The 140,281-nt window shown below is 54.1% G+C and overlaps 3 protein-coding genes across 3 annotated transcripts in view; 2 read left to right on the forward strand and 1 right to left on the reverse strand.

Moving 5' to 3' along the window:
* Positions 1-8,082: 8,082 nt before the first annotated feature.
* Positions 8,083-110,548, forward strand: LOC129644120 (ankyrin-1). Its single transcript, XM_055569529.1, has 44 exons — positions 8,083-10,334; positions 32,379-32,477; positions 37,342-37,440; positions 38,223-38,321; positions 39,298-39,483; positions 40,499-40,597; positions 40,993-41,091; positions 41,355-41,453; positions 42,271-42,468; positions 45,044-45,142; positions 45,558-45,656; positions 46,114-46,212; positions 48,416-48,613; positions 49,047-49,145; positions 50,269-50,367; positions 53,659-53,856; positions 56,574-56,672; positions 58,932-59,030; positions 59,755-59,853; positions 60,921-61,013; positions 61,496-61,568; positions 63,728-63,821; positions 65,231-65,309; positions 67,348-67,445; positions 67,531-67,755; positions 68,909-69,063; positions 69,351-69,562; positions 70,061-70,265; positions 70,553-70,649; positions 70,919-71,147; positions 72,532-72,657; positions 72,980-73,099; positions 74,340-74,418; positions 74,658-74,732; positions 76,613-76,744; positions 78,462-78,608; positions 93,095-93,653; positions 96,676-96,988; positions 98,994-99,036; positions 100,741-101,021; positions 102,004-102,087; positions 103,002-103,142; positions 103,385-103,518; positions 110,117-110,548. The coding sequence occupies exons 1-43, from the start codon at positions 10,116-10,118 to the stop codon at positions 103,481-103,483; spliced, it is 6,144 nt and encodes a 2,047-aa protein (XP_055425504.1). The 5' UTR covers positions 8,083-10,115; the 3' UTR covers positions 103,484-103,518; positions 110,117-110,548.
* Positions 110,549-115,429: 4,881 nt separating this feature from the next.
* Positions 115,430-119,968, forward strand: NKX6-3 (NK6 homeobox 3). Its single transcript, XM_055570150.1, has 3 exons — positions 115,430-115,816; positions 117,956-118,125; positions 119,729-119,968. The coding sequence occupies exons 1-3, from the start codon at positions 115,435-115,437 to the stop codon at positions 119,966-119,968; spliced, it is 792 nt and encodes a 263-aa protein (XP_055426125.1). The 5' UTR covers positions 115,430-115,434.
* Positions 119,969-137,075: 17,107 nt separating this feature from the next.
* GPAT4 (glycerol-3-phosphate acyltransferase 4) overlaps positions 137,076-140,281 on the reverse strand; it is a 16,797-nt gene continuing 13,591 nt past the window's right edge. The window contains exons 10-12 of the mRNA XM_055567014.1: positions 138,073-138,201; positions 137,910-137,989; positions 137,076-137,730 (exon numbers count right to left, since the gene is read on the reverse strand). Coding sequence (XP_055422989.1) covers positions 137,622-137,730; positions 137,910-137,989; positions 138,073-138,201 — 318 coding nt within the window. The 3' untranslated portion in view covers positions 137,076-137,621. The remainder of the gene's footprint in view (positions 137,731-137,909; positions 137,990-138,072; positions 138,202-140,281) is intronic.

Genomic DNA, 140,281 nt, shown 5'->3' on the forward strand with positions numbered 1-140,281 from the left:
GGAAATGCAAATTAAAACCACAGTGAAATACTACTACACATCTATTAGAATGTCTAAATTGGGACTGACCATGCCAAGTTGGGGCTTTCATGTCCTAACTAACGTAAATAGTGCTGCAATCAACATCAGGGTGGGCTTCCCTGGTGGCTCAGATGGTAAAGAATCCACCTGCCCATGCAGGAGACTTGGGTTTGATACCTGGGTTGGGAAAATCCCCTGGAGAAGGGAATGGCAACCCACTTCAGTATTCTTGCTTGGGAAAATCCCATGGACAGAGGCGCCTGGCGGGCTACAGTCCATGGGGTCACATATCGGACATTACCGAGCGACTAACTAATACCAAGTATTAGCAAGGATATGGACCAATGGGAGGGGCTACAAACAGGCAGGAGGAAACTGTTGATTTTGGAGGTTCCTTGTCTTGACTGTAGTGATGGTTTTATAAGGTTATGTATCTATAAAAACTTACCAAGTACATGTAAAATATGTAGTTTATAATGTGTCAATTATACTTCAGTACAGCTGTTCAAAATGGTCTGTTTTTCAGTTCATTGTGTGAGTCAATTGTATTCGTGTTTTTGAAACGATTATAAGTACTGTTCTTCTTCCATTTGAGTAGGGCATTTCTCTCTCTCTAAATATTAATGTTGGAACAGTGCTTTGGAATCCCTTGAGATATTGCGCTGGGCTATGATCGGGGCTGTTCCAGTAACCATCATTTATTAATTGAAGCTCTCTGTGTAGAGGCTTTTAGCAAATCTGGGAGGCAGTTTTAAGGGGCACCAGAGCAAAAGACCTGTAAGAGAACGCTTGTTTTTAAAATGTGTGCATTTTTGTGCCTGAAGGAGGGCCTGTGGTGAATCCCCCTCACCCAGGCACCTGTCTTTGGTACAGGGATGTGGTGTTTTCCACCTCTCAGAGGTTGCCTGTCCTCTGATGGTGATGAGTGTCTTGGGCCTGGAGAATTCTGATGCCCTGTCTTCAAATACCATTGTGGTCACAGGAGTTCATTGCATTATACATGGCAAGTCACTCTTTTCTGGGATCTTCCTGTCCCTCTCTCTTGATCCTTATTTATCCCTTTTATTGGCGACCTTCCCCTGATGTTGAATAGCTTTGAAGAGGACCTTACTTGTTTTTTTTTTTAATTGAAATATAGTTGATTTCCAATATTAGTGTTCAGTTTCAAGTGTACAACATAGTGATTCAGAATGTTTACAGATTGTACTCCATTTAAAGTTATTATAAAATATTGGCTACAGTCCCTGTACTGTACATGACACCCTTATATCTTATTTATATAACACCCAGTGGATTCTATCTCTTAATTTTCTCTCCTATCCCCTATCTTCCCCCTCACCGACCTCTCTCCCCACTAGTTTTCTGTATCTGTGAAGCTATTTCTCTTTTTTTATATTCATTTGTTTGTTTTATTATTTAGATTCCACATATAAGTGAAAATGCATGGTTATTTGTCTTTCTCTGTCTGACTTCATTTCACTAAGTGTGACTCCTTCCAGGTCCATCCATGCTGTTGCCAGTAGCAAACGTTCATTCTTTTAATGGCTGAGCAATATTCCGTTCCGAGCTTCCCTAGTTGCTCAGTCATAAAGCATCCACTTGCCAGTGCAGGAGATGCAGGTTCAATCCCTGGACTGGGAAGATCCCCAGGAGAGGGAAATGACAACCCATTCCAGTATTCGTGGGAAATCCCATAGACAGAAGAGCCTGCCAGGCTACAGTCCATGGGGTCATAATAAGTCAGACATGACTTAGTGAGCACATAACCACAACTACACTATTCCATTGTATATACCACGTCTTCTTTATCCATTTGTCTGTTGATGGACACATAGATTGCTTCCATGTCTTAAAAGAAAGTGAAGTCACTCAGTCGTGTCCGACTCTTTGTGACTGTATGGACCGTAGCCCGTCAGGCTCCTCCATCCTTGGGATTTTCCAGGCAAGAACACTGGAGTGGGTTGGCTGTCTTGGCTGTTGTAAACAGTGCCACTATGAATGCATTTTTTCAAATTAGCAGTTCTATTTTCTTGGGCTAACTACCCAGGAGTGGGATTGCTGGATCATATGGTAGTTCTATTTTTAGTTTTTTGAGGAACCTCCAGACCGTTTTCCACAGTGGCTGCACCAATTTGCAAGAGCACCTTACCTTGGAAAACAGTCAGTTTTTCTAACCTCAGAGCATCTCGCGTGGTGTCCCTTTCTGGCACTGTGCCTACTTGGATTGGGGATCTTGCCAGTGCTGCTAACAGAAGGGCTTTGGGTCGGCTGGACCCTCTGTTTCCTAGTAGTAACCTCGGACCTGACCTTAACCCCTCTGGGCGCAGCTTGTCCACCCATACAACTCCAATAGCATCTTCTGGCTTAAGAGGTGGCTGCGAGGGTTAAATGAGGTAATGGCAAAATGCGCTTCACCTCACAGTTACTTACGGGGGGCCTGATGCCTCCCAGATACATGGCCCTCCCTCCTGTGCCCCTGCTTCCGGGCGGGAGGGGTGGGGAAAGAGCCTGTGCTATCTGGACTGCTCTTTGCAGAGAGCATGAAGCTGGACTCACGTTACAAAACACGCATGTTGGAGCAAGTGGTGTCGCCAGCGGCCGTGACAGCTCCCGGGGTGCTTCTGCGGGCGGGCATCGCTCAGCGTAATCCCTGGTGTCAGCCCCACCTCCCCGACATGCCTTTGACATCGCCCCCCACCTCCCTCGCCCCGGAATGACCTCGGGAGAAGGGGAGGATGGTCCGGGAGCAGAATCTGGGCGCTTCCTCCGGCCCTGGGTGACAATGCCCTAAACCCCGCGTCAGCCTGGAAGGATGAAGGAAGACGTAGTAACAGAGTCTGGCCTCGCGGCTTCCCTCCGCCGCTGCGCGCTCTCGGCAGGAGCTGGAATGTCAGGACACACGCGGGACGAGAGCTGGAAACGCGCAAGGCGGCTATGGGCATAAATAGACTCTGCTGAGCTCACCCTGGCCGGCCCAGCCGGCCCCGCGGCCCATTCACCCGGACGGCCGGGGAGGAAGGAGGCAGGGCGGCAACGCCATGCAGCTGGGAGCGCCTCACCTCCATTGGACGTGGGTGCCGCCCCCCCAGCAGCCGCAGGACTCTACCCCCCGCCGGCCGCCCGCCCCGGCCGCTCGGCCAGCGCGCCCGCCGCAGCCTCCCCGCGCCCGCGCCGCGGGGCTCGGCCGCAGGTGCCTCATCTCCGGAGCCCGCTTCGCGTGAACTTGACCAGCAGACGCGAGGATGGGGGACACAGTGAAGAGACCCCTCTAGGGGCTGGAGGGCGGGCCGGGGCCGGGGGCCCGGGGGCCGGAGCCCCGCCGGGCCCCGCCGAGCGGCCGGCGCCGGTATTTTTAGCCCGATGCCGGGGAACTTGCTGGCGCTCCGCGCGCCGCCGAGCAGATAACGGGGGAGGGGAGCCGCGCGCGGGCTCGGGTTTCCGCGCGGGCGCCGGACGATGGCAGCGCGACAGGGCAGGTCGGGTCCGGACGCCGCGGTGAGTGCCTGGCCGCCGCGCCCGCGCGGGGTCCCCGCCGCCGCCGCCGCCGCCGCCGCGCCCCCAGCCGCGGGCTCGCCGGGCGCCAACTTTCGGGGCGCGGGAGCGGGCGCGGGCGGGGCCGCGCGCCGGCCGCCCTTCTGCTGCCTCACGCCCGCGGGCGCCGAGGCTTCCAGCCGGAGCTGAGGAAAATTCCTCTGACCTGGAGGCCGCCGCCGCGGAGGGGCTGGTGCTGGACGCGTGCCCGGAGGGCAGGCGGGAGGGCAAAGCGGGGCGCACGGGCTGGCGCGCGGAGGTGCCCGGAGGAGAATCCCGCCGGGCCGGCTCTGCGGTTGGGCGAGGGGCTCGGTGGGGGGCACCCGGCCACCCCTTGCGGGAACCCCCTCGGACCCGCCGGGATGCCCCGGGCTTGGCCTTGGCTGGAGAAGGGCCGCCTCTCGAGCCTGCGGCGCGCCTGACCCTTAGACCTCAGGAACGCGAGCACCCGGACGTCCAGAAGCAGCGGGAAATGAATGGGGGGAGAGGGAGCCGGGCCGCCTGTCCTTTGTCATTCTCATCCTCCGCCCCCCGGAAAGCTGTCCCCATTTTAGCAGTGGGAACGTTGAGGTTGGGAACTTGTCCGAGGCACAGCATCAAGTGGCAGAGCGGGACTCCCCGCCAGCGCTGCCCACCGTCAGGGTCCGCGAGTGGCTCTTCTCCCGTCCGGCATCGCCCAGCCTCCGAGCCCGCTGCCGGAGGAGCGCAGGAAGGGGATGGCTGGTTTCCCCCAGGCCTCGCACTGGGGTGGATAGCTTCGAAAAGGACCCTGGGGTCTCCGGCTTGCGCGCCTCGTTTCGTCAGTGACACCTTTAACAGTCCAACTTTCCAGAGAGAAAAAGGAAAGGGACCCAGTGAAAATGCACCCTGGGGCCGCAGGGGTTCACGGCTGCTTCTCTGCAGTCGGTGGGCTTGAGGCAGCACCAGGCAGGTGTGCGCCCGCGGGCGCTGCCCCTTCCTTTGGAGGCCCACCTGGACCGCCAGGAGCGCTGAGTCCGAAGGGCGCTCAGAACTGGAGGGCTAGCCCCACGCGCAGGCCCTGCTCTACGTGGTCTCCTGGTAGAGCTACAGCCCCCTAGGGTAGGGTCCAGAGCCTGGACCGGGAGATCCGACCCTGACTCTGGCCAAGAGACTGCCTTTTGCCCAGCCAGGACCCTTTGGGAAGGAGATCCCATCTTACCGCTGTTTACAGAAACTGATAAGAGCTCAGTTTCCAGTCATCGTTTTAGATGAGAATTTTGCACTGAAAGACCTTGAAAAAGTCATGATTCGTCCTAGGAACACTCAGGTCCTCTCAAGCTCCAGAAAAGGCCTGCGGAGACCATGGGTTCTCCCTGCCACCTGGTCTAAACCTCATGCTTTGCTCTGGTGTTGGGCTTTGGTCTTGGGGAGCCTCCCCCACCCCCAGATGCAATCTCCCCCCCCAACTCCCCCCACCCCCACCCCCGGACACCAGGCTTGCTGGCATTTGGCAGCTGGCTTCTGGCTCTCCCTCCTGGAGACACTGGAGCCCCCTGGGCTACTATCTATTGCTATATTCGTATGGCCCCACTCAGGAAGTGCAAGTTTAATAATAGTCTGGGTGTCTCAGGTAACCAAGGGCTTACCTCCCTTTTCCGAAGAGCAGTCCTGATGGGAACTTGACTCCTAGGAGGAATCCTGGTCCCTTTCTTCCCTTCTACTTCCTTCCTCCAGAGGGGAGGGCTGAAGTGGGCACAGTCTCTGAACGCCGGCAGAAGGCTCCCCCCTATCCAGCCAGAGCTGAGCTGGAGAGGAATCTCTGGGCAGTGAGGAAGCACTCCTAAGATTCACATCCTGACCTGGCCAGGATTCACTCTGTGACCTTGGACAAAGTGCTTAACCTCTCTGTGCCTCGTTTAGCTCCTCAGTGAGGAGGAAACAAGGAAAAGTATCTGCGTCCAGAAATTATTGGGGGGAGCCAATGAATCTGTTGATGGAGAGGGCTTAACAAAGAGGAAGGGCTGAATTCATGAAGGTAACTCCTGTTGTGATGGAAGGAAGTTCAGGGACATCACATGAGTCGACCTGTAGGGATGGGGGCTGAGGACACCGTGAGATGTGTGTGTCCCTTCCTGCCCTCAGTGCTGGCGGTTTTCTCATAGGAAAAATTGGATTTCAATAAGGCTCAAGGTGAGGACGGAGCAGAGGTGCGTGCAGGCAGCCTTGGTCGGGTGAACAGAGGGGTGACAGCTCTTGGGGGTGATGCAGAGGTTAGGGGCATCGTGGATCGACTTTTCTAGATGCAGGGAACAACCTTCTTTAGCCCCTCTGGTCTCTCCGCTCAGAGGCTGCCCTGCAGGGACGAGCACTCAGGAAGGGCCAGGGACTCTGCTCCAGTCTGTCCGACCACTGAGACAGTCTGGTTCATATTTGTCACTTGTTTTTCTGGTTGGTGGTTACTCATGTGAACAATCTAAAATGGAGCCTATTGGATTCTTTTGACTTTCCACCCTATTGGATTATAGACTGTTCCTAGATGCACCAGGAAGTGGCTCCCAGGACAGGTCATTGAGTTGGAGGTAATTGAATTAGCAGCTCGGCAGAATGAGCTGGCAAGAGGTGGTCTCATACTCCAAAGTGGGTTATTTGCTCTGCAACGGAGATAGTCCCTGGCATCCAGGAGGTGCCCACTGCGTGCTTGTTGAATGGGTCACTTCCTAACTCTGTCACGTTAAAATCTTGGCACTTCAAATCTTGAGGGCAGGGACCTACATGGAGAATTTCTACTCTCTCCGTCTTTGCCCTAGCAGGATCCTGGACTTGCAGCAGGACCTTGGGAAATAACTCATAGGATTAACCGAGGGGGTACCCAGTGAATGACACCATTATTACCTGCAATCGACCTGTAAGATGCCCCAGGATCCTGCTTGGGTCCTGACTACCCTGTGCCCAGAGAAGACCAGAGAGGAAACGAAAAAGCCTTAGCAATTGAACCTCACCTCTAATTATCTAGGTGACCTTAGCCAGTCACTTCCTTTTTGCCATCAGTTTTATCATCAGAGACGGGAAGGAGTGGGACTAGATGATTCCTTTCTAGAGGCCTGTCTTGGCCTCAATGCAGTGGCCAGGGTCAGAGCAGAGACCTACTGGGTTCCTTTCTCTGCTGTGGGTTCACTGCTTAATTGGAAAAGGCATGGGCCCCTCCTAGCTCCTACATCTGTCAGGGCTTTCTGGTCACCTTCAGGTTTGAAATTGCAGAGAATGCACCTCGGGATCAAAGGCAGTAGGAAGGTGCCGGCTTGGTTCAGGGAGTCGTGGCCTGAATCCCCAAGTATTAACTAGTGCAGAACCTGGGCAAACTGTTCACCTCCCCCAACCTCTAAAATGCACACCATCATTACACCCACCTCAACAATCCAGTTTGTGATCAGGATTAAAAGATAGAATGTTGGTAATATATTGAATGGACCCAAATGTTCATTCGGATTTTTCCTTAACAGCTTGCAGAAAAACTAAAACTTTTGGGCCAGCCCAATACTTGCCCAGTGATTGGTATAAGTATTATAATTTCACAGTTCAATTATATACCCAGCAGAAAGTATTCAGCCTTCCTCAGCCTAGTGTAAGTCGGGCTTTCCCTGCCCTCTATTTATCTGCTTGTCTGTCTGTTATAAATATTCTCCTTTGCTGCCTAGATTCATTGTTTTGAATAGTGACAGAGTCATTAGCCGATGTCGCATCTGTTTCTATCCACCATGCTTAGTTTTCATCCCTAATGCTCTGGTTATGCTGCAGAAGATAGTTTGGGCAGGTGGGAGATGTGTTTCTAATACTCTCATTTTGGGGGAGTTGTATACTGTATTTTTCTGAACAGCTGAGTCCGCACAGGCCTTCTGAACCAGCAGGCACAGACATTTTTGGAGGGACTAACCCTTGAGCCTGATTTCTCTGGGAATCCAGCTCATAGGGAACCCACGGATTGTTCCTCATTTCTGAATTGCGTCCTCCTTTACAGATGCCTTGCCAAGAAGCCCGGGGACACTAGGTGCCCTGTGTTTTAGGTCAAGGGAAGTCTTGGCCTAGCAGACGATTCATGCTTTGAGGGATTCAAAAGAGATAGAAGATTTCATCTCTGACCCAAGAAGCAAATAATTTGCCCATGGGAAACAAGACTTGCATAAAAGAGGAAAGTGTATTGAAAATGCATTTTAAGAAATCAAGCTCTTGTTCCTAGATTTAAAGATGGTAAAGATTGAGTATCCAAGGTTAGCATCACAGAGGACACAGGGCCTGAGTGGACCGTGAAGAAAGGCAAGACTGGGTTTAACAAACAAGAGCACGTCAGAGCGTGGGCCTGTCAGGAGACAGAGGATGGGAATGCTGGGGCGGGGGTGGGGGAGGATGGGGGAGGAACCCGCCATCCTCGTGTGCTGGGGGTGTGAGATGCACCAGTGTCATGAACCAGCAGACTCAGGGCTTGGCTTTGAGCTAATGTACCGGGACCCTCGCGGGCCTGGAGTCGGGGAGGACTGGCAGGACATCAGGATTTTAGGAAGAGCAGGGCGGTCGAGTGGAGAAGTATCAGCCAGGAGTCTTGGAGCAGGGCTGGAGGGCTGGGATGGCTGGGGGCAGCCCTCGGGTGTGAAGGTTTGTAAGGCTGGAGACTCTATTTTTGACTTGGATTAGCTGTTTTATTGGCAAAGGCGTGCAGCCCCGCTCTGGTTTAAATGCAGGACGTTGCAGTCGTTGGCCCTAGATTTTGAATCTTCCGTGGTTAGGGGCCATCATCTGCTCTAACAAACTGTTGCGAACTTGGTGGCTTAAAACAGGAGTAGCTTCTCTCACAGTCTGGAGGCCAGAGGTCTGAACTCAAGGTGTGGGCAGGGCTGAGTTCCCTCTGGAGGTGCCAGCGGAGATTCTGTGCTTCTAGCTCCTGCTGGTTGCCAGCGTCCTTGGCTTGTGGCCGCATCACTCCTGTCTCTGCCTACATCTCACGTGTGTGTGTGTGCGCGCATGTGCGTACATGTTCGTTTGTCTTTTATAAGGACACTTATCATTGGATTTTGGGCTGGCTTCCTAGGTGGCGCTGGTGGTAAAGAACTTGCTTGCCAATGCAGGAGACCCAAGAAATGTAAGTTCAATCCTTGGGTCAGGAAGATCCCCTGGAGGAGGAAATGGTAACCCACTCCAGTATTCTTGCCTGGGGAATCCCAAGGACAGAGAAGCCTGCAAAGAGAAGGACTAGAGGTGGCAGAGTAGGACACGAATGAAGTGACTTAGCACAAAAGCTCACAGGGTATTGAGGGCACTCATCTCAAGACCCATAACATCATTACATCCACAAAGACACTTTCCAAAGAGGACACATGCTGGGGTTCCAGGGGGTGGGATACAGGCATATCTTGGGCACCACCCTTCAGCCCACGACAGCATGTTCTCAGATGAGGGGAGCATGAAACAGGGAGACCGAGCACCCCAGGATGGATCTCCTGGAGGAATGGCATAACCACCCAAACCTAGACACTCCCCTTCACTCGTGGCCTGTCATATGACGGCCCTCACCTGTTAAACTCACCCTGAGTGCCCACCACGTGCAAGCCCTGTGCTCAGCACTCGCGCTGATGTAATCATTATAATCACATATAATCTGTAATATTTCCATTCAGTTTCACAGCCAGGGTATGGGACAAGCCTTGCCCTCCTCTTACAGATAAGAACACAGGCGTGGAGGTACCTGCAGACCGTCGGACCCCTCTAGACGCAAGGGAGCTACTCGGAGCCCCCTGCACTTGTCTGCCATGCTAGACCTTATGTCTAGCACCTCCTTTCCCGCTCTCTCACCCCCTCTCCCTTTCTGGCTGTCATTCATCCCTAACACAAGCCGGCGTCCTGGGCAGGGCCTGCTTGTGTCTGTAGGGGGCTAAGCCTCAGCCTACGGACCCTAAGGGCTTTACTCTCGTTCTGGAGGACTGGCGAGGGGCACCTGCCAAGTCAAGGGGCAGGGCCAGGCTGTCGCTGCACCTCTTCCCCACTCTGTGACCCTGCACAAGTCACTTGGGCTCTCTGGGCCTCAGTTCCCGCATCTGTGAAATGGGGATGGCAGGAGTACTTACCTCCTGGGGATGTCTTTAATGGCTAAATGCATCTCTCTCCCCCACACCGCCCCGCCACCACCCCGTGTAAATGGATATTATAGCCAAGTGCCGATAATGCTTTTCGGCATGTAGTAAGTGCTGTGTGCTGTTTACGTGAAAACAAACCCCGCAAAACAGCACCAAAGTGCTTGTGTTTGGTTCCCGTGGCGCCTCTGCTTCATCTCAATGGGTGGGGCCGGGTGGTGGGGGCCGGGCTCCTGAGTGGGAAGGTGGAGTCCGCGGAGGCCTCAAGGCAGGGAGATGCTAGGCCTGCTGAGACGTCTCCTGGGTGGAACGGAACCCTCTAGAAGGAGGCCCCTCCTGGGTCCCAGCCGAGATCACTTGCTTATAAATACTCCAGAAGGAAGACAGGCCGTGCTCTGAAGGCCTCCCCACCCTCAAGCCAAGAGCCGTCTGTCCTGGGGGGCTCCGGACCCATGCACGCCTAGGGACCATGGTGGGCACTTAATGGGATGGGGTAGTGGCTGCCGCTGGGACCTTGGTTCTGTTCGCAGCCCTGGGCTCGAGCGGCCCGTGAACCCCTCAGCACGCAGACCCACTCACAGCTGTTCTCTGTCCTCACAGGCCGATGCTGCTACCAGCTTTCTGAGGGCAGCCAGATCAGGTAACTTGGACAAAGCTTTGGATCACCTGCGGAATGGGGTAGACATTAACACCTGCAACCAGGTAAGTGAGAGGCAGGCGGGTGTGTGGTCTCTGAAGAGTGGCTCTTGCCTGGAGCCGTTTCCTGAAGGCTCTGCCTCTATTAACCTTTTTCCCCCATGGCCTCAAACACCCCCCGGGGCTTCCACCCACTGAAGGCCCTGCCCCGGACGTGTGCCAGCCCCGCGGTGGCCCAGTGCCCCACGGGGAAGGGCCGGTGCCCCAACAGCATGGGCTGCGCCCCATCCACCCCCCACAGTCTCTCCCCTCAGAAGTGCCCGCTGGTGCCCGCTGCGGTCTTGGACTTTGTGGCCTTTGAAGTGGGGGGGTGGGTGGAAAGACTTTGAAGGATGCTGTGTCGGTGGCGGCATTCATCCCCTTTGTCTGCGGCGGCCTTTGTGGGTTTGCCGCTGAGAAGGAGGTAGGGCTGGGGATTCCCCGTAGGGTGTTGCCAGAGGCTGAGAAGCAGGGCGGCTGAAAGGGTTCTCTGGATGTTTCTGGTGCTGAGTGACGGGGCTCTGTGTGGGGAGGAAGCTGAAGGTGCGTGGGACGCAGTGGCAGGTGTGGGGCCCGAGGCTGGAGGCACTGCCTGAACCAAGAGGAGTGCACTCCCTGGGGAAGAGAGGACGGGGTGTGGCCAGGGCTGTGGATCCGATGCCTTTGGTTTCGTTTGTCTGTTTTTGCCAGTCAGTTGAGTTGTTCGGCTACATGGCCAATACCGTTTCTAACTGAGAAGAAATTTACCCATTCCAGCTTCATAAAAAGCCATCCTAACCGTTAAAAAAACTATTTTTGATTGTGGTGAGACGCACCTCACATAGAATTGACCGTGTCAAGCATTTGTAAGTATACAGTTCAGGGGCCTGAGTTACATCCATGCCCATCACCACTATCCATCCCCAGTTCATTTTTCATCTCGCGAAACTGAACCTCAGCACCCAGCAAACTAAGTGCCCTGCCCCTCACGACCAGCACCCTCCTGTCTGTCTCTGGGAATCGCATGGCAGTAACTCATGCGGTTTGGCTTCGCGGACCAGCTTATTTCCGCGAGCATGGGCTCCTGGCAGTGACTCACGTGGTTTGGCTTTGTGGACCAGCTTATTTCCGCGAGCATGGGCCGCCCCGGGTCTGTCCATGTGGTGCTGGACTGGGTGACTTTCACAAACCAGCAGGAGAAACACCCAGGACGCAGCTTAAGTTTTCCATTGGCGGCCTGGGCCCCTCAGCCTGGCCTCCCTGCCCCCTACTCCACTTATAGTGCACGGGACCACGTGCCGAGATTCCTTTTGGATCCAGCTGGGCTTCTGTGGTCTAAATCCACACGTGGAAGCGCAGAGAGGATGGGGCGGGGAGTGTGGGATAGGAAACACGGGTAGGAGCGTGAGACGGAGCAGTGGCCATGGCAGTGGACTCCAGAGGGGAGACAAGCATGTGGATGGACTTGGGGTGCAGACTGGATGGGGAGAAGAAAGCCCCGCTTCTGTCATCCCTCCCCCCCAACATCCCAGACCTGAGGCATTCTGGGTGGTTCCAGACAGCGTATTAAAAAGCAGAGACATTACTTTACCAACAAAGGTCCATCTAGTCAAAGCTATGGTTTTTCCAGTAGTCATGTACAGATATACTTGGACCATAAAGAAGACTGAGCATCAAAGAGTTGATGCTTTCAAATTGTGGTGTTGGAGAAGACTCTTGAGAGTCCCTTGGACTGCAAGGAGATCCAACCAGTCAATCCTAAAGGAAATCAGTCCTAAATATTCATTGGAAGGACTGGTGCTGAAGCTGAAGCTCCAATACTTTGGCAACCTGATGTGAAGAACTGAATCACTGGAAAAACCCTCTTGCTGGGAAATATTGAAGGCGGGAGAAGGGGATGACAGAGGACGAGATGGTTGGTTGGCGTCACAATCTCAATGGACATGAGTTTGAGTAAGCTCCAGGAGTTGGTGATGGACAGGGAAGCCTGCAGTCCATGGGGTTGCAAAAAGTTGGACACGACTGAAAGACTGAACTGAGTTGATAGGTTCAGCCAAAAGGTTGCCTTTGGGGAAATGGACACTCTGGCCCCATTTCTTTCATGGAAAGGGACAGAGGAGCAAAGTCTGGGGGCCACGAGAGGGTGCTGGAGGGCTCAGGAGAGGGGCTGTGTGAGCCGTCATGGTGTCCCCGCCCCCTCCAGGTGGGGGCACCTGCAGACGCACTCCTGGGGGGCCAGGAGGCAAGCTCCTTGCTTCCTTCGTTCAGGCCCAGAAACGCAGATGAGCGTCCCTCTGTAGGGAAGCTGCCGGTGAGAAGCACCAGTCTCCCCAGAGGCCCTTCGAGGGTTAAGACACCCACTCTCCAAGGAGCTGCTTAGCAGGATTGGGGGCAACTGCATGGTCCTGAGCCCTGAGCCACGGGCAGGTTCTGAGCACACGGGCAGGACTCTCTCCTGACGGGGCTGCTGCCAGTGAGGCCCCGCGAGCCCGGCCTGTCCCTGGGCTGCCGTTCCACAAGGCCCCTCCTCAGTCCATCGCGGGCTCAGCCAGCACTCAGGCCACATTTGCAGATTATGGGCGCTATCTCTGATAGGCTTAGTGCCGGAGGAGACTGCTAACTGCTGCCGGTGAGGAAAGAGGGGGGATGATGGTTAAAGGAAGGGCTCCCCAGTGCGCAAAGCCCCTCCTGTTGGTTTAGTCCTGCGGCTCCTTCACCCCTCCACCCCCCCAGATCTGGGCTCCGCTGGTCCTCGTCTTTCGCTCTGTGTCTGCTGCAGAGCCGCCCCAGGACTGCCAGTGTTGCCGGAGCCTCCTTCCCGTGTTACAGGGCAATCGGGCTTTTGCTCCGAGTGGAGATACAGGTGGAGACGATGACCGGGCACCGGGGGCCGGGGCGAGGTGGGTCAGGACCTAAAGCTCAGCTCACCTTGGTGCACCCCTGGGACAGCACCCCGACTCTGTGACGTGCACAGACCCATCCCCCTTAGGGGATGAGAGCGTCTTCTCTTCAGAGCACACGCTCACGGTTCTGAGATTAAAACACAGGCTCTTGTCCTGGGGTCACCGCTCGAGAATTTGCTTCCATTGGATCCTTTTGAACCGATGGACTGCAATCGCAGTGACGGGGCAAACGCCGATCCTTATATAAGTAACACACTTTCAGAGGATGTTTCGTGGAAAGAACGAGAGTCGTTTGCCATAATCGGAAATAATTACTCTAAGTAGTGTGGAAAGAGGCTTATATAAGAGACATCTGAATATTCAGGGCAGCTTCCTTGGTGCACAGATTTTTGTCTACTGATTTTTATCACCATGATTACGGTTGTAGAAAAGAACAAATCCACACACAAGGACACACACAGCTACATGTGCCCATGCCAGTATCTCTACGTAAGCACTCCTTTCATTTATCCAAGCGTTTTTCAAGCTTCAAACCCACGTCGTCCATGTCTTCCCAGATACCTCCTCAAGTGTAGAGCTGGGCTTTAGGGATTTAATAGTTAAGAAACAAAAGCCATCCTCCTCAACCACTCTGACCCATAGTCTACTGACTGTGAGAGCTGTTAATCAAGTAATCACGCAAACGGATCTGCAGACAAGCTATGCTAGGAGCCCAGGAGGAAAGTCACAGGGAGTTAGGAGAGTCTGTAAGAGAGACTCGGGGTAGGGCAGGAGGTCAGAGAAGGCTCCTGGAGGAAGAGCTGTTGAGTTAAGGGGTGAGTCAGGGTTAATGAGGGCAGGGAGGGAAGAACATTCCAGAAGCAGAGAAGAGCCCCGAGAGTGTAGAGGGGACGGTGGCAGGGCGGCTGCAGGCAGGAGGGAGAGACCAGGAACCAGATGAGGCAGGAGAGGTGACCTCGGGGCTGGACGCGAGAGGCAGGGGTGACGGTCACAGCGGCCACGACCTGGGTCAGGTGCCCCGGGGCCCGAGCCACGCGTGTGTGTCATGCGTGTGGGCACGTGTGCGCCCGCGTGTTTCCTGCTCCACCGCACATGAACCCTCTGCTTGCAGAGTGAGGCGGGGGGTCTGGGGCGGGGCCAGAGCAGCCAGAGCGGCAGGGGTGGGGGACGGACCGAGAGGGATGGAGGCATTTCAGCCTTTGACCTCCTACACCACCGCATGCACGTGTCCTGGTAGAGCGTCCACCGGGCTTGTAGACCCGCTGAGGGGCGCCGATCTTTACCCTGAGAGCCGAAGGGAGCAACCACAGATTCAAGCGCAGGAGTGGGGGCGGCAGGTAGCAGGGCCCACGGGCAGATACAGGAGAGCCGGTTTTCAGATGATGGCGGTGGTCTGGGAGGGACGTGTCAGTGGCCCAGGTAAGGGTCGTGGCCATGGGGATGGATGCGTTGGACAGATGTGGGGGAAGGGGGAGGAGACTTCAAAAGGGACCCTCAGATGTCTGGCTTGTGCTGGAGGGTGGGTGGGAGCGACCTCCGCTCACTGACCCAAGAACTAGAAGCCGGTGTGTGGAATCGGGGTGAAGAGATGAGAACGGAGTGGGGATCCTCTTACAGAGACTTTGAGGAATCTGGATATTTGAGCCTGGAACCCAGATAAGAGGTCCAACCCAAAGATAGATATTTGGAAACCATTCAGCACTCGAGGAAGCAAAGTTCTGGCCGTTGGCTGATGAGAACAAGATGGAGAGGTGTGTCAAATCCAACCCCTCAGCGTCAATCCGCACGTGTGGTGGTCAATGCACCCGTGCTTATTAAACACCTTCTTTGTGCCAAGTATTGGGCGCTGAGCAAGATAGTCAAAAGGGACAACATCTGTGATGTTTACAGCTGGTGAAGAAGACGGGCAATAAGAGAGCGGGCATCTACCGTCAGCTAGTGAGACAGCCCGTGGAGGAGAGGGGGTGAGGGGTCTCATCTCGAGGATGGTTAAGGCAGGCCTCTCTCAGGGGGGGATTTGAAAAGAAGTAAGGGAGAATCATGTGGTTTCCGGAGGCGAGCAGTCTTGGACAACAGGGATGTGCAAAGGCCCTGGGGCAGCATGGGGTTGGTTGGTTTGGGGAAGAGCAGGAACAGGGTGCCTGCAGTGGAGAGACGGAAGGGAGGCATGGGGCGGGGGGAGGTGGGGACATCGCTGGGGCTGAACCTTGAAGGGCTTTCGGGTCACGGCGAGGACCTGGACTTCGCTCCAAGGGTGACGGGAAGTCTTTGGAAGGTGCTCCGTCTGACTTAATATTTAAGAGGTCACCCCGGCTGCTATGTGGAGGATCGTCTCAGGACACAGAAATGGAAGCAGGGAGATGGTGGGGTGTGAGGGAGGGGCCAGGAAGAACCCTGAGGGGGCTTTGAATAAGGGAGAGACAGCGCAGAGGGTAAAGCCTAGCAACTTGCCTCCCCAGGGTCACAGGGTCATCGCCTTGGCTAGGGCACATGGGATGTGGGGCCTGGGGACCCTCACTCAGCCCAGGACTGTGTCATTCTCATCACTGGGGCTACCACATGGCAATGGACTGGTTGGGCTGTGTCTCAACTCAAAGGCCATCGTGAAGACCCCGTGGTTCCCAGGGCCTGAAGCTATGTCCCCTGCAGTCACTCTGTATCTCTCACAGCTCTGCGTGTCCAGCCACCCAGAGTGTCCGTGTCTTATCTATCCCAGTAGACGCTAGGTGTCTGGGGGCGAAGTCCATGGCTGCCTCTACCCACAGCACGTGGCACACGACGTGTTATGTGATCAATACTGAGCTGAATAAATGGCTGCATGATTAGGCACATCCTAACATCAGCTTCCCACATCCAGTTTCCAGAATGGGTGCTAGATTGCAGTATCAAATTAAAATATTTTATTATGGAGGCCATAGCAAGGTAAAATAGTACTTTTTTGGGATGAACTGATGGGCCATATGCACTTAGCCATCAGCCCAATGAAAAGAGAACAAGAGGAGACCAAGTCAAAAGTCCTCTGTTCTCTCGGGAGAACAGAGAACAATTCCTAGAATTGCCAGGTCTACACAAGGCTCTGGCCAGGAACAGCTTGCTCTAACTCTAGGGACAAAAACCCTCACTGTTTTAGGTTTCGTCTCTGTCCTTCTGACGCTGACCAAGCCTGGCCTTCCTGATAGGAATAGAGTTCCTTGAGACCCTTGGAGGAAGTTGCACGTCTGCAGTGCTGGCCCTGGGTAGAGAGTTAGGAGGGCGTCCCCTGGAGCATCCCAGTTACCTCCACCGCCTAGCCTGTCATCCTTCTCCGTGGTCCTTACTGCTGCCTGACCCACTGCTACGTGTCTCTGTAGCTTGTCATCACTCTCTGTCTTCCCCGCTGTGGTGGAGGCACCCCGACGGGCAAGGGCTTTGTTCTGTTCAGTGCTCCTTGTCAGGGATTCTGCCTGGCTCATGGAAGGTGCTCATAATTTCAGTCCCCAGCTGTATAGTCTGCTGGCACCACGAAAGCTGAACGCTTATGTATTTGGTGCCCAGCCCATGAAGGAGCTGCACCTATGTACTGCCACTATTTTTTGTCTTAAAAATTTATTTATGTGTACATTTTTATTGAAATGTAGTTACAATGCTATGCTAGTTTCAGGGAATCAGCAAAGTGGTTCAGATACATATATATATATATATATATATATATATATATAATTCTTTTCTTTGTTTCCATTATAGGCTGTTACAAGGTATTGACTATAGCTCCCTGTGCTATACAGTAGGTCCTTGGTGGTTATCTCTTTTGTATATAGTAGTGTGCTTGCGTGCTCAATCACTCAGTCGTGTCCGACTCTTTGTGACCCCATGGGCTAGCTCGCCAGGCTCCTCCGTCCATGGGATTCTCCAGACAAGAACACAGGAGTGGGTTGCCATTTCCTACTCCAGGGGGTCTTCCCAGCCCAGGGATTGAACCCATGTCCCTTGCGTCTCCTTGCATCGGCAGGCGGATCCTTTCCCCCTAAGCCACTCGGGAAGCCCCTGTGTACGATAATGTGTGTATTTTAATCTATCCCTCCTTCCCTTCTCATTTGGTAACCAGGAGTTTGTTTTCTATGTCTGTGAATCTATTTCTGTTTTGTGAGTTCACTCGTAGTCTTTTTTTTTTTTTTTTGATTCCACATATAAGTGATATCATATGGTGTTTGTCTTTCTCTGTCTGGCTTGCTTCCTCCAGTGTGATCATCTCTAGGTCCATCCACGTCGTTGCAAATGTAAGCACTGCCACTTTTAAGAGCATAATGAAATAGTTGCTTTCAGGATAATGACTCTTTTTCAGGATGGCGGTTTTGGCACCAGCCACATGCATCAAATATGTGGCAATATTTGCTGCCGAAGCCAGAAGCTCGACCATCTGAGCAATCACAAAAACATAAACAATTTCCAGTACAGCCCACGAGAGCGTGTAAAACCGTCCGAGTTCCATCGATGTTCCCTAAATTTCCACGTGTGTCTTCCACACACAGCCCACCACTGCTGGGTACTCGTTTATCTTGAAGGTGAAGGGTTTTCAGCATTTCAGATACATGGAGCACCTGAACAAGAGCCACGGAATAATCTTTTCTGCAGCAGCCAAATGCCAAGTCTTCCGATCAGGATTCACTGGGCTCTGGTGATTGTGATAATTGCTACCTTTCCAAATTACAGTCTTGGAGCTTAGAGGAGAGCGGGGCATTCAACTCGCACTTTTGTAGCTCGGAAAGCTGAGGTTCAGAGGTTACTTCTGAATGTCTTCTGAGCTTTATGACTTTGGATTTGGAGAGGTGGGTTGGCAAAGACCACCTGAAGTTTCTCTGCTCATTCATTTATTCCAAAAATTTTAGACATATTTAAAATTTTTTTCTATTGGTTTTTTCCTTTTTAAGAATTTATTTTATTGAAGTGTAGTTGATTTACAATGCTGTGTTCATTTCTGCCATACAGCAAAGTGACTTGGTTATGCACATAAATTCTTTTTCACATGCTTTTGCATTATGGTTCACCACAGAATATTGAATAGTTCCCTGTGCCACACAGTAGGACCTTGCTCTTTACCCACTCTACATACACTAGTTCCACAAACATAAACCGAGCACTTACAATGCCCCCAGCACGTTGGTAGACCCTTAATTCATCCATGCCCTGCTCTCAGAGAACTCAAAGGCTAGTAAAGAAGCCCAGCTTGGAAATAGAAGCTTACACGTCTAGTACCATCCAGGAGGAGCACACAGGCTGTTTTCATTCATTCACTCCACACACTTCTTGAGCTGCTCTACTAAGCCACGTGCTGGCCACTAAGAGGGAGTCCCGGCGTCAACTCCCCCGTCGCTCCCAGTCTGGGGGTGGTGGCTGGGATGCCAGTGAGTCAGAGAAAGCCTCGGAAGAAAGAGTGGGAGTCTGCCAGGGAGACTGGGCACGGGGAATTGTAGCGAGAAGGAGCGGTCACTGCAGAGGCTGGGAGCGTGGGGAGTAGGCAGGGAATGAGGTTGGAGGAGATGAAACGTAAGAGGGCAGGATGGGGGCAGTCAGGCTAGGAGGGTACGTCTGGATCAAGGTCGATACGCAGCCTGTTACTCTTCTCTGGATTCATCTTTTTTGCTGCAACGCGTGGCATGCAAGATCTTAGTTCACCGACCAGGAATTGAACCCACACCCCCTGCAGTGGACGTGAAGAGTCTTAACCTCTGGACCCCCAGGGAATTCCCCTCTGGCATCATCTTTTGCTTAGGAACTGCTGATTGGCATAGAGATTGTGTTCATCTACATCCTCCCCTAATTCTACCTGTACCCCCCACAAACTCACGCAGAAAGCCTCTCCATGTAATGACAGGGTAACACATTAAGCCTTCTGGTGGGCTTCCCAGGTGACTCATGGGTAAAGAATCCACTTGTAATGCAGGAGACCTGGGTCCGATCCCTGGGTCAGGAAGATCCCCTGGAGGAGGGCATGGCAACCCACTCCAGTATTCTTGCCTGGAGAATCCCGTAGACAAGAGGAGCCTGGTGGGCTACAGTCCATGGCGTTGCAAAGTTGGACAACCTGAAGCGACTGAGCGCACACACACAAGGCTTCTGGAAGTGTGCAGCTCTGGATGAGCGATGAGGAGAAGGGAAGGATGTGTAGTTGCAGCCCCCACGTGGGAGAGAGGTGGTCCTGGGGAGGAGGGGAATGCAGGTGAATGAGGGGAGTGCCAGATACCCCAGCGTCCAGTTCCAGAGACTCTCCTGGAACTCCAGTTTCCACCAGAAAAAGATGTTTGTGAAAAAGAACCTGAAAACCTCCTTCCCCTGAATTATTTTAAATAGGTAAATTACTTCTGCATTGCAGCAGAAATGAGCTATTTGATGTTCATCTTGCTAATTACAGTGACTAATTTATCATTTGAAAGGAAGTTGATTGCTTGACTGGAGTCAGAGTGACCTGTGGTGTTTAAGAATCACAGGTTTCAGTTCTTGGGTATCTCTGCTTTCTCAAGCCCCTCCAGGCACGTCCACTTTGAAGGCCCGCATCCCCCTTGTGGGGTGGATGATAGAGCAGGTGCTTGATTAGTAAGGTTGGCAGAGAGGTCTTCCTGGGCTGGAGCCAGGGTCTCCCGACACCGAACTCCGAGGACGGGCTGACTGTGCAGCGGGCCCCCCTTATCTGGACAGCCTTCCTTGTGCTGGTTTTATCTTCATTTTCCTTCCCTCCTGGTGAAGGCAGAGTCAACAGACCCACTTCGGGCAAATAAAGATGCCCACTTGTAGCAACAATGGGGACATCTCTGGGATCCTAGGGACTAGAAAGGTTGACAGAATCATCAGGAATGGCCTGGCATGCATCGAAAAGAAAGCACACCTTCCAAAGTCTACTCAGTGGTTTGACTGCTCCGAGTTTATAATGTGAAGACCAGATGTGCAATCTTCGTTTCGAGAGACTGAAAAGAAATATAGCTGTGTGCTTTTCAGGTGGCATGCGTGTGAGGTCAATTCCGCCAATGCCTGGGGAAAACTCAGTGAGTGCCCAGGCCCCAGGCTGGGACCAGAGGTACAGGGAGAAGCGGGACTCTGCAGACAGTCCTACTTGGGGACAGAGACACGAGAGCTGGTAGACTCAGTGATAAGGTAGAGTCATCAAGCGCCCTGGGGATATGGTGGGGAGAGCAACTAACTTTGGGAGCTGGGAATACAGTGTAGGGGGGGGATGAGAGAGGGACAAGGGAAGTTACAGAGGAAAATGACATGGGATCTGGGCCTTGGAAGAAGATTCACCTCCCTGGCTAACAGAGGAAATGTAAACATGGTTCGCTTTCTTTCCTAGTAGAATAGACCAGGCGTGTGAATTTGTCCTGGCATCGTTGACACTCGACTATGAATTCTCTAATAGGCACATTTTTGGCATTTGTGAGAACCATCTTCCTAGGTTTCATTGTTTCGTGATTTTTAATTTAACAGCAGGTGAATACAGGGTGGTTGCTGAAAAAGTCACCCTTTATATAAATACAGAAATTCGGGCTTCTGTAAGTCTCCCCTTCTGCCCCCACTTCCCCCAAATCACTGTGAGAAGTTTGGCATCAGTCTTATATCTTTCTCTGCATCTCTGCAAGAGAAACATATCTGTTGATTGTCTCTTGAGAGTGCATACAACTGTTTGATTCTGGAATTGCGGAATTAAGAGGAAACAGGCTGGGACTTCCCTGGTGGTCTGGTGGCTGAGACTCCTCGCTCCCAATGCAGGGGGCCCGGGTTCAATCCCTGGTCAGGGATCCCGCATACCACAACTAAGACCTGTTGTAGCCAAATAAATAAATATTTAAAAATACAAAATAAGAGGAGGCAGGCCTGCCATTTTGAAGACTCACAGATGGAGACCCCGGAGGTGAAGTGACATGTCTAGACATTAGGAGGACAGCTGAGAGGCCTTTGTTTGGTATCTGATGTCTTCCCCTAAACCCCGCTGCTCTGCTTCTGAGGGGCTGGCTCTTTTTATCCTTTTAAAGGAAGGCCAAGGTCTCGGACGTGGATACTCTTTCCAGTCCATAGGAGGTATTCTTAGTGGCAGACCTGCATGTCAGAGTTCCATTGTCTTATTGCCCTGAGCTCACCCTTTTCTGCATGTCCCTAGGGGCCTCCAGCCCCTGCAGCTGCCAGGCAGCTGAGCTGGGAGGCTGCCCAGGTGTGTCCAGCGAGGAGCGGACAAGGGACCAGGTTGAAGCATCTCCTCCAAGAGCTCCCAAAGACATGTGGGTTTCTTTTTTTTTTTTCTTCTTAAGATAATGGAAAGTGTTCAGGCATTTCCCTCCTTGTGAATATCAAGTAAACCCCAAATCATAAACAGTACCTGGGTCAGGAGATAAATTCCGGTTGTGATAGAGCAGAGGAGGGGCATGCTCAGAGCTGGCCCTGAGCGTTCGTCTCGGACCCCGCACCTTCCTCCCGGTTTCTGAGCTTCTCTTCCCTTCCCTGGTCCTGGACCAGAGACAGGCTGGCAAGGGAGACGAAGGGTGATTTCCCACCAGGGTGACAGCCATCACCTCGGCTCTTTCTGGCTTCCAATGCATTAGATCCAGGATCATATATTTTTAGCAGACCTTTCCCACCAAGCAGTCACGCGATATCTGGGTCAGGAGGAGGCTGCAGGTGAGGGGCCTGCCCTCCCGTCAGCTGGTTCCCACGCAGGGCTTAGGCTGCTCTCTGGGGTCTCCAGCCTAGAACGGGCTCTCGACTCTGGTAAAGGTGGCACCTCTTGGGCCTGTGGAACTCAGGGATGTGTGTGCTCAGCCTCCCACACAGTCTCTGGTCCTAGATGTGCAGGAACCCCAGTGGGCCGCCCATCCTCTCCCACCATAGCCAGCGCCCAGGGCCGCCCCCAGCTCTGCCTCGGCTTCTCTGACAGCCTCTTCTACCCTTACCCCGTGGCTCCCTCCTACCCAGCCCCTGGCTTTGTTTTTTAAAATTTTAAACTTTCGCAACTATAGAAAAGTTCCATGAACAGTACAAAGAATCCTCCGTCACCCAGATCCTCTGACCTTTCCTGTCTGTCGATGTGTAACATATACAGAGATGGTGTCATTCCCCGTCACTGCTAAACATCTGGTGGGTACCATATGGAAGTCAGGACACTTTCCCGCATGATACAGGATCTCTCCAGGAGTACACTTTGGGCTCACTTGTCATGTCTTGTTGGTCTCCTTCGATCTGGAATGCTTCCTCAGTCTTGGCCCGTCTCACCTTCTTGCCCGTCTTCCATTCTGTACTTCGAACCCCAGCTGTGTCTGCAGACGTTTGCTGGTGACCAGGCTGAGGCCATGCATTCTTGGCAGGGTCCTGTAGAAATCAAGCTCTCTTTCCATATCTGAGGACGTTAACCTTGATATTGGTGTCTGCCAAGTTTTTCTGCTGTAAAATCATTGATTTTTCCCTTTGTGGTTGCTCAGTATTTTCTCGGGGAGGAATACTCCCATGTATTGCCAACACAAGTCTGTTTCCCATCAGACTTCCAGCCACCATTCTTGGCAAAGACGGCTAGTTTCCGCCTGCATTGGTTACCACTGTGATGGTTCCAAGGAATGCTTCTCCGTCTTCGTCATTCCTTCTACATTTATTAGCTGATATTCCACTGAAGGATAAGCTTTCCCTTCTTTCTTACTGATTCGTTTTTTCATTATTTATTTATACCTCTTCAGACTCATGGGTTCATTTGATGGGTTGTAGTCTGATACTCGCGGATGTTCAAATCTGAATCAGGCCACTAGCAGGCTTTCCAGCAAGCTGGCTTCTGTGTTCTCTGACATGTCTGCATCAGTCTTTGATTTTTTTACTTTATGGTGCAAGTTATCCCAGGGTCATTTTGTACTGTCCCTACCCCGGTCCTGAATCAGTCACTTTTCCAAGGCCTCTGTTTCCTTTGAGTGGAGCCTGGTTTGTAGACACCAAAATCCGGTCACTCAGGGTGCCCATTGCTACTGCTTTCACATGTGTACACGCATCTATAACGACTTCTACATCTGTGTGTGTGTGTTTTTAAAAATCCCTGAGATCAGGCCAATGCTTCTGATCTTAATCCAAGACCTCAGGACTCTTCCTAGTCTTTCCTCTTTCCAGGGTTTGAATTTCTTCAGACAGTGAGAAGCCTGACTCCACTGATTTGCACCACCTTCAAAGCGCTTGTTTATTTGCTCTAAGTACCCACCTCCCAAGCACTCCAGAGCAGCCCCCGCCTCCCTCTCAGATGCCTCTGCAGGGCACCCCTCTGGTTCACCGTCCTGCATGCTCAGATGCCAGCATCTTCCGACTGGGGGGTGAGGGAAGGGAAGAGGAAGAAAAGGGAAGATGGGAACATCTCCGTTCCCTTTCGATTTTGTTTCTGTTTGGACTGAAAACTTAATGCAGGCAATTTGAGGACAGGCCCCAAGATTTACACTGTTGTAGTCATTTCTTTGTCAGAAGCTTAGTTCAAGCCCTTATCTCGTGAGCCCAGGATAATAGTTGCCTCGTCTCATCGTCTCCTTGGCCTTTGGTTTCCGTGGTCTCTGCCTCTCCTTCTTACCTGACCCTTTCTCTATTTCCCATCAATTTCAGGATTCAGAGGAGGGATGGCCACCATTTCGACCTTTTTGTTTCTCTCCAGCGCCCCGTTCAGATTCTTATTTCCTGCTCTGTTTCAGGGCCGCACACCTGCAAGTATATAACGTTGGTGATCTTGCTCCACAAATAAGAACCAATAATAGAGCAAAGCCAGAGGTCACAGATGCATCAGCAGGTTGTCATTCAGGAAATTAAGCTTCTGTAACATAGAGTAGAATACTTACCTTCTCTGGACGGATATAACAAGCTAACAGAGGATCCAGAGTGAACGGGAAAGTAGGTATAACGTATAAGAACTAGGTGTGTGATGCTCTGTGTGCACGTCCTTATCCGTTATGGGAGAGGCTCTCACTGTTTGCCGACCACCTCAAGGCAAGTTACCTAGAAGCCCCTCCCTGGCTTCTTCTTGTTCCCCTCTGGGGTCCTTGGCTTCTTGGCTTTCTCTGCCACTACTCTGGCTTGTTCTTCCAGGACTCCACTCCTTTCCTTCCCCATCAAAGCTTCCCCTGCCCAGGGCTCCATTGCCTCTGGCGGTAGCACAGCCAATTAATTAACCTGATAAGCCCAATCAATAGTAAGGTAGTAGGTGTTTATGAATAAAAAGGCCATGCTTCCCAGTCGCTACAGGAGCAGACATTGCTTAGCTCAGAGAAAGGGGGTAGGGGCTAGAATCATGAGTTTTGGGGGCAGTGTGGTGGGAAGGGCAGGTGGGCATGAGGTCCTTAGGACACAACCAGAAACTGTACCCATGCGGGCAGGACCGGCTGTGTGTGCAGGTGAAAGAATCACCAAGTGTGAGAAAAGGCGTGGAACACAGCATGTCCACACCAGCATGCCAGTGTCAGCCTTGGAGGCGTTCTGGAGTTTCCAAAGAGGCCAAGGGTGTCCGGACACCGTGGCCTCTCCATCTGGAACAGTCCTCTACTCTGGACAGGACGAGAGTTTGAATTTCCTGTGACACGTCTCCTGTATTTGTACGTTGAGAAATCAATTAGCGTAATTGGGGCAATCAGAGACATGAAACAGAGGGATCATTTACTGAGAACAAATGTCTAGAATTGTCTGTTTTGCCAGTGGAATTTTTCACAGTTGGTACAAGAAAATACTGCAAATTAAATCATTCAGGCTGAGTGATTTTTTTCCCTTTCTCCTTAAAAATGTTAAAAGAAACACAGCCTGGCTGAGATCTCCTCTCCCTCCCATCAGACAGATTGCTGCTCAGAAGAACCCACTAAATTGACATTTTACCTGAAAAAAAAAAAAAAAAGAGCAAAGGCAGATGAACAACCCCAGGTGTGAATGCTTGGCATGAATCTTTTTGCCAGAAAGATCCTAAAATGGTTGTCTGCCGTATTAAGACCACGTGGAACAAGATCATATGGCGGCCAGGTGGCCTCGGAGACTCAGGATAGAGTTTCTAGGATGTGAAAAGCTTTGAAGAACACTGCTCCCACCCTAACAGCAAAAAAAAAAAAATGCCTGGATACTCTGCAGAATTACAGTTTCCCCTAAGCCCATCAGAAAGCTGACATCTCAAGGCAGCAAGGTTGGCCGAATTCTCAAAAGAGACAAGCCCTCCTAGGAGAGGCCACCATTTCAGTTTTGGTAGATCCAGGAGAGAAAAGCAGTTGCCATAAAGCTGACATCTTAACAGATTCTCGGCTAACAGGCCAGCGTGGCTGCAGTGTGTCTGGAAGCTCAGGCCTCTACAAGGTGCTCCTGAGAAATACTGAAGTAAATCAGATCAGAGCGCATCCCTGGGGAGCAGAGAGCTCACCACAGGAGAGCGGGCGTTGCCTGCGACTGTGGGATCGGGGTGGAGGGGACCACAGACAAAGCCTTGCCTGCGTTCCAGACTCTTCATTTAAGTGAAGCAAAAATAGAGCCTCTCCCCTTCGGACCCCAGGCAGAAATCCCGTGTCTAGGGGAGAAGTAGTCACACTGCCTCTGCTTTTGGTGAGAGTGGGAGAGCTTCCAGCCCAGGACACAGCCAGAGATCCCTGCAGGAAAGGTGGGGCACAACCTCTGTACCCCTAGGGAGGGCAGGAAACTGGGGCCAGTAACTGTTTTGTACCAAGGAAAAAAAAGCAGAGGTCTGCTTCTTCTAGGGGAGGAAGAGCAAGGAACTGTCACTCAACACCAAGTATAGAGACAAGGCATGTTTTGCTGCTATGGAGAAGAGGGGAAGAAATGATGAAAAAAAAAAAAAAACAACCTTCCACCTTTGAGGTCCAAGAGCAAAGCCTGCCTAAGACTGAAGCTGGACCAGGACAGAAGAGAAGCTCTCTGCTCCAACCTTGTAACAAGGAAGAATGTAGGACTGCAGGGAGGGGGCAAGAGTGCAGAGAAAGACCCCAGTGGAGGCACAAGCATGCCAGGATGGGCTGGAAGCTGAGGGGAGATCGGGAACACAGAACAGGCCTCTGGCATCCCAGCTCCGGCTCTGGACTCAAGGTGACAGCAGCCTGCCAAAGGCTGTGTGCGCCAGGAGTCACCAAACACCCAGGCGCAGGCCAACTCCCGCGTGCATTGACCCAGCTCCCCCACCTCCACTCCTGTGCTAACAGCTTCTCAGAAGAAGCATGCCCATTTCCAGACACAAATTACTTCAGTCTCTACTGTTCTTCTGTGTATAATGTCTGGCACTCAATTAAAAATTACTATACACACACACACTCAAAGTAAGAGAAAACAAAGCATTTTCAATAGACAAAGCCATCAACAGAACCAGACTCAGAGATGACGACCTGATGTTGGAACTATCAGATGGACTTTAACTGTGCTTAATATGGATCCAGTAGGGAAAATGGACACTATTCACGAACAGAGGAAGTTTTAGCAGAGGGGTGAAAAGTGTAGAAAGGTCTTAGTCGCTCAGCTCTGTCCCAGTTTTTGTGACCCCATGGACTGTAGCCTGCCATGCTCCTCTGTCCATGGAATTTTTCAGGCAAGAATACTGGAGTGGGTTGCTGTTTCCTTCTCCAGGGGATCTTCCCAACCCAGGGTTTGAACCCACATCTCCTGTATTACAAGCAGATTCTTTATCATCTGAGCCACCAGGGAAGCCCCAACTGTAAGAAAGAGCCCAGTAAGAAATGGGCTAGATTGTAAAAAATGCTAGAAATTAAAAAAAAAAAAAAACTTTCTTGGCAATGAGAAATTTCTTCAACAGGCCCAAGAGTAGACTGGACACAGCTGAGAAAAGAATCAAGAACTTGATGATAAGTCTATAGAAATGATCGAAACTGGAGAAAAAAAGGAAAAGAGTAATGAAAGAGAAACAGAACCGAGCAGGCAAGGGCTGTGGGACAAAATCAGTTGGTTTAACCTGTACGTAGGTGGAGACCCAGAAGCAGGCGTCTTTAAGACGAGGAATTGGCGAGCTGGCATTTTCCTGAGAAAGGCACGTGTTAGAAAACGGCCACAAGTAGCTGCTGCTTTGCTCCCCAGTTTCTAATTTAGTTGAACCTTTTCCTCTAATATCCCTCCATCTTCTTCTTGTTTATCTTCTACACCCAGTTATTTGAGCGAAGGAACAGGTGATTTCTGCCCACAGTCCCCTCAGTAGCCTGTCTGCCGTTCGGCATGGAGTAGAGTCATTGTCAGGTTAGCTGGACCAGCTGAAAAGGTTCGAGGAAGATTCAGCAGCCTTTTACTTGTAGCCAACGTCTTGGCAAATAGATGGGGAAACAATGGAAAGGGTGAGAGACTTTATTTTGGGGAAGGGGGGCTCCAAAATCACTGCAGATGGTGACTATAGTCATGAATTAAAAGACGCTTGCTCCCTGGAAGAAAAGCTATGACCAACCTAGACAGCATATTAAAAAGCAGAGACATTACTTTGTTAACAATGATCCGTCTAGTCAAAGCTATGGTTTTCCCAATAGTCATGTATGGATGTTGAGAGTTGGACTATAAAGAAAGCTGACCACTGAAGAATTGATGCTTTTGAACTCTGGTGTTGGAGAAAACTCTTGAGAGTCCCTTGGACTGCAAGGAGATCCAACCAGTCAATCCTTAAAGAAATCAGTCCTGAATATTTATTGGAAGGACTGATGATGAAGCTGAAACTCCAGTAATTTGGCCACCTTATGTGAATAACTGACTCATTAGAAAAGACCCTGATGCTGGGAAAGATTGAAGGTGGGAGGAGAAGGGGACGACAGAGGATGAGATGGTTGGATGGCATCACTGACTCGATGGAAATGAGTTTGAGCAAGCTCCAGGAGTTGGTGATGGACAGGGAGGCCTGGCGTGCTGCAGTCCATGGAGTTGCAAAGAGTCGGACACAACTGAACGACTGAACTGAACTGAACGACTTGAACCTTGATTTAACTCCAATACAGCACACGGATCCTGATTTTAAAGGGGTGGTAGATTACAGTCCACCTCTGTCCATAGTTACAGCTAAGAACAAGAAGCTCCCAGAATTTGCACCCCTCCCCTCTTTGTATTTGAGCAATAACAAATCTGCTAAAATAAAAAGGTAGTATGAAATGAGGTGTTTATTCATCAAACACTCTTGAAATACTGAAAGTAGTCTCCTATACAGACTAGCTGTGCCTCTAATAAGTCAGTTGTACAAGTTTCTTCGTGTACATGTGCAGTAAAGTCACTTTCAGGCTTTCAGTGACTTCAGCTGCTGGAGGTGAGCAGTCATCCACCCGCTGAGGCCACCTACTGGAGAAGACTTGCTGCAGTGGGTCTAGGGGTTTGTGCATCCCTTGTATTCAGCTGCTTCACAGAAGAAAGAGGAGGGCGCTTGATGAGAATGGCTGGGGACATGGTTTCTAGAATTTGAGCTCATGGGTTTGGAATTCAAACTCGTGTTGCCATTGTCAATGGACTTGCACCCATGGCTGTGTGCAGGCTGCCCTGAAAAGACCTCCGTGAAGCTTTCTGACCCCTTTAACCAAGCAACTCCTTTCTCGTCTGTGCTACATGGTCCTATATCTGCACTGGGGGCATTTCCCACATGATTTCGCATTTGTCTATGCATCTCTTTTCTCTACAAAACTGAGTCCTTCGAGACTCAGGGTTTGTGTTTCAGGCCTCCCTAACACCTAGCACGGTGCCACGTACGGAACAGGTCCTCAGTAAATGTCTGCTGAAGCAGATTAAGTGTGTGCTCGGCCTGAAGCGACCATCGCTGGGACAGGAATTTGTCACAGCCGTGACCTGTGTGGTTTTACTCTGCACAAACCTCTGGAGCCTTTTGCACACTTGTCATAGCTGTGCCACGTGGGGCTTACCCTGGAGTCCTAGTGAGGGTGCTGGATTCAGATCATCCCAGAAATGGACTTGAAAGTACCTTAGGGTGACTGGGTTACAAAGTGAGAAAAATGAGCCAACAAGAAGACATCTTTGAACCAGGAGCTGAGGTGGAAGCTGAGTAGAGTATTGGAGACGCTGATCTATTTAGACCATCCTTGTCTTCTGCCAGAGTGCAGCTTCGGGAGGGGCATGTGACTTAAGGAGGGAAGCAGAGGGGCTTCCTCGGGACCAGGGTAGCGAACGAGTAAAATCCTGAGGACCATCTACAGGGCTCGTGGCCAGCCCCACGGGGACGCTTACGGTGACTGGGAAGTCCCTCTAGGCTGCCTGGTAATCACAAAGGGCAACTGTGCTTTCATCATCTATGAAAAGAGACATAGTAGTCCCTCCGGTTGAAAAGAAACAAAAACGCAAACCCTTTCTTCTGGGGAATCTGGGTTAGCTCTGTCTGTGGCGGTGCCCTAGAAAGGCTGTGTGACCTGAGACAGGCATTTGACTGTTCCAGGCCTCCGTTTCCTCAGAATCCAGGGATTTCCAGCATCCTGCTGGACACTAGCCTTCTCCAGGCAGATAGTACACTGACCCTGAGGTTCCAAAGAGCAGGGACAGTCACCCTGGGGCTTTAGCAGCAAACATGAGTGTTTTCTTTCTAGACTTGCCACTTGCCCAGCTTTGAGGCATATTCAGGGCCAGTAACTGCCCCCGGAAGGTGACTGCAACCCACAGCACCACTGAAACCCTAGCAGTCAACACACACACACACACACACACGCACACACACCCACCATGCACATGCACAGCCACAGCCGAGACCCCTGAGGTGAGCAGTCTGCGATTCCCATGACCACACACACCATCCTGAGTACCCACGTAACCACGCTCAGCGTGCCTGCGCTCAGCACCCCGAACCTTCCAGACTAGGCAGCTGTTGGGTGTGTAGACGGGATTGCAGATCACAGTGCTGGTGAGGGAGAGGGTCTTCTGCCGTGAAGACCCACCCCGGTACTGAGTCAGGATGCAAAGCTGGAGAGTGGCTCCTGGGGCCACTAGCAGGTCACCTGACAAATTGCTTTTCTGCAAGTTTGTGTTTCCCAAAATGATTTGAGGGGGGCTGGTATACTTCAACCCCGAGCTGCCCTCAAGCCTACTCTTGGCTGTCTTCTGACACCCAAGGCACCTGTTGTATTTGCCGCATCCAAGACCCGACGTAAAGACGGTCTCATACACGTCCTTACTCTCCGGTCCCCTCTCCCGTCATGAGGCACCTGTGTTGCGTGCCTGCAGCGATCGCTCAGCACTCTCCTCTGTGGTTTTAGCAAAGCAACAGGACCCATCTGTTCATGGGTGGGAACACTACCACTCCCAGGCAGGATATGTGTGCTTTAACTGGAACCTTCTGAAAATGGTGCCCGGATGCAAAGTGAGAGTGGGTGTTTCGGGACCCCGAGGTGGAGCTGCAGAGGTGTTTGAAGATGGGTGAGCCAGAGACCCCTCCGCTCACATCAGCAGGAACCAAGTCCCTCCATCCTGGTGGAGAGGGTCTTTCTTATTGACCAGAGCCCGAGGTGGCCCCAGGGCACCCCCTGAAAGGGGATGTGTGAGCACAGGGTTGAGCAGCAGAGGAGACAGGAAGGGGAAAGTGGGAAGAAGGGAGAATTGCTGGTGGGGAAGGAGGTGGCTGGAGATCACTGACTGATGAAAACCATTCTCTATGTGGAACCGAGATCTCCTTCTCCATTGGAACTGACAGCCATCACGTAGTCACTTATCTGTGCTCTGAGTAACTCTTTTTGAATTCAGCTTTTGCCAGGAAGTTTTGAGATATCTGAGTGCAAGGGCAGAAGAATCAGAGGCAGAGGGGGACCACTGGGGCTGCGCTGGCTCCTGACTCTAGGGCCTGGAGGAACTCCACCGGGGCAGCTGCAGCTTCAACTGCTGACTGAGGGAGTTCTGCTTTTGTGGACTGATGGTTGGGCCTGAAAAATGTTTGCTTGGTTTTTTTTTCCCCCTAAAATTTAACTGTCAGACAAGTTTTGGTCCTATTTGAAATGCCAAGGTGGCCAAGGGGCTATTCTATTTCACTGAAGTATAGTTGATTTACAATATTGTGTTAGCTTCGGGTATATACCAAAGTGATTCAGTTATACATGAGTGTGTGCTAAGTCGCTTCGGTCATGTCTGACTCTTTGTGACCCCATGGACTGTAGCCCGCCAGGCTCCTCTGTCCCTGGGATTCTCCAGGCGAGAATACTGGAGTGGGTTGCCATGCCCTCCTTCAGCGGATCTTCCCGACCCAGGGATGGAACCTGCATCTCTTACATCTCCTGCTTTGGCTTGCAGGTTCTTTACCACTTATTTACATATATTTTCAGATTCTTTTCCATTATAGGTTATTACAAGATGTTGAATACAGCCCCTGTGCTGTATAGTAAATCCTAGCTGTTTATCTGTTTTATGTATAGTCATTTGTATCTGTTAATCCCACACTCCCAGTTTATCCCTCCCCAACTTCCTCTTTGGTTAACCATACATTTATTCTGTGTCCGTGAGCCTATTTGTTTTGGAAAGAGATTCATTTGTATTATTTTTTAGATTTCACATATAAATGATATCATATACTTTTTCTCTCAGACTTATGATATACCCTAGAACTATTTTTTAGATAAATTATTGGCTTTATCTTACTATTATTATTATTTCACCACACTGCAAGGGTTGTGTGATTTTAGTTCTCTGACCAGGGATTGAACCCCCACCCTCGGCAATGAAATCAAGGAGGCCCAATAGCTGGACTGCCAGGGAATTCCCCCAAGGGGCTATTTTAATACGGACTCTTCTGTAGAGGAAATCTTACAGCCAGATGATTGATGGTATTTAGTTTTCAGATGACCTTCTTTCAAAATGCATTATTTTACTAAACATACATCTAGCTCTACAAATGCTTAGGAGACCTGGGTGTTGCTGCTTTGCCATTTCCGGTTGCTGCTGTGAAAATTAACCAGGAGGTTAAAGCTAGACCATCCCAGTTAAGTGGTGACTGTACCCGGCTAAGGTGTGAATTTCAAGGTCGCTGCTGGTTTTCTGAGAGCTTCCACACTTCATTCACACCCGGGAGTGGGGGGCTTGTTACCACCCTCTTTCTTTCCATCTGACTCACTACAGAAACCCTGCTCTGGAGCCAGACTGGCTCAGTCCTGAGCCTGTGTAGACACCCCTCTGGGGTCCCTCGGGTCTCCCCTTCCAGCCCTTTCACTTCCCCTCAGGGGCAGGGGCCTCAGGACACACGGACCCTCTAACCCCACCCTCCCTGCCTCTCTGCTCTCCACAGAATGGGTTGAACGGCTTACATCTGGCCTCTAAAGAAGGCCACGTGAAGATGGTGGTTGAACTTCTGCACAAAGAGATCATCCTGGAAACCACAACCAAGGTACGTCTCTTGGGGAGCCAGAGCTTTCCCCTGAAATTCACACATTGCCTCAAACCCTCAAGCCGTAGAAACCGGTCTTTCATGACAGAAACCCAGTCTTGCTTCTGAATGTCTCTCCTTCTTTCAGTTGCTTCTTAGGTCTATGAGCCCCTGAAGTCACTTGGAAAGCACAGGATCCCATTTCCACAAAATTCGGGGGGCCTTTATCCTCATCGCTAGACTATAAACCTAAAAACACAAGCCCTCTCCCAGTGGCTTCACGCTGTCTCAGGCTGAGAGCACTGGAAGGTCCACAGGCAGGCGCCTCGTGTCCAAATCCTCGCTGAGGTGCTTCGTACTCTGTGACCTTAAGCAAGTGACTCAGCCAGTGAGAGGCCTTAGTTTACTCATCTTTAAAATAGGGATTCTCATAGTCAGTTGCAGGATTGGTATGAAAGTTAAACATGGTACTGTATAGAAAATGTCTGCATAGAAAGAAATCAGTAAGTATTGGTAACTATGTCATTTGTAAGGGCTTCGGAAGAATCCAGATCCCTCCCATTCATTCTTCTCCAGCAGGTTCTTGATCATTTCGAGATCCTGCTCCTTGATCACTTCCAAACCCATCTGCTCTCTTTACTGGGTCCCTTGAACAGCGAACAGAGTTCTCTTTTACTCCGAGCATGGCTGACATCACACCTCTCATAACAGGAGGCTTCTCCCCAGAGCAGTAGATTATAAACACCAGTGACTCAAGTCCAGAAACTACAACCATGAAATTGATGCACTGATACATGTTGCGAGTGCATTTATACGTGTTGTGAAATCAGTTTCATTTCTTATGCATCTATTTGTTTATTCAGCACCCTTCAGCCAGCGTTTAAAGACAAACAACAGTAAATAAAAAAATCACCTCTGTTTACCATGTCCTTTGTTACCTACGTCCTTCCTTTGTTACGTACATCCTGTGGCTTTTTTTCCCCCCTTGGCTCGTCCCCTCTGTGTCTTATTTTTCATTTGCTGTTTATTTAACGTGGCCTCGAGCACAGCAGCTGATTTGTTTCACACAGCAAGCGTTTTGCTGCCTCACGAGCTGAGAACAGGAAGAACAACACGTAGAGAACAGACATAATTTATGGTTATGAAGTGAGATACCAAAATATTATGAAAGTAGAATCGTCTCTGAGGTAGAAGTCTGTAATTTTCATGTCATTTCCCGAAGGTGAAGAGATCTCACGGGTGAAATAGACTGACTTGCTCTTCCTGAGCGTGTACAGGGTATTTTATTTTCTAACCCCATGACAAACAATATTCACTGGAAGGACTGATGCTGAAGCTGAAGCTCCAGTACCTTGACCACCTGATGCAAAGAGCTGACCTATTGGAAAAGACCCTGAGGCTGGGATAGATTGAGGGCAGGAGAAGGGGACAACAGAGGATGAGGTGGTTGGATGGCGTCAGCGACTCGATGGACGTGAATTTGAGCGAGCTCTGGGAGATAGTGGAGGATAGCCGGGTGGGCGACTGTCCTTGGGGTCGCAAAAAGTCAGACATGGCTTCGCAACTGACAACAAATGACGGATACTGGCTGTTTCCACCCGCTTCCTCTGTGGGTGAAGGGTCTGTGGCTCTTTCCCTCCTGATGCTCTCGCCTACCTGGCTGCAAGCACAAGGCCGTCTGATCGGCTGTGGGGGACGGAGCGGCTGTGCTTTCTCTGGCGTCCCCCCAGGAGCTGCAGAAACAGTACGCTCCAGCACGTTTTACGAGCTCTGAGTTTCCCCCTTTGATTGGTATTTTGCAAGCGAACACTTGGTGTGTCTTTGTTATTTATAGAGATGGTATAAGCCGGCGTGGTTTCTGAGGGCCCAACAGAGGGAGTTTAAAAAAAAAAAGAGTGAAGCTGAAACCGTGGGCAAAGCAAGAATCACAACAGATTGGGGAATTGTAATGGGTCTCGCAAGCAGGAGCAAGATTAAAAAAAGACATGACTGAAAAGCCAAAACCAATATAGATTCCTAAACTGTGCTTAGAAATTTTAAAAGCGTGAAGCTAATGTGTTCCCTGCCTCCCACCTCCACCTCCAGAGGCCAGCTGAGCATCCAGGCTGGTGGTGATCGAACATCATTGACCGGCCCCTACCCCCACCCTCACTCAGCATCTACCACAGCCATCCGCCCTGGCGTGAGCTCTGGGACTCCCTGGAAATGGAGAAACTGGGTCTTTGTGGATCCAAATATAGCTAAGTAATTTTTCCTGCTGCTTTGAGGGCATGTTCCTTCACGCCGAGGGAGGGGCAGAGAAAAACCCATCTCCCTGTGACTCTGAACCCGAGGCTGGGGGCTTCCTCCTGAGCCTTGCAGCGTGTGCCAGTGTGTGGATGGGGGTGGCGGGTCCCTTCCTCAACCTGGGCTGCCTTCAGCCCAGATCATGAAGATGTCACGGGCTGAGACCCACAGCTGGGCCCTGACAGCCCTCCCTAGCCAGCTTTCTCTACGTGGGTTTATGCAGTTGAGCCCTGCTGCTGTGGGTCAGGCAGGAAGGAGCAGATGGAAAGAAACATTTGATAACCCCTCCTGAGCTGGCCTGGTGCCTGGCACACACGTGCTCGGCCTGTGCAAATAAATGGATGGACACAGCGTGCCTCCTTCTAGGTGGGGAAGCCTGGAGGTCCCAGTCCTGATTCCTAGAGAAGGTTCTGGTGCCAGCACCCTGTTCCTTTCGGTACAGGGAGTGAGTCAGACCCAGGTGCCTCTAAATGTAGGCCTCTAAATGTAGGCTCTTTGGACTTCTAAGAAAAATGATTAATTATACTCATTTCTGGCTCTTGCTCTCTGGTGGACATTTGAGAAAGAATCCTTTTGCTTATCAAAAAGGAGAAATCAGAAAGACAAGTTCAGGAGGTAACCAGGGGACACTCCTGCCTGAATCATGTCACGCGGTAGAGACAAGAACCTGAGCCCTGGGGCCTTGGGGCAGCGGTGACCCGTGGGGGCCCTTCACCCCGCAGGCGCTTGGATTTGATGCTCAGACTCCCAGGGGAGGCACTTGGTTCCTAGTGACCGGTCAGTGGCCCCATCGCCAGGGCCGAATTTGAAATTCCAGTTTGGTGGGTTTCCCAAGAGGATTAGCAAGTGGATTAGTTTAGTTAGAAACTAACTATAGTTAAAAACCATATGCCACATCACCGACTCGATGGACATGAGTTTGAGTAAGCTCTGGGAGTTGGTGTTGGACAGGGAAGCCTGGCGTGCTGCAGTCCATGGGGTCGCAAAGAGTCGGACACGGCTGAGCCACTGAACTGAGCTGATATGCCGCCTGAACTAGAAAAAGTGAGGTCATGAGGAATCTCTGCTCTTTATGTAGCAGAGGGCCAGATGGGTGCAGCTGTGGTCCTTATTTGATGGACATTGTCAAGTGCCTGCCGCTCCTGGAGCGGGGGTGCCCTTGGAGTCATGTGGGCGAGAGGGACTTCACAGAGAAGCAGGAAGGAGCCAGGCAGGGAGGCGGCGTCCTGGAAACAAACGACACCTGCAGGACCCGAGCCTGTCCAGAAAGTGCAGGTACACGCACCCAGGACAGAGCCAGACAAGAAACCCTGCCTGTCCCCCCACCTTCTCAGAACCAGGCTTCCTCGTCTCTGCTCTCAGTTCTCAGCTTTTAAAAAGTTTACTTTAACCAGTCCCTCCCATCAGGAAGCTTACACAAGCCTCAGTCTCCTCCATCACAGGGCAGACATAAGAAGCAAGAAAGAATCACAGTCCCATAGTGACTAAAACGAAACCACGTTACAGAAAGTTAATCAGTGTGAAAAAGCAGAAAGTTACGCCCCGGGTTTTAGGGACGAGGTAAAACCCCAGACAAACAACTAAATGAAGTGGAGACAGGCAGCCTTCTGAAAAGCTGACTTTGAAACAGCTGTGACCCTCACTTTCGTCTAGCGTTCCTTCTGAGAAAGGAGAACTCTCTCTCCTCTCTTGCCTGCTGATCTCTGACTTGCTGTATTTTATTATTCATATTTTTTCTTTGGATTTTCTGTTGCCAGACTTTATTTTGTTTATTCTCCTCCACACACATACACACACTTAATTTCGTATTTTTTCTCCTTTTCTATATATATTACATAGTCCGTTTTATTTCCTTCCCCACCCCTTTACCTATGTCAACGGGCTTCCCCTGGTGGCTCAGCGGTGAAGAATCTGCCCGTAAGGCAGGAGACGTGGGTTCAATCCCTGGGTCAGGAAGATTCCCTGGAGGAGGGCATGCCAACCCACTCCAGTATTCTTGCCTGGGAAATCCCATGGACAGAGGAGCCTGGCGGGCTGCAGTCCATGGGGTTGCAAAGAGTCGAACACAACTAGGTGATTAAACAACAGCAGCAGCAACCCTCCCGCTTCTGCCTGATGCTTCACCCCCCATCCTCCGCCCGCTCTGGTCCAGCCTCTGGTCAGTGGGTGTTACCGTCACAGCACAGGGGGCTGGCCCGCGGGACCTGCAGCCTCCTTTGTCCCGAAGCTCCAGGCCTCACGGGGCTCCACGCCGTCCTGCAGACCCTTGGCCTTTGAGGAGCTGGTCATCCAAGGAGCTGGCTTGCCCGGCAGTGCTTCAGCGGGTCTCCACCGATGATGGGACCAAGAGCCTGCATGCAGCCGATCAGCTGAGAAGGAGGCGCTCTTATCCCAGAGCATTGTTTTTTCAGGAGGACAGGAAGCATTTCCCTCCCCGGGCTTCCGGTGCCGCTCACGAGGCCTGGTGGGTCAGGCACATGAGTGTATGTTGTGTGCCCCCTGGGGCCATAAAGGAAGCCTGCTGCCTGCCCGGGGCTGGCGCATGTTTCCCCCAGCTGCGGCAGGCCCCGGGAACCTCCTGTCTGCCCCTGTGTTGCAGAAGGGGAACACGGCGCTGCACATCGCGGCCCTGGCGGGTCAGGACGAGGTGGTCCGGGAGCTTGTCAACTATGGCGCCAACGTCAACGCCCAGTCGCAGGTGACACTCGGGCCCCGGGGGCTGGTGGGGCTGCCCATCCGCCTCACCCTGGGGAATGGAGGGGGGTACACACAGTGTGTGGCTGAATCCGGGTGTATTCAGGCGTCTCCGAGTGCTTTCTTGCCTTTTCCTGCTTCAGTGGGCATTCTGAGCACTGTGGGCTGGGTCGTTGTGGACCCTGTTCCTGGAGTTGAATAATATATCTTGTTTACCTGTGGCTCGTCTATGTATGGAGAGGCATTATGGCGTTGGGGGTGGGGGGTTGGGGTGGGGGGGAGTGTGAAGAAGGGAATGAAATTAGTGGGGCGTGTGTGTGCGCAGAAGAGGCTGACCATTCTGGGAGGGGCAGAAGCAGACTTCTGGGGAGGGTCGCCCCACCTGGAGGCCTTTTGCAGTAACCCCGCTTCGCCAACTGCAAAGTGTCATGAGTTTTGACAGCTGGAGACACAGGTGGGAATGCTGCCCCCAGGGCTGGGTGGAAACAGGATATCGGAAGAGCCATCCTTCAGTTTGGAGGATTTTGCACTGGTTTTAGCATCAGTCCATGGGGTTGCTAAGAGCCGGACGCGACTGAGTGACTTCACTTTCACTTTTCACTTTCATGCATTGGAGAAGGAAATGGTAACCCACTCCAGTGTTCTTGCCTGGAGAATCCCAGGGACGGGCGAGCCTGGTGGGCTGCCGTCTATGGGGTCGCACAGTCAGACACGACTAAAGCGACTTAGCAGCAGCAGTAGCAGTGACATGGCTGGATTCCAATGGCTTTTCCTCTTTGTTTACAGAAAGGCTTTACTCCCCTGTACATGGCAGCACAAGAGAATCACTTGGAGGTGGTTAAATTTTTGCTGGAAAACGGAGCTAATCAGAATGTAGCCACGGAAGTAAGTACCTTGGGGATGTGGCCTCATGGCTGAACATGTCTTGGGGGGAGGATAGGGTCACAGGGGCATGGGTTCCTGGGACATGGCTTGGGATGCATCCTCTGTCGTGATGCGCATCCAGGGCCCTGTCAGACCCTGCAAGGAGCTGAGAGACAAAGTCATGGCTGTTGTGGGATGCCCAGACACATACCAGAGAAATGACTGCAGGGGTGAATCTGTCATTCCCACTGTGACCAACACTGGAGGCTGGGCAGGGGTGGGGGGCATGCGTGCGTGTGGGTGACAGGTGTGCCTCGGACCTTTATAAGAAGTATAAACGTCTTGCTCTGAGCCCACAAACACCTTTGGACAAGTCGCTTGACCCTGAGTTTTGTCACTGGTGAAATGATGGAATCGGAGTAGACGAAACCAAAGCTTCTCTTGACTCTTAGCATCAGACAACTCAATGATTAGATGGATGTTTTCATTCTGCTTCGCCAGTTCAAGAGGGCCCTGTGCCCCTGTACATACCGAGGAGATTAATAGCAGTAGCTCAGAATTGAAACCTCGGTGCCTGCTGTGGTTTCCAGCGTTTGGTAGGTGTTCAGTAATCTTTGTGACATGAATGAAGGCCTGATTGTCGGCCATCCGTCCAGGGCCCTGCCCTGACACGGGGTGATGACGTGAGAGGGAGGGAGGCAGAGAGACAGGGCAGTAAAGCGCTCAGTAAAAGAGCTCAGAACAAGTCATAAAGGAAAAATTAGCTAAGTGCTAAAGGAGAGTTATCGCACGTGCTGTGAGATGGCAGAGAATGAAAGTGGAGCCAAGGAAGGCATTAGAGAGGAGGCGGCGTCTAAGCTGAGCTTGCAGGACGTGGAGGAGGGAGGCGCTCCCAGGCCGAGGGCAAGGGCCCTGAGCGCGGAAGCGCAGGTCCCGCCCCAAGGACGGAGCGGTCAGGACGGTCAGCACACAGGGGTCTCTTCTCTGCCCCCGCCAGGACGGCTTCACCCCGCTGGCCGTGGCCCTGCAGCAGGGCCACGAGAACGTAGTGGCACACCTCATCAACTACGGCACGAAAGGCAAGGTGCGCCTGCCCGCCCTGCACATCGCGGCCCGCAACGACGACACGCGCACGGCCGCCGTGCTGCTGCAGAACGACCCCAACCCCGACGTGCTTTCCAAGGTGAGGCGCCCGGCGGGGCTGGGAGCACCCTGGGGCCCCGGTCGGGAGGCCTCGGGGGCCCCACGCATTCCCTGCTAGTTCTCTGGGACCAGCCCAGACCAGAGAAGCCCCAGTGTGCACCTCGAGCAAGCCGCACCACGCCCGCCATTCCCAGCGGCCACACTAGCGCCACACTTTAAATCCCCCGGCAATGCGGAGAAACACGTGCTGGGTCATTCAGAGCAGCGTCCCAGAGAGACAGGAGGGGTGTCTGACCAGAGTAGGGCTTGGAATCCAGCGCCTGACCCCTGGTAGTGTTAGAATTGTATTCCAGCTCTTTCCCCGGCCATCCCCTGGTAGAGGGAGGTGGGGGTCCCCACACGGAGAGGGGACCCTGGAGCGGCTCCTGGGAGCCTGGCCAGCCCGCCATCTGCCCACGCTGTTCGATGTTCACACCGTCTGTAAGTTTAGGCTGTCAATGTCTCCCTCCCGGGGGAGATGATGTATTTGCACCAAGTCAGTCATGCAGCACCTCCCCCACCCCCCACCCCGAAGTCATGGGGTTCCATCTGGAAAACTCTACTTGGGTTATTACTCGTGGGGCAAGGTCAGGAACAGAATAATGGCAAGGGACACACCAAAGGTCAGAGGTCTGCCTCGCCCACCCAGCTGAGTCTTCACAGCCCTGTAGTGGCTGAAACTGTCCCGAGGATTAAAGTCATAATACCATAACGCTTCTCTTATTCATGAAAAACTCTTCAGAAGTAGCCGTTCAGAGGATTGGGCCCCGTCTGAAGGGCTGGAGGTGACCCTGGTCTGTGGTTTGTCCACGTGAACCCAGAGACTGGGCGCCCCCTACAGGCAGCACCTTACTTCTGGATGTAACTTGCCGTGGGATGTCTGATGACCCCTTCGGTCCAAATCTGCCCGCGTGTGGGGTCCTCTGGTCCTGCCAGCTTTTCGGAGCCTGGGCTGACCCTGGGTAGAAATGACAATACACACAGTACAATGCTGCTTGTCCTCTTTTGTGCCCCAGACGGGATTCACCCCCCTCCACATCGCAGCTCATTACGAGAACCTCAACGTAGCCCAGCTGCTCCTCAACCGCGGAGCCAGCGTCAACTTCACGCCCCAGGTGAGGCTTTCGGGGATGGGGGTGCCCACATATGTGCGGCGGCTGAGGGTCTAGAATCCAGTGCCCTCACCTCTCGTGGGACTGAGGACATCCTCGCATTGCGGGTGGGACAGCCTGGAGTCTGTTAAGGCTTCCAGCGGGTGGGTTTCTAAGAGATTGCAGCCAGCCTGTGTTGTCGACTCCCCGGGAGACCCAGCTTGGCTAGCTTGCGGGGATGAACCACGATGCTGGCCTGTCCTTAGAGGCTTGGAAATCTTTCTTAGGCAAGAAGAGTCTTAGCAGTGGGCTCAGGCTGGCTGCCTGTCTTGGGGTGGGGGCACTGGGGTGGGGGCCGCGGGGCAGCTGCTCCTCCCCCCAGGAGGATGCACATCCTGACAGTCTGTCCCTCCTTCCAGAATGGCATCACGCCGCTGCACATCGCCTCCCGCAGGGGGAACGTGATCATGGTGCGGCTCCTGCTGGACCGCGGGGCCCAGATAGAAACAAGGACCAAGGTGGGTGCCAGCAAGCTGCACAGCAAGGCCAGGGGAGGGAGTGCTGCCTGCCAGGGCCCCACTCCGGGAGGTGGGCTCTCCGTGGCCAGCTGGGGGAAGGGCATCCAGCCTCTAGAGCAGCCCGCAGGGGCAGCTGGAGACCAGACTGCTCCATTGAGCTGATCTTTAAGAACTTGATGTGCCCCTCTGGCTGGGATGATGCTCTCTCCAGCAACCTCTGATGGCCACCTCTGGGGCTTTCTCTTTTTGACTGTCTTTTAAAGGATGAATTGACACCTCTCCACTGTGCAGCTCGGAATGGGCACCTGCGAATCTCAGAGATCCTGCTGGACCACGGGGCACCCATCCAAGCCAAAACCAAGGTGTGGGCTTCCTTTCTGCGAAGAGCATCTTTTAGGCATGGGCTGCAGGTCAGGCCGACCCGGAGTAGAATCCCATTTCTGAGAAACAGACAGGCTACCATTGCTAACCTCACCACTGTATGCAATGTTGACCCCAGTGCCTGGCACATGGGAGGCACTCAGCTCTATTATCTAGATCAAGGTCGGCTAACTTTCTCTCTGAAGAGCCAGATATTAAATACTTCTAGGCTTTGCAGGCCATGGTCAAGGTCACAATGATTCAAGTCCGTCACTGGAGTGGGAAAGCAGCCCTGGCTAATGTGTAAACAAGCCGTCCTGTTCTAATAAAACTTTACTGACAAGCACAGGCAGTGGGCCGGATTTGAGCCTCAGGCTGTCATTTGTCTGTTCAGCTCTAGATCTGGCCTCGTTTCTTTTACCCGAGCTCCAGAAAAGACAGAAACTGAGCGCTCAGGGAGTCTTCAGAGCCTGGGGTGGACTGGATGATGTTAAAAAGAAAACAAAATAGTTGTTCTCAAAGTCCTTTCAGGGCTAGAAGGCCCTCAGTTCTAATATGAGGCCTTAATCTTCTTGGGTGGGGCTAAAGCTGTCAGTGCTGCGTACACCACCTCCAGGCCTGGAGGATTTGGCCGAGTGGGAAGAGGAAGATTTGCTGTCCGAGACCAGCAGGAGTGTGGAGGCCAGAACAAACCAGGCTCACTCAAGAGCCACGTGGAGGCACTGCAGCTAGGGAGGAGACAGGAAGCGAGGTTGGACTCGGTGCCCTGAATGTCTGTGTTCATTTCCTTTGCAATTGCTTGCTTTCCCTCTTCACCAGAATGGCCTGTCCCCGATCCATATGGCGGCTCAGGGAGACCACCTCGACTGTGTCCGACTCCTATTGCAATACAACGCAGAGATTGACGACATCACCCTGGATCATCTGACCCCTCTCCACGTGGCCGCCCACTGCGGCCACCACAGGGTGGCCAAGGTGCTTCTGGATAAAGGGGCCAAACCCAACTCCAGAGCCCTGGTGAGTGGGAGGCTGGTGAGAAGGGGCCAGAGAGGCGAGGGCCAGAGCTGCAGGGCTGAGTCTCCACCCTGGAGACTCCAGGCAGGCGGAGGACTGGGGTCCCAAGGCCAGGGGCCAGGCAGCCATGACCTCCCTGCCTGCCATGTTCCTGCACCTCATGACCGAGCCCCCATAACAGGCCAAGGGGCACACACAGTGCTCGTGGGGCTCGAGCAGAGGGGAGCTCAGGCCTAAAGCAAATTCCCTGCTGGGATCGTGGCTCCTCTTCCCTTGCCCCAGGCCAAGAGCTCCCAGGGAAGTTCCTGGTGGGGCCGGAGCGCTGCACAGAGCCTGCCCATGGCCCTTATCCCCTCTCTGCCCCTTCCCAGAGGAGGAGAATCTAGAAGACAGGACAGCCTCCAGGGCCACAAGGATGGCTCGTCCACTCTTGATTCATTCATTCAGAAAGCTTCCCCTGAGCTCTCCCTCCAGCCGGGCATTGTCTGGGGCAGTCAGGGTTTTTTGACTTCAGCCCTACTGACGTTGGGGGCCCGATATTCTTAGTTGTAGCCCACATAACACTGGGCTTCCCCAGTGGCTCAGTGATAAAGAATCTGCCTGCAAAGCAGGAGAGGCAGGACCCGTGGATTTAATCCCTTGGTCAGGAAGATCCCCTGGAGGAGGGCACGGCAACCCACTCCAGTAATCTTGCCTGGAGAATCCCATGGACAGAGGGGCCTCGTGGGCTACAGTCCATGGAGTTGCAAAGAGTCAGACACGACTGAAGTGACTGAGCACCAACAGGATTCTTTGTTGTGTGGAGACTGGCCGGTGAATAGTAGACTATTTAGCAGCAACCCATCTCCACCCGCCAGGCACTGGCAGCACTCCTCCCCTAGTGGTGACGATCAAAAATGTCTCTCAGTTCAGTTCAGTTCAGCCGCTCAGTCGTGTCCGACTCTTTGCGACCCCATGAACCGCAGCACGCCAGGCCTCCCTGTCCATCACCAACTTCCGGAGTCCACCCAAACCCATGTCCGTCGAGTCGATGATGCCATCCAACCGTCTCATCCTCTGTCATCCCCTTCTCCTCCTGCCCCCAATCCCTCCCAGCATCAGAGTCTTTTCCAATGAGTCAACTCTTCGCATGAGGTGGCCAAAGTACTGGAGTTTCAGCTTGAGCATCATTCCTTCCAAAGAACACCCAGGACTGATCTCCTTTAGGATGGACTGGTTGGATCTCCTTGCAGTCCAAGGGACTCTCAAGAGTCCTCTCCAACACCTAGATATTCACAAATATTCCTGTGGTTGGGAATGGTTGAGACAAACTCCCCTCCCCCAACCTTATCCATGAATGGATAAGGGGTGGATAACCTTGAGAACTGCTGCCCTAAGGGATAAAGCACTGAAAAAATAAGCAGAGAGACAAAGCCAAGGAAACAGAAATCCTTCCCCTTGTGGAGTTTATATCCTAGTATTTCCTGCTCACACAGTAAAGAGTCTGCCTGCAGTGCAGGAGATCTGGGTTCGATCCCCAGGTCGGGAAGATCCCCTGGAGCAGGGCATGGCAACCCACTCCAATATTCTTGCCTGGAGAATCCCATGGACAGAGGAGCCTGGCGGGTTATAATCCATGGGGTCGCAAAGACTCAGACACGACTGAGCAACTAACACACGTAACACGTTACAGTAGGGATGAGGTACAGGAATCATTCGACCAAAAGCTGATCAGCGGTTCCAGGGATGAGGGAATGTGATGTGCTTCACAGAAGTTCTCTTCATTGTAAATTTCCCCTTAGTTCAGTTCAGTTCAGTTCAGTCGCTCAGTCGTGTCCGACTCTTTGCGACCCTGTGAATCGCAGCACGCCAGGCCTCCCTGTCCATCACCAACTCCCGGAGTTCACTCAGACTCATGTCCATCGAGTCAGTGATGCCATCCAGACATCTCATCCTCTGTCATCCCCTTCTCCTCCTGCCCCCAATCCCTCCCAGCATCAGTCTTTTCCAATGAGTCAACTCTTCGCATGAGGTGGCCAAAGTACTGGAGTTTCAGCTTTAGCATCATTCCTTCCAAAGAAATCCCAGGGCTGATCTCCTTCAGAATGGACTGGTTGGATCTCCTTGCAGTCCAAGGGACTCTCAAGAGTCTTCTCCAACACCACAGTTCAAAAGCATCAATTCTTCGGCGCTCAGCCTTCTTCACAGTCCAACTCTCACATCCATACATGACCACAGGAAAAACCATAGCCTTGACTAGACGGACCTTTGTTGGCAAAGTAATGTCTCTGCTTTTCAATATGCTATCTAGGTTGGTTATAACTTTCCTTCCAAGGAGTAAGCGTCTTTAAGGAAACTTTAAACAGCAGGCTCTTTCAGTGCATCCAAAAACATGACCAAATTAAAAAAAAAAGCTGTGCAGACAACATGTCCAGGACCATGCCTGGTGCATGGTGCACACCACCTGCCTCTTCCGGTTTGTGGGAACCACTGATGGGCTGGGCCTGAGGCCACCTTCTCATCAGCGAGGTGGTCGGGGTGTTCCCTAGGCTTGTTGGTAAGCCCCTGCTCATCTGTCTCCCTTTGTGTGGGGCTGCAGAATGGCTTTACCCCCTTGCACATCGCCTGTAAGAAGAACCACATCCGTGTCATGGAGCTGCTGCTGAAGATGGGGGCCTCCATCGACGCGGTCACCGAGGTAAGGGGAACCCCGTGGGCGAGCCAAGAGTCTCCAAGGGTCTTCTTCTAATAGCCATCTTCAGAGTTGTCCTTTGTGGCTGCCTCTGTGTGTGCCCATGTCTGCACGTGTACTAGTCTAGAACTCTCAAAGGAATGAATCAGGGACGGGTAAGACCGGGAGCTTGTGTCAGAGCTCAGGGAGCTGTCCAAGGTCAGATACAATGTTCTGAGTTGTGAATAAGGGTGGAATCACCCTGCAATGGGATTTCCCCCACCCCCACCCCTTTTCCTGGAAGCAGACCCATTTCCTTGAACTCCCTTTCTTGGGAAAACTGTTCCAAAGCACCTAGAGGCAGGAAAGCCTAAGCTCGCTCTGGCTGTGCCTCTGGAGGAATGGGGAGGGCTCCTGTCACACTCCCGTCTGTCTGTTCCAGTCCGGCCTGACGCCTCTCCACGTGGCCTCCTTCATGGGGCACCTGCCCATCGTGAAGAGCCTGCTGCAGCGGGAAGCATCGCCCAACGTCTCCAACGTGGTGAGTCTGTGGGCAGAGCCCGCCTTTGCTGGGGACCGAGGGCTCAGAGGAGCCTAAGCTCTCCTCTCCCAGACAGAGGCAGAAATCTCAGAATAGCAGGGACTTCTGACTTGGGGAGAATGTCTGTATCTCAGTGAAACTTGTTATGCATCTGTAAGTCTTGGGATTTTATTTTGGACAATTATTTGGAAACTTCTGTGTTATTCTGGGAATATATCTGCATTTATAAACATTCCTTTGCTCTGGGGCTTACTTTTAAGTGTATCTTGCGTGCGCACACACACACACACAGTCACACACACAGACACACACCCCCCAGGCTAAAGGCTGATGTTGCTTGCTGGGGCAACTCCACCTCTTGGGTGAAAAGCCCCCAGGCTGGCACCGTGGAGCTCTGTGTGTGCCCTATTAGAAACCTGGCACAAGTTAACACTTCTCTAATTTTGTTGTTTTCCAGAAAGTGGAGACCCCGCTACACATGGCAGCCAGAGCAGGGCACACGGAAGTGGCCAAATATTTGCTCCAGAACAAAGCCAAAGTCAACGCCAAGGCCAAGGTGGGTTCAGGAGGCAGCAGCGGTTCTGGACATGAGCCTTAAAGTGCAGGAGGAGCTCCGAGGCCGGGCTGCAGGGCTCGTGGGGCCGAGATTCCCTGCCCCGCCCATGTGGTTGCACCCAACGCTCAGGTTCTGCTTTGCAGGGCTTCTGAGAGGGCCAGACGTGTGCTGGCATCAGAGCTGTTTCTTTAGGAAAACAAAAGGCCAGTAAGCAGTGTTTTGGAGCTGAAAGGATACATGGTGGTTACAGTCATAGTATCAGAAGAGAAGTCACTTTTTCAAGGAAGTGTTGCGGGTGAAAATCAGGAATTACTTAATCTGAAAACAAAAGACTCCCCCTGGTGGTAACAGGCATCTCAGAGGGACTGAGTGAGCGAAGGGGAAGAATTGCTGCTGAGTTTGCAAGCCGGCTTTGGTCACCATCAGACGTCCCTACTGCACAGGCCACAGAGGTGCTGTTGAGTGTCAGGACTGCGGTCTGGGTTTGGACCATGTGACAGGACCCCCACCCCTGGGCCCAATAACACAGAGATCTGGCCCACCGACTGCTTCTGTTTCAGGGGGAAACGGGGAGTGGCGGGAGACAGGGGATGAAAAGTCATCTTGCCCTTGCCCCGTTCTGACCCTCCATCACCCTTGGCATAGAGAAAACCAGGGAAGCCTTCAGGCAGAAAGACAAGCAGACACTCAGACAGGACAGACCTCCTAGTTTAATTGCCCTTTGCTTTAGTGCACTTTGCAAATCATGTGTTTTTTACTGGTTGAAGGTTTGTGGCAACCCAGGTTGTCAAGCAGTTAGCATTTTTCTAGCAATAAAGTATTTTTCAATTAAAATATATATATATATATATTTGGACATAATGCCACTGTACACATAACAGAGAATAATATCATATAAAAATAATTTTATAAGCACTGGGAAACCAAAAAATCTGTGTGACTCGCTTTACTGTGATACCCATTTTATTGCCGTGGTCTGGGGCCAAACCCACACTGTCTCTGAGGTCTGCCTGTGAGAAAAACCACAATGGATCAGTTCAGTTCCATTCAGTCGCTCAGTCCCCTCTGACTCTGTGACCCCATGGACTGCAGCACACCAGGCTTCCCTGTCCATCACCATCTCCTGGAGCTGACTCAAACTCATGTCCATCGAGTTGGTGATGCCATCCAACCATCTCATCCTCTTGTCGTCCCCTTCTCCCACCTTCAATCTTTCCCAGCATCAGGGTCTTTTCCAATGAGTCAGTTCCTCACGTCAGGTGGCCAAAGTATTGGAGTTTCTGCTTCAGCGCCACTCCTTCCAGTGAATATTCAGGACTGATTTCCTTTAGGATGGACTGGTTGGATCTCCTTGCTGTCCAAGGGACTCTCAAGAATCTTCTCCAACACCACAGTAAAAGCATCAATTCTTTGGTGCTCAGCTTTCTTTATGGTCCAACTCTCACATCTATACATGACTACTGGAAAAACCATAGTTTTGACTAGGTGGACCTTTGTTGGTAGTAATGTCTCTGCTTTTTAATATGCTGTCTAGGTTGGTCATAACTTTTCTTCCAAGAAGCATGCATTGTTTAATTTCATGGTTGCAGTCACCATCTACAGTGATTTTGGAGCCCCCCAAAATAAAGTCTCCCACTGTTTCCCCATCTATTTGCCATGAAGTGATGGGACCAGATACCATGATCTTAGTTTTCTGAATGTTAAAGTTTTAAGCCAACTTTTTCACTCTCCTCTTTCACTTTCATCAAGAGGCTTTTTAGTTCCTCTTCACTTTCTGCCATAAGGGTGGTGTCATCTGCATATCTGAGATTATTGATATTTCTCCTGGCAATCTTGATTCCACCATACTCAGTGTGAGACTTCTTATATATGCAGTCTGCTTGATCCTACCCACAGCCCTATGAGGTCAATACCATTATTCCCATTTTACAGATGGGAAGGCTAAATCTTTAGGCAAATTAGGAATAAGAACTCACTTGAAATGTTGTTATAGGACTAAATGAGAGTTAAAAGGATTAAATGAGAAAGAACATACTGGTTTCTATAACTTGGAGTCTTGAATCTCAGCTCTTCCTCTTACTAGCCGTGTGGCTTTGAGAAAGTCACTTAACCTCTCTGGGCCTCACCTGCCTGCTGTGTAAAATGAAGAGTTGGGTTAAGTAACCTTAGCGTTCCTGTTCTTTGTTTTCGCTCTGGGTTCCAGGATGACCAGACCCCACTTCACTGTGCAGCTCGCATCGGCCACACAAACATGGTGAAGCTCCTGCTAGAAAATAACGCCAACCCCAACCTGGCCACCACTGCCGGGCACACCCCTCTGCACATCGCGGCCCGAGAGGGCCATGTGGAGACGGCGCTGGCCCTTCTGGAAAAGGAGGCCTCCCAGGCATGCATGACCAAGGTATGGCCTTGCTCCTCCTGTTGTCCAGAAGCAGCAGGCTGGTCTCCACTGGGTCCCGGGCCGGGGAGGGTCCTGTGTTGCCTTGAACTGTAGTTTCTCATCCACCCACCCAGCCTTCATCCATTCATCATGGAATGTCTCAGGGTCTGCCCTGAACAATCCAGGTGGGTTCTGGAATGAGAGAAGGATGATGGTCCAGCCCCCGCCTTCAGCTCACTGGCTGTCAAATAACAGCACAAGCAGTCTGACTCCATCACGAGAGGGGTGGTGACTGGTTGCCGGTCTGGGTGTCTAGGCGGGACCGCCCGTTCCGTGCCCTTTCCTGCATCTCTGTGCCAGCCAGGGTGGGCGCCTCCTTGGCCGCATGCAGACCCTTTCCCTGGGGAGGACAGCGGAGGCTCCCAGGCTTATGACAGCCAGTGTTTCTCCTCAGAAAGGATTTACCCCTCTCCACGTGGCAGCCAAGTACGGGAAGGTGCGCATGGCAGAGCTGCTGCTGGAGCACGACGCACACCCCAACGCCGCCGGGAAGGTGAGCTTGACCTCGCGTTCCATCTGGGGTCAGGGGTCAGGGGTCAGGGTGGAGCCAGGATGGAGGCGCAGCTTCCCACGGGTGGTGGCATCTCTACCTTGTGAATGGGTGGCCACCCGGGGAGAGTGGCCTCTGGGGGCACTGATCTTCCTGATGATGCCGCGCCCTTCTAGAAAGACCTGGTGGCCCCTCTGAGCCAGAGTGATGAGGGCACTGCCCCGTCGTCCGCAGGACTGAGGAGGTCACCCTCCAGGAGTGAGGTGACCCCCAGGAGTGAGGAGGTGGCCCCCAGGAGTGAGATGACCCCCAGGAGTGAGAAGGTGACCCCCCAGGAGTGAGGTGACCCTCCAGGAGTGAGGAGGTGGCCCCCAGGAGTGAGGTGACCCCCAGGAGTGAGGAGGTGGCCCCCAGGAGTGAGATGACCCCCAGGAGTGAGAAGGTGACCCCCCAGGAGTGAGGTGACCCTCCAGGACTGAGGAGGTCACCCTCCAGGAGTGAGGTGACCCCCAGGAGTGAGGAGGTGGCCCCCAGGAGTGAGATGACCCCCAGGAGTGAGGAGGTGACCCCCCAGGAGTGAGGTAACCCCCCAGGAGTGAAGAGGTGACCCCCCAGGAGTGAGGTGACCCCCAGGAGTGAGGAGGTGACCCTCTCAGGAGTGAGGAGGTAGCCTCCAGGATTGAGGAGGTGGCTCCCAGGACTGAGGAGGTGACCCCCAGGGCTGAGGAGGTGACCCTCTCAGGAGTGAGGAGGTGGCCCCCAGGAGTGAGGAGGTGACCCCAGGACTGAGGAGGTGACCCCCCCAGGACTGAGGGGGTGACCCCCCAGGGGTGAGGAGGTGATCCCCCAGGGGTGAGGAGGTGGTCCCCAGGACTGAGGAGGTGGCCCCCAGGACTGGGGAGGTGACCCTCAGGAGTGAGGAGATGACCCCCTAGGACTGAGGGTGACTCCCAGGACTGAGGGGGTGGCCCAGGTTCCACTGGCTGTGTTCTCCAATGGCTGGGCTCTGACATGGCTCTTCCGCGGATTTCCTGGGTAGCAGAAGTAACATGGACCCCTAGGCCTGGCTCCTGGGGCCTGGCCAGGGGGCCGCCCCACGAGTGAAGGCTGTCCCCGTCCCCCACAGAGCGGCCTGACCCCCCTGCACGTGGCCGTGCACCACAACCACCTGGACGTCGTCAGGCTGCTGCTGCCCCGAGGCGGCTCCCCGCACAGCCCCGCCTGGGTAAGCCTCCCGGCCGGTGCCCGCCCCAGCCCCACCCCGGCCCCACCCCCTGGGACCCTGCTCTCACCACCCCCACCCCGGGCTGGGCTGTGGCTGCTGCTGCCCCAGGGCGGCTCCCCGCACAGCCCTGCCTGGGTAAGCCTCCCTGCTGGTGCCTGCCCCGGCCCCACCCTGGGACGCTGCTCTCAGCACCCTCACCCAGGAGTGGGCTGTGGCTGCTGCTGGGGGACCAGGAGCAGGGCGGGAGGTGGGAGCACTTCCCACCACAGGCCACCTCCCAGAGGGGGGACTCATTCACACAACAGATGTGTCCCCAAGCCTGACGTCAGACGTCAGCATGTACAGTGTGCTCTTGATGCTGGGACAGGGGCCCCCCTGGAGAACATTCCGGGTAGGGGGTGATCTTGTGCTCTTGATGCTGGGACAGGGGACAGACACACTTGGAGAATATTTGGGGTGGGGGATAAACTTGCCAGAACCTGGAAGTGCAGAACCTGTTTTAAAGACGGGTAGTCTCCCCCAGCTCTGTTTTCCTCCTGAGTTCAGGCTCTGAAGCGGTCCTCCTTCTGTCCATACATTACACAGGGATGCGTGGCCACTGGCCAGCCTCATGCCAACCCCTGAGATGCTCAGAGTCACAGGTCCATCACCCCCAAGGGACCCTGAGTGTAGGCAGCAGGTGGGGCTTATGTTAGAGAGGACTGCAGGGGGCAGAACAAGGTACAGAGATGAAGCTGGACACCAGCATCATTGGGGGGCAGGCTGCCCCGCTGCGGGATGAGATGAGAAGGTGGCAAGATCTGCAAGGGCAGAGGGGCCTTGGGGGTTGGTGGCTATGCAGAGGAGGGTGAGGAGAGGGAGCAGGGCTTGGGGACAAAGGACACACATGGTCTCTCCGCTCACAGTTAGATGGACAGTCGAGACTCAGAAGAAAGGAAAGTGAGAGTGAGGATAATTTACGGATTTAGGGGGCGGGGAGCGAACCCCCGTGCTCAGCCCTTCAGCAGGAAGGGTCTCGGGTGGGTCAGAGTATGATTCCAGCCCACCCCTGCGGACCCCCATGGGGACGCAACCTGGTCGGGGAAAATCGTGCCAGCCTTCAGATTGCCCTCCCCGCTCAGATAGGATGCTCGTCTGAAATGTACAGCATCACCTTCCTGCAGACACAGCACACAGTCTCTCCCAGACACCCTGTCTCCTTGGGCTCCAGTCCCCCCCTCCCCCGCGCTCTTGTAGGAGAGCCCGCATTGCTGCGCAGACAGCACGCGGCCCCACGGGGGACGTGACTTACTCCTGCCTCTAAAAATAAAACTGCTGGACTCCCCTCCTCCTCGCACCCCCACCTTATATAAAAGAAATCGGAGCCAGCCCCATGGTATTTAAAGAGAGCTTTATCCACACATAAACCCTGTACAGATGGGTTTTGTTTCCATGGCAAAAAATAGTTTCCAAAGTAGTCTGGCAATTTTGTAGAATTTCACATGCAAATCTCTCTGCACCCAAACCAAACCCGCCCCTTTCTAATTTCAATGCTGATGTTGTTTTAACGCTGAGGCAGCTCTCTCTCCAGTGTGTGCATTCCTTTGGACGAGCTCACTGCCTGGGGAAAGAGGAACCTTTTACGGCTCACGTCATCTCTCCCTGACTCGCCTGCCCCTTCTCTCATCACCTAGAGAAGGTCATTCATTCCCCGTAGTCCTGGCTTGGAGGGAGCTCTGAGGGGCTGGCCCCTGATTTGAGACAGACAGTTGCTCTTGTATCTTGGTTTTAACCGGGGGTCACCTGGCAGCCTGAGCTCCAGGGCAAGCTTGCCTGTTGCCAGGACAGGATGCTGTTCTTGCCAGCAGACATCTTCCACTGTCTGCCCTAGTGGTCTGGACTCCTGATTATACCAACAAGAATAATTGCTGGAGTTCCTGTCCTCTTCACGGTGGAAGTCCCTGATCCTTGCTTCCATGCAGGGAATGGAATGCAAGTTGCAGCAATGCACCCTGGGTGAGCATCAGCCTCACCACATTGCATCCTGACCCAGGAGCTTTTCAGAATGCAGAATCTGGGGCCCGCCTAGTCAAAATCTGCACTTTAACAAGATCCCACGTGATTTCATACACACTCGAGTCTGAGAAGCAGGGCTCCGGCTAAAAGCACTTGTGTTCTGAAGCCAGAAGATTGTCTGATGCTCAGAGAGAAGGCTCTCCATGTGGGCCTGACTCCAGATCTCAGGCCTGATCCACCGAACCCTGCCTCTTTCCTTGGCACCCTCTTGATACAGTACAAAACTCATTTTGTTTAATTAATTTTACTACAATCGAAATGCCAATCTTGTCAGGGGAACACAGCCTCCAAAGGATTTAATGTTTTCTCATAACATAATCCAATCTAAAAGGAGGAACACTGGAATGGTCTTACATAATTCCTCGAAAGAGAATGATTTTTGTTATTCAATTTCCTTCTTTGGGTAAGTGACAACTTTTCCTTTCCCCATAAAATCCACTATGGAGATGGATCTTACCCTGTCCCTCAGTGCTTAAAACTGGGATTTTACCGTATTGGTCCAGCTCTGCCTTGTACCACCATTTCTGTATCCATTCATCTGTTAAAGGACATCTAGGTTGCTTCCATGTCCCAGCTACACTATCCACTTTTAATGGCTTAAAAAAGTACAAAAGGGCGTCTAGAGGTCATTGACTCTTTTGCCCCTAGTCACACAGCTGATTAAAGTAGATCAGGGACTTGTAAAGTGACTGTCCTCCAATAAAAATTAATAAAAAATAAAATAAAAGTGAGCCAAGGACTGACTCCACGTCCGCAGGTCCCTTGCCAGGGGCTTGTCCTCTTACACCACCTGCCTGAAGCCACAGAGCTTGGGGGAGCTCTTGGGCCAGCCGCACAGGGAACCATAAAGAGCTCTCTTCTTCCCCCTCCATGAACTGTCCGGGATGCTGTTCTCATGGCAGGAAAGAGGGTCTTGTATTTTCATCCGCACCTAGCCTGCTGGTGATTCTATAGGCTGCCTGGCTGAATCCTAGCATCTGTTGGGGACAGGGCACTCACGCCCAGAACATAGATGGAGAGAACGGGAACAGGGCTTTGCTGGTCTGGGAGCCTCTCCAAACCCAGTGGATTCGGTCGGTTGGTTTGTTTACTGAAGTGACCCTCCCGGGTGACACCAGCCTTAAATCAGACCTCCTGGCCCCGCCTCGGAGGATAGGATCTAAACCGGAAGGCATGCGCTCAGCTTGTCAACTCAGCACTCCTGTAAGCAGGCTCTGGGGTCCCCTTCCATTTCAGAACGGCTACACACCTCTGCACATCGCCGCCAAACAGAACCAGCTGGAGGTGGCCCGCAGTCTGCTGCAGTACGGGGCCTCGGCGAACGCGGAGTCGGTGCAAGGCGTGACCCCCCTCCACCTGGCGGCTCAGGAGGGCCACGCGGAGATGGTGGCTCTCTTGCTGTCCAAACAGGCCAACGGTAACCTGGGCAACAAGGTAAACATGCGTCTGCGATGTTCCCGTAGACGCGATCGCGTTGGGGGTCAGCTGAAGCCTGGGCGCCCCTGTGCTGTGCCCGGGTTCTGAATTAGGTGATGCACGTGTGTGTGTGTGTGTGTGTGTGTGTGTGTCTGTGCGCGCGCATGTGTCTGTGACCCTTACAACAGCCCTGGGTAGGTTTTAGCTCAGTTTTATAAATGAATGAACAGGTTCAGAAAGGTTGCTAATTCCAAGATTGTAGGACCCCATGCCTACCTGATGCCAAAGCTGGTCCTTCCTAAATAGAATGACTCAAGAACCCACACAAAGATCACTGTTGAAATCCACTGCATGCTTTCGCACATAGAGGCCAGTTTCTACATTCAGGAATCTATGAAGTTGGAACTAAATATTCTTTTTCTGTAGGGAAGGCATTGTTTTCAATGCTGACCTGTCCCTTAATGGGATTATCAGTCCAGGGACTATTGGCGTGTGAGTAGAAAACCCTCCTGGTGTAGTGACCTGTGGAGAAGGAACCTAGGAACTTGTTCCCCGCTGACGTTCTCATGGTTTTCATCAGCGTCTCCAAGGAATGCATGGCCCAGGAAAGGCTACGAGTCCCTCCTTTTGTTTTTTGTTTTGTTTTGTAACTTTTAAGCTTTTTGTTTTGTATTGGGCTATAGCCAGTTAGGAATGTCGTGATAGTTTCAGTTGAACAGTGAAGGGACTCAGCCCCACTTATCCATGTATCCATTCTCCCCCAAACTCCCCTCCCATCCAGGCTGCCACAAAACATCGAGCAGAGTTCCCTGTGCTATACACTAAGACCTTGTTGGTTATCCATTTAATAGACAACAGTGTGTACATATCAATCCTCAACTCCCTAACTATCCCTTCCCCCAATCCATCCCTCCAGAAACCATAAGTTCGTTCTCTAAGTCTATAAGAGTTATTTCTTTTATTAAGCAGCTGTTTTATTGAAATATAACTCCCATACCATAAACTTCACTGGTTTGAACTGTACTATTTGGTGGTTTGGGGTATATTTGCAGAATTGAATGAACACCACCACTGCCTAACTTCTGGACATTCCTGCCACCCCAGAAGGAAACCTCAGACCCATTAGTAGCCACATCCCATCTCCCTCAAACCCCCGTCCCCTGGCGACCATTCATCTGCTCTCTGTCACTGTGAATTTGCCTGTTCTGGACATTTCTTGTAAATGGAATCATACGCTATAAAGAGCCACTTCTTTAGATGATACATGAAGGTAATACAGTTTCAGAAGGGCAAGCATTTTAAGGATAACTTAGTATTTCTTTAAGAACCTACTGGATCTACTGGCTCTTTCTGGACAGGTTTGGACAGGTGACCCCCAAGAGGGAACCGTTAGGGCAACACCGTTATACTGGTCTGCTGCTGGTGCCATTTAAGTGAGCTCTGTCAGGGACCAGGGCCCGGATGGCAAAGCTTTGCCCTGGAGACACGCCCACCCATCCACACCCACTGTCACCAGGCAGGCTACTGTGTTATCCCAGGGGTCGGGCACGGCACCTGGTAGCTGGGGCTGACCCAGGACCTGTTCTTCTCTGGGCATCCTTGCCCACTTGTGCTGGCTTCAGTGTGGGGGGCACTGCCCCTGGGCCTCCTGTCAGCTGGGGGGAAAGGACAGATGGCAGGGGAGGACGAATGGAGTTTCTGGAGAGGGGGCAGCCCCGTTTGCCTCATGGTTAGTAAGGCTTGTAGAGTCAGATACAGGAGATAGAAGGCTTTCCTGGCATTTTTGTGTGAGTGCCCACATATCAAGCAAGATGTCTGGAGTATTATTATCCTTGTGAGACAGATGGACTTCCCTGGTAGCTCAGATGGTAAGAATCCACCTATAATGCTGGAAACCTGGGTTTGATCCCTGGGTCAGGAAGATCCCCTGGAGAAGGGAATGGGGCTACCCACTCCAGTATTCTTGCCTGGAAAATTCCATGGACAGAGGAGCCTGGCGGGCTACAATCCATGGGGTCGCAAAGAGTCAGACACGACTGAGTGACTGACACTATGCTATGCACTATGAGAAGGATGTGATAAGAGCTCCAAGAATCTGGCTTTTTTCGGTCCCAGCAGGATCTTCTATCGTTCCATCCTTTTTCCAGCGAAGCACTGGCTGGTGTGCGGAGCACAGACTGCATTAAATGTCACATCTTGCTTTACAACGTGTTTTTGTCTCTGTTTTCTCAAGCGAGCCTTCCTTTGCCCTTGAGATTTGTCAGTGATAATCCCTATTTTCTCAATAAGCAAACCAAGACTTTGAAGCTCATCTCAAGTCATGGAAATAAGAAATGTTACCATTGAAATGGACAATAAAGTTCATGTAGTTCAGATATCAGCAAATTATGGCCTGAAGGCCAAATCCGGCCCACGACTTGTTTGTATAAATAAAGTTTTATTGGAACACAGCCACGCCCATTTGTTTACCTGTTGGCACGCATGCTTTCTCACTATAACTGATGGAGTTAAGCCCAAAATATTGATGATCTGGCTCTTAGCAGAAGCCATTGCTGACCTCTGGTTTAGTTCAATCACTTTCGCTAAGGATGTGGGGGCCTAGAAGAGCTTGCCCAAGGTCAAACAGCCGGTTGGTGGCTACAGAGCCAAGTTTGACTCCCAAACCTCAGTGCTTTCCCAGCGTGACCCAGAACTCTATCTTGGCTGCAAACTGATGAACTTCTTTTCCTTCCCAGAATGGACTCACTCCCCTCCATCTGGTTGCACAAGAAGGCCACGTTCCAGTGGCAGACGTGCTGATCAAACACGGTGTCACGGTGGACGCCACCACCCGGGTAAGTACCACAGCCTGCATCCTATCCACACCTTCCCCCTGCACCCACGGGCCTGCCTGCTCTGGCCTCCCTCACTGGTCCATCCCAGGAGTTTGGAAACCCCAAGGCCACAACGGCCCATTCTTGTCTGCCACTTCCTAGGGGCAGCAGTGGACCCCAGGCCAATGGACTCACTTTCCAGTGGAGAGTTTAAGAAGTTGGTTATAACTTTGAGCCTCTGTAGTGAGTCATGATTCCAATCTCTGTCTTACATGAGCCAGGTGTCAAAATGTCAGGCTTCCCTGGATGTACTGGAGAATTCCATGCCTTCTAGTCTGGCATTTGGCTCGGAGTGGGTCAGCATTCCTTGAGCCTCTCTGTGCAGAGGATTGGCGGGGGTGTGGGGGGTGGCTCTGGGGTGGGGGATGGAGAACAACCCAGTGCCCAGCACACAGTGGATTCTGCTTCGAGGCACCTGCAGATGATGTAAGAGGCAGAAAGGGACAGCGGGTGTGATGTCTGGTGCGAGGAGGGCACTAGTGAGCCAGAGGGAGCATAGAGGGAGGAGAGGGTCTCTCCATTTGGTGGGAAAAGGAGGCTTCCTGGAAGAGGCATCATTTTGTTCCTTTTCACTGCAAGGCAAGTGTATTAAATGAAAGAGACAAAGCAACACCCCTCCAACCCCAGCCCCCTCCAGAGCCCACCTGGAACACCAGTCAGCAGTGTGACGTTAAAGGCTCCCAGAAAAGTCCGAGACGTATTTTATCCCCAACTGCCTACAGCCTCTACAGGAACCTGCTTAAAACCCAAGAATGTTCTGGATCTTTGAGGTCCTCTCGCCAGCCCAGTTTAGTCTTTTGGGATCTTGCCCTGAGAGATCCTATACTGTGAGTTAGAACTTGTTGCTGCTTTTGTTCAGTGGCTAAGTCTTGTCCAACTCTGCGACCCCATGCACTGCGGCACACCAGGCTTCCCTGCCTTTCACCATCTCCCGGAGTTTGTTCAAACTTATGTCCATTGAGTCAGAGATGCCGTCCAACCGTCTCATCCTCTGTCACCCCCTTCTCCTGCTCTCAATCTTCCCCAGGCCTTTTCCTGTGAGTCGTTTCTTTGCATTACGTGGCCAAAGTACTGCAGCTTCAGCTTCAGCATCAGTCCTTCCAATGAATATTCAGGGTTGATTTCCTTTAGGATGGACTGGTGTGACCTCCTTGCTTTCCAGCGGACTCTTAAGAATCTTCTCCAACACCACAGTTGGAAAGCATCAGTTCTTCAGTGCTCAGCCTTCCTTATGGTCCAACTCTCACATCCATACATGACTACAGGAAAAACCATAGCTTTGGCTAGACGGATCTTTGTTAGGCCTTAGAGATCTCAAAGCCAACCCATCACTTCAGGTCCAGCCTGCAGGGTCTGGATCCAGATGGTCTCTGGGATTAGGCTCCACAGGACACTTAGGGGCCTGGAGAGCAGGGTCTGGATCCAGATGGCCTCTGGGATTAGGCTCCCCAGGACATTTAGGGGCCTGGAGAGCCTTGGCCTGTCAGCCTGTGGAGGGAGCACTAAGATATTCAGCAGAACAGCTTCCTTGAGAATTATCTCCTCTGCGGACAAAATTCAAGTGAATAAATACACAAAGTCCACTCATTTCAAGCCACGGCCAGTTCCTACCATTGTGGTACATGACTCTACCACCTGGTAGCCCAGATAGCAGGGCAAGGCGGGTCTTGTCCGGGTCAGTGGGGACCTCCTTCCCATGCAAGGCCCCTGCCCTCCCAGCTTCCCCCGCTCTCCGAGTGACCCGTCTTGGCTTCTGCAGCACGGTCTCTCCTGCCTTTCCTCCTCCCTCTTTGCTGCCCCCTCCCCACCCTCTTTTCTGAACTCCCTGTAAATATTGTCTCAGTTCCATGAGCCCCACTTTTTTCATGCCATACTTTATCTGGGTGTATGGCACCCATGGGTGCCTCCTTGCCGGGCCCTCTTCCCCAGACCCAGGGCCAGTTTTCCCATCACCTGCTTGGCCGCCCCCCTTGAGTCTCTCCTGCTCACCTCATGCTGCTCTTGCCCGACGCCAGGCCCTGTGCCCCTCCCAGGCCCCTGGCCTCCGACAGCCTAGACAGCTGACCCCAGGGAGCTGCTGCCAGCCTTGCCAAGGCCTCCTCATCCATCTTCCCCTTTACCGCCGTTAACCATGCGAGTTTCCTTCTCGTCCAGCTCAGAGCGTCTTGTGTTGTCCCCAGAAGCCCTGCCCGTCACCCTCTCTCCTCTCTTACTTTCCAGATGGGTTACACTCCACTCCACGTGGCCAGTCATTATGGGAACATCAAGCTGGTGAAGTTTCTGCTACAGCACAAGGCAGACGTCAATGCCAAGACCAAGGTATGGGGATGCCTGAGACAGAGACACGCTGGGACCACACCCCCTTTGCTGCAGGGCTTGCACCTGGACAAACATCTCCTCCAGCAACAAAATTACAAAGAATCTATAAGGGACTAAAAATAACCACATACCTGAGCAGCTGGGGCAAGTCATGGACGACAAGATACACAGAGACCAAAAACCCAACTGCCACTTCTAAAGAGCCGGGAGCAAAAACAGGCTGTCAGAACCAAAAGCAGGGTCCTGTGCATGCCCACTGCATGCAACACCACCCAGAGGCAAACCACCTGAGTCACCCCTCCAGCCTGACCCTTGGACCCGCCCCTACCATGACTCCATGTCAGGAACCAGCTTGTCCCTTCCCCCTGGGGAGCAAGCAAGGGAACCTGTTACTTGTTTTCAACCCCCCACCCCCGCTGCAGCAGGGGCCCCAGTAAAGCCTTGCCTGAGTTTCTTGTCTGGCCTCTGATCAATTTCTATTGACTGGAAAAGCCAAGGACCCTGGTCGGTAACAAGACCAGTGCCAAACTCAGAGGCACCTAGAATCACTCTGGGCACACGTGGGGCTCCGCCACAATTTTCAGCTTTGACGCTGGAGGAAGAAATGGGGAAAATGCCTTTTTTTTTTCTTTGCATACAGAAGACATAGGCTCTGTGGTGGGTGGGCAGTGCTAGCTCATTTCTGTCACTAGCTCATCCTCCCAAATGTCTACCCGCTTTACAGCTCGGATACAGCCCCTTGCATCAGGCGGCTCAACAGGGCCATACGGACATTGTGGCATTGCTTCTCAAACATGGTGCTTCCCCAAACGAGGCCAGCTCGGTGAGTGCCCGGGGCCCCGACCCGGACAGCTGCTCACGCGCCGCTGAGACGCCCCCTCACCGGGGAAGCTCAGGTCAGCCTCCAGGGTGTCTGGGGCCCGAACAGGCCCCCAGGGGCATGGGGCCTCCATCCGGAAGGTGGAAGTTTATCCTAGAAGCATCGCTTACCCTCCCCCTTTTATTTTCATTTAAATGCTGTCAAAACCCTCCGCAAAATCCCTGCTAAAATCTGTGAAGCTGTTCTCAGTGTGACGAGAGTGAACAGAACCAAATGTCTTGGGTGGATCCTGATGTTTGGGGGCCTCGGGGTCTTCAGCCACGTCCGCGGTCACTGTTCAGAGGCCACTTCCTCCCCGGGCAGTGGGACTGTCAGGGATACTGGCTTATCTCCGTGACTGCTTCCAGCTTGGACAGCGTGAGGACCTTTGATTGTTACTGTTGTTGCTAAAGCCATAGCTGTAGATGGGGCCCAATCTGCATGGGGTAGACCCTGGAAGCAGAGAACTTTGAAAGGGCGTGGGTTCAATCCCTGGTCAGGGAACTGAGGTCCCATAAGCCATGTGGTATGGCCAAAAAGTCAAAAAAAGAAAAAATAAGGAAAGCCTCATTATCCATTTAGTTTCAGTTAGTTCTTCCCTTTAAAATCAGAGTAGAAATTTGCTCCTCCCTTATTTTCTGGGACTTGTGATTTCCGGCTGGCCTGAAAAGAGTTCACTGAAGTATGTGGGTTCTTTGAACTGTTTCCATGATCAGTAACTGACACCCGAAGAACTGGCCTTGGGAGCCATGGGCAGTACCGCCCGGGGCCCTCTTATTCCTGCAACCCCAGCTGGTGTCTCCCTGACCCTGACCTTCCCACTGCCTCCCTCTCGGCCGCTCTTGACTTCTGTGGCGAGATCTCCTCTGAACACCCAGCACTGGCAGTTTAAGTACCCCAGCACCCCGTCTCCTTGAGCACCACTGACCACACCCGTCTGGGTGCACACGTGTGCAGGGTCTTGCTCCGGGTGTGAATGACTGGGGTGTGGGTCTGGGCTGATCACGCCGTCCGTCTGCTCTTCTCCCCAGAATGGAACCACGCCTCTGGCCATAGCCAAGCGCTTGGGCTACATTTCTGTAACAGACGTGCTCAAGGTTGTCACCGACGAAACCACCGTCCAGGTACATCTACTCCTCCCCTGCACACCCACCTCAGACACACACAGCCTGCAGGATGCCCCAGGGGGTGCCCCGGGAAGTGGAGTGTGTTCTGGAGTCCTGGGATTCCTGAGGGAAGCTTGAAGCCCAAAGAATTGAGGGTTGGGGGTGGAGGGTGGGGGGATGGAGGGCGGTTCCTCCTCCATCAGGTGGGGCTTTACTGCCACCTGGTGGCCAGAAGAGTTGGGGCGTTGACCAGACCAAGGGGTGGCCCAGATGGAGTTGAGGGTAGGGACCGGGCAACCAGAAGCTGGAGTTCCGTTCATCTCCCCCTGTGGTTCCTGCCAGACCCCAGAGACACTCTTAGCTGTCCTTTTCCTCATTTTGGACAAACCTCCCTTCTTATCTCCTTCCGGTCTCCACTGTCATAACCAGATAACTGCCGGCTGGGTGAAAGGGCCCACTACTGTGTTGGGGTTGAATTCCTCGCTTTCTTCTCTTTTCAGTTGATCACGGACAAGCACCGGATGAGCTTCCCAGAGACGGTGGATGAGATTCTGGATGTCTCTGAAGATGAAGGTACAGGCTGGGATCCATACCACGTGTGGGTCGAGTCAGGCTGAAGGGGGCACTCGGGGCTCTGAACACTCACTCAGGGGGCCTCTGGCCGCCACCCCGGGTCACCAGGTCATCAGAGTCGCAGCTGGACAGAACCACTTTCTAATGATGCTGTCCGTTATCGAAAGGGCTTCTCTAATGTGATTTTAGGAGAAGGAAATCTACATCACAGAGATTAAAAATAGAAAATCCCAGAAAGTTGCATAAATACATGTGTGTTTGCATATAGCATACCTGGAGTGTGATTCTGCTCAGATCAGCTCTCAGAGCCGTAAGGAACTGTCATAAAATTCCACCTTGTGCGTTCCTTGTGCTTTGAAACAAATAGCAAGCTGTTTGATTTAAAATGCGTAAAAAGTCCTTTTCATCAGCTGCTCTTCAGACCACACAGTGGGTCAGTCGGTTTTGGGGGTGGATCCCATTATGAAATGACTGTATTCACTTCTGTGGGCCTCAGGGTACTTGTAGCACTTTTCCTGCCCCAAGAACACCTGTCTCCTCGCTGAAATTGGAAGAGAATCCTCATGATAAAGAAGGGTGGGGATGGACCAGATTATCTCTCTGGCCCCTTCCATCTTGGTAACCCAGGGGTTGTGTAGCTTGGTGGGCTAGGTGGTAAAAGCTCTCCTGAACGCCCTTGAATGAAACACCTCTCACTTTACCTGACTTCAATCCTGTCCTTCCTTAAACGTGGCTCTTTCTTTGCTTTCCAGGAACTGCTCATATAACTATAATGGGTATGAAACTCTCTGTTCCCTGTGGTCCTTTCTCATGAGCGCATTTCACCCTCAGCAACCCAAGCTCTCACTAATCCACCCCTGCTTTCCATAACAATCGGAGCTTGACTCAAACAGGACGTTTCCGCCTGTAAGGTCCATGCCCTGGCGGGCGGCTCTGGCCAGTCCAAGTCTGTGTCCGTGCCACTTACCCCTGTGTCTGTGGTCATAACTGCATGAGCTGCTGTGGTTCCATCCTATAGGCTCCTGATCACAAGGCCAGGAGGGGCCGCTGAGGGGCAGGGAAGGGCTCTGCGGGGTCCAGGGCCCCCGCTCCAGGGCAAGGAGGAGAGAGGATCAAAGAGGCAGAGTCGGGGTTGCAGACAGAGGTTGAACCTCCCGGCGATGGGCTTCGGAAATGCGGATTCGGCGTCTGAGGTTACACAAGTCCCTAGTGCCTCTCCAGACGGATGGGCTCTGTTCCACGGGGGTTTGTTCTTCTGTTGCATGTGATGTGGAAAAGAACAGAAGCATCTCTTTAGAGAAAGCACACTCCACAAGGGCTGTTCTGAAGTGGAACTTGTCAGGCAAAGAAGGTTCCTTCCAGGTCTTCCCTGGTGGTCCAATGGTTAAGACTTTGCACTTCCAGAGCAGGGGGTGTGAGTTTGAGCCCTGGTCAGAGCTTCCCTGGTAGCTCAGCTGGTAAAGAATCCCCCTGCAATGCGGGGGATCTGGGTTCGATTTCTTGGTCGAGAAGATCCTCTGGAGAAGGGAACAGCTACCCACTCCAGTACTCTTGGGCTTTCCTGGTGGCTCAGCTGGTAAAGAATCCACCTGCAATGCAGGAGACCTGGGTTCGATTCCTGGGCTGGGAAGATGTAGGCTACTTACTCCAGTTTTCTTGGGCTTCCCTGGTGGCTCAGCTGGTAAAGAATCCCGCTGCAGTGCGGGAGACCCTGGTTTGATCCCTGGGTTGGGAAGATCCCCTGGAGGAGGGAAAGGCTACCCACTCCAGTATTCTGGCCTGGAGAATTCCATGGACCATATAGTCCATGGGGTCACAAAGAGTCGGACATGACTGAGCAACTTGCACTTTCAGGGAACTAATCCCACATGTTGCGAGGCATGGCACCACCCCTCCCCACCACCCCCAAAAGGAAGAAAGTTCCTTCTGATTGAGTTATCTTCTCCAAAGCCTGGTGCAGTCTATGTTAGGGACTGGCTGCCCGGCTCCAGGGCTGTTGGTTGAAGATGAAGATGTTGCTATGGTCCCCTACGAGCATCAGAGACTTTGCCCCATGCCCCGGCTGGGGCGAGCATTGAGAGGGGGAGCAGGAAAAACACTTTTTAAAAAGAAAGAGGGTATTTCCTTCCTATCACTCACTTAAACTTGTGTGGTTTCAGGGGAGGATCTTGTCTCCAGGGCAGAGAGGCCGGATGCCAGGGATGTAGATGAAGAGAAAGAGCTGCTGGATTTCGTGCCAAAGCTGGACCAAGTGTAAGAAATGCTCCCTTTTGTGGGTGGGGAGGATGTCTCCCTCCCCAGACTCAAGGTAGAAGATTCCGGAGCAGGGAGGTTCCAGGAAGCCTGGGCCTGGACAGAGAGCTGGTCCAGTGTCTTAGGATAAGCCAGCCCTGCACCAGGGGTGCCAGGCAGGGGCAGAGGTCCCCTCTAGAGCCTTCCACCCACCCTGGGGTCCCTGCCTCCCACTGTTCCTCCTCCCCTCCCTCAGTGCTCTATCCACACCCCTCCCCCTTTCAAACACGCAGTTTTGCACTAGAAAAATCCACCAAGGGAGATCCCATTAGAAACCATTGTCAAAAAAGGGGTGGGTTATTATAGGATGGAGTTTCCCTGGTGGCTCAGAGGGTAAAGAATCTGCCTGCAATGTGGGAGACCCAGGTTCGATCCCTGGGTTGGGAAGATCCCCTGGAGGAGGGCACGGCAACCCACTCCAGTATTTTTGCCTGGAGAATCTCATGGACAGAGGAGCCTGGTGGGCTACAGTCCATGGGGTCGCAAAGAAGCAGACACAGCTGAGTGACTAACACACACACGTGTTATAGGATTATATGAAATCACATGTGTGAAATTTTGAAAATTGTAAAGCACCATAGAATTTAGAGAACCTTTCATTCAATTAAGAAATTTAAATAATAAGAAAGAAACTATTGCCAAGCTGAGCTCACAGGCCAGCCACGTCCCTCCATCAGCTGGTCCATTAGGGAATGTCCACAGAGGGTCTGCGCCGCCTGGCAGGTGTTCCTCATTCCTCCGGGAATGCAGTGAGCTGTTCCCAAGTGCGTGTGTTGGCGCACGCAGGGATTCTGTGAACGAATGTGAAAGTGACAGCTTTGTAGAAACACCGAGCCCTTTGGGGTTTTCTGAAAAGACAGTCATGTGCCGGCTTGGCCCCAGGGCTTATGAGGGCCATGGACCAAGGAGAAGGGAACCTGTGATTAGTATTACTGAACTTCAGTTAAAAACACAAAACTAAGACCTCGACCACAGAGAACCTACAGATGTATCTGGTAGAATGAAAACACACACCCAGTGGTCAGACCGTGACGCAGAATGAGATGTTACGGCCAGAGCGAGAGTTCCCTCAACAAGGCGGCTAAGGCTACAGAACTGGGGTGGTGCGTGCAGGAAGACTTTCTGGAGGAGGCAGTTTTTCAACTCGGGCTCAAGACAGGCTCTGGGGATAGGCCTAGCGGTGGAGAGGGGAGGCCAGGATGTAGCACCTGTGCCAGTGGGGTTCAGATGGTGGCGGCTGGGGGCGGGGGGTGGTCAGATTGGATAGGTGATCCTGAGGGTACAGAAATGTCTCACTGAGGCACCCGGTAGAAGATGATGGGCTATGCAGAAGGATCGTGCCCTGATGTCCCAATGTCTTCGGCATGCAGGGTAGAATCTCCAGCCATCCCGCGGATTCCCTGCGTCATACCTGAGACAGTGGTGATCAGAGCCGATGAGCCAGATCAGGTGAGACGCGTCCTTTCTCTCACCTCCTCTTGGCAGGGGAACAGATTCCCCGGGCAGTGATTGCTCTGAGATGACCTGAAGCACGGGAAGAATTCATAAAGCTCACAGTACTTCCCAAGCCCCGCGGATCCCAGGTTTCACGTGTCTTCTGCAGCAGCTGTGCCCCCAGCACTCATATAACCCCAGCTATTGGAGATCTGAGTCTCTGAGAGCCTAAGGGTGCCTGGGATGCCCTCGTGCTAGTCTCAGTGGGGCTGAGAACTGGCAGCACAAGTTCTGGCTCCAAAGCCCATGTTCTCTTGCACACATGCCCTGAGCACACGCCGTCTGCACCCGTGGGGGCCATGGGTCCTGGTACCAGAGAGGGAACCCCAGGCTGCATCTGCACTTCTGTGGAGCTGCGGGCAATTCCGGAACTTGGCACCTTTTTGTTTCACATCCGTAAAAATGGGACAGTTTCTGCCTCATGTTCCTCAAGGGATTACTGGGAGCTTAAAAATACCAGTCCAGGTGGAAAGGGGATGTCAAGGAGAGCTGTCCCCAGGGTGGCCGTTACTCATTATAATACCCTATTTGTGGCTTCCCTCAGTGCCGCTTGAATTTGTCCCCCAAATGGGTGGGATGGCTTAAAACAATGTAATGCTCCTTGATTTGATTTTTATGCCAGCTGGCACTTTTTTTTCCCCAGGGCAAAGGGGTTTTCTGGGATCAGAAGGAAGCAGTGTAGTGTTTAGAGGTTGGAAACGGCCGCCCTGAGCTTGGTCACTGAACCAGACCTGTCGGTTTTCCAGCTAAGGCTGGTCTCTTCCTCCGCCCTGAAGGGATGTGTGTCTGAAAGCAGCAGCCGAAGCCCTCGACCCAAGTGTGGCATTGGGAGAGGATGGCTGTGACGTGGCCCGGTCGGCCCTCCCACCCTAGGGCAGGGCTGCGACGGTGGTGTCATGCTGTGGAGCCGGGGGGGAGTTTGGGAGATACGGTCGGATACGGCCCTGGCACTGCCATGGCACATTCACCCGGTTCTTCCGAAGACGGCAACGAGAAAGCTCCAAGGGGACCCAGGTTCTGCTGTTCCCTGGCCAACTGTGTGCTCTAAGGCCCTGCTAAGTCGTGAACCGAGTCAGCAGGGGCTTCCTGGACTCCCGCCAGGCGCCATGGAGGGGACCCCATGTGGGAGCAGATGGTCCAGCTGGGGAGGGTCTCAGAACACAGAGGGGTGACTACCCAAGGACTCAGCAGCGTTGGGGGTGGTGGGGAGCCCTTCCAGATCAGAGTCAAGGGCAAGGGTTCTCAGGAGGTGAGAGGTGGACGATGCACAGGGTGGTCCAGCGAAGGAGACGGACGTGGGCGCCTGGGCCGATGGAGATGCCAGAGAGAGGGTCAAGTTGAGAATAAAGCTGGAGGGGTAGAATCCGAACCGACGCTCTTCGTGAGTCCTCACGATGGACATGCCCTAGGCCGAGGCAGCCTGAGGTCCTGCGATTACAGCATCACTGTGAGGAGGGGAGCCGTCCCATTTGCAGAGGAAGAAGCGGGAAGCTCCCCTGCCCCTGGGATGGGGGGTCTGTTCTCTTTCCCTTGATGCCCCAGTTCACGTGGCTTGCCCAGAGCCGAGCAGCTCATAGGTGATGGTGTGGGCTCCGGCACCAACTTACATGTGAAAAGGAGCTGCGTGGAGCTCACGTGGCAGGGTTCATGGGGCAGGTGGGGCAGGGGGCACGCTGGAAGTGCATGCGGCACGTAAGCTGAGACCGAGGCTGGACGGGAAGGAGGACTTGCTCCAGCGTCAGAAGCCTGGCCCAGGGTCCTGAGCCGAGGAGAAGCTGTGTAGGTCCCAGGAGGCCTGTGCTCCCTTTTAGACTCTGGGCGAGCTTTGTCCCAAAGGGTCAGTGAGTTCTGGGTAGCACCTCCTTCGCTGGGCTCTTGGTGGCTGGCTGAGCCTCCCTGGCCTCTGCGTGAGGTCCACTGGCCGGGACCATTGGCTGTGATCACCCGGGACCGCGGGTGATAACAGCTGGCCTTTCCCCCGCCCTGTCCCCAGGTGTCCAAAGAGTACGATGAAGACTCTCTGATCCCCAGCAGCCCGGCCACAGAGACCTCGGACAACATCAGCCCTGTGGCCAGCCCGGTGCACACAGGGTGAGTGCCCCGGGAGGGGCTGGCGGCCCTGGCCCCGCTTGCCCGCCCGCCCGGGAGAGGCTGACACGGACCCGCTGTGCCCTAGGTTCCTGGTGAGCTTCATGGTGGATGCCCGCGGGGGCTCCATGCGGGGCAGCCGGCACAACGGCCTGAGGGTGGTGGTCCCGCCGCGGACGTGCGCGGCACCCACCCGCATCACCTGCCGCCTGGTGAAGCCCCAGAAGCTGCCCACGCCACCACCGCTGGCTGAGGAGGAGGGCCTGGCCAGCAGGGTCATTGCGCTGGGGCCAACGGGGGTCCAGTTTCTGAGGTGAGAGGTCGCTTCCCTGCCCCTGACCTGTCCCTGCCGTGCCTGGGCCGAGGGAAGGCGAGCCCGGAGTCCCCACCCACCTGCTTTCTCTGTGTCCTGACTTGTCAGAACTAGAAGCCCCTGGGCTCCTAGGTACACGTAGGAGGCTGGTGCCTGGGGTGAGCTTAGCACCCTGAGATCCTGGGTGATGCTTTTAGAAGGGGATGAAGACAGATACTTTGGAGGGCCCCCACCCCGGGGTTTAGTTAAGTTCTGAAATGGTCTTCCTAGAAGACAGCCTTGCAGCCTTGTTCCCAAGGACAAGACTGATGGTTTCAGAGGCCCCCCTCACCTTTCCTGCCGCAGACCTGCTTCTCCTGGCAACCCTGCATCCTGGCAACCCTGCATCCTTCAGGCACCATGGGCTCCATGCTGGCACAGGCCTGGCCCAGGAGGCCCTGATCTCCCGTCTGCATCCATGGCCTGGCTCGCCCCCCCACCCCATCTTTCCTCCACCGACTGCAGAGCAGCTATAAACTTTCACGTTCATTTCCCCTTTAAATGTGACGCTCAAATCCGTCCTTCCTCACTTCCCTGGTGGCTCAGTGGTAAAGAATCTGCCTGCAGAGCAGGAGATGCAGGTTCAATCCTGGGGTCGGGAAGATCCCCTGGAGGAGGGCATGGCAACCCACTCCAGTATTCTTGCCTGGAAAATCCCATGGACAGAGAAAGCCTGGTGGGCTACAGCCTGTGGGGTTGCAAAGAGTCAGACACGACTCAGCAACTAAATAACAGCAACGACTACAACCATCCTCCCAAGGAAATGCCCCTGTCTAGGCTGACGGAGGAGGACACCGAGGCTCAGAGGAGTTTGGTCCCCTGTCCAGGACATGGATGGGTTCTCAAAGTCAGGTCCAAGGTCAGGGTTATTCTGCTGAGCCTCAGCCGCGTAGCCGTGACAGGATGCACCCTGTGAAGTGAGGTTGGGCCTGATGAGAGGGTCCTGGGGCATCTCAGGAACCTGAGGCAGGTCTGTCCGCTGTGAGGACCAGCCCATCGGGGGGACTCCGCTCCCCGCCTCCTGCCTGCTCTTGCCTTCCGAGCCCACCACCATCGCCCACATGGCACACACGCCTGCGTCCAGCCCCTCCCCTGTACCCTCTGTCTCCCCCAGCCCTGTCATCGTGGAGATCCCCCACTTCGCCTCCCAAGGCCGTGGGGACCGCGAGCTCGTGGTGCTGCGGAGTGAAAATGGCTCCGTGTGGAAGGAACACAAGAACCGCTACGGAGAGAGCTACCTGGACCAGATCCTCAACGGGATGGACGAAGGTGAGCAAGCCCCCAGGGGCCCAAGCAGCGCCTTCCTCCTGGAGGAGGGGATTTGAGGCTGCGCTGGGGGTGGGCTGGCGGGGCCTCCTGGGGTGGGGGACACCCTGAGAATCTAGGGACAGCCCAGCTCCGGCGCCCAGGCCCCCTGCAGCCTGGTCTCCTTATGCCGCTCCCTCGGGGCCTGGGCTGTCTCCCACCCCTGCAGGAGGGGGCCGCTGGAGCCGGGACGAGGGGCCCTGGGGGCCTGCGGGGGTGACCGGTGGGTGGGCGTGTGTGTGTGGTTGCAGAACTGGGGAGCCTGGAGGAGCTGGAGAAGAAGCGCGTCTGCCGCATCGTCACCACCGACTTCCCCCTGTACTTCGTCATCGTGTCGCGGCTCTACCAGGACTATGACACCATCGGCCCCGAGGGCGGCTCTCTGACGAGCAAGCTGGTGCCCCTGGTGCAGGCCACCTTCCCTGAGAACGCAGTCACCAAGAGGGTGAAGCTGGCCCTGCAGGTGATGCATGCAGCCCCTCCTTGGCTGCTGGGGCCCCGTCAACCTGGGCTGGGGTCAAGGTGTCAGGGCCCCCGGAGACAGCCTGCGTCCTTGGAGATAGCCTTCATGCCCCCCAGGACATCTCTACCTGTTGGTCCACTGCCTAAAAAAATCCCGTCAGGGCTCTGACCTTAAGCTCAGAAGAGAGTTGGGTGGCCAGGATAGGGCAGATGCTCTGTTAAGTTGCAGGAAACCCTAGATGGCATGATTAAACCACCGGGTCAGCATTGAAGGGAAGCCATGTGGTTCCCTGGACAGGAGCAAGGCCCCGAGGAGTGGGGAGCAGCAGGGAAACAGGGGTGGGGGCTCAGACAGGGGAGCTGGGCAGGACATCAGGCAGGACAGCACCCCACCCCCACCCCCGGGGGACCTTCAAACCTGCCGGGACAGCCGCTCTCATCCCCGCCCATGAGCCCCTCGGCTGCTCCGGGCTGAGCATCCCCCTTGGGCACCTCGCAGGCCCAGCCTGTACCCGATGAGCTGGTCACCAAACTCCTGGGCAACCAGGCCACGTTCAGCCCCATCGTCACCGTGGAGCCGAGGCGCCGGAAGTTCCACCGCCCCATTGGCCTCCGCATCCCGCTGCCCCCATCCTGGATGGACAATCCCCGGGACAGCGGGGAGGGGGACACCACCAGCCTGCGGCTGCTCTGCAGTGTCATCGGTGAGGGGCACCCCCTTTGTCCTGGTCTTGCCGTCTGGGGAGATGGGAGGGGATGGAGCTGGGGAGTGATGGGGTCCTCGGAGGGATGGGGGTTCTGCCTCCAGGTAGAGTCTCCCTGTCCCTGAAGAGCCCCCAGACCCCAGAGGAGGGGGTCCTCCCAGAGGGGACGAGGTCACGGGGTGCAGGGTGGTGGGGTGGGGGGGCTGGGATCAGGGCCTCAGCCAGGTGTGCACGCCCCGCGTCGGCCTCTGGAGACGGTCCCCCAGCCCAGTCTACGCCTATGGCAGGAGGAACTGACCAGGCCCAGTGGGAAGACATCACAGGGACCACCAAGCTCGTCTATGCCAACGAGTGTGCCGCCTTCACCACCAACGTCTCTGCCAGGTGAGACCCCGCCCTGCGGCCCGACCCTGAGGCTCCCCGGGCCCTGCACGAGGCGGGTGGCGCTGCCCCCAGGGGTGGCCGCGTTCAGGCTGACCTTGTGCCCGAGGGTCCTCCGCTGTCCCTCCCCTTCTCCACCTGAAAGTGCCACCCCCACCCCCACCGGGGTTGTCTGCGCGGCCACCGCCCTGCTCACAGGCCATCCTGTTGGATGGAGGGGACGCCCCTGCCCCAGACACCTAGGGACAGGCTCAAGGCTGCCCTCCTTTCAGGTTCTGGCTGTCGGACTGCCCCCGGACGGCTGAAGCTGTGAACTTTGCCACCCAGCTGTACAAGGAACTGACCGCGGTGCCCTACATGGCCAAGTTTGTCATTTTTGCCAAGATGAATGACCCCCGGGAAGGGCGTCTGCGATGCTACTGCATGACAGATGACAAGGTGGACAAGACGCTGGAGCATCACGAGAACTTCGTGGAGGTGGCCCGGAGCAGGGACATTGAGGTAGGGGCCGGGCCCCCGCCCTGGGCTCATGCCCTGAAGGGGGCGGCACCTCCAGGGGTCGGGGGGAGGTGGTGCTGGAAGATGGCTTGCATCAGGAAGGCGGCCTCTGCAGAGGGGCTCCTGGGCATGTCCCTCTGAGTCCCTCTTGAAAAGCATCCTTGGGAGGCTGCCCCAAAGCTGAGGACACCGCCCTGCGTGTCTTGGGGAGGCAGCAGGCTGTCAGCCCAATGGTCCTAAGAGCTGATGTTCATTAAAATCCTCACCTCCCAGATGCTATTAAAAGTGCTTGAGGGACTTCCTTGGTGGTCCAGTGGTTACGACTTCACCTTCCAATGCCAGGGGCATGGGTTCGATCCCTGGTCGGGGGACTAAGATCCCACATAGCTCACAGCCCAGAATCCAAAACATGAAACAGTAGAGATATTGTAACAAATTCAATAAAGACTTTAAAAACGGTTCACATCAAAGACAAAAAAATCTTTAAATTTTTTTTTAAAAATAGAAAATAAAAAGACTCGAGTGACATCATCTCCCCTGACTCTTACAACGGAGTGTCCTTTTCTTATCCCCAGTTTACAGATGAGGAAATCGAGGCTTGGCAGATTAGGTAACCTGCCCAAGGTCACACAGCTGAGTTAATGTTAGAAAAAGGACTTGTCCTAATCTCTCGGCCACACCAGGGTTTGGGCGGTGCCCAGATGGGGAAGCAGGGGAGAGCTTGGGCAAATGGGAGAGCTGTGACGTGCGGGGCCTTGGTGTGAAGCTGTTGCCCAACCTGGAGTCCTCACTTGGGTTAAGATGTGTAACAAGAAAGGACCTTGGCCAAGGTCTGGTCTCAGAGGCTTTCCTGAGCCTTCCAGGAGTTCTGACAGGCCAGAAGGAGGAGCCCAAGGCTGGGACCTGCCTCAAATGCTGTTTGCGGCACTAACCGGGCAAAGGATTGTGTCTCTTTGGGCCTCAGTTTCCTCATCTGTCAAATGGGTTCTCGGTAACTTCTCTGTGGAAAGTATTATATACACAGTAGGGATTGTTATTACCGTGGGTGAGATTAAAATACCGCGTGGTCTTTCTGGCACTCGCATAAATGAAACCTTGTTGGATGGATATTAAAAGAGAGAAATGCTTTCTGGAGCTGTATTATGATCTGCTAGTGGAGTTCTGGAGTCCTTTGATAAGCAGTGGCGATCAACCACACAGGGAGACGTGGAAAGTACTGCTTATTATAAAAACCCTTTGAAGTAAAGAAGCATCTGCCGTGACCTTTCTAAAACCCTCCATGGAGCTTCCCAGGGTGCAGCCTCTGGGGTCGTGGGGAGGGAGAGGCCAGGGCTGACAGGTGGGGCCGAGCATCTGCATGTTCCCACCTGCTGCTTCTTTCCCGCAGGTTTTGGAGGGCATGCCCCTCTTCGCCGAGCTCTCAGGGAACCTGGTGCCCGTCAAGAAGGCCGCTCAGCAACGGAGTTTCCTCTTCCAGTCCTTCCGAGAGAACCGGTTGGCCATTCCTGTCAAGGTGCGCCCTCCTCTCACCCACCCATCACCCAGGTCTAGAAGTTCTGGAGGCAGAGGCCCCAGAGCCGGCTGGGCTGGTGGCCGGGGTCAGGGAGGGGGATGTCCTCTGAGCCGGCCGGGCTGGTGGCCAGGGTCGGGGAGGAGGATGTCCTCTGAGCCGGCCGGGCTGGTGGCCGGGGTTGGGGAGGAGGATGTCCTCTGAGCCGGCCGGGCTGGTGGCCGGGGTTGGGGAGGAGGATGTCCTCTGAGCTGGCTGGGCTGGTGGCTGGGTTCAGCGGGGTGAGGGCGGCCCCCGACCCTCCGTTCTGTGTGACTGAGTCCAGGTGAGGGACAGCAGTCGGGAGCCTGCAGGGTTCTTGTCCTTCCTGCGCAAGGCGATGAAGTACGAGGACACGCAGCATATCCTCTGTCACCTGAACATCACCATGCCGCCCTGCACCAAGGTGAGCACCCCACCGGGGCCCTCGGCCAACAGACAGCCCGAGACCCCCCCCCCCACTCCCCACCCCCCGGGATGGAGAAAGGCCCTGGGCTCTCCTCTGACAGGCTGTGGCCCAGTCCTTCCTGCAAAGCTCAGGAACTAACGTCAGGGTGCATGGGTGACACCCATGTTCACCCCGAGGCCCCGAGCTCCCCAGGATGCCCCCTCCGGGAGGTTGGAAGGCAAGGCCTGAGAACCGGATGGCTGGTGGGTGAAGGTGTCCCAGCAACAGTGGGGCTTCTTCAGAGCCTCTTTCTCCTGAACTTGCTTGGGGCCAGGCCCCCCCTCCCCCGCCCAGAGAAGAGAAGCCTGGTGTCTCAGCCCGACACTCGCCTGGGGCTCTGAGCTCAGCAGAGGCCTGAGGACCGAGCATCACCAGTGCCAGGGAGTACCAGGCTGTACCAGGGATGGAGGGACCTCCTCTCCCGTGTTGGTGACTCCTGGTGTTTTCATCATCAGCCTTTCATGCCCAACAAGACAAGCAAGGCCACTTCCAAACGTCGAGGCTGGTTTTCTTTCCTGACTAAGGACGAGGGGGAACCAACTTCTTTTTCACCAGAGGGGCTCCCGAAGCCTTGAACAAGCACCTCGCTGCTTGGCCACAGGTCCAGCATGCAAAGGCTTGGGCATCAAAACAGGTCTTTTGAGCAGAAAGGAATTCAGAAAGAAAATCTCTCTTTTTTTTTTTTTTTTTTTAGAATTCAAACCCCAGCTCCACTGATTACTGTCTGAGTGGCCTTGGGTGGGTTGCCCCAGCCTCTGGGCCGGGGACTTGGGAAGGATGATGGTACCTGCCTCAGGCAACTCTGACCATCAGGCAGGGCCTGGCATGTGATTAGGGCTGCGTGAGCTTATTATTGGGTTTCCCCAGTGGCTCAGTGGTAAAGAAGCCACCTGTAAGTCAGGAGATGCTGGTTCAATCCCTGAGTCGGGAAGACCCCCTGGACGAGGGCACAGCAACCCACTCCAGTATTCTTGTCTGGAGAATCCCATGGACAGAGGACATGGGACTCAAAGAGGCGGACATGACTGAAGCCACTTAGCACGCACGCACGAGCTTATTATCATCACTAGAGATGAAGCGCGTGAACCTCATCGACTCCCTCTAGCCGCCCCCACACACAGCCTGTGTGTCATGGGGCTGCCCGTCGCCAGGGTGTCCTCCCCACACCCACAGCGCCCCCTCCTGGTCTCTCCTGCAGGGCAGCGGAGCCGACGAACGAAGGAGGACGCTGACGCCGCTGGCCCTGAGATACAGCCTTCTCAGCGAGTCCACAGCGGGTACTCACCTCTCTGTGCTCACTCCCGCCCAGGGGGCAGCGAGGGAGGTCATGTTGCCGGGAGCTCCCCGAGCGGACACCATTGGCTCAGCCCTCGGCTGGGGTCTCCATGACCCTCTCAGGCTCAGCCGCGGATCGGGGACACGGAGCGTGACCTGAGCGCTCTCTAGCCCCCCCACCCATGCTGGGCAGTTCTGTGTGCTGCCGAGGCCGCTGAACAGAATGCCGTGCTTCCCCCAGGTTTCCTCAGTGGCACAGACCGGGCCGACATGAAGATGATGCTCATATCAGATCACCTGGGCCTCAGCTGGGCCGGTGAGTCAGGAATCGGGGCGAAAGAGCAGGGTGCCTGTCCACACCTCCCTCTGCACCGCCTCCCCTCTGAACAGCGGCGCCGGCAGCGTTGCTAAGCCTCTTCCCCCCATCCACTGCGCACCTGACCCGGGGTGGTCTCTGATGGGGCTGCAGCCCAGATAGCACCTTTGGGTACCAGGGGAGGCAGGCTCCCTCCCCCCCCACAACTTCTCTCTAGTTTCCCTCTTGAGAAGCTCAACTTCTGACATTACGGGAGACCTTAGGGCGGATCCAGTGTGCCCGTTTTACAGATGGGGAGGCTGAGATCCCACTAAGAAGGGTAACTTTGGTTGTACGGAGAGTTATGGATAGAGCCCTGAAAAGACCAGCGAACCAAGAACACGCAAGTGAACACAAAATGTGTGTCCTGACTGCCTGCCCACAACTCCCTACACCGCACATGCCATCTGTCCTGCCAGGGGCTTTGTTGAGGGAAAGGAAGAAAGACAGGGCAAAAAGCCTCTGCAGCTGCTTCTTGGTTTTGTGAGTGTGTATGTTCATATATGTGTGTTGTGTATGTGTGTGTTGTGTATGTGTTGTGTATGTGTGCTATGTGTGTGTGTTGTGTATGTGTATTGTGTATGTGATGTGTGCGTCTGCGGTGTGTGTGTGGTATATATGTGTTGCATATGTGTCCTGTGTGTGTTGCGTATGTGTTGTGTTTCTGGTTTGTGAGTGTGTATGTGTGGTATGTGTATGCAGTATGTGTGTGTGTGTTTTATATGTGGTATGTGAGTGTGTGTGTGGTGTGTGAGTGTGTGTATGTGTGTATGTGTGGTGCATGTGTATGTGATGTATATGTGATGTGTATGGGTTGTGTGTATGTGGTGTGTTGTGTAGGTGTGTGATGTATGTGGTGTGTGGATGTGTGTATGTGTGGTTGTGTGTATGTGATGTATATGTGATGTGTATATGTGGTGTGGTGTGTATATGGTGTGTGTGTGTGTATGTGGTGTGTGATGTGTGTGGTGTGTGAGTGTGTGTATATGTGTATGTGTGGTTTCTGTGTATGTGATGTATATGTGATGTGTACGTGTTGTGTGTATGTGGTGTGTTGTGTATGTGGTGTGTGTGTGTGTGTTGTGTATGTGGTTTGTGTGTGTGTGGTGTGTATGTGGTGTGTGCATATGTGATATGTGATGTGTATGTGGTGTGTTGTGTATGTGGTTTATGTACATGGAGTGTTGTGTGAGTGGTGTGTGTGGCACACACACATTCTGGTTCTCACCATCACTTTCCACGCTGGTCTTCCTCATCCCTGAAATGAGACTCAGCTCCTGTGCTCTCCTTAAAGCACCTGCGAGAAACAGCCGTGAAGACAGCGGGAGAGGAACAGCTCGCCTTCTGCAATGGTGCCTTGCATTTAGATGGGGACTTGTATTCCCATTTTAAATGTAAACAGCTCCTTTCCCTGAAGAAACACAAATACACAGATGAACTTCCGTTATGACTGCTTCCTGAGGGAAGGGCGGTGGCTTTTGCCTCACCAACAGTGCCGAGGGCATCCGCTGTTCAGCCCTCCCCTGGGACCCCAGCCGGTCCTGCGCTCTTCCGTGGCTCAGCCTCGTCACCCATATTCCAAGTGATGACAGCAAGAGAGTCCGTTCATTCATTCAGTCCTTATTACTGTCCTGTGATCACACCTCTTCTTGGCGCATTTCCTGGGGATGCCACAGGGCAGGTGTCACCTTACACTAGGCATCCTTGGGAAGGAGGCTCAAAGTCCATAGGGGACTGTTCTCTCTCTTGGGTACCCCTCGGGGCGCCCCGCTCCCCACTCAGGCTCGGGGCCGGGGCTGGCTCCAGCTGGTCTCACCCTGGTCTTGGTTCCTTGCGTGCAGAGCTGGCCCGGGAGCTGCAGTTCAGCGTGGACGACATCAACAGGATCCGCGTGGAGAACCCCAACTCCTTGCTGGAGCAGAGCCTGGCCTTGCTGAACCTCTGGGTCACCCGTGAAGGCCAAGACGCCAAGAGTCAGTACCAGGGCGGGGGCGCAGCTGGGACCCTTCTCTCCCCAAAGCCTGTGCCAGGAGCTTACCAAGCAGTTCTCCCCAGAACTTCTCCCTCCAGATTCCTGGGGTGCTGTTGACCTTTGGAACCAATCATTCTGCATACTCTGTCTCTCACACATACATACACAAGTGCACACACACGCAGGCACACACCTCTGAGGGTCCCTGGTCTTCTGGGCAATCCCGCCAGGAGGGCACAGCAGAACCTGGGCCATGACCTCTTCCCATTCTCAGGATGAGTTTGCAATCACACCAGGACCCCTAAAAGACCGCATCTGTGTAGGGTGTGTGCCTCTTGGTTGAATTTATCAAACGAGGACTGTCCCCTCAGAGCCCAGCCAGGAGTCCCCTCGGATGCAGTTCTTGTTCCCCCAGGATTTTCTTCAACCTGGAGGGAAGATGTGACTCACTCTTTTCAGCTCCTCAACCACATTCCTGAACACAAAACACCAAGAGAAACTGAGCGTTTACATTTGCATCTCAGATCAACTGGCAAAGACCAAAGATTTCCAAAGGACAGACTCCAATTCTTCTCTCTCTCATTTTCTCGTAGTATTCTTCTTGTCATTGTTCTGTTGTTTAGTCGCTAAGTTGTGTCCAACTGTCTGCCACCCCATGGACCGTAGCTCGCCAGGCTTCTCTGTCCATGGGATTCTCCAGGCAAGAATACTGGAGTGGGTTGCCATTCCCTTCTCCAGGGGATCTTCCCGACCCAATGTTTCCTGCATTGGCAGGTGGATTCTTTACTGCTGAGCCACCAGGGAAGCCCCAGTATTCCTTTTGGGTTACAAATGAAAAAAGTCTTTCCATGCCTTGAAATTCACCACTGTTGGGGTTTGGAAAAGGTCTTAAAGGATAACAAAACCCAAGCCTCCCTCACTTTACTGTGCTTCAAAGATACTGCACTTCTCCCCCCAGATTCCTCAGGTCTGTTGGTGCCAATTTCCAGCAGCATCTGCTCATTTTGTGTGTGTCACATTTGGGGAATTCTCTCAGCATTTCACATTTTCTCATGATGACTGCATTTGTCTCGCTGATCTGTGATCAGGGTCCTTATGTGACTATGAAGACTCACTGAAGGCTCAGAGGAGAGTTTGCGTTTTTTTGGCCATAAAATACCTTTAAGATATGTACCTTGTTTTTTTTCTGGACGCAATGCTATTGCACACTTAATAGACTAGAGTGTGGTGTAAATGTAACTTTCATATGCACTGTGTATCAGTTGCTCAGTCCTGTCTGACTCTTTGCCACCCGACCGACTGAAGCCCTCCAGGCCCCTCCCTCCATGGAATTCTCCAGGCAAGAATACTGGAGTGGGTTGCCATTCCCTTTTCCAGGGGATCTTCCCGACCCAGGAATCGAACCCTGGTCTCCGACATTGCAGGCAGATTCTTCACCATCTGAGCCACCAGGGAAGGCCCTGGAAAATCAAAAAGTTTGGTTTCTGGCTCTTGTTGGCTTTATTGCATAGTGTGGACGGAAACTGCATCATCTCCAGGTCTGCCTGACTTCTCCTAGAGGTAGTTTGTTTGGACTTTTAGAAAAGAAGGGGCCTGCAACCCCGACCCTCGCGCGCGCGCGCGCACACGCACACACACACACACACACACACACACACACACACTCAGAGCCGCGCAGGCGGCCCAGCGAGCGCCCTCTCCCTCCGCTCTGCCCGCAGTGGAGAACCTGTACGCCGCCCTGCGGAACATCGACCGCGGCGAGATTGTGAACATGCTGGAGGGCTCGGGCAGGCAGGGCCGCAGCCTCAAGCCCGACCGCCGGCCCGCCGACCGGGACTACTCGTCGTCCCCCTCCCAGATGAATGGTGAGTGTCCCCCGGGCGTGGGGGGGCAGGCCGAGCCGCCGCCGCCGCCTGACCCTCCCCGGAACCTTCTCACCCGGTGGCCGGAGGTCAGTCTCCCTCTGGATGGGCGGTGGTGAGAGCAGAGGTGATGGGGGTCCCGGGGGCGGGGGGCCCAGCAGGATAGGAGGGGCGGCTGCCGCCCCCGCTCCGCTACCCTCCCCTGCTTGCCGCGCCCTCCAGCTCTGTGCAGACCCACCTGAGACCCCCGTCTGTCGGTAGGCACGAGGTTCTGGCGCAGGTCTCGGTTGGGGACCAGCGGAGAGGTGTCCTTAAGCCCTCCTGCTGCCCCTTCTCTGGGGCTAAGCGGGCTTTTTCCTTCAAGCCGGTTTTTGCTTTTGTCTCCCTTTTTTCTCACCCCATCCCTTCCCCATCACTTGTTTGGATGCGGTTTGGCCTGGCACAGAGCCCCTCCCCCTCCGGTGACCCCGCTCCACGGGGGCTTGACCTTTGCCCCCAGCACCCCTCTGCGGCCTTTAGGACACCTTCCTTGCAGCAGAGGACGGCCATGTGGGGAGCAGGGCCCAGATCCCGTTTCCCCTCCATCTGCGTCTGTAATCAGAGCACACAGAGGCAGGCCCAGCCACCTCTTGCTGGGATGGTGGGAGCTGGGACCCTTCCTTCCTCTTGATCTCTTGACTCCACGTGCTGGGCCATCAATCTCTTTAAAACCCACAAGTTGGATCAGAGACCTGAGGTTCCTTACAGGCCTCGAAAAACAATTTGGTTCTGGGGACCGGCTTTCCAGGTGCAGGGTATGCTCCTCCACCCTACCCCTCCAGCTTGCCCACTGACCTCCCCCCGCTCCTAGGTCACCAGCATCCCGGCCACTCCCACATGTGTGCCCCCATGCAGGCCCCTGTGACCAGAGCTTGTGAGAGAGTGGAGGCAGGGGGCAGGGGGCAGGGGCCTCCCCAGTGAACGCCGAGCCCCTCACACTGGTCTCTCTCCCCGAAACCTGGCGTCCAGCGCCCCCGAGCACAGGACTCATCAGATGACTGCGTCCTACGGCCTTTCTCTTCTGCCTCTGACCTCACCTGGGCTGCTGCTCTCGCTCACATTGCCTGCCTTCACTGCCTCACTCCCGGCGGCCAGGGTTCAGGGCTCTCAGCCTCCCCAGATGCTTTTCTCAAGGACCCCCAGCCTGCCCCCTGGGGTGGGGGTGGGGGGCTGCCTTTCCAGCCAGGGCCTGTGTGCAAGCTCCAGGCTGTCCCCGGGGAGGAGGCACACTCTCAGCCCCAGCGTCCAGGGCTCCCAGACCAGCCCTCTCCCTGCCCCTTGGGAGACTGGCTGGACATGACGGGGACCGCTAAGTGACTGACTCTCTTTCACAAGGACTGAGGAGGGGGTGGCCGAGAAACGCTGCAAACTGGGGGAAATCAAGAGATGAGACACTTTGCCCTTTTTTAACTAGATAACCAGTCACTTTGTTGGGTTTATTAACAGAAGCCCAGACTTGGTTCAGTCAAGGCAAGGCAGCAAGTTTTGAGGATTTTGTACCCCAAATCTATGGACACCGGGCACATAGAATTATATGAGGATAAACAAGGCAGGTACAACAATTAAAAACCTGTCAAGGGGACAGATCCTAAGCCAAGTGTTCTTATCACAATTTAAAAAAAAAAAAGGTTTTTTTAAGGGCAGTTACATACCCAAGTATTTATGAATGTCTCTTCTGGCCCTGGGACTCCCGTGGGGCCTGGAGACTCTAAAGCCCGAGCAGAGAGTTCTAACCCCCATGGGCCCGAGCCCCGTGCCCCGTGACTGTGGAAGGGCAGTCCAGTTGGGCCGCTCATTTGGCAAATATTCTTTGAACACTTGTCACCTGCCAGAGGTTGTTCTAAGCCAGGCAGATAAGTCAGTTCTCAAACAGACCCCAAAAGGAGCAAAGCCCCAAACTCAGCCTTCATGGAGCTTGCCTTCTGTTGGGACAGGCAAGCAAAAATTTATGGAAGTGAGTTAGATAATGTGCTAGCAGGGTGATGAGGGGAAAAAATTGGAGTCAAGCAAGGTTGGAGTGTGGGATTGAGGAGTTAGACAGTCGGGTAGGAGTGGGTAGCATGTGAACAGAGGCTGGAGAGAGAGGTGGGGTAGGCATGTGAACTGGGGAGAGAGTGCCCCGACCAGCAGTCTGGGCAGAGGCCCCGAGCAGGTGGGCCTGGTGCGTCTGCAGAGCATGGAGGGTCCAGAGAGGAGGACAAGAGGGCAGGGGCCGCAGGAGGCCAGCTCCTCCAGGCTGCAGTGGGGACGCTGGTTTTACTGGGAAGGCGATAGAGAGCCATGGCCGGTCTGGAGCAGAAGAGTCCCGAGAGCTGACGAGTTGACCAGGGGTCCTCCCCACTTTGATTGCAGACACACTCTGAACGCTTCTGTGCTTCCTGGCAGCTCTGTCGCCTGTCAGCCCTTCCGAACCCCTCGTCCCGTGGGTGTCCCGACAGACGTGGGCCATGTGCCCTGCGTGCTCGCTCCCGCCAGGCCGGAGCAGACACTCAGACATCCGCTTGGTCCATCCTGGCCTTTCGGGGCACCAGAGCTGGCTTCTGTGTGTTTTTCCTGCCTTCTGCCTTCCTGTCCCTGGAAGACCATGCCCTCCTTGCCCAGGGAGGAGGAGCAGGAAGGATCAGAGGTGGAAGAGCAGGCAGACGGCTGCCCCCTGCACTTCCTCTGGCTTTCTGTTCCCGGGCCAGCCCGGCTCTCATGCTGATGGCCACGGCATTCCCTTGTTTCCTTTGTGCTTTCCCTGCCCTCTGCTCGTCTGAGCCTCCCTCGGCCACCATGGGCACTCAGGGCGGTGATTGGTTGCTCTGTGGTTTCAGGAAGATAGGAACCCGAGCTCTCTCATCCATCCTTCCTGGCTCTTCTTGCTGGGTTTGTCTGGACTGGCCGGGGCGGAAGGGCCAGTTTGCTTCTCCTGTACAGGAGAGAACTACCCCAGAATCTGGGAATAAATGTGAAATGTGAAGGAAAAAACCTGCCCATAGAGCAAAAACAAAACAAAACAAAACTGTGTTCCTAAAAATAAAGGATTTCTCATATGAAAGGGAAAGATGGGTATCTCATATCCCATTCAGTCAACTCCATTTGATTTCATGGGTTGGATGCAACGTCTACTTGGAAATATAATATGTCTTGTTTCTTTCGAGTCTTAGCCCAGCTAGGGAAGTGTGGCTTCCGTCTGAGGTCAGGCTGTCTGTCCACCTCTTGTCGAGTCTGCTGCTGACATCAAATTATTAGGGTCGTCGTTACATCTGGGTTAACAGAGACCCCAGGTGACAGCTGAGATAAGGAGGGGCTGGAATCAGGGGGTGGGTACTGCTGGATTGTCCTGCCCCAAGGCTGTGTGTTTGATTGCTTGTTACCTGATTTCCCCAAAATACAACCCCTAGGGGACAGCTCTAGACAGAGGGATGGGCTGGTGACCCAGGTATGGTAGGGTCACGAGAAACTGCTCAAGAGACAGGCACTTCTGGATCTCAACCAGAGGACTCAGCCAACCTTCCTGTGCTCTGGTCCACCCAGACTTTGTTTGCTAGTTCTCGCTGAGCATGGCCTCTGCTCAGTAGGAATCCCCACTCCATTGGGTATGGCCACCTACAGCCTCAGATCCATGCTTGTGGGGTGTGTGGGGGGTCAGTGGGGTCTTCTGGAGACTCAGAGGAGGCAGGGAGCATAGCCCCCAAACCCTGTGATCAGGGAAGGGGCTCCAGGATAAACATGAGGTAGAAAGAAGTCCTGAGGAAGGGTGTGCATGAGTTCTCTTTGTGGACACACTTTCATTTGGGTGAAATTCCATTCATGTGAACCCCAGGAAGTTTCAAGGTGGTAAAGTCACCAAAAATGAGACTCAGGCATACTGTGACTGGCAGAGTTATTACCCTCTCTCACCTTTAATCAAATCTTACTGAGATTCCCAGGAGTGACAGAATGTTTATCCAACCATATCTGAGGAGCTGTCTGAGATGCAGTCCACTTCTGGCTAAGATAAGGCAACAAGTACTGAACATATCCCTCCTGCTTAAAACAAGCAAAAAATGGACAAGCTATATGAAACAGCAGTTCTCAAGACACTGACATCAGGCAGTAAAGGTCAGTTATATACGAAACGTGGAAAATAAATGAGATGAACCCTACAATTGCCTGGATTACTGCCTCAAAAGAGTTTCTAACTCATGGAGGAAGGAAGAGAAATCCAGAAGACCCCCTGATTACGGAGAAGTTGCTGGAAGTCCAAGGAGATCAGGGCAGCTGGAATTCCCTAGAGAGACAGCTGCACAGAGACAGCACTCTGGAGAGCTTCAGAAGGTCCCCCACAAATTTTGGTTGATTATTAATCATCTATTCCCAACAGTCAGACTGATGGCCACAGATGTTGCATAGGGAACACAGAGTGGTCCTTCTCAATAATGGAGAATGATTAGCCCTAGATTGGTCAATGTTCCCACCTAATTAACCTTGAAAGCAAAACTCAAGAGGATCAAACTGTTTTCAAGTAACTCAATGACATAACAGAACAAAGCTTAAGAATCATTTGTTGTTCAATGTTAAGTCATGTCTGACTCTTCATGACCCCATAGACTGGCTCCTCTGTCCTCCACTATCTCCCAGAGTTTGCTGAAATTCATGTCCACTGAGTCAGTGATACCACCCAACCATCTTATCCTCTGCTGCTCCCTTCTCCTTTTTGCCTTTAATCTTTCCCAGCATCAAGGGCTTTCCCAATGAGTCAGCTCTTCACATCAAGTGGCCAAAATATTGGAGCTTCAACTTCAACAACAATCTTTCCAATGAATATTCAAGGTTGATTTCCTTTAGGATTGACTGGTTTGCTTTCCTTGCAGTCCAAGGGACTCTAAAGAATTGTTACAGGAATACAAAATATCCAGCACCCAACAAGATAAAATTCACAGTGTCTGACATTCAAATAATCCAATTAAAGATTATCAGGCACACATTCAAAGAGGCAGGGAAACAAAACCCATAATGAGAAGAAAAATCAATCAATTAAAACTGATGCAGATGTTAGAATTAGTAGACAAGAATGGTAAAACAGTTATTATAACTATTTCAGATGTTCCAAAAGTCAAGTAGAAACTTGGAAGATGTTTTTTAAAGACCCAAACCAATCCCCTAGAGATGAAACTACAAGATATAGGTTGAAAAATACACTGAATTAAATTTCATTAAAGAAGAAAAAGTGAACTTGGCAACATAGTAATAGAAACTCTCCAAAATGAAACACAGGAACAACAAAAAATCTTTAAAAGCATCAGTGAGCTATGGGGCAATTTCAGGTGGCCTAATATTTGTGAAATTAGTTTCCAGCAGAGAAAGGGGCTGGAAAAGTATTTGAAGAATTAATGGCCCAGAATTTTCCAAGTTGACAAAAACAATAATTACACAGATCCAAGAAGTTCCGTTAACCACATGAAACATGAAGTCTACTATACCAAGGCACATTTTAAACAAATTAGTCAGAACCAGTGATAAAGTTTTTAAAGTAGCCAAAGGTGGGGGGAAAGATGCATTATATATGGAGATAAAGATAAGGATTACATCATATTTCTCACTGGGAAAAATGGAAGTAAGTCAGCAGAGCAATATCTTTAAAGTAGGACACATCTTTAAAGTAGAACATCTCTAAAGTAACCTAGAATTCTATACCCAGCAAAAATAACTTCCAAAAATGAAAGCAAATAAAGACATCGCCAGACATACAAAAACAGAAGGAAGTCGTCAACAGGAAGTGACTGCTACAAGCAATTTTTTTTTCATAAAACGTCCTTCAGGCCAAAAGAAAAATGACACCAGAAAGAAATATGGATTTACATGAACGAATGAACAGTGCCCAAAATGCTAACTATAAGGATAATACATAATTTTCTCATTATTTAAATCTCTTTAAAAGATAACTGTTTAAACAAAATAATATAATGTTGTATTTATAACATATACAAAAGTGACATGTATTACAACGATGGTACAAAAGTTTAAAAAGTTGAGAGAGAAAAATGGAAGTATATTATTGTAAGGTTCTTATACTATATGCAAAGTGTTATTGTGTCACTTAAAAGTAGACTGGGGTAGTTTAATGATGTATGCTAGAAGCCCAAAAGCAATTCCTAAACTACTCAAAGAATCATAGCTAATCAGCCATCCAAAGAGATAAAATGGAAATTTTCAATTAACCCAAAAGAAGGCATAAAAAGGGCTTCCCTGGTGGCTCAGCGGTAAAGAACCCACCTGCCAGTGCAGGAGACATGGATCTGATGCCTGATCTGGGAAGATCCCACATGCTATAGAGCTACTAAGCCCATGTACCACAACTACTGGACCTGTACTCTAGAGCCGGGAAGCCGCAACTACTGGGCCCAAGCACCCTAGAGCCCCTGCTCTGCAACAAGGGAGGGCACTGCACTGAGAAGCCCATGCACCACAGTTAGAGAAAGACTTGTGCAGCAGCAAAGACCTAGCACAGCCAAAAATAAATAAATAAAATTTTTTTTTAAAGGCATAAAGAAAGGGAAAAGAGAACAAAAAACTGATGGGACAGAAGTAGAAATTAACAAATGATAGATTTAAACCTAACCACATTAATAATCTCATTACTGTAAATTATCTAAAAAAAAAATTAAAAGGCAGATATAAAGGTAAATTTCAACTATATACTGCCTACAGGAAATGTCTTTAAGTATAAAACACAAATCCCTTAAAAGTCAAAGGGTGAGAAAACATAAACTATGCTAACGCTAATCAAAAGCAGACTGAAGTGGCTGTAGTAATATCAAACAAGTAGATGTAAGAACAAAGAATGTTACCAGGGATAAAGAAAATAATTTCATAAGGATAAGCAGTCCATCAAGAGGGCATCGCAGTCTTAAATGTTAATGCACCAGTAACATAGCTTTAAAATACATGAGCAAAATCTGAGAAAACCACAGTGAGGAATAGACAGGACCACAGTTATAGTGGGAGATTTCAATACCCCCATCTTGCTAATTGATAGAACAAGTAGAAAAATGAGTACCCAGATAGATTTGAACAGCAGTCATTCACCTTGACCTGATTGACATTCATGGAACGTTCCACCCAATGACAGCAGAATACAGTCTTTTCAGTTGCGCCTGGAACAGACCAACATAGAGCATATTCTCAACCAAGGGCCCCGACCCCTGGGCCACAGTCCACCTGTTAGGAACAGCAGGATTGAGTGGCGGGCGAGTGAGCGAAGCCTCATCTGTATTTGCAGCTGTCCTCAATACCCGCATCACTGCCGGGGCTCCGTCTCCTGTCAGAGCGACCGTGGTGTTCGGTTCTCAATAAATCGAATACAATAAATGCAATGCGCTTGAATCATCCTGAAATCATCTCCTGCACCTGGTTCATGAAAAAAACTGTCTTCCACGGAACTGGCCCCTGGTGCCAAAAAGGTTGGAGACTATTGTCCTAGACTATAAAACAAGTCTTGATAAATATCAAAGAATTTAAGTCATTCAATGTATATTCTCTGACCACAGTAAATTAAATTACAAGACAATAACCAAAAGATACGTAGGAACTCTCAGACATTTGGAAGCTAAATAATACACTTTGAAGTAACCCATGGGTCAAAGAAGAGAGCAAAAGGGAAATTAGAGAGTATTTTGAATGGAATGAAAATGAAAACACGTGATGTCAAAATGTATGGGATGCCAGCAAAGCAGTATTAGGGGAAATTTATAGCACTAAACATCCACATTAAATGAGAGAAAAGTTCTCAAGTCAGTTACCTCAGCTTTGTAATATTTTAAGATATTGTAAAAAGAACAAATTAAACCCAAAGTAAGCAGAAGGAAGATAATAAAGATCAAAGCAGAAATTGATGAAACTACAAACAGAAAACACTAAAGAAAATCATTAAAACCAAAAGCTGGTTCTTTGAAATGATCGATAAATTGATAAGCACCCAGCCAGACTGATCATGAAAGAGAAGAAAAGAATTGCCAATATCAAGAATAAGAGGTAATATCACTGAAGATTCTATAGGAAGTAAAAGCATGATAATACTATGATAATTTTATTCCAGTAAATTTGAAAGCATAAGTGAGATTGACAAAGTTCTTGGAAAATACAAACTCAAAGCTCACATAAGAAGAAAGAGATACTCTGAATATAGTGAAGAAATTAAATGCATAATTTAAAACATTCCCACCAATTTGTAAGTTGGTGCAACCACTATGAAAAATAGTACGGAAGTTCCTCAAAAAACTGGTTGCCATGTAATCCTGCACTCCTACTCCTGGGTATATATCCAAACAAAATTATTATTTGAAGGTGCATGCGCCATAATGTTTGCTGAAGCGCTGTTTACAGTTGTTGAGACAAGGAAACAACCTGTCCATCAACAGATGAATGGATAAAGAGGATGTGGTACATATATACAATGGAGTATTACTCAGCCATTAAAAAGGATGAAATAATGCCATTTGCAGCAACATGGACGGACCTAGAGATTATCATACGAAGTGAAGTAAGTCAGACAGAGAAAGACAACTACCATGTCATGTCACTTATATGTGGACTCTAAAATATGACACAAATGAACTTATCTATGAAACAGAAACAGATGCAGACATAGAGGAAGGACGTGTGGTTGCCAAGGGGGAGGGGAGCTGGGGAAAGGGCGGACTCGGAGTTTGGGATCAGCAAATGCAGGCTATAATATACAGGATGGATAAGCAACAAGGTCCTACTGTGTAGCACAGGGAACTAGATTCAACATCCTATGATAAAACAGAATGGCAAAGAATATGAAGAATATATATGTATATAACTGAATCACTTTGCTGCACAGTGAAAATTAAGACAACATTGTAAATCAACTATACTTCGATAAAACAAATTAATAAAAAAAGAAAACATTCCCACCAAGAAAACTCCAAGCCTAGATGACTTCACTGGCAAATACTACCAAACATTAAGGAAGAAATAACTCACTCAGAAAATTTTAAAGGACATAATATTTCCCAGCTCATCCTATGAGGGCCGCTTTACATTTTTGGTCAAAAAGAAAAGGAAAGAAAGAAAGCCATTAAAGAAAAACTACAGACCGATAAGGAGTGAGCATTTATGCAGAAACTCTAAATTTTAGCAAATCCAAATACAACACTATTTAAAAGGACAATGCATCACGATCAAGCGGGGTTTGTCCAAGGAATGCAAAATAGTTGAATATTCAAAAATAAATCAGCATCTGGTTTTGCATGTAAGGAGCATGGATGTCACCACACCATGCTGACAACAAGTAAAAAGCTAAACACTTTGAAAAATCAGTAACTCTTCTAGAATCTTTAGGAGAAGTGAGGACTTAGGGCAAATTAGTATCCCCCAAATTGGACAGTCTGATCGGTGAATATGAAGAGTAGCAATTTACTGGAGCAGAGACCTAAAGGCATCTACAAAAAAGCCTGAAGCTAACATTACACTTGATGGGGAAAGACTGAGTGCTTTCCTCCCACATTCAGTGACAAGACAGCCATGTCTGCTCCTCCTGCTGCTGCTTTTTTTCTTTTCTTTTTTTAAATATTTATTTGTTTGGCTGCACCTGGTCTTAGGCCACTCAGGTCTTCAATCTTCCTTGCAGTGTGTGGGATCTCCTAGTTGCAGCATGCGATATCTTGTTCCCTGACCAGGAATGGAACCCCGGCTCCTGCACTGGGAGTGAGGTGTCTTAGCCACTGGACCACCAGGGAAGCCCCACTGCCCCTGCTTCTGTTCACCACTGTCCTTGAGATGCTACTGGTACAATAAGGCAAGTAAGAGAAATAAAAGGCAGCTAGATTGGAGAGGAAGAAGTAAACTGTCTTTGTTCATGGAGAACGTGATAGATATAAAAATCCAATGGAAGCTAATAAATGAGTTTGGTGAGGTTGCAGGATACAATTTCAGTATATAAAAAAATCAATTGAATCCTATATACTAGCAGTGTAAAAGTACAAACTGAAATTGTAAAAAGAATAGCCTTTACAATAACATTGAAAAAACAGAAATACTTGGAGGTGAATCTGATAAAAGATGTAGAAAATATACACTGAAAACTACAGAACACTGCTGACAGAAATTAAAGAAGACCTGAGCAAACTCCAGGAGATCGTGGAGGACAGAGGAGCCTGGTGTGCTGCAGTCCGTGGAATCGCCAAGAGTTGGATACGACTCAGCAACTGAGCAACAACAAATAAATGGAGAGATCCACTGTTCTCATGGGTCAGAAGACTCAGTACTGGTGTCAGTTCTCCTCGAAATGATCGAAATATCTGATGCAGCCCAATCAAATCCCAGTAGGCTTTTTTGTGAAAAGTGACAACGTTGTTCTAAAATTTATATGGAAAAGACCTAGAACATCCAAAACAACTTTGAAAAAGGACAAAGTTGAAGGATTTACAGTGACTTCAAGAAATGGCAACCCACTCCAGTATTCTTGCCTGGAAAATCCCATGGACACAGGGGCCTGGGGGGCTATTGTCCATGGGGTCACAAAAGAGTCAGACACGACTTGGTGACAGAACAAGAAGGTTTATTACAAAGCTACAGTGACCAATGCAGTGTGGTATTGCCATAAAGATAGATAAGTCAGTGAGTCCAGACATAGAACCACACATACAGGAACAACTGATATTCAGCAAAGATAATTCAGTGGATCATTTTTACCACATATCATGCTGGAGCAATTGGACATTTATATGCAGAAATGAACTTTGATTCACTTACATCATATACAAAAATTAAATCAAAATGGATCATAGGTTAAATGTAAAACCTGAAACTATAAAACCTTTTGATTAAAACATAAGAAAAAAAAAATCTTAGAGATCTTGGATAAGGCAAAGATCTCTTATATGTGATACCAAAAAGCGCAACCCACAAAAGAACAAATCAACAAGTTGGACTTCATCAAAAACATCTGCCCTTCAAAATGCACTATAAAAAATGGAAAAAAAAAAAAACCAAGCTACTGATTGGGAGAAAGTATTGGCAAATAATCATCTGATATAGGACTTGTATCCACAATACATAAAGAACTCTCAAAACTCAATAATAAAAAAACAACCCAAGCTTTAGAATGAGCACAAGATTTTAACTTAACCAAGAAGATATACAAATGGCAAACAAGCACACAAAAAGATACTCCGCATTATTAGTCATCAGGGAAATACAAATTAAAACTATTGATATAAGGAGGTACACTACACAGCTGTAAGAAGAACTAAAGTGAAAAAGACTCACCATACCAAGTGTTGAGGATGTGGAGAGCCTGGGACCCCCATGCACTGCTGGTGGGAATGTAAATGGGCCACTTGGGAAAAAACTTTGGTTGTTTCTTGAAAAGTTAAAGATATCCCAACAGTGTGACCTAGCCATTCAGCAAAAACAATGGATGAATTGTCAATACATGCAACAACATGGATGAAATTAAGCTAAGTTAAAAAAACACAACAACAACAACCCAGACACAAAGATTCCACACTGTATAGCTCCATTCAGATAAAATTCTGGCAAATGCAACTAATGTAGAGTGACAGAAAGCAGATCAGTGGTTACCTGGGGGTAGGGTGGCGGAAGGAAGGACTGCAAAGAAGCCTGAGGAAAACTTTCAGGGATGATGAATGGCCCCCTCGTCACTGTGCTGATGGTTTGTTTCATGGGTGTTTCCCTGTGTCCAAAATTATCAGATCATCTACTTTAAATGCATGCATTTAGGGCTTCCTCCATGGCTTACGGAGTGATAAAGAGTCCGTCTGCCAACCTAGGGGACACGGGTTCAATCCCTGGTCCAGGAAGATTCCACATGCCACGGAGCAGCTACGCCCGTGTGCCATAACGACTGAGCCTTTGCTCTACAGTCTGGGAGCCACAGTTCCTGAGCCCACATGCCTCAGCTGCTGAAGCCTGCGCACCCTGAAGCCTGTGCTCCACAGCAAGAGAAGCCACCACAATGAGAAGTCCTCGCACGGTAACTAGAGAGTAGCCCCCATCGCTGCAACTAGAGAAAAGCCTTCAGAGCAACGAAGACCCAGCACAGCCAAATAAATTATATATATATATATATATATATATATAATCTGCATTTATCATATGCCAACTGTACCTCCATGAAGCTATCTTTAAAATATTGTATTGGCAAAATCTAGAACCACTCTGTGTCCCTTAAGCAAGTTGCTAAATCTCTAGTTTCCTCATCTATAAGGTAGGAGTAATGTTGTGACAAATAAAAATAACATGTTGGATATATTTTCATGAGAGAGAACTCAATTAGTAATGGTAATAATGGAATAATGCTTTCAAGAATAATAACAAGAAGAAAACTAATTATGTGATTCTGAAATGGCCTGCTCATCTCTACCTGCAGAGATTTCTGTGGAGGGTTGGAAGGCCGTGGCCCTGGTTTTCCAGTTCGGTCATAATCTCACACATAATGACTTGGTGTCACTATTGTGGGAGGCTCCGATGCACATGTGTCCCCTACCCTCTGCTTTGTTCTTCCCAGTTTGGCCAGAGCTGGGGGGCTCCCTTGGTCCCTGTCACTGCACAGCCCTCCCGCCAGCCCACACCACCCCCAGACACCATGGTTTCTTCCTCCTTCTCCTAATTTGGGGATGCAAAACCACGTAGACGTGTAGGAGTCTTGTAGATCAGGCAGGAGGAAAGCTCCCATGGAAGATTAGGAGAGTCAAGCACGTAGCTCGCTTGCCCGCAACCTTGCGCACCTGTCCTCATTGGCCGTCGCCGTTTCACAACTTATGGGCCAGGTCATCCATCCTGGTTCCAGTGTCCCTCCTGATTCTGAAGGCTCTGCACGGGGACAGTCTTCTTGTCCTCGGAGTGGACAGTCCCGGGAACCAGCTGGGGAGATCGGGGGTAGGTTCAGAGATGGAGGATCCAGGTGAGCTGGAGTCATTGGGAAAACGTCGTGAAAGAAAGAGGACGAAGAGAACCTGCGCCTGTGTGTGTGTGTGTGTGTGTGTGTGTTTGTGCGTGCGTGAACGCCTGTGTGTTTATAGTCCCCAACCCTTTAGCACGTACGGGGCCTGCCATGGAAGCAGACCTCAGTATTTTTTGGTGGGAGACGTGAGTGAATGAGGACAGCTGAGCTCTGTCAGAAGTCTAGCAGCTGGAGGGCAGGAGCTGAGGCCCAGTTGGGCGTGAGGTGGGCCAGTCTGGCCAGGAGAGGGGCTAAAAGCCTGGACGCAGCAGAGGGGGCCGAGTGACGTCCGAGTGGCTGGATGGAGAGTGTGGACACTGTGTTAGGGGCCTCTCTGGGCTGCTGGAAGGGCCCCTGGAGGCCCTGCAGGGCAGCCCCACCCACGCCGCAGGTCCCTTTGGGCTCTGCCGGATCTTCAGAGGTTGTGGGCGCAGGCGTACTCCCGGGGCCCCAGACTACCTGGACCCAGTGGAGAATTTTGTCTTCTAGCCTTTCCCCTGCCTGTGGATCAGCACCGGCTCCAAAGCAAGGGCAGCGATCCCCTCCCTCACCGCAGTTAGAAGGGGCTGAGGCTCCTAACACACACACCTATCTCACACTCATGCCTGCGCCCCCACAGTATCCTGACATCTCCACACCAGACCCAGTCAGGAAATTGTCCGAGGTCAGGGTCCTGGCACGTCCCCAGGGAACAGGCGTGGGACCAGGCCGCACGTCAGGGGCCCAGGCCCTCCGGCTCCCCGCCCACGGGCTCACGGCTGACCCGGCCGGAGCAGGCAGACTTGCGAAGGAGCAGTGATGTGCCTGGCACCTCGTGGGCCCTCTGACCCGGCCTCCCGCTGTTAACCCTGGAGGACCCCCCCCCCCCCCCCCCCCGCCAACCTCGGTGCCACTTTAGACCCTTCCCAGTTCCTGGAATCCATACGCCGCTGCTTGCAGACGGCTAACCCCATCCCAAACCTCCTCGGGGTTTCCCGTTTGACCACCGCGCCGAGGTATGCGGATGCTCTCTGTGCTCGCCAGACCCCCACCCCCCACCCCCGGCAGGGGCACAGTCACCCACAGTGGCTCTGGGGTTGCCCCCCTCCCTTGGAGGTGCCTCCCTAACAGAGCAGCCCCCGCCCAGAGCTGTGCCCAGGGGACGTGGGTGCAACAAGAGAGCAGCCCCTCCTTCCGCGTGGCTGTCGGAAGGCTCGGGCGCAAGCCTTTGGATCAAGGCGTTTTGATCCCTGCTCTGGACTCGGAAGAGCAAGCGTTCCATCTTCTTCTCTTGGCGTCCAGCCCCCACCTCCGGCTTGCCCCGCGCCCTGTGCCCCAGAGCCTTGTCATCTTGCCCACGTGCCTGGGCAGCAGCCGCAAGGCTTGGGCAGCCCCGCCCCGGAATGCGCATGCCCGATCGTGGCCGAGCCTGTGCGTGCGAGTGAGTGGCCCTGCACGTGCGCACGCGTGACGGAGGGCGCCGCTGGAGCACGTCGTCCTCTGTCTGCCCATCCAGGTTACTCGTCGCTGCAGGACGAGCTGCTGTCCCCTGCCTCCCTGCACTACGCGCTCCCCTCTCCGCTGCGCGCAGACCAGTACTGGAACGAGGTGGCCGTCCTAGACGCCATCCCCTTGGCGGGCACGGAGCATGACGCCCTGCTGGAGATGTCTGACATGCAGGTGTGGTCCGCGGGCCTCACGCCCTCGCTGGTCACTGCTGAGGACTCCTCTCTGGAGTGCAGCAAGGCTGAGGACTCGGATGCCACCGGGCACGAGTGGAAGCTGGAGGGGGCGCTCTCCGAGGGACCCCAGGGCCCCACGCTGGGCTCTCTGGACCTCGTGGAGGACGACACGGTGGATTCAGATGCCACAAATGGCCTTATCGATTTGCTTGACCAGGAGGAAGGTCAGAGGTCAGAAGAGAAGCTGCCAGGTCATGAGAGGCAGGAGGACTCCACAGGTGCAGGGCAGGACTCAGAGCGTGAAGTGTCTCTTGTTTCAGGCCAGCAGAGGGTACACGCCCGCGTCTCAGAAACCCCCACCGTGAGTTGGGCGACGGACTTGAGCCAGGACAGGTAAGGGCAAGGGCTGGGCTGCCGGGCGGGGTGCCTTTTGCCATCCCGGGCTTCCGGGGGGAGCCTGTGCCTAGCAGCGAGTAAGGGGGAACTTTTATATGCTGCTGCCCCTCAAACCTTGTGTGCCAAACGCCCTGGAGGAAATAATTCAGTAAGGTGCCAGCTCGCCCCTGCGCCTCCCAGCCGGCACGCAGGCCTCTGTGTTGTGATAAAGAGTGGAGCTGCGTCTGCAAAGGCCAGTCCTTCCCCACCCCTCCTCCAACTCCGGTGCAGCCACCAGGAGAAAGGCTGGGGGCGTTGGGATGGGGAGAGCGATTGTCAGGCTGGGACAAGCCACGGCCCTGGCAGTTCAGCAGAGCCGGGGGCCCTGGGCCCGGTCATTGCTGTGTCGATTGTTGAAAGCAAACCATAATTGGAAACCTGGAAGCTCCAGGGCCCAGGCAAGCGGGTGGGCAGTCACAGGGCCTGCATGTGACGGAGCTGATAAGGCTGCCCTTTCTAGTTACGCCTCTCCGGAGGAGTGAGGCCAATTGGGCTTATCTGGGCGGGACAGAGCATCAGCTGTTGAAGATGGTTCCTCTCTTGGGTAGCTCCTGGCCACACTTCCCGCTGTGAGAAGGCCTGGGACTCGGCCAGGCTGGCAGTGCAGGCGGAAGGGCCTCGTGCGCCTCGGTGGACACAGAGTGTCCAGGCCACGTCCATGCGATGGACAGCCCGCCGCACCCTGGCGCTTGGGCTAAGTGCAGAGGGGTCTTGGGGCGAGAGCGAGACAGACAGATGGACGAGTGACAGGTATCACCGTGGCCTCTGGGGCTGACCCAGGAAGGGCGTGGCCGAGGCCCTGTCCTCCCTGTTGCTTTTCTCCTCAGTTTCCCCCAAGCACACGGTTCCTGTGCTCCCGGGAGGCCGCGGCCACCCCCGTGGAGCTCAGGTCCAGCCTGACCATGGGAAACCTGCTCCCCTGTCCCCTTCCCACCCGTGTCCCCCTCCCAGAAGCCCTGGCAGATGGCACGTCCCCAGGGAGGAGCTGCTCAGTGCGGCCCCATCCCCCAACAGGACGGAAAACAAAGCCGTTTGGGAGACAGGATAGCCGGGATTCATTCAGTGCCCCAGACAAACCCTTTGATTCTTGAGGAAAACTGGGCAGGCTGAGCGGTGAGGACCCAAGGTGAAACTGGGCCTCCCAAGCACCTGTAGTGGCCCTTTGCTCAACACGCGTGGACTGGATGCCCGTGTGTGCTGGCCACTGCACCGCTGTGACAGCAGCGTCCCTAGACAGGGACCGGGGCCTGGCGGCCAAGCCTCAGGGCATGACCGGCGGGCTCTGTGACCTGGGCCAGCCCTCCCGTGGGGACAGATGGATTTCATTCATTCACCCGACAGTGAGTATTGAGGCCAGCTGTGTGCCAGGCCCCTGTGCAAATGCCTCCAAGCCAGGGTTGTGGCCTTAAGCAAAACACTGTCGCCACCCGCGAGACATTTGGGTTCTTGTGCAGCAGTCCCCAATCCTTTTTGGCAGCAAGGACTGATTTCGTGGAAGACAGTTTTTCCATGAAGTGGGGGTAGGGGGGGGTCGTTTGGGGATAATTCAAGTGCATTGCATTTATTGAGCCCTTTATTTCTATTCTGATTACATCAGCTCCATCTCAGATCATCGGGCACTGGATCCTGGAGGTGGGGGCCCGTGTTCTAGGGAGGGGAAACTGACAATAAACAGATAAAGTAAATGGAATGGAAAGTAATTTTAAAAAAGAAATGCTCATTAGTGTCAAGTGCTGAAAAGAAAAAATAAAGCAGGAAAAGGGGAGGTTGGAATTATAGAGAAGGCGGCCAGGGATGCCTGAGAGTGACTTGGAGGAAAGACGTAAAGGAATTCAGGTGACGAGCCCTGTGAGCATCTGAGCAGAGGTGCCCTCAGAGGCCCTGTTGGTGCAAAGGCCTCAGAGCAGAGCATGCCCACCGCACTCCAGGGACAGTGAGGAGCTGGCTGCACCTGGAGCAGGGTGATCAGGGAGATGGTGGGGCCTGACATGGCAGGCCTTGGGGTCCTAGAAGGACTGTGGTGCTTCTTGGGTGGGATGGAGAACCGTCGGAGGGTTCTGAGCAGAGATCCAAGGTGATCGGGCCACAGCCGGATGCGGCCAGGGGTAGACGCAGGGAGATGAGGTGCAGGAAAGTGACGTGGACCCAGATGGTTGGCCAGGAGTATGACCAGCATGACGCTCAGGATGTATTTTTGGAAGTGGAATCCCAAGGATTTGCTGGCAAATAAGATATAGTGATTGAGAGAAGGGGGGGTGTCCCAGAGGACACAGGTGTCCTTGAGCTGACACCTGCAGGACCCAGGGCGCCGTCTGCCGCAGGGTGGGGAGATGGCTGCGGAGGGCCCCTCAGTGAGGACTTGAGCCTGCGAGATGCCCAGCAGAGACCTCCAGGCAGGTGTCAAGGAGGCTGTCGGACACACAGGCCTGCAGCTCAGGGACGAGCTGCTGGGGACCCGCCGGTGGGCTTAAAGCCACGGGTTGAATGACCTCACCTGGGAAGTGGGTATAGACAGGGAGAGAGGTCTGAGAACTGAGCCTGGACCCTTCCAGGGTCAGACGCCGGGGAAGTTAGGAGGAGACACAGAGGACACTGGGAAGGAACAGCCGGCGAGGGAGGGAGGAGCCGGCACGTGTGTCCCTGAGGCTGTGGAAGAGCCTGCTTTGAGGGGCGGGGGGGTCATCCCACCTGCTGAGCTCTGCCGTGAGGACTGTGGGGTGGGAGCACCATGGAGGGGCTGGACGGCGGGTGTGGGGACCCCTGATGACCGGACCATCACGGGGCCGCAGAAGCAGAGCCGTCCACTCAGAGGACAGGGCCCAGCGGCACCGGTGTCCGCGTCTCTCTGGACGGGGCAGATGCTGTGTGATGGTTCACACCCTCCCAGCCTCCAGAGGGCAGGGCAGGCTCCGGACGGGGAGGACCCCCGAGAGAGGAAGCTGGGGGTGACCAGTGTCCTCGGTCTCTTCCCGGGGGCCAGGGTGCACGACTGGGATGCGGAAGGCTCTATCGTCTCCTACCTGCAAGAGGCTGCACATGGCTCCTGGCCGGAGGTGGCCCCGCTGGGCCCACACTTACTCCAGAGAACGGTCGGTGGCTCACCGGAGCTCGAGGAGGGCCCGGGGCCTGCGGCTGAGCAGTCCGAGGTCGGCAGGGAGCGGAGACCGCCCGGCCCCCAAGAGTGGACGCAGGAGGCTGGCAGCACCTTCTCCCTCCAGGTAAAGGTGGGTGCCCTCGGGCAGGGAGGACCAGGGCCCCCGGCGTCCACTCACTCGCTCAGACCCCCGCTGGGAGTGGTTTCTCTTTAAAGGCTGGGGTGGTGGCTTCTCTTTCTGTCTGCCCACCTGTCAGCCTCCGTGACCCCTCTGAGGACGGGGAGGGGCTCTCCTTGATGGGGTTCCAGAGACTCCCAGGCACACCTATGGTGCCCCCTTCCTGCTCCCCACCGCCGGCCGCCCTTCATAGGCCCAAGGTGGTCACAGGATCAGAGGGGGGCTCTGTAGTTGTTGTTCAGTCTCTCAGTCGTGTCTGACTCTTTGTGACCCCATGCACTGCAGCACTCCAGGCTTCCCTGTCCTTCACTATCTCCCTCAGAGCTTGCTCAAGCTCATGTCCATTGAGTCGGTGATGCCATCCAACCATCTCATCCTCTGTCACCCCCTTCTCCTCTTGCCTTCTATCTTTCCCAGCATCAGGGTCTTTGGAGGGCTGGTTTTGTTTTCTTTTTCCGTCATGTTTTAGGAAGAAGGGCTTAGAACCCAGAGGCCCGGCCGCTGGCTGATTTGGGTCTTACCCAGTCTTTGGGGCCAATAACCAGCTACTCTCCTCCAGGCCCCTGGGTCCCCTTGTGTAAATGGGGTAGAGAAAGGATTGTCGCCAGGGTTCCCTGGGGTCTCTGTGTCCATGCGGGTAGACCCCCGTGGGGACAGGCTGGGACGGCGGTGGAGGGCGGGGGCGACCTCTGCGCAGGCTGTGGCCTCCACCCTCCCTTCAGTCCCCGCTACTTACTTTATTTATTCCGTTTTGTCTTGACTCCCCATTTCCGTGGACATCTCTTTCAATGTGTTTTTTGAAACCTTTTTGCATTGTGAAAAATTACAAATAGATACAAAACCAGGTAGGATAGCCTATCACCTTCCAGCACACACACTTCCCCTTGACGTTATCTTGAAACTAATCCCAGATGTCTCATGATCTTGCGTGCATGCTCAGTCGCTGCAGTAATATCTGACTCTTTTCAATCCCATGGACCGTAGCCCACCAGGCTCCTGTGTCCATGGGATTCTCCAGGCAAGAATACTGGAGTGGGTTGCCATGCCCTCCTCCAGGGGATCTTCCCAACCCAGGGCTCGAGCCCAGGTCTCCTGCATTGCAGGTGGATTCTTTACCGTCTGAGCCACCAGGGAAGCCCAAGAATACTGGAGTGGGTTGCCATTCCCTCCTTCGGGGGATCTTCCCAACCCAGGGACCCATCCCTCCTCTCTTACGTCTCCTGCATTGGCAGGCGGCTTCTTTACCACTAGTGCCACTTGCAAAGCCCGTTATGATCTTGACATAATTTTTTTTTTAAATAATTGTATTTATTTGTTTACTTTTGGCTGCGCTGGGTCTTCGTTGGCACGGACTTTTCTCTGGCTGCGATGAGCGGGGGCCGCTCTTCCTTGCAGTGGCGTCTCTTGTTGCTCAGCACAGGCTCCAGGCGTGTGGGCTTCAGTCGTTGCCGCTCACGGGCCCTGGAACTCGGGCCCAGTCTTTGCGGTGCCCTGGGTTTAGTTGCTCCGCGGCACGTGGAATCTTCCCGAAGCAGGGATCGAACCCGTGCCCCCTACGCTGGCAAGTGCGTTCTTACCCACAGAGCCACCAGGGAAGTCCTTGACATCGTTTTAGTTTGTGTTTGTATGAAGCGGGAGTCATCACTCTGTAACATGTATCGATACTTTTAGCACATGCGTAGCGTGTCCTCTGCATCTCCCTGGTCCCTCGTCTTCCATGCACACATGTCCTCTTCCACCCTCCCCTTCACTGCCAGCTTCTCCCCTCGCCCCTGTCCCAGCCCGAGCCTTGCCGGTACCTCTGAGGACCCCGGGACCGGGCGGGCTCCACCATGGCCGGGGCTGCTGGCTGCCAAGAGGTGCCAGGAATTAAACAGGGTTTTATTTAGAAGCCGTCCCTGACAAGGACACGACTCCGATGGCCGGGCCGCTGCACCCGTTTTTAACCCCAGGCCACCCTGTGCATTCTTGGTGGTCAGACTGCACCCATTTCTGCCACTCCTGGTCATGCACACTTGTCCCAAAGCACCAGGCCCACCCCCCCACCCTGGGTCTGTGCCCCCCACACCGTGAGTCCTGGGGATGACACCGCCCAGGAGCCTGTCTGTGCTCGGCTTTGTGGGGAGGGGGAGGACTGGAGAGAAGGCAGGATCCTGGAGAAGCAAACCCTCCAGGGTCATTGTGCCCAGCTGCCTCGTTTACAGATAAGGAAACTGAGTCCCAGGAGGCCCGGTGTCAGGGTGGGGAGAGTCCCAGCCCTCCCGGTCCCAGGTCCCCATCTAGGGTGGATGGGAGGGTGGGTGAACTGTCTCCTCACGGTCTCCTGGGGCCCCGGGGAATGATCAAGAGGCCTGTTTAAGGTGACAGCGTGCAGAGCACCTGTTGACTGGTATTTCAGTAAGCCTCAAAGCTCAGTGGGGGCTGGGGGGTGGTGGTTACTGTAACTAGGGACCTTAACCTGGAAGGCAGCCAGCCCCTCTCTTCGGCCCGGTAGGCAGCATCTGACCTTGGGCTCCTGGCCCAGGCTTGGACCCAGGGCTCAGGGGCCCCCTACATGTGCCGTGTCTGCATCCCTGGCACTCCTGTGTTGCGATGAGACAAGTCATTAACCTCTCTGTGCCTCTGCTGCCCTTGCGTGATGTGGGAACACCAGAGACACGACGGTGTTAATGTAACCGAGTTGATGTGTGAAAGGGCATGCAGAGCCCCACCTGGGCAGTGGGCTGCGTGGGGTGAGGGCCGTCATAGTCCCTAGCGGTGGGTGGGCTCACAACTCACCCCTCATCTTGACGGCTGTAGAAACCGAGGCCCAGAGGAGCGCCCCCCCGCAACTCCTAGCCACCCCGCTAGGCCTCCAGCCAGCCACCCTGCTAGACCTCTGCAGGGTCAGGGTGCCAGTCCTGATTCTGGTTCTTCCTGCCATGCCCGCTGCTGCCCAGAGAGGAGCAGCCCTGTCCTGGAAACGGGACTCCTTCGAGCCTCAGCTGCTGGGCTGCCTTGCAAAGCCAGGCCTGCAGAGGCGAGTTGCAGGCACCTGGTTCCTGGCCCTGGCGCTGCCAGCCCCGCCTGGGGAAGAGCCATGAAGGAGAGGCCCTAAATAGACACACTGGGACTCACTTGCATTTAGGGTGGCTGCGCCGCCTAAGGCAGGGCAGGGGGGCCACCGAGGGCCGCGGGGCGCATGAAATCACATGGGCTCCCAAGGCCCCCGCCACCAGTGCTGGACGCCTGCGCTCCTGGGGCTGACCACTCACCCCGGGGGGTGCTATTTTTGAAACAAACCCTGCACCCTCCAGGGTGTTAGCTGGCTCCACCCCACGAGCAGGCCAGTGGACATCCCTGTGGTCCTGGCGGTAGCCGCCTAGGACACACACCAGGAACTGCATTCTGCAGACGTCTGATTTTTTTCCCGAGTCCTGAATGGGACCCTTTTCCTGGGCACAGCTAAAGCTGCCTCTGGCTGGCACAGGGGCGGGCTCTCGGTGGTGGGGGTGGGGGCAGCGTTGTTCAAAACGCCCTTTAACACGCACGTCCGGTGCCTGGGACGCACACACCTGCCGGCTTCCCTCTGGCCCCGCTGGACAGCCCGGGGCAGCTGGCTCAGGAGCTAGAATTACTGGGGCCTGACGTCAGCCAGGCCGGGGGCAGAGGCGGGCGCTCAGCCGGGCAGACGCTCGGGCGGCAGTTCCACTGTGGGGGCCCTGCAGCCTCCCGTGCACGGGGGAGAATGGAGCGGGTCCTGGGGGGCCTCCGGAGTCCCCGGGGAGAATGAGCGGCCGGCCCCGCCGCCCTGGCTCCGCAGGCCCTGGAGGCCTGGGCTGGTGAGCAGTCAAGGATGTGGACCTTCGTCACCCAGCTCCTGGTCACCCTGGTGCTGCTGGGCTTCTTCCTGGTCAGCTGCCAGAACGTGGCGCACATCGTCCGGGGCTCCCTGGGCTTCGTGCTCAAGCACGTCCACCAGGAGCTGGACAAGGAGCTGGGGGAGAGTGAGGGGCTGAGTGACGACGAGGAGACCATCTCCACCAGGGTGGTCCGGCGCCGGGTCCTCCTGAAGGTAACCCGGGGTAGCGGGGGTGCGGGGAGCGCCAGTCCGGTTGCCCCGCAGGAAGAGAGGTCAGGCGGCCTGGCTGGGAGGCGCTGGGGATGTGCAGGCCGGAGCTGGGCGGCACTTCCCCGCCCTCCCCACCCCTCATCCCTCACGATGGTTGAGAAGGATCCGCTCTGGGACTCAGGAGGTTGGCCCTTCTCCTGCTTCTGTCCACAACCAGCTCAGGGAGGCAGAAAGACCCCACCGCGGGGCGCGAGCGTCTGTGGCTGGGGTGTTCTTCCCCTTAAAGTGCTGTCGGAGTAGACGCCAGGCTCTCCCTCCCTCTCCTGGGAGCTCCTCCATCAACCTGCATCATCGCTGCCCCTGTTTTCCCCACTCCAGGGCATGATGGCAGGGATCCGTCACTCAGCACTCCCGTGAGCCTGGGCTCCCCTCCCGACCTCAGGCCCAGGGCCCCCAGGGGGGCCGCCCTCCCACCCCCCACCCCCGGCCTCAACTTGGAGCAGCCACTGGAAGTCAGTCCAACTCACTTCTTGCTGAGTTGTGGTTTCCTGCCAGGGTGGGGTCTCATCAGACTCTGGCTGCTGCTGCTACTGCTAACTTATTTCCTTATTGGGCTTCCCTGATGGCTCAGTGGGTAAAGAATCCGCCTACAATGCGGGAGACCCATGTTCAATTCCTGGGTCGGGAAGATCCGCTGGAGAAGGGATAGGCTACCCACTCCAGCATTCTTGGGCTTCTCTTGTGTGGCTCAGCTGGTTAAGACTCTGCCCGCAATGTGGGAGACCCAGGTTCGATCCCTGGGTTGGGAAGATCCCCTGGAGAAGGGAACGGCTACCCACTCCAGTATGGCCTGGAGAACTCCATGGACTGAATAGTCTACGGGGCCGCAAAGACTTGGATGCGACAGAGCGACTTTCACTTCCCCTTTCTTTCCATCTCATCCCCCCTTATCCATCTCGAGTTTTCTCCCTTCCTCTGATTCCAGGGGAATGAGCTTCAGAATATTCCAGGGGAGCAGGTGACAGAGGAGCATTTCACAGATGAGCAGGGCAACGTCATCACCAAGAAGGTGGGTGCAGAGTCCCCCCTGAGCTGGGCAGAGGGCTTTGAGCTCACCCTCAGCTTCTTACTACCCTAACAGCAGGGTAAGCCCGGCTCAGATGGGATGGTTCGGGTACCTGCCGCAGTTCCAGACGTGGCGGTCCTTACTTTGCCTGATACAGCCTGAGCTCAGCTGGGGCGGCTGTGTTCCAGAAGGACGGGGCCCTGTGGATACAGCCCAAACCTAGTCCTGTGACGCCTGGCCCTGAAAACAGCTGTGCCACAGCAGTGTGGGGGTCCCCATGGGGCTTCCTGAGATAAAGAGGATGTGAACGCATGGGGTTGGCCGCAGGTTTACACCAGGAGCCGTGATTCTGCCGGACAAGCGCTGTGCTGGCTGAGGCTGAGCGGTGTGGCCCCAGTGCACACGCTTGGTTGGAGCAGGGCCCGGTCTTTCCTTTCACATGAGAAGCTTCATGCTTGTGCATGTTCTCACCTTCCCACTCCTTGCACACGGTCAGTGCAGAGCAGACAGTCTTTGGCATATTCAGATGTGTGACTAGGGAACAGACAATCAAAGGGACAGACATGCCCTCCCCGTCAGGGGCTCACCGTCGTGCAGGGAAGACAGTGTAAACGTCCGTCACACACCAGCAGGCAGAATGGACCCCATGGGCTAGAGATGGAAGTCACAGCGTCAGACCCACTTGTCCCTGAGCCCCGCTGAGACCCCCCACAAATTCCAGGCCTTCTGAGACTGCCCAGTGCGGGCTCCCCATCCAACCAGAGGGATCAGAGGCCGCCCATGACCTTGACCACAGGGAAGGGCACCTGGGGCCACAGCCCGTGCCCACTGCACCACCCTCTGGGACCTGCCCCCTTTCAAGCTCTTCCTCGGCGGCTTCCCCAAGCCCCCTCCTGCCCTCCCTCTCATTTTTCCAGATCGTTCGCAAAGTCGTTCGCCAGATAGACCCGTCCGGAGCCGATGACACCCAGGAGCTCGAGGAGGTGATTTCCAAGGGGCCCCCGGAGGACCCTAGTGAGATGGAGGCAGACATTGATTCCTTTATGACTCATGCCAAGGTACTGCTGGGGCCGCGGCCTCCCAGTCCCTCACCCTTCGGAGGGGCCGGCCCTTGACCTCCGCTGCCCCCTGCGCCAGCCCGCCTGGGGCTCTCCTCTCATCTGTCTGCCAGCTCCCCCTCGAGCCTCCTGGCGCTGGTGGCCCCGCTCCCGCCACCTCTGTAGGGTGCCTGTCTTCTCTGGCCATCCCTCCATCTCTCTGTGTGATCTGTCCTGCCTTCTGTCTGAACTGCTGTCTCCAGGTGGAGCTGAGAGGAAGTGGCCTGCAGCCGGACCTGATAGAGGGCAGGAAGGGGGCTCAGATAGTGAAGCGGGCCAGCCTCAAAAGGGGGAAGCAGTGATCTCCAGGCCCTCTTGTGGAATGGCCTCTTTGGAGGTAACACGGACATCAGTCTTGTCTGCATGGCCCGGTCTCCCGCCGCCCCCACCCCCAACCTCCGCCACGGCCGCTCATTTCACATCCCTATCCTTCCGCCAACTCCCGCCTCTCCCAGCATGAAGTGGGAGGACCAGGCATCGCTGTGGTCTCCAAGCTCAGACTCCCGCTTACTAACAGTGCCCTCTGAGCCGTTTCCTCCTCGAGAGAACCGTCACAGCCTCTGCTGACCGGTTCCTCGGGAGTGCAAAAACAGACGCAAAAAAAGCTTCCCTGAGTGAGGAGCACTGGGGGCATCTCCGTAGGATTGTTATCCTGGAAGCCCAGCCCAGCAAGGGAGCCTGGGGTGGGCGGGGGGCAGGGCCTCGGAGGGCGCAGTGGGGTCCGCTAGTTGTGAGGTTTCAGTGCACGTGCCCAGGAAGATCAGGGCGAGGCCTGCAACCCAGCTGTGCCTTGAACCCGGAATCCAAGGCTTCCATCCTCCTTGGTGTTTACTGAAGTATGTGACTCCTTGGCTTTCTAGGAAGAGGCAAAGTTAACAACAGGAGGCTGTAGGGGTGACGGAGGCTGGGGGCGGGCGGTGCCTGGGCGTGATGTGAAGTGCGGGAGGGAAGGAGGCCGAGAGGACGAGGCGAAGGCTCTCCGGTGTGCTGAGCAGTGCTGGGCGGGGGGCTTCGAGGCCAGCTTGGACCTGCGTCCTCCCTGACGGGTCCTGTACTGAGCTGCCCCGAGGCCCTTCGCTGTGCCCAGCTCGGGTCAGCTCAGTACCGGGCGCGTCGGGGTGGGAGTCGGCCGGAAGCAGGAAGCACGTGGCCCCGGCGCCCTCGCGCGCACAGGGTTGTTGTCACTTACACCCCCAGGGCCTGGCTCTGGGCCCGCGGCCAGCAGGCTCGCTTTCTGCACTCGGCAAAAAAAAAAAAAAAACAAAAACGCAGGGCTGCTGTCTCCCGAGCCCCCAGAAGTGCTGACTCTGGGCTTCCCTCAGCACTTGGGGAGCAGGGGCGGGGAGTCTGGCCCATCCAGTCATAGGATAAAATTAGACCTGACTTCTCAGCAGCTTAAGGAGGTCACCACGTTAACCCCTACACTGCCAGGGTCCCAGCGGGCTGCTGGTTTAGAGCATCAGCTGTGGTCAGTCCTAGAAATAATCTAGAGGTCCAAATACTTTGAGAAAGCAGAGCAGAAGGCAGAGGACATTCTTGGGCCTTATTTTGTGTAGGGCAGCGACGTTTGGCTCGGGTTCTGCTGATGTTCCTGAACAGGAGACAGGTGGCCCAGACTGCAGGCGAGGGGAAGGACGGGACCTAGACATTTTGGAAATTTTTTTCTTTAGATCTGCAAAGTGGCTGAACCCCGACCCCCCCCCCCCCACACACACACACGGGAGATGCAGGTCCAAGACCATTGGGCGTGGGTGGCGGGGTGCGGAGCGGCCAGGCTACTGCCGAGGGCTGAGGCTTCTGCCAGGAAGAGGCCAGGAAAGTGTGCAGTGCTGGGGCCAGCGTGGAGGAGGCTCCTGTCTGGTCCCAAGAACCCAGGGGACAGCCTTCAATGCTCTACTCCCTGTGCAAGACAGACTGCAGACAAGACGAGGAAGGGGGTGAGGGCTCTAAGTCCTTCATGCTTTGCTACCTGCCACTTGCAAGCTTGCACAGGCCCCTGGGGTTCACAGATTCCAAATAATTGCTAACTTGCACAGTTGCCTACTAGCTACAGTTCATTGTAACCCCTAAACCCAGCACACCCAGCACTTCCCTCCCAGGGCCTTTCAGGGACGTGCAGGGGGTGAAGCACTGAGTCCCCTGCGGGCCTGTTCCCAGCAGAGGTCAAACAAGGTGACCGTCTCTCTGTCCCTCTTTCAGATCACACTCAGATCCAGTGTCCTTTTGGTGTCTATTTTGTGTCACCTTTTTTAATTTTTTTTTTTCATCTTTGTGCTGTTGGTGGGTGATTTCGCTGTTATAAACGGTCCTGCCTGTCTAGTGTCGCTAAGAGCAGCAGGGCTGTGATGGGCCGAGTGGAGGAAATCCGTGTGTTAGATGAGCTTCATTCAGTCATGAGATAAAGCTCTGCAGGACACGAGTTCAGTATTAATAATGCAACAATATCCAGTTGACCCTTGAACAACTTAGGACTTAGAGGGCGCTGACCCTCCAAGCAGTTGAAAATCTCAGCAGTGCTCTGTCTGCCTGAAAAAACAAAGGCTTTGATGAATGACTCACCCCCAGGGCAGGAAGCTGGAACAGTCTGGATAGAATCCTGGGCTCAAACCCTGGTTCTTTCAACTCTACGTGCTGTGATCTGTAACCCAATATGAACTTGTTCATTTAAAGATCCTGTGAAATGAAAATGCAAGTACTATATTTATTGAAAAAGAAAGCCAACGTACAAGTGGGTCCGTGCAGTTCAAACCCATATTGTTCAAGGGTCAGTGGTACATTAAATATGTTGTCTTTGATCAGAAATACACAGGCTTGTGTGTTCATAGGTTGAAAAACATGTCATGACCAGAGGCTGGCAGGAACCCTGAGCAGCATTTTGCTGGAGAGCAGTGGTCCATGCCTGGCTAATTCAGGGGTCCTGGCGACTCGAGAGAACATGCCCCCTGCAGACAATGAGAACTGACTGTTTGAGAGAGAGTGGAAGCTGGGCAGGGGTCCAGGGTCCAGGTCTGGCTCCTCCAGCTCCTCAAGCTTCCGTCTCCCACGGGGAGGATGAAATTACTCCCTCTGAATGCATGTCACTCCGGTGCTGTTGTTGTTTAGCCACTAAGTTGCGTCTGACTCTTTGCAGCCCCATGGACAATATAGCCCAGCAGGCTTCTCTGTCCATGGGATTTCCCAGGCAAGAATACTGGAGTGGGTTGCCATTTCCTTCTAGGCTTAAAAATAACCATGGTAACCGTGAGGGCAATTGTGAGGAGTAAGGAGAATACAGGGTGTATCCTGGCACTCAACCAACCGCAGGTCTTATGTGCAGCGTGACCCAGGCAGGTCAGCTGACCTCTCCAAGCCTCGGGTGCCCCAGCATCTTCCCCTTGTAGGGTGGTTGTGGCGACCTGTGGGTTTGCGATGGGGAAAGGGTTTTCTAAATTGTCCAGTCCTAGTCCACTGATTCTCAAAGTGCCACCCACACCCCTGTGTCGCCCTCATCCGGGCGCCTGGTGACAGTGAGACTCCCGGCCCTGCCCAGCACTACTGAGCCAGTCCTAGAGCTCAGGACTGGGGCAAGCTCCAGGGACTTTGACGCAGACTGAAGAGTGGGTTAGTAGGACCCATTCTGGTTTTTCTTCCCAAATTGCCTAGAGATCCTGTGGCACAGTTGTAGACTTGATGCCTAAAAATGAGCTGAGATGAGATGGTGACAGTTGGTTCAAAGCAGGGGAACAGCCCAGAGGGCAGAACACCCCAACCCCCGGTGCCCACTTCAAGTCTGCCCCTATCCCGCCTGCCCTTGGGAAGGATTTTGCATGAGTTCTGGCAGGTGGAGGAGGGAGCTTTCTAGTCGCATTGAAGCATCTAGATAATCGCTGTGGAGTCAAGCCTGGTCAGTGTGCAGCAGGCAGTTGCAGCTGGTGGGTTTTGCTCTAGGTCCAAGAATCAGGGTGTCAGCGCTGCCAGGGCACAGCAGGGAGCAGGCAGCCTATGCCCTCTAGGTTAGAGGTGCCCAGCTGGGTGCTGGGCAGTGCCATGCATGGGATAGCTGTTGCTTTTTTTGTTTCCTTTTTCAAGAGACACTTTCCATTCAGACACTGTGGTTGCAAGGCCTTGTGTTAGCTCTGAGGAAAGAGAGTATTTTAATAGTAAATAAGTAACAGTTAGCCACTTCAGTTGTGTCTGACTCTTTGCGACCTCGCACCACGCCCCTCTGTCCATGGGATTTCCCAGGCAAGAATACTAGAGTGGGTTGCATTTCTTTCTCTAGGGGATCTTCTCGACCTCAGGATCGAACCCAGGTCTCCTGTATTGCAGGCAGATTCTTTACTGTCTGAGCCACCAGGGAAGCCCAGGTATTTTAATAAGTGAAAGTTAACCTATAAAGAACCCACCTACTGTTGCAGGAGACCTAAGAGACTGGGGTTCGATCACTGGGTTGGGAAGATCCCCTGGATAAAGGAATTGCCACCCACTCCGGTATTCTTGCCTGGAGAATCCCACGGACAGAGGAGCCTGGCGGGCTATAGTCCATGGGGTCGCAAAGAGTTGGACACGACTAAAGCATCTTAGCACAGCACAGTCTCCGTAGGAGGAGACAAGGAGGGCTGAGGTCATGTTTTGCTTACTTTCCTCTTTTAAGTGACAGTCCACTCTCACCCCCAGCCTCCGCAGGTGTGGAGCCTGGGGCTTCAGGAGAGAGGAGATACCCCCAGACGCAGGCAGGGGTGGGGGCCGGTGGCACACACGGAGAAATGACATGAGGGAAAGAGCCTGACCTGCCCAGCCACTTGGAGCTGCAGGAGGCTGTTGTCTTAGCGTTTTGGGGGGTGAGACCTTTCTGGAGGGGCACCCAGGGCAGTGGCGACTGGAGGTCCACACTCCCTGGCCACCCCTGCCGCTGCCGGCTGGTCCCAATGCCTCCTGGAGCTGAGCTCACCCAGAGACAGGAAGAGTGATTACCCCAGAATCATCCCTCTCCGCCTTGAACCTTCTCCTCTGCTCTGTGTCAGGGCCGAAGAGCGGGAGGAAGATCCCAGTTTGTCTTCCCCAGGCTCAGGACTCTGTAAGGGCTCTTACGGGCACAGCGCTAGGGTAGGCACTCTGGAGCCCACGGGAAGGGTATGTACGTGCACGCTCAGTCGCCTCAGTCGTGTCCGACTCTTTGCGACCCCACGGACTGTAGCCTGCCAGGCTCCTCGGTCCATGGGATTCTCCAGGCATGAACACTGGAGTGGGTTGCCATGCCCTTCTCCAGGGGATCTCCCTGACCCAGGGATCAAACCTAAGTCTCTTACATCTCCTGTATTGGGAGGTGGGTTCTTTACCACTGGCACCACCTGGGAAGTGCCCCTCACAGGAAGAGTAAAGGCTGGCTACTGCCCTCAGAGTGTTGATACTCCAGCCAGGGAGGTCAGCAGACGAGAGACAGGACAGACAGGACGGAGCGTTTCCAGATCCTGACCATGGCGGCATTCAGTACCGTTCAGTGTCCTGAGCGCTTCCTAGATGGTTAGCTGTCCGGAATCACAAGAGTCAAACGAGCTGTGTCCTCCTCGTGGCCTCATTTTACAGCAAGGGAAACCGAGTCCCTGACAGCATAAGTAACTTGACTGAGACCACGCAGCAGGAAACCGGCAGAGACAGGAGCTGAGTGCAGGCAGCCTGGCTTCAGAGTTCATGCTCTTAACTTGACTGTTCATTACATGCCAGGCAGTGACACGAGACGGGAGAGAGAAGGGGAGCTAGAGCTTTCGGGAGGGCTTCCTGGAGGAGAGGGCTGGAGGGCAAGGGGCCGAACTTCAGCCTAGAGGAAGGTGGATGGCGTCCTTGATGGAGGAGCCGAGGTCAAAGGCAGGCAGCAGCAGGCATGGGGTTTTGTACTCCGAGGAGGTGGCTTCGCTAACAGGGACACGGGCCGTGGTGGAGGGGTCCCTTCCAGGGCGACAGCTTGCTCACGCCATAGCAGCAGCAGGCCTGGCTTTTTGGTCTGGCAAGGAGCTTAAGCCTGCTCTCCATCCCTGGGGAGCCACTCGGGGCTGAGTTCCCCTTGGTCACCTCCAGCTTCCTCCCCAACCCTGGCTCCTGTAGGACCCACAACGAGCTCCCTGCCTGGAGACAGCTGTGCCTCAGATGAGTTTCTGCCTTTCTGTATCACTTTTGGCCCCGCTTAGGAGGCTGTCAGCTCCTCTTCATGTTAAATTCCTACAGATAGAACCCCAGGTGGCCGATCTTGCAAACTTGGAGTTTTACCCCCACCAGCCTGGAAGACGCGGCCCATGGGGTGGCAGGCATGCCATGTGGCTGTGACTTGTAGGCTGCGGAGTTCAACTTCACTCGGCTGGCACAGCTGCCGTCTTCCATCCTGATAACACCTCGTCTCCTGGGGAGAAAGCCTCTGGTTTTCAAAGACCTCTTGGCCCCAGTCGAGGCTGTCCATCCACAAGACACGGGGAGAGGAGCCAGAGGCTGCTGATAGTAAGAGTCATGGACAGAACCAAAGTGGCACTGAGGTCCCTTGAGGCCATGAGCTCCCAAGGCTATGCCCACTCCATGCAGGCTGGCACACAGGAGACACCTGTGCCTGTTGGCTGGACTGAACTGAACGAGCCGGGGCGGTGCCACCTAGCCCGGCCCCTCTCCTGGGGGCTGGGTACACGGGGGGCCTCTCCCCAGGTGACCATGCCGTCCAGGGAACTCATCCGAGGGCATGGAGCTAGTGGCAGTCTCTGGGTCCGGGAGTCGGCCTGTCGGGGTTTCAGGAAGGTCCTCGCGGGGTTCAGCACCTTGCAGCTCCTGCCTTGCTTGGGGAGGCCGCTTTTCCTGATTCACTCCTGCCCGGGGGCCACCAGCGCAAAAGCTCAGGATGGCGGGGGTTTTTGTTTTTTTTTTTTGCTGGGGTTGCGCCTCTTCTAAGTGACTCCTTCTCTCTGTGTGTCCCCCAGGATCACACCTCGACACCTAACCCTTGAACTTCACATACTCTGCCACGCACCCAGGAGGAGAGCTGGCCCGGAGGCCCCGCGCACATGTCCCTGGAGGCTGACGGCATGACCTCTGTAAGGGACTTCCTTTAGTCACCTATTCGCATGAATGACTGTAGACGCATGACCTACAGTCTTCAATCCTGCCTCTAGCGACGGTGGATCTCTGCGGGGAATGTGGACAGAAGCAGCCAGAGGGGGTGTGCAGAGAGAGAGAGGGACGCAAAACGCGCGCAGGAGAGCGCCAAGGCAACAGCAACACAAGGGCTCTTTTGTGGCTGGGATGAGATATTTTTTAAATCATTTCAATTTTGGCTTGTTACAGGGTACTTTTTTTTTCCCCCCAGCCTCATTCTGTAGGAAATCCATGTGAGCTTCCTGGAAAGGGGCGGGGGGGGGGGGGGGGGGAGGGAATGAGCTTCCTGAAAAGGGAAAAAAAAGAAAACTAGACATGAAATCAGTTCCACACCATTCATCCCTTGCCCTCATCCGCCAGCCTTCTGCACCCACACACCTCCATGCTCCATGTGTGACCATCCTTGCCCGTGGACCGAACCTTCCAGAACCTTCCAGAATGTGCTACACGGCATCAGGAAACACATACATGCCCGCACATGTACACCTCTCCCCTCTGCTCAGTATACACACAGATTTTACTGTGATGTCCGAGGCTGTATAGACTCTCCTGTGGATAAACTGGATTTTTTTTTATGTTGTCTCTCTCTCTCTCTCTCTCCTCGCCAGTATTAATCATCTTCCAATGGAAAATCATTACCTTCAGAATGCATTCGGGGGTTCCTTGTGTCAGGGACTTAAGAATCTGAGGCGAGGACCCCCCAGGCTTAGCTGCAGGGCTCCAAGGGAGCCAGCGCCCCATCCGGAAGGGTCTTTGCTCTCAGCCGGGGGAGGGCCGATGGCTGTCCCAGGATTGCACCAGCATGTTCAATAGAGAAGAGGTTTTCTATACCTTCAAGCACTTCTATCCTAGTCTGTGTTCAAAGTGTAAACTGTACAGTAATCAAGCCTTGTGTATATGAAAAACAATAAATACTATGCAAACCAATAGAAACACTTTAGCAGTATGTACAGAGCACTCACAAACAGCTCAGCTCCTGAGGACTTCTCCAGGCTGCGGGAGAAGGAACTCCACGGCCTGTCTTTGAGTAAAAGAGGAAGGAAGGGCATAGGGCTAGCGAATACGGACCTGCCCAGTTCTTAGGCCACCCGAGGTCTCCCGGAGCGAACTTGGTGCTGTAAGTCCAGGCAGCCTGCGAGATGGGGCGCGGGGGTGGCCTGAGCTGGGCAGTCAAGGTGCCCCCGCCCCCCCGCCTCCTGGAGAGGCAGCGCAGGGGGCGCGGGCGGAGCGCAGGGGGACAGATGGCTGACCACCTGGAGGCCCCAGCCAGGAAGGAGACCCTCCCGGCCCAGGGCGCCCCCGCCGTCAGGGCAGGAAGGAGACGAAGTTCCTCGCCTCGGTGCCATCAGGGAAGAGCCTTAAAGTTACACCAGAGCCCCCCACCCCGACCCCCAGCAGAGGGAGGCCCGAATCAGCACAACGCGCCCGCCCCGCGGCGCCCTCCAGGCCCGGAGAGAGACTGCAGGCTCTTCTCGCCCGCCCAAGGGCCACACTGTGTGTGGATGTCCGGCCCCCGTCCTCCCCACCGCTCTGCCGAGGTGTCCTCCGAACACATCCGAACCTTCCAAGTAGCACAGAAGCTCCCTCGACGGCAGAGCGCGCCCCCCACCCCGCAGCGCCCCCGGCCCTGGCCGGCCCTAGAGCACACGTGTTCCCGTGGGTCCAGGTGGGGTCGGGGTCGGCCCGGCCTCCAAGGGGCGCGCGGGGAGAGGGAGCCCCCCCCAGCGCGCGGGGCGGCGCACAGAGCATCCTCGCGGCCGCCAGCCTGACCCGTCGCCCGGTCCCGGCTCCTCCACCCCTCCAGCGCCCCCGGCCGGCTGGACTCGCTGAAGGCCAAGGAAGACAGGCGCAGGGCCGCCTCCCGCCGCCATAGGCCCCGCCTCACCCCGGCGCCCCGACCCGGTAGCCCCCGTAGAGCCCCGGCCCCGGCTGCGCTTTGGCCCCTCGCTCTGTCTGGCTTGGCTGCTTGGCCCGCCGGCCCCGGCCCTCGGCGGCATGCCGCGTCGCTGCTAGTAGGAGCTTGTAGGGGAGGGGTTTGGGGTCGCCACACGATGCCTAGAGAATGCTGCAGTCTGCACCTTAGACGCTTTTTAGAAGTTTTGGAATTACCTTGATTTTTTTAAATTGTTATGAAAATGATTCTTTTCTTGACTCTCCCACACGGCTCTGTTCTCTGGAGGAAATTTTCCCCCTACCCACCCTTCTCTGATGTATAGACCATTCTCCCTACACCAGCTGAACAAATGTCAAAATTAATAAAGAAATCGATTCATGGCACAGGCGCCCTCTCTCCTTCCGGCTCATCTTTAGGGAGTTGGGGGTGGGGGGAGAGGGGCTGGAGGAGTCTGGGGGTGATCAGTCTGCAGGGAGGCTTGCACCCCACCTGCCCACCTTCTGGGAACATGGGCAGCCCCTTAATCAGGACCACCCATTCTGGGAGAGGCCCCTCTCCCCCCAGATGGTAGAGCAGATTGCTGTCCCACCCCATAAGGACCATGTGATGGGGGCAAATCCAAGATGTTTGGAGGGGGCAGAGGGAACCACAAAGAGCAAGGTAGGTGGGTAAGCCCACAGCAGGCATACACTTCAGGGGGACCCCCAGCGCTCCCTGTGAGGGTGTCTCATCCTTGCACTCAGTGCCAAAATTCAAGAACTTCCAACAAAATGGCTCTGATCCTAACTAGTTCCTAACACTTCTTGCAAGGCTAGCCACCAAGCTGGCCTCAGTTTTCTCATCCATCAAATGGGGGAAGGGATCAAGCAAGTAGTAAAGTCTCTTCAGTCTGTCATCCTGGGATCACTGAACACAAATGCCTTTGTCGACCTTGGCGTGAAATAAGAAATTATTTACTCTGGTTTCTCCTCCTAAGTTTGCATCATTGGTGGGGGCAGGAGGCAGGGTATATAGCCAAGTCACAGTCATAGGGTCTTAGGAGTGCCCCCAGCCTCAGCCTGATTCTGAAGCATCTCTCTCAGTATCCAGGCCAAGCGGCCCACCGTGCTGTGCACACCATCACCCAGAGGGATTTTAAGACACAGGTTCAGAATCACAACTGCCAGGGTGGGTTCCGGCAGCCACATGGGGAACTGGAATATGGCTTCCCAAAGGGTGGTGATGGACAGCTTTGTAGCCCAGCCAATTCAGATGGATAAAAAAACCTTTTCTCTTGTGTTTAATCCAAACTTCCAGAAAAACAAGGTCCACAGCCTTTGTGAGGTCTTTTTTGTGTTTAACCTGCGTCACTTGCATGACAGGGTCACAGCCAGTTCCAGCCCGAGCAGATAACAGAAGTGTGGGCAGAGCCGGCTCTCTGTGAAAGGGGAGCCATTCTTACAACCTGGGCCCTGGGCCTCCTGCTGAAAACCCAGGAGCAGGCTCGTCTCTGCCTGGCAAAGGGCGACCGTGGGCTAGAAAGAAAGGGCTCTGGGACCGCCAGGCAGAGAAGAGACACAAGTTCATCTGTCTGGCAGCCACTATGTTCCCTGTCATGTTGCATGTCCAAACCAGTGACATGCTGATGGGCATTTAAAAAGAAACTATAGGCGGGGAGAGAGTGGAAGGGAGGTTCAAGAGGGAAGGGACATAGGTATACCTATGACTGATGTTGGCGTTTGGCAAAAACCAGCACAATATTGTCCCTGGAGAAGGAAATGGCAACCCACTCCAGTATTCTTGCCTGGAGAACTCCATGGACAGAGGAGCCTGGTGGGCTCCAGTCCATGGGGTCACAAAGAGTTGGACATGACTAAGCGACTAACGCTGCAGCACAATATTGTAGAGCAATTATCCATCGATTAAAAATAAACAAATTTAGTTATTAAAAAAAGAAAGTAATAAATAAAAATAAACTGCAGGAAACGATGCTGTTTCATGCAGAGATGATTCAAGTTACTTACTGTGTTTTCCTTATTTGTAAAACGAGAGAGCGACCCTGGTGGAGCCTTGTATGTTGTAAAAATTTATTAGGAAAAAAAAAAAAGGCATATGGGTGCCCTGTGATTCAATCTCGTCTCACCCATCAAATATTTACTGAGCACCAACCAAAAGCTGGCACAGGCACCCATCGCTGAATCAATGGCCATCTCAAGCCATCAACCCATCCAACCCAGGTGCCAAGCCAGGCAGAACATGGCAGAAGCACAAATGAGTCCTTGGAGGCGGAAGGGAGGACAGAGGGGATCAGGGAGAGCCAGAGGCGGAGCCAGAGCCTGGGAAGCACCCAGCCAGAACCCTCAGAGGGGTCCCACACCCACCCCTGGCCCAGCCTGCCTGGCAGGCTCCCACCTCAGGCTCTCAGGCCCCAAAGCCCAGCCTCCCCACTTACCCATCCCAGCACGGAGAAGGAGGGGCAAGCCTCCGTGTCCACTCTGTACACTCTCCCAAGAAGCCTGGGCATCTGCTCAGAAAGCGGCCTGGGCACCTCAGGGTAGCATCTCCCGAGACCACAGGGGAGGAGCTGTGCCCTCCAGCTGCCCCAGAGGCAGCCCCCCAGATACCCACTTTTTCCTAGATGCTCACTTGAACCAGGAGTGGGTAGACCTTCTCAGAATGAACAGAGGTTCCTGAGTGCTCACTCTTTCTCTTTCTGTCTCTCTCTCTGTCACATACACACACACACACACACACACACACACACACACTGGTTGATTTTACAGTCAATCTTTCAAAGTGCAATTTGTCTAGGAAAAGCCAATGTGAGGCCCGAGAGGGTTTCCACCAATGGCGAGGCGACTCCGGCAGCTCAGCCAGTCTCGGGTCTGTATTCTAATAGGCCCCATCTTTATCAGGGAAATGTTGCTTCTCTGAACTGAAAACTTCTCATGGAGGGTCCCCAGACTCTGAGGTAGAGAAGGGGCCTGAGCTGAGGCGTGGGGAGCCGCCTCTCCCCAGGCAGGGGGAGACAGCAGGGCCACTGGGGAAGGGGTGGGGGCTGGCACCTGCCTGGGGACACCTGACTTCCCGTGTCTGACGTGGTCGGGGACCCGGACAAGGACTGGGCTGGACACCTCGGGGGGAGGCCGGCCCAGGGCCTGAGCCGATTTGACCCTCGGGAGCTGCCATGGGGTTCTGGGCTGGACCTCAGGGGCTCTAGGAACCCAGATTTGGGGTTCCGGCCTCCCCTTGGCCTGTTGTGGGGGGGCCATGGAGTCCAACCTGCAGGGCCCCTTCCTGCTGAACAACACGCCGCTGGCCCAGTTCTCGGAGATGAAGGCACCTGTGTGCCAGTACTCCATGCAGAACTCCTTCTACAAGCTCAGCCCCCCGGGCTTGGGTCCCCAGCTACCGGCCGGGACCCCCCACGGCATCACGGACATCCTGAGCAGGCCCGTGGCTGCGCCCAACAGCAGCCTCCTGCCCGGCTACCCCCACGTGGCCGGCTTCGGTGGCCTCGGCTCCCAGGGGGTCTACTACGGCCCCCAGGTGGGGAGCTTCTCCAAGGCGGGGAGCGAATACCCTACCCGGACCCGGAACTGCTGGGCGGACGCGGGCCAGGACTGGCGAGGCGGGCGGCAGTGTGGCAGCAGTGAGTATCGGGAGGGGGAGGGGAGCGGACGCTCGTGGGGGGCGCAGGTGGGGGCGGGGGGTTCCCCTGGCAGCCTTTGGACTGCCTGGGGGCAGACCCTGGGTCTGTCCCTCCACCCAGGACGGCGTGGGGTTCTCCCCTCCCCCTCCCGCCCTGGCTTTGCCTAGATGGGCATCTTGACCCCTGTCCCCACCCCTTTTACCAGCCGCCTTCCTGGGGACCCTGGGGTCCAAAGAGGACCACACAGCCCACCCCATCCTTTGTAAGGTCCTGCTCACCTTACTTCTCCTACCCAGAGCCGTGTCACCACTTCACTCCAGTGAAGAGAATTCCCCCCTCATCACCTTCTCAGAGTCCCCCCACGCCCCAGCAGCACTCAGGGACATGAATGTACCCCGACCCCACCTGGGTCCTGCCCCGATCCCGGGGGGCCGGTTCCCTCCTGGGGGTGTGTAGGTTCAGGTCAACAGCAGCAGCCAGGCCGCCCAGCCTCCAGGAGGCGCTGCTGAGCCCCCTCCTGCTGGGCCCTCCTTGTTGGTGGGGGGCCCCTCACCCACCCTTCCCCAGACTGTGGCTTTCAGAGAGTTGGTGCGGGGCCTCAGGCTGACAGTCGGGGCCTCAGGCTGACATTCAGGGCCTGGGGGAGGTGGCGGGTCGTGCAGAGGCAGGGAGACCTCCCCCGGGAGGCACAGGGGGGTGACCGTGGCTGTTGGAACCACCCCCGGGCCGCATTAGGCAGAGGCAGAGGGGGCGTCCACTTCTGTCCCCCTTCGGAGGGCCTGCACTGCAGCGGGGGCTTGGGGCGGCCCAGTAAAGCCTGGAGCACGCCTGCCTCCCACCTGTGTGGCCTGAAACACAATGAGGCCCACAGGGGGCCTATCTTACAGCTGGTTTGGGGGTGCTTTACCCTTCCCTCCATGTCCCCCTTCGCACACACAGCCCCCTCTCTGCACCCTGCCCTTCAACCCCGAATGCACACACACACAGAGCAAAGAATCTGAGAGTCAGGGGCTGGATTCACTCAAGAGGAGGGGACCAAAGGTCTCTCCAGAGGTCTCCTCTCCTGTCTCTGCCTCGGTTTCCTCACCTGTGACCCGAGGATGTGGGATGTGGGGGTCAAACGATGCTGAACGAGGCCCAGCATATGGACCTTCTGCTTCCCAGGGGCTCATCCACAGTCTCCTCCCCTCCCCTCCCCACACCAAGCTCCTGAGAGGCTGCCCTGGATGGGCAGGGGTCACTTCTCCCACCTGCCTCCCACGCTTTTTTGGGTATTTTTAAAAATTTATTTTTAATTGGAGGATAACTGCCTTACAATGTTGTGTTGGTTTCTGCCGTACAACAATGTGAATCAGCCATAAGTATGTATGTGTGTGTGTGTGTGTGTGTGTGTGTGTGTATATATATATATATATATATATATCTCCCCCCTTAAGCCTCCCTCCCACCTCCACACCCCATCCCACCCCTCTAGGTAGTCACGGAGCACCGGGCAGAATGCCCTGTGTCTGAGACAGTATCACTGAAGCATATATATTGTCACACGTTAAACAGAGAGCTGGCGGGAAGCTCTCCAGTCCTGTATGACACAGGACTCAGTTCTTGAGGCCTCGCCTCCAGACTCTCCGGTGGGGTGGAAGCCTCGTGGCTCCCAGGCCTAGGGAGCAGGCAGTCACTTGGAGCTTAAGGCTCTGGTTTTCCCAGAAACCTGGAAAACGGTTTGCTCTTTCAAGAGCAAGAAAGTGGAGGAGTTCCCAGGCCCCCGGGGTCCTGATCGTTGGTAGAGGCATCAAATCTGTTTCTCGGTGACCTGAAGGGACATCCCAGAGACCCAGAGGAGGCTTCTCCTGCCCCTTAGTGGGGCGGCATCACTGAGTAGCAAGGATGTTCCACGGGGAGACACAGTTCTAAGCACCCTCTGGCAGCAGTTAGCTACAGCTTGGGGGCAGGTGCCCTTGCGGTCCCTGCCCACCTAGACAAGGCAGAGGCAGGCTGCTCAGGTGAGAGGGGCTCCAATGACCCCGCAACCTCAGCAGCTTCTATGTAGGGGTGCTCGCCCTGTGGGGCAGGCAGGGCAGGGCTGGGCTGGGACTCCCCCACACTCAACGCAGTAAGGGCACACTTCCTTCCTCCTGCCAGCCCCGGACCCCCTCGGCGACAGCATCCACAAGAAAAAGCACACCCGGCCCACCTTCACGGGCCACCAGATCTTCGCCCTGGAGAAGACCTTTGAGCAGACCAAGTACTTGGCTGGCCCCGAGAGGGCGCGGCTGGCGTACTCGCTGGGGATGACTGAGTCGCAGGTCAAGGTGAGTCCGGGCGGGTGAAGAGGCTGTCTGTGTGGCAGTGAGGAGCCCACCGGGACGGGGCACCACTGCCTGGCGGGGAGGCAGCCCCACGCTCGTGGCAACTGCAGCTCAGTGGGAGGCTGTCCAGGTGTGTGGGCACTGCCTGCCTGCCCAACCCTGGAGACGGCAACAGTGACCATCACCCCAATGGCTGTCGTCCGTGGCACCCTCTTCTGAGAGCCGGATGTGTAACTGCCCATTTAAACCTCACAGCAACTTTGTATGTGTGCGCAGTGCGGGAGGGCAATGGTGGGGTCTTATTACCCAACTTGAAAGTGAAAAGTGAACGTGTTAATGGTTCAGTCAAGTCCAACTCTTTGCAACCCCATGGATTATAACCTCTGTTCATGGGATTCTCCAGGCAAGAATACTGGAGTGGGTTGCCATTCCCTTCTCCAGGGGATCTTTCCAACCCAGGGATCAAACCAAGGTCTCCCGCATTGCGGGCAGATTCTTTTTTTTTTTTTTAATGTATTTATTTTTTAATTGAAGGATACTTGGTTGACAACAGGCAGATTCTTTACTGTCTGAGCCACCCACCGACTCAGCCAAGTTTTTTGCCCAAGGTAACTGGCTAGTAAGTGTTGGGAGTCAAACCTGGATTACAGGGCTCCAACCCCATGCCTTCCCCAGCCCCTGCAGGGCCAAGGCTCGAAACTTCAAGAGCTGATGGCAGCCTCTGGGCCAGATCAGCACTCACTTCAGGCTTGTTCTGTTAGGCAGCCTTGGCCTTGGTTCACCACCAATATAAAATAAATTTAAAGAATTTGAAAGTGAATATAACTCCTCCCCACAACTGCCCATGAACCTCACTGCCCAGGTGGAGGCAAGGCTCAGCGGGGATACCCCTCCCACTGCACACCTCCCACTTGAAAGTGAGCATGCAGGCTTCTGCTTCCTCGGGCTCCTGGGGCAACCCTGGCAACTCTGAGGCTCACTGTGCCCTGAGGGGCTTCGGGTTGGGGCACCATCTCCCACTAGCTCTGAGCTGTGCTGGAACTGCCTGAATCTGTGACAAGGTGATGGGATTGAGTGGAGTGGGAGGTACAGGGGCAGCTGGGGACCCGGTCTGGGCTCTCCCAGGGCCCCCAAACCACCCTCATCCCCCGTCCTCCGTGCCCCCATACCCCCTCCCCCCCGCAGCCTTCTCCGTCCAATACTAACTTGGCTGGAGAGGAAGCGCCCTCTCCATATGGCTCTGTTTCTTTGGGTCCTTTCTGCAGGGTTCTATCCCCAGCAGTAAGCATATGTTAGTTTTATTGTTGGAGAAATTATTCATTAAGTTCAGTGCACGTCTAGTAGGTTAAAAGCCTTTCAGCCCCTTCCACCCCAATACCCAAATGGCAAAGGAGAAGATGTATACCACACGGAAGGATTACAGGGAAGCCGAAAAAGCTGCTGCACTCAGCTTTTATTTTATTGCCCTCCTCCAAAAAAAAAAAAAAAAAAACCAACCTGGTCCATTGCTGAACCTAGTCCAGGATGCAGAGTGCTTGCCGCCGCGGGGAGCCGCCGGCCCCAGAGGGGCGTGCGCGTGCCAACCTCAGAGCCCCTCTCGTCCCAGGTGTGGTTCCAGAACCGGAGGACCAAGTGGCGGAAGAAGAGCGCCCTGGAGCCCTCTTCGTCCACGCCCCGGGCCCCGGGCAGCGCGGGCGCGGGTGGAGAGCGCGCGGCCTCGGAGACCGAGGACGACGAGTACAACAAGCCCCTAGACCCCGACTCGGACGACGAGAAGATTCGGCTGCTGCTGCGCAAGCATCGCGCCGCCTTCTCGGTGCTCGGCCTGGGTGCGCACGGCGTCTGACCTCGCCCGCCCGCCGCCTCCGGGGTCCCCGCGGTCCCCGCGCGGGCTAACGGCGGCTGCGGGGCGGGGGGGCAGGGAGGAGGAGGCGGAGGGGTCGGGGAGGGGAGGAGGAGGAGGGAGAGGAGCTGGAGACGGCGAGGAAGAAGGAGGGGGAGGAAAGGCCAGCCTCCCGGGGGGTGCGTGCTTAGTGAGGGCTGCTCAGTTGCTCGGTCGTGTGCGACTCTTGGCGACCCTATGGACTGTAGCCCTCCAGGCCCCTCTGTCCATGGGGGCTCTCCAGGCACGAATCTGGAATGGGTTGCCCTGCCCTCCTCCAGGTGGGGGGCGCGGGGAGGGAGCCAAGAGGATAGACCCGAGCCTGGCCCCTCTGCCCTCTTGGCCTCTGTGGGCACAGGCCTGGCCTCGCCAGCTCTGCAGACTCTACGAGTACAGGTGGATGAGAATGACCAAGCTCTGCAGCCAGCACACTGGCCGCGGGGTCCCAGACACGCCACCGTGGTAGCTGGGGTGGAGAGGGCGCGCCTTCCCTCCCTGGCTCAGTCAGGGGTCTCCCTCTAGGCTGATTAGACGAGCGGGCAAGTCCAGGGCCTCTCCCCAGACCCTGGCACAAGAAGCATCCCACCTTAGAGGCAACAGCTAAATGCTGAACCCAGGCTGGAGGGCACCCCCCCCCCCCACCAGGGGCGGGGAAATGGGTTCTAGCCAAGAAGGAACACCCCCACACCCCAACTTAAGGATCATACCCCTGGAGGGAGCTGTCCTCCTGCCATCCTTTCTCCACCTTGCCCTCAGAGAGCATTCCCCCCCCCCCACCCCCTACCCAGGACAGGAGGAGATTAGAAGCCCCACTGGCTGGGAAAGAGGAAGGTTGTGGACAGAAGCAGAGAAAACAGGGGAGACGCCTGGCAGCAATGCTGCGTCTCGGAGCCTCCCACCGGGCGGCCCTCGGGGCCAGGGCAAGGACGGGACCCCTGGAGAGAGAGGAGCATCCTTCTTGGGGGGACACTGGGGCCGGAAGGGACCTCAGAACCCCTTCTCCTCCGGTGGGGTACCCCCACAGGAGAGGAGAGGACGGCACCCGGGGCTTGCATGGAACCCACGACCCTCACTTTCCTGGGATGCCCTGCGGCAGGGCCTTGGAACGGGTGCTGCAGAGGGGGGGCGCTGCCCACCAGGTGGGAGGGGCTGGGGCTTTGGGAGGGGGAGGGGTGGCCTTAGAGGCATGCAGCCGCAAAAGGGACCAAGAGTTGGCCCATCTTCCCTGGCTTTTAAAATATAAAAAGTAAAAATAAAAGTCCCAGAACCCTCCCCAAGACTCATGTGTTTCCGTGAAACTGGCTGTGGGGGTCCCAGGTGTGCTGGCTGGGGTGGGGGTGGGGGGTCCCTCCCGATAACAGCATCTCTGCTTACAGAGTCAGGGAACCTGCAGGGCATTGGGCAATCTGAAGTCTAGCTAGTATAGGCCAGACAACATGGTGAGAGAGAAACCCAAGGGCGTTTAGTGGGGTCCCTGACCCCCAAGAGTCCTCCCAGGAGTTCCCCCAGGAATTTCGTCCTGGGGGAACCTATCTGTGGGGAATGAGGTACCTTAAGGAAAAGATCCTAGAGCAGAGAAGAGCAGCACGGACCCCACTGAACACCAACAACTCGTCCCACGTGGAAGGCCCCGACCGTCTCCCATGACCCCACCAGAAACCTGGGATGGGAAAACAGACACCCAGGAAGTCCCCAGACCAAGTCCCGGAAGTGGGCGGGGCCACCTGAGCTGATGCCGCTCACGGCCTCTTGCAAAACCTCCTGCAAAAGCAGAGGTGAGAGGAGACGTGCTTTCAGCACCTTCCAGCTGTAACCACCTGTGCCAACAGCAGCAAGGCCTCCGAGCTATAAGCAGCCTACCCTCCTCTGCTGTCCCAGCAAGTCCTTCTCTGATCCCTCGAGCCCCCAGGGTGGGAGAATCAGGCTGGTAGAGTCAGCCTGGAGCAGGAGGGAGACCCCAGCTCTGGGGCCTCTCAGAAACGGAGGCACCAACCCTTAACTATAACCCTAGCGGACCCAGAGGATGGGGGAAGGTGACGAGAAGATTCGGATGCTTTTGAGGTGTAACTCTCACTCCGCGATGAGGTCATGCTGTCTCTCTCCTTGAAAGGTGGGAAGGAAATAAGCAAACACGCCCTTTGTGTGCTCTTGGCCACAAGCTAACACGGGAGGCTGAGCTGCCGCAGGTGGGGCCACTGGGAGGACTTGAGGACCCTCTGGGCACAGCCACAGAGAAGAAAGCTCTGGAGGCCAGGTAGGGGCCCAGGATTTCCTGAGCACTTTGCAGAGAGTTTGGGAAGAGGAGTCGCCTGAAGGAGACTCGCCACATATGTGTGCAGGCGTGCATGCTAAGTCGATTCAGTTATGTCTGACTCTTTACAACCCTATGGACTGTTAATCGCCAGGCTCCTTAGTCCATGGGATTCTTCGGGCAAGAAAACTGGAGTAGGTTGCCATGCCCTACTCCAGGGGATCTTCCTAACCCAGGGATCAAAACTGTGTCTCCTGTTGAGTCAGTGGGGAAGACCCTCTCAACAGGTGCAAAGTCATGAGGCAGGTATGGAGGAAGCAGTCAGGGACAAGAAAGCAGGCTCTCGCTCTCTTTGTAAGTATATTACCATCCTAACACTCCATTACAGCTGTAATTCTTGCGTGTCTGATTCACGCTGTTTGGTGAAGTTGCTCAGTCATGTCCGACTCTGCAACCCCATGGACGGTAGCCTACCAGGCTCCTCCATCCATGGAATTTTCCAGGCAAGAATACTGGAGTGGGTTGCCATTTCCTTCTCTAGGAGATCTTCCTGACTTAGGGATATGAACCCGGGTCTCCCACATTGTAGGCAGACGCTTTACCCTGTGAGCCACCAGGGAAGTCCACGCTGTTTGGGGTCAGTATTAAATCAAACCCAGGGAAAGCTTTTTTCCGCTGGGGAAACATTTGCTAAACTAAACAAAATCTCCTCCAGTGTCCAAATTCTTGGGGGCCCTGTCACTGGAACCTTAGGACCAAGGAGCCCAGCCTTTCTGGCATCCCCCTACCACACCCCTGCTCCCGAACACAGGTGCCAAGCGACGGAGAAGCACAGCTTGGGCCTCGTCCAGGGACCAGACTCGGAGTCTGAAGGAGGAGAAGGGCCAGGAATGAATGGCCTAGATGGCTGAGGGTAATCTGGGACAAGTTTTGTCCTCTGCAGAGGCATAAGTGTGCACATGTGAGCACATGCGTGTGTGGTGTGTAGCTGGGGGGAAGTCAGGACTGTTTTGCTTCATCCATCATAAAGACATCATAAGCCATAGACTCCCCCTCACTTCCCCTTTTTATTCCTGGTCACAAAGGGCCTTCCTGTATATGCTGAGTCAAAGAAACAACACAACTTTTAGAATATTCATGCTTCTTGCAATTTGACCACATGACAAGCTTTTTGGGGATGAGCAAAGAGAAAGCAATTCAGCCTGGGCTCCCAGGAGTGAGAGCGTCCTGCCCTGCCAGCAGCCCAGGCTAGGCTCCTGCAAGCAGGCAAGACTCTGCCCCATCCACAGCCCTCCTGTCTGTGGCTTCCAGTGCAGAAAGAACCCAGACCTGCCTGTCCCGAGTAGGGCGAGGGTAAAGGTAGGGATGGCAGCATCTTAGCAGGTTCTGAGTGGCCATATCCCAATGGTGACAATCAATGAGAAGACTGGGAACTAAAATCACACCACTGGCAACCCCACTTCCTGCTCCAGACATCAGCCAGCCTGAGTCTTTCCTGAGTGTGGCAGAGGGAACTGCGTTCCATTAGAGCTGGGCTCAAATGCTGGTACCACCACTCTCTGCGTCCTTGGATGAATGACAACCTCTGAGCCTCAGTCTACTCATCCATAAGATGGGACTAATTATACACAGCTTGCAGGGGCTTCAAGATCAGAATGCACAGGCATGCCTGACCTGTACAGACACCCAACAGCATCTGCTATGTTATTTCGAGAGGGATGTGGACCCCGACAGTCCCCAGTTTGCGCTGCCACATCACCAAGTAGTCTCTGGGTCACTGTGACCAAGTTAGACTCTTGAAGTCCAGTGTGTAAAGTGAAACTGACATGGGTATCAGCAAGACCCAGCCGAAGATGCACTGAAATCCCCTACAAGGCATAAAATGCAGTGGGCATGCCCATATCAGTGTGCTCACGCTCTCTCCTTCCTCCTCAAATTCAGACCGCCAGGAAGTGGTAGTACATGCATGCTGAGTTGCTTCAGTCATGTCCAACTCTGTGCCACCCCATGGACTGTAGTCTGCCAGGCTCCTCTGTCCATGGGATTCTCCAGGCAAGAATACTGGAGTGGGTTGCCCTGCCCTCCTGCAGGGGATCTTCCCGACCCAGGGATCAAACCTGTGTCTCTTACATCTCCTGCATTGGCAGGGGGTTCTTTACCACTAGCGCCACCTGCAAAGCTCAGGAAGTGGCAGAGTCCATCCTAAATGGGTCTTCTGTACAGCGGGACAGGCAGATTCAAAGTCACAGATACCCACTCCTGAAAGTACGCAAGCACCAGCCAGTCAGTCGCTATCTATAGAGGTTATGGAAGGCTTGGTGTGTGACCAGATCTATTTACCTGCTATTAATAAAAGCCTGTGGTTCTGTACTCTGGGACAGGGTGCCAAGCCAGATGCCAAGGGCTGAATTCAGCTTGCACATATGTTTCTCTGGGACAGAATTGTGCCTTTTATAGAAACTTTAACTGGTCCTTAGGCAGGGGAGACCTCGTCCAGTGAGTGATCCCCCCCTTTCCCAGCATATCTCCGGCCCTGGACCCCATGGGCTCCATCCCCTGCCTGATCCATCCTGCTCTGAAGCCTGGATACCCTGGACATGGTCCACACTCCAACAGCAGCGGCCTCACCTGGGACCTTGTCAGGAAGGCAGGCTCTCAGGCCCCATCTCAACCCTCCCAAATCCACGTCTGCATTTTTAACAAGATATCCAGATGGTTTGTAGGAACACGACGGCAGTGTGAGAAGATGGAGGGTGGGTATGACCACGTAAGTGGGTGTAGACGGCCCTTCCTTCCGCAGAGCACACTGTGTGGCCCAAGTTAGGAGCTCAACAAAAAAACTGTTAGGGGACTGCCCTGGTGGTGCGGCGGTCGAGAAGCCACCTTCCAAGGCAGGGGACGCAGGTTCCATCACTGGCTGGGGAACTAAGATCCCACGGGCAAGTCAACCTGCGCAACTCGAGAGGCCCACGGGCTGCACCTACCGAGCCCGTGTGCTCTGGACCCATGCTCTGCAACAGAGAGAAAGCGGGCGCAATGTAACAAAGACGCAGTGCAACCAAAACCAAAACCAAACAGAAAAACTTAGACGCAAAGACATGCACTGACCTAAGCTGAGTTTTGTGTCGCCAAATGCCCATGGGGCCTATACTTCTGAAATGCCCTTTCTCCTTTTTCCTCCTTTTATTTATTATTTAAATAACAAATTATTTATTTTAAATAACAAACTATGTATTTATTTATGAAACCTGGCGTACTGCAGTCCATGGGGTCACAAAGAGTTGGGCATGTCTTGGCAACTGAACATTTATTATTACTCTTATTAAGAGTATCTCTACTTTCCGATGTGTGTTAATTTCTGCCATACAGCAAAGTGAATCAGCTACTGTTGTTGCGGTTGTTATTGTTCAGTGGCTCAGTCATGTCCAACTCTTTGCAACCCCGTGGACTGTGGCCCATAGGATTTTCCAGGGAAGAATACTGGAGTGGGTTGCCATTCCCTTCTCCTGTTTTATTAATACGTGGCTTCAAATGCTGTAGATCTACCTACCCAAGGTCAAAATTCGTTGACTTCCACTCTAAGGCCAGGGCTGTGTCAACTCGAAGGTATGTGAAAGTGAAAATGAAAGTCGCTCACTTGTCTTTGCAACTCCATGGACTGTAGCCCACCAGGGTGCTCTATCCATGAGGATTCTCCAGGCAAGAATACTGGAGTGGGTAGCCATTCCCTTCTCCAGGGGATCTTTCCGATCCAGGGATTGAACCCAGGTTTCCCGCATTGCAGGCAGATTCTTTACTGTTTTGAGCCACCCTGGAAAGCCAGGGCTGTGTCAACTTGCAGGTGTATGAGGACCCGAAAGCTACAGAGGACGTGGAGGGCTTGGTGAGGTCCCCTCATCAAAGGCTTTGCAGTACACGACTACCCTGTACACCATTTCCCTCAGTATGGTTTCTGCTGTTGTATAATTGACGTCCACAGCCAGAGAAGACGTTCATTTCGACAGTTTCCCAAGCTTGTGTGACCACAGGACTTGCCAGAGATACAGATTTGTAGGGCCCTTCTGGGATATTCCCCCTCAGGTGGGTGTGGTCCTGGAATGTGCCTGGTTACCAAGTGCCCCAGGACTTGGGAATGGACAAATCTGGCAAACGGTGATCTTAACAAATGCATTCTAATTAATCTAGCTCTCAATTGATTTTGGCTGTGCTGGGTCTTTGCTGCCATGGGACTCTTCTTTGCAGGGCAAGGGCTTCTGTAGTTGAGGTATGTGGGGTCTTAGCTCCCCCACCAGGGATGGAACCCAGGACCCCTGATTTGGGAGGGTGGAGTCTTAACCACTGCACCACCAGGGAAGCCCCTCACAAATGGTGATCTTCAACAGCCAGTTTGACTTACATCCACAAGTTTCGGCTCTCGCGGAGTTATTTGGTGACCCGCGAAGAGTCCCGCTGCCTTCCCTTCCTGCCCAGGGGACAGAGAATCGCACAGTCACAGAAGGCAGCCAGGGTGTAAGTGGAAAAGATGCTCATTCCCAGGAAAGACAGAGAGATGGCAGGACCCTTCCGGTTTTCCGCCGTCACCGGCATCAGCCTTGTGGCTGTGATTCTGTGGGAAGGTCCGATACACTCAAACCTCCAAGGATTCTTGCGAGAGACTCTGCTTGAATTGAGGAATCTGCTCACTCGCCACCGCTAGGTTCTGGGTGAGGAAGCAGTGTCGGCCTCGCATTTCCAGCGCCCATTGGCGGACCACGGAGGAAACAGGCCAGGGCAGGGGTCTCCAAGGCCCAGCTGCAGCGACACTGTAGACTTCCGTGCCCTGCCCAGTAAACGGCAGCGTCCTTCCTGTGAGGAGAAACGCACTTCTGTGGTTTGGGCTCACCGGGCACGGATCCCTGTGGCCTCTGATAAGGCCACCCTGACTTTCCACCGAGAACAACCCTCCTGCCATGTTTGATTGATGCTGTTTGGGTGGGCGGGCTCACCCCAATCTCCAGGTGCGGATGAGTGACATGGCCCTGAGCCAATCAGTGAAAGCCACCTCCTTGGTCATGTGACCAGTCGGTCCAGGGATGGGCCTGCGGCTAGGTCACAGCCAATGAGCGAAGGATGGGGTTGTTCTGGGAGTGCCGGCTTCCCGCTCTACGGGCAGCACCTTGTGGCCTGGCCATCCACCTGTCCCGGAAGGGGGCCAACCCAGGGGCACCTGAGAGGCGGGAGAGAGTGGAATTGGACCGGTGGCGCTTTTTTCAGCCAGGCCTGGTGTCCCTCTAGCCTTCTCGGGACACAAGACACATTCTAGTGTCTTGAGCCAGGATGAGTTGGGTTTCTAAAATTTATAGCTGAAAGAATACTAATAGAGCAAGAAAATGCTTCTGTTAACCCTGCTGTTTGCCTACAGGCTGGCCCTGCTATGGAGCCTGTGGGGGACAAGGGGACAGACGAAGGGGAGCTGGCCTGGGTTCGAATTTCCCAGGATCCCTCTCTACTCCCCACTCTCTTCTCTCAGCTCTGGCCCCCGGATAATGAACCATCCTTAGTGACAGAAAGGAACTGGGTTAAACTGGATTAAACCTCCCATCCCGGGTGTTACGTCCTTCCCTCATAGCTCAGTTGGTAAAGATTCCACCTACAATGCAGGAGACCCTGGTTCAATTCCTGGGTTGGGAAGATCCGCTGGAGAAGGGATAGGATACCCACTCCAGTATTCTTGGGGCTTCCCTCGTGGCTCAGCTAGTGAAGAATCCGCCTGCAATGCGGGAAACCTGGGTTCGATCCCTGGGTTGGAAAGATCCCCTGGAGAAGGGAAAGGCTACCCACTCCAGTATTCTGGCCTGGAGAATTCCATGGACGGTATAGTCCATGGGGTCCCAAAGAGTCAGACACGACTTTCCCTTTCCCTTTCCCAGATGTTTATTAGCGCCAAGCCATGGCCAATTCCTGATGAGAGCAGCACCCAGCCCTCATTGTGGGGAGCGACATGGCTTCCTTGCGGGCTCTGCCGACTCAGGCTGCCTTGGAGGAGATGGCCTGGTCTGTCTGTCACCCTCAAGGCTGAGGACACCGTCAGGGGACCCTGACAGTCCAGGATTTGGAGTAGCAACCTCCTCCATTTCCTTCCCCAACCCCCCAGCCTCCTCTATCTGTCTTGAGCTGTTCGGCTGCAAAGAGTGGAGCCACGGGCCCCTTCTTGCCATGCTTGAGAGGCACTGAACCTACTGCTTTGGTTCAGTCGCTAAGTTGTGTCCGACTCTTTGAAACCCTATGGATTGCAGCCTGCCAGGCTCCTCTGTCCATGGGATTCCAGGCCAGAATACTGGAGTGGATTGCCGTTTTCTTCTCCAGGGGATCTTCCCGACCCAGGGATGGAACCCACATCTCTTGCTTGACAGGCAGATGCTTTACCACTGTGCTCCAGAGAAGCTTTGTACTGAACCTGCAAAGTAACAAAACAGAAGCTGCCAGGGTCCCACCTTGTTCCCATGGTGGTCCTGATGCTTCTCTACCAGAGCCCCACTTCAGATGGCCCAGCCTGTCCACTCTAATGCTCTGTCACTTTTCAGAGCAATGCACCAGAGATGGACCCGACCTTTGACAACAGCCTCGGGTGCGAGCGGAGGTGAGGACCTCAGTTTGCACAGGTGGGAAGAGAGCTTCAGGAGACAGCCAAGGGGGTGGGTGGGGAGCTGACCTCCAGACCTGACGGTGCAGGTCTGGGGAGAAGGCCTCCCCCTCAGTCAGAGTCCCCCCGGGGCTGGACACATTCTTTAACCAATTCCTCCTGCTCCTTCCAGGGGGAGGCATGACGCTGGAAGTGGAGGAGGGGCTGGTCCTTCCCACGTGGAGCAGCTTGCCAGCCTCTTCTGCAGAGTCCCAAGAAGGCCCGTGTTCAGAACCCCCCCATTAGGCCTCTCTTAGTGGGGCAAACACACATCATTAATCTTGGTAAAGTGAGTGAAGCACATTCACCTGTCTGAGCAGGAGAATTAATGTTGTGTCAATAGGAAATTCGTGTTTACCTCTGGCCTCTACGCCTTCCCTTTGCTACCAAAACCCCAGAGCGGACCAGCCCAGAGGCAGGACGGTAATCAGAGGAGAAAATCAAAACCCCCAGAGGCAGGTGGGGCTCAGATATGGGGGTGGAGACAGAAGTGCCTCAGGGCACAGACGCTGTCCCTGGGCCTGGGGACGTGTGCTCCCCACCCCACGGGACGCGGTGGCCGGCCAGGGGTATCTTTTTCCTTTTCTCCCCAGCACACAAGGCTGTGATCTTTCACACCAGCGGGGACTGACTGTGGCCACTGTTTACTGAGCACCTACTAAGTGCCTGGCACTGTGCATGGTGCCTGAGACTCATTTCCTAAGAGTCCTACAAAGCAGGTATGTTGTCGTCTTCTGAGATAAAGAATATACAGCAGGCTGTACAGCAGACATTAATACAGCATTGTGAATCAACTGTACTTCAGTAAGATTAGGATTTCCCTGGTGGTCCAGTGGTTGGGACTCTGCCAGCCCATGCAGGGGCCATGGGTTCGATCCCTGGTCTGGGAAGATCCCACATGCCTTGGGGCAACTTAAGCCCGTGCACCACAGCTACTGAGCCCGAGCGCCCTAGAGCCTGCGTTCTGCAACGAGAGAAACCACCGCGATGAGAAGCCCGTGCACCACAACTCGAGAGTACCTGCCCCCACTCGCTGCAACCAGAGAAAAGACTGCACACAGAAACAAAGACCCAGAGCACCCCAAAACAACTTAAAAATATAAGATTCTTTCATTCATTAAAAAAGATACTGCGGTGCAGAACAACGCCAATGTCAAGCGGAGAGCAGGTGGGCTTGAACCCAGGTCTGATCCCTAAAGCCAGAGGCACTTTCGCAGCAGGCAGGGTCAGACCCAGCGCGTGAGGTCAAGTGCAAAGACAGGGTCTCGGAGAAGGCCCTTCCGGGTCACTGTCCCCCGCCCCCGTCCCCCCACCCCCACCCCAGGAATGCCTCGCCAAGGGAGGGTCAGGGAGAGGCCAGGCTGGGCGGCCGACTGGAGCATGAGGGTGTGTGCGTGCCTGTGTGCCCCAGGAAAAGAAACCAAGCTGCCCGATAAGGTCTCTCGTTTCCAGAGCAAAGCGCCTGTTAAACACGAGGCAGATGTGAGCAAATAAAGCTGTGGCGTCCAGAGAGAAAATCAATATGAGATTATATGCCCGAGCCCCATCGTATACCAATTAATAAGGGCGGGTGGCGCTGGGTGCAGGGGGGAGATAAACCCGCCGGCCACAGGCAGGGGCCGACCGTGTCTGCTGCCCCAGCCCCGTGGCTCAGTTGGGGGCTGTCGGCCCTGGTTCCAGAGTTGGGGGCCCGGAGTGAACGGTGTAGCCTGGGAGGGAAGATGCACAGAGCTTCCCTCAGCCAGTGGGCAGCGAAGGGAAAGGGCCTGATGGATGAGAGAGGGAGGGGGCATGGAGCCCCCCGGAAGGAAGCAGACAGCTCACACCATGCAGGTAGGCTGCTTGGGACTTCACTTGCCAGACACACACACAGCTAAAATACAAAAGGGACTTGCTTTGGAAAGTGATCGGGAACAAAAATGCAAAACAATGGCAACAATGGGAAAACCAGAAAACAAATTTCTACCCCCAAGCAATGATGTTGAAGCCCCTGGTTATACTGCCCATGTTTTATTTAATTCCAAAAGTACAAAAGAATCTAAAAAAGAATGAATACATACTTCTTTTTTAGATTCTTTTGTACTTTTGGATTTGTGTAACTGAATCACTCTGCTGTATACCTGAAGCTTACACAAACTTGTAAATCAGCTACACTTCAATAAAATCAAAACTTAAATTAAAAAAGAAAGTACAGCCAAGCCGTTAATCATTTTCAAGAGGAGTGATAAAAGACAAGTGGCAAGGGTTTGCCACACAGGACAGTGTGACTGCGTGGGTGGAGCTGTCCAGAACATTCCATGGACAGACTTCAGGCGCATCACTGGGTGCCAGGGACAGGGCAGTGTGATACGCAGCCACCTGCCAACAGACAGGGTTTACCAAGTTTAGCAGTGACCCTGCCCCAGAGAGCTGGCTTTGGCACCATCAGGACAAGTTAAAAGTGCCGACATCCCAGGGAGAGGAAACCTGAGTGTGGGCCTGGTGCCCGGTCGGTCCCAAGTGCAGTTACAGATGGGGAGGTCCTGAAGAGAGGTTCTGAGCAGGAGCCCCTTCCCTGGAAATTCCCAATGCTCTTGGGGGAAGGAGACCCGACGCTGTGTGGGATGCTGGGAACAAAAGTGGAAGGAAAGATGCATATCAGGGATGAAAAGGTCACCTCCTTCCAGAAGCCTCCCTGTACCCTGAATACTCCCGGACGCAAGCCCCAGAGGCAGAGGCCCCTTGTGAGTGGGAGTTCTGCCGCCTGAGGACTGTTGCATGCCAAAGAAAAACGAAATTTGCCAGCCGAATATTTTTTAGACATTTTGCAAGATGCACGGCCTCCCTGACAATTTTTAATGTACTAACTGCCTGGTCCAGTGAGCTGATTAATTGGTGCTGGAGAGATCAATAAAAAACAGAAAATTAAAACAATTTTAAAGTGATTAAGTAGTTTAACACCTGTCTCCCGTCACGTCAGCGCAGGAAGAAAAATAAAGCAGGTGTCGAAGGGGCTCCTGAAGCAAGAGAAAACAGCGCCTGCCTTGCAGAAATGACAGATCACGGCTGGGGGATCAATCTGACTGCTTGCAGCCCTTCCCAAGCCCGGGCTGCAGCCGCCCCACCCGGCGCCCCACGAGCTGGGCCTCCCCGCCGGGGCCCTCCTGCAGAGACGCTCCTCAGCTCTGGAGGGGCAGTCTGCCCAGACCCCCCAGAAGGGGGTGGGAGGGATCAGGGGGAACAGAATACCTAGGCTCAGGGCTCTGGATGGCATCAGATGCAAAGGGACCAGCTTGCCTCCCAACCCATCCCTACCTGCCACTCCGCACCGAGTCTGCAGCCCGCAGAGGGTCACGTGCAGTGAACAGCAGCTTAAGAACTCTGGACTCTGGGATCACCAGGTCCTCCATTCTAGAAGGTTCAGGCCTCCACCCTTATTCTCAAGAGACAGAGCCTGTCCACTGTCCACTCTGTCCACTGTCCTACCTGGTTCTGCCTACAGGTGGGGCAAGCACCTGCCTGGCACTGCCCAGATGCCCCTGTAACTCCACGTGCCAACCTCACTCACTCCCCCTGACCTCACCGCTGGCAGCAGTTAACAGAAGCCACACAGCAGGACTCACCTTCTCCCAAGGTGATGTACTTGACTCAGAATCCCCTGCAGGAAGATTCACGGAGAAACCCTCAGATGGATCTTCTCCGGCGCCCCCAACGCAGAGTGGAATGAACAAGGATGGGGGAAGGGACGAGAGGAGAATGAACAAAGGCCAGAGGTGAACCCCAGGTGAGGCAAGGCCCAGGTCTCCTGTTTCACCTCCGAAGGGGACTTGAGTTGTGTGTGTGTAAAGTGCAGAATGGGCTTCCCTGGTGGTTCAGACGGTAAAGAATCTGCCTGCAATGCGGGAGACCCGGGTTCAATCCCAGAGTCGGGAAGATGCCCTGGAGGAGGGCATGGCAACCCACTCGTGTTCTTGCCTGGAGAATCCCATGGACAGAGGAGCCTGGTGAGCTACCGTCCACGGGGGTTGCAGAGTCGGACAAACACTTCTACACTGAAGTGCAGAATATACTTACTGTGACCCATGTCCTAGAAGCTGTCCTGCGGCTCCCCTGCCTGGGGTCACCTCTACGTCTCCCTTGGGGGGAGGGGACCCGAGCGTTAGGCATGGGCCCCAGAGCTCCTCGAGCACCCCCTGCACAAGGGGGCAGGACGGGCCGTGCTCCAGGACAGCCGTGTCACCACCCCCTCGCCCAGCAGGACGGCCGCACACTTGTCCCCTGCCTGCCCTCGTCCCGCCCACCTTCACTGCCCCTGAGGCCACAAACTGTTGCCCCTAAGACCAGGACAGAAGAGGAACTCAAGCAACAAATTTCACAGCAGGTTTAAAACATTCAATTTTTAGGACATCTTAACATGTGATTTAAAGATTTGATAACATGTTTTAAAAAACATTAAAGCCCTCAGGGAACTTACTAGCCATCCCCGCTTCAGAACCCCTTCCTGCTGACACAGGTCACGCTGGATGTGGAGGAGGTGGTCAGGGCGGGGGCGGGGCAGGGAGTTCCCAGTCGCATGCTTCCCTCTGGGCTGGGAGTTCTGGTTCTGTACCCCATGGTCAGGCCTCTCTGGACCCAAGTCTGTTTGGGGCCATACTAGTCTCAGTGTAAACTTGCCAAACCCTCTACTGCAAATTAAACCCTCTCCAGCGAACTGCATGCTGATGACAAAAAGCATACAGTCTCAAACAAAAGATTCCAATCTTCAGCAGTTCGGCCACTTTCTAAGACAATCTGTACAGACAGATCTCCATGTGAAATACGAACCATCTCTTGGCAGTCTCTGCCACAAGCTGTGACTTCCGTGATCTGACCAGGAGGAAGCTAAGATGCCACCCAACTTTATCGTGGATCCCAAGATCTCGTGGATCTCAGTCTGTCTGCTGAGAGCACCTACTCCAGGGCGCACACAGGCGGTCTACAGCACAAGGTCTGTGCTATCCAGACAGTAATCTCAGGGGAGGCCCAGCCCCGACACCTCAGCCCTCCTGGAAGCAAACAAACTTCTGGACTCAGAAGCCCCCCGGTGCTGGCAGCTTCTCCCTGCAGAGTGAGCCTCGGGCTGACGGAGATAAAGTTTCCCCGGGCCCAAGTTCCAAACTCGGCTGTTTTGTTTCTGTTAAAATGCAATTGTTTTTCTCTGGAGGGTGGCTGTGACTGCTCGCCCGTCAGGAAGATGTATGAAAACCTCCACTTCAATTCAGCATCCCTTTTCTCCCAGACAAACATGGTCGGATTTTAATAAATCAGAAAGCCACACTGTTTAATAAAAATTTATTGACTTACAAGTGATTATTTATCAAAAGACCATTAATAGCAGGTACTGGAATGATGTGGTACTGGGTGGTGCTGGGAGACTAATAGGAAATCGATGCGCTGGCCGGCCGGGATGCATACAAGGAGCCCTCCCCCCGGCCGGCCGGCGCAATTCCACTCGCAACACAGACCAGACGCTACCCCTGGTGCAATGAAAAGTTCCCCTTTTTATTTATCGTTTACAAATGAAATGATCAATACTTTTAATCTAGAGCAAAATTTATTAACTTTCCCATCGGAGAGAGACGTATTGACTTGGGGGGAGAGGGAGTGAGTGCGGGGCAAGATGGATGGCAGGATGGTCGTCTCTGAGCCCGTCCAGTCGGTGTGTGGGCAGCTGCCCTCCCAGCCCGGGTGTCCAGCCACTCGGGGCAAGGGCAACCCGAGAACTCAGGTCTGGCTGCCTGGGATGCACCCCAGGTGGATCTGGTCGTCAAGGACTTGTGGGGAGGCACCATCTCACAGATCCCGAGGTTTTGGTCAACTCGAGAAGGAAACAAGGGTGTATGGACCCAGAAGACTTCCGCAGGACAGCAGGGTTAGTGCCCTGGGGAGATGCCGCTGAGAAGGGCTGAGCTGGGGTGATGCCCATGGGCTCGTCACTGCCTGGTCTGGGCATTCAGGGTTCTGCGGAGCAGTTCCCCGCCCCACCCCTTCACATCAGCCTCCAGGGCAGCAACCTGGAGCGGGGTCCAACCCAGTAAAGAATCAGGTCCCCAAGTTGGACATCATCCCAAACTGCTCGCTGAGCCCTGGCCTGGAAACAGACTTCTATACGGGGCTTCCTCTCAAGGGGATTTTGCCTGCTTTTTCACAAAGTTCCTTCTCCAAACAGCTGAGGAAGGAGTCTCTCACATTTTAGTGAAAAAAATCTTTGCAAGATCCACAATCAAATCCACCCAGCCCCATGACCACCAGAAACCCTGGGATGCTCCTTGACACGTATGACACTCTGAAGGGGTTGAGTTTCGCTAGCCTGATGTTCTGCACAAACCAAATGGATCCAAGCTCACTTATGACGGAACCTAGACAACTTCAGAGCTCAGAGCCGAAGTCTGAACAACAGATTTAAAAATTGCATTTCAGACACGGGAAGGGCCTTAGAGGTCATCCAGCCCAAGTCCCTAGTTCTGGGTCAGAACAGACCCAGAGAAGTAAGGCCCAAACAGCAAACCGGCAGCAGGTCCACAGGTGGGATTAGGAGCTAGCCAGCGCTCATCCCACTGATAACAGGCCTCACAGCTGCCAGGGTCCCGGGAGCGGGTGCGTTTTGTACATCTCGTTGCTCTACGTGTTTCTTTTCTCATTCCCGAGTGTTGAGAGGTTCCCACATGATCAACTGACTCAGTTACCCCAAATCAATTATGAATAGCTGATGACTACCTGGGGGGCAGAAGGGTCCCCAGTTTAAAAGGACGGAGCAGTCTGATGAGTCTATACGCTTATAACAAGCACTATATAGAAGTTTCAGAGATTTCTTTTTATAGGGATGTTAATTCCCATCCCTTGTCAGTTGGTAAAAGTAAAAATAATTGTTAGTCTCGAGTATTTCTTTACATAACAGCCATTCTAGATCAGGTTCTTGTAACACTCTGCTGTGTCACCAGCAACAAAGTGATGTGCTGAAAAAAACATGAGAAAACGAAAACCGGCATGTTTCAAAGGACCTATGAAAATCATGAAGCAAACGCACTAAGTGACAGAAAGCTTTTCCAAAAGGGAACTTGATTTTTGCGAAGATCATTCCAGAGAGCTTTTAAACCACCAAACAGTACTGCCTATAAAAGTCTAAAAAATCACTATTTATTCTTGCACATTTTGTAAAACAGTTTATAGGAGGATTTTTTTTTTTTTTTTTTTTTTTTTTTTGCGGTGGTGGGTAACCATCTTTTTCCTTTGTAGCTGGGAACGTAAAACGATTTCCTCAAGTTCCAGAATTCTCCATCTAGGAGGATGTTCTTACTGTTAAAACAGTGTTTTGGTTTGAGAAGAATAGAGCAGAAAGAGAATTCCTCGCTGGTTGGCGGGGGATGTGTGGGAGGAGACGGGAGACTGTTTAGGGAAGAAGGGGGCAGCTAGGCTGAGAGTCAGACTGAGGTCACAGGAGATGCCGCTGCTAGTCTGGAGTCCCCTGAGCCGGGCTCCACGGCCACCACCTTCCCACATCGAGCCCAGAGGACGGCTTGGCCAGGAGACACTCCCCACAGCTGCTGCAAGGCCCCCAAAGGTGCGGGGGCTGCTGTGCCAGTGCAGGGCGGGGGCAGATGCGCAGACAGACGGATGCGTCAGGGGAGAGGCAGCTCTGTCCTGAGCGCTGAACCCAGTCAAGCCGGTACGTGGACACTGGGAAGGGGCCTGGCTTTGGACCTGCATTCCAGTGACCACAGCTGGGCAAGGGAGACCAACAGCTTCCTTCTGGCTGCACGAAGCCACATGCCTGCCCGCCCCGGCTCCCGCCTGGTCCCCAGATCTCAGCATGGATCCCCCCACTTGTACTTCCAGATCGTCTCCTACCCCACAATGTCACACACTTTCAACCCTGCAGCACACACGTTGGGGGAAACACCATCTCAACAGTGCTGGGGATTTCAAGTCACCCAGAGACGTGCAGACATCTGACACGGGGCTTCACCTTCTTCCCAGCAGACATCTGACACGGGCTTCACCTTCTCCTCAACACCACAAGCCCCCATTCTGGAAGCCAAGCCCCCGTGCTGGTTAACTCAGAATCACAACGCTGATGAGAAACCTGCTGCTCAGGGTCACAGCTGGGGGAGAGAGGGTGAAGGGAGAAACCCCTCGATTCAGTCACCATCAAAGACAACTTTATTGACTCACAGGAACGAACCCCAAACCCCCACACGGCTCCGGCTCTCCCTCGCCCGCCCCCCTCCCGGCCCTGGACCACCACACTGGGCTGGCCGCCCTTCCTTCACAACAACCCAGGGAGGCAGGCGTCCCCACCCCCCAGTCTGGGGGCAGACGAGCGTGGCAGCCACTGAGCTGGGGGACCAGTCTCAGCTGCGCTGGCCCCTCGGGGGGAGAACAGCATTCCCCCAGCCCTGCAGACACAGTCTCTCCCGTGAGTCTGGCCCCGAGGCCGGGTGCTCCTGGGGCAGCGAGCCCGGCGAAGTCCCCTGCACATGGACCTCAGACAGACGGCGCCCCAGGCCCCTGCAGGGACGTGGGCTCCCACCCAGCACTCAGGCCGCTCGGGCTCTGTGGGGAGGGACTTTAATGGCATTCCTCCAATGGACTCAGCGGAAAGGGACATGAGGTGGCTCGTCCCGGGGCGGTTGGGCGGCTCGGACGCTGGAGTCCTTGCGTGGAGCTGGTCCAGGCGGCGGCGGGGCTCAGGACCGGCTCCGGTCCTCGTGGTTGCCGACAATCATCTTGCTGTACAGCTTCTGCTGCTCCTCCTTGAACGTGTCCTTCACCTTCTCCCGCTTCAGGCCGCCGTCCCTGACGAGAGCATGGCAGGGCTGGGCACCTGAGCAGCAGCCCACGCCCACCCTGCCCCCGGCCAGCTGTGCGCCCCCCACACCCAGGGAGGGGGTGTCTGTGTGGACGGAGTGAGCCGGCAGCAACCGCCTCAGAAATCCCATCCGCAGACCCGGCAAGCAGAGCCCGGCCCGACTCACCACAGCAGGTCCACCAGGCCGCCCTGCCTGGCGATGGCAGACTTCACCCTGTTGGCAAACTGGACTGCATCCTCCTCCGCCTGCAAGAGAGGATGCATGCCAGCCCCTGAGCTGGGCGTGGGGCACAGAGCGTGGGGGCCCTGGGCGCAGGCTGGGCACCCACCTGTCTGGTCATCGGGGGCAGGTACCACACGCTGCAGACGATGGCCCAGCTGGTCATCATCCTAAGCAGGTAGGTCACCATTCCGTACTTGCTGCTGTTCCAGAAGGCGTCCCCGAACTGCGGGTCATACTGCGGGGTGACAGGGCGGGGTGTATGTGCGTGCGTGCGCGCGTGCAAAAGTGTGTGTCAGTGTGTGCACGTATGTGTGTGTGTCAACAATATGCGTGTCAACAGGCTGCGTGTGTGCATGTGTGTGTCAACAGTGCTCTGCATGTGTCTGTGAACAAGCTCTACGTGTGCGTTTGTGTGTATCAACAGTGTGTGTGTGCATGTGTGTGTGCACAGGCTCTACGTGTGTGTGTGTGTGTGTGTGTGTGTGTGTGAACAGCAAACTTTCCAAATACTGCCCCCCAACCGGGGCGAGGTCAGCGGGAGAACACGGCTCCCTGCCTTACGACCCGAACATTCCCCAGTCAGCGCACCCTGGGCACCGCTGGCCTCCAGCAGCGTCTGCCTCCTCGGCAGAGCAGGGAGGCGGCTCTTCCCCGCCGCGTCCTGTCTCCCTCACGGGCGTCCGGCATCTACTGTTGAGGTCCTCAAGCCAACCTGCGCGCAGAGGACAGGACCACGGCTCCACAGTTCCAGCCCCGAGTCAACAATCACCAGAGTGCCCACACCTGCTCCCGTCACGTCACACACTCACAAGCACTTCGACATGCAGCTCCCCAGAGAGAGAGACCTCCTTACGCGACGGCCAGCCTTCAAAGCCCACCTCTGGAGCCCAGACCCGGGAGCAGATGGCGAGGAAGCTCTGCTTCTGTCCTGACCCTTCACGGGGCTCGCTGACTGTGAGAAGCCAAGAGGCCGACTGGGCGGCCGGGCACAGAGGCCTTCCCCAGGGGAGTGCCCATCGGACGCTGTCCCCTGCCCGCCCCTCTGGTGAAGGCCCCGGCAAGGGGCATGTCGTGGGCGACGCAGCCAGCGCTGTGACCCACATTCTCCCAAACATGAATGCAGTGGGGCAGGCGGGATGGGAGGTGACACAGAGGCAGGGAGCGGGGCCGCGTCCTCAAGGAGAAAGCCTGAGAAGGATAAGGCTGAGCCGCCACAGGGTCTGGGGCTCTCCCAGACGCGACGCTAGACGGAGAGTGACCGCAGCACAAGCAGCCAGGATCCAAGTGGAAAAGCAAAGGAGGCCCCACGAGACTCGGTGGCCACCACGGTGGGCGCGCCCTGGGGTCCTCGGGAAGGGACACCGGCCGAGATGCCCGAGCGCACCCGCTTACGCTTCGGGGGGCTGGGTTTGAACTGCGTGCTTTTCTTTCAGGACTTTCAAGCCTGCATTCTATGACTCTCAGAGTAAAAGTTAAGAAAATTGTGCCTAATTGCAGACCCGACTACAGAAATGAAGGCACTCAGGCTTACTTATAGAAACTAAAAACTTGAAATGTAGCCCTGAAGGCGTACTGGCCTCACGTTACACCACCAGCAGGAAATGTGGGAGAATGGATCTCATGTGGGACGGGAAGCAAACACGGCCACAGTTCACGCAGCAGGACCGGAGAGAAACCCTGACTTCACATGTGAGAGCCCTCTGTTGAGGCCTGCGTCTCTGCTCCATGCTGGGCAGACATCGTGGAGAGAAAAGCAAGGCCAATGCTCAGATCAGCAATACCTTCCTCCAGATCAGACAATGCCTTCCTTTTGATGGAAATGCAGGGAGAGCTTGGAAACTGCTGAAGTTATGCAAGTTTGGTTACCAATGACGGTGTCACAAAAACTAGAAGATTACTTGGGAGGGAGAAGTTCTTAATCACATGTGGGCTTTCTTCAGCCTCGGATGGGAGGAAAATGGCCGTGCCCGTGTTCCAGAGAGGAGGCAGCTGTCCAAGGGTCCACACTGAAAACACCAAGGGCAGCGTCTCACTGAGATTCCAGCCAGCAACACCAGCAGCGCCCAGGATGGGGTCGAAATGCAAGTTCTGACACGGTGGGCGTGGGGCCCAGCAACGGGCCTGCGCATAGCCGCACCAGCTGACGCTGACACAGCCGCGAAGACCCAATGCTGGGGCTTCCAGGCACCGTGGGTAAGAATCGCCCGGCAACGCAGGCGACACGGGCTCCACTTCTGTGGTCCAGGAGGATCCCACGTGCCGCGGGGCAACTAAGCCTGGGAGCCTCAACTATTGCGCCCGTGCACCTAGAGCCT

Source organism: Bubalus kerabau, chromosome 2 (assembly GCF_029407905.1).
Source record: "Bubalus kerabau isolate K-KA32 ecotype Philippines breed swamp buffalo chromosome 2, PCC_UOA_SB_1v2, whole genome shotgun sequence".
NCBI lineage: Eukaryota > Metazoa > Chordata > Mammalia > Artiodactyla > Bovidae > Bubalus > Bubalus kerabau.

Coding starts and splice junctions, on each gene's coding strand:
- LOC129644120 (XM_055569529.1), top strand. CDS start 10,116: ATGGGATGGGGTAGTGGCTGCCGCTGGGACCTTGGTTCTGTTCGCAGC. Junction 38,322..39,297: donor ATCAGAATGTAGCCACGGAA/GTAAGTACCTTG, acceptor TGCCCCCGCCAG/GACGGCTTCACCCCGCTGGC. Junction 61,014..61,495: donor CCGACGAAACCACCGTCCAG/GTACATCTACTC, acceptor TTCTCTTTTCAG/TTGATCACGGACAAGCACCG.
- NKX6-3 (XM_055570150.1), top strand. CDS start 115,435: ATGGAGTCCAACCTGCAGGGCCCCTTCCTGCTGAACAACACGCCGCTG. Junction 115,817..117,955: donor CGGGCGGCAGTGTGGCAGCA/GTGAGTATCGGG, acceptor TCCTCCTGCCAG/CCCCGGACCCCCTCGGCGAC. Junction 118,126..119,728: donor TGACTGAGTCGCAGGTCAAG/GTGAGTCCGGGC, acceptor CTCTCGTCCCAG/GTGTGGTTCCAGAACCGGAG.